The 114,761-nt window shown below is 49.5% G+C and overlaps 4 protein-coding genes across 6 annotated transcripts; 3 read left to right on the top strand and 1 right to left on the bottom strand.

Moving 5' to 3' along the window:
• The first annotated feature begins 248 nt into the window (after positions 1-248).
• Positions 249-57,287, top strand: USP7 (ubiquitin specific peptidase 7). Of its 2 annotated transcripts, XM_082671270.1 has the most exons (31): positions 249-383; positions 25,989-26,093; positions 31,161-31,359; positions 33,301-33,439; positions 34,099-34,187; positions 36,022-36,130; positions 36,978-37,108; positions 37,566-37,620; positions 38,639-38,719; positions 38,820-38,910; positions 41,176-41,258; positions 43,131-43,240; positions 44,558-44,714; positions 45,489-45,633; positions 45,917-46,047; positions 46,955-47,089; positions 47,468-47,569; positions 47,743-47,848; positions 48,632-48,724; positions 48,814-48,881; positions 49,212-49,312; positions 50,190-50,343; positions 50,960-51,027; positions 51,507-51,615; positions 51,710-51,787; positions 52,500-52,600; positions 53,587-53,686; positions 55,106-55,225; positions 55,379-55,450; positions 55,578-55,668; positions 55,983-57,287. In XM_082671270.1, the coding sequence occupies exons 1-31, from the start codon at positions 305-307 to the stop codon at positions 56,087-56,089; spliced, it is 3,309 nt and encodes a 1,102-aa protein (XP_082527396.1). In that variant the 5' UTR covers positions 249-304; the 3' UTR covers positions 56,090-57,287. The 2 variants fall into 2 exon arrangements, with proteins under 2 accessions (XP_082527396.1, XP_082527397.1); XM_082671271.1 differs by lacking the exons at positions 249-383; positions 25,989-26,093 and adding an exon at positions 26,878-27,004.
• Positions 57,288-74,191: 16,904 nt separating this feature from the next.
• On the top strand, positions 74,192-84,908 carry CARHSP1 (calcium regulated heat stable protein 1). Its single transcript, XM_082671539.1, has 4 exons — positions 74,192-74,242; positions 81,638-81,802; positions 82,482-82,604; positions 84,297-84,908. The coding sequence occupies exons 2-4, from the start codon at positions 81,645-81,647 to the stop codon at positions 84,457-84,459; spliced, it is 444 nt and encodes a 147-aa protein (XP_082527665.1). The 5' UTR covers positions 74,192-74,242; positions 81,638-81,644; the 3' UTR covers positions 84,460-84,908.
• Positions 84,909-88,546: 3,638 nt separating this feature from the next.
• Positions 88,547-109,854, bottom strand: PMM2 (phosphomannomutase 2). 2 transcript variants are annotated; one of them, XM_082670537.1, is made up of 8 exons: positions 109,742-109,854; positions 104,812-104,923; positions 102,901-102,977; positions 102,128-102,219; positions 99,404-99,503; positions 99,218-99,293; positions 97,817-97,932; positions 88,547-90,034 (listed from the first exon to the last, which is right to left on the bottom strand). In XM_082670537.1, exons 1-8 carry the CDS (start codon positions 109,805-109,807, stop codon positions 89,933-89,935), a joined length of 741 nt encoding a protein of 246 aa, XP_082526663.1. In that variant the 5' UTR covers positions 109,808-109,854; the 3' UTR covers positions 88,547-89,932. The 2 variants fall into 2 exon arrangements, with proteins under 2 accessions (XP_082526663.1, XP_082526662.1); XM_082670536.1 differs by having other exon boundaries at positions 104,776-104,923.
• A 211-nt stretch (positions 109,855-110,065) lies between these two features.
• Positions 110,066-113,607, top strand: TMEM186 (transmembrane protein 186). Its single transcript, XM_082670886.1, has 2 exons — positions 110,066-110,076; positions 111,127-113,607. The coding sequence occupies exons 1-2, from the start codon at positions 110,074-110,076 to the stop codon at positions 111,760-111,762; spliced, it is 639 nt and encodes a 212-aa protein (XP_082527012.1). The 5' UTR covers positions 110,066-110,073; the 3' UTR covers positions 111,763-113,607.
• Positions 113,608-114,761: the final 1,154 nt, after the last annotated feature.

A 114,761-nucleotide genomic window follows, 5' to 3' on the forward strand; every position in this document is an offset into this window, starting at 1 on the left:
GCGGCGGCGGCGGCGGCGGCGGCCGCAGCGAGCGACGAGGCCGCCCGGCCCGGCCCGCCGGCCGCCCGCCCGCCTCGGCGCCGAGATTGGGCGAATCGCGAGCAAGTACGTGCGCGTCTCCCTGCCGCCGCCGCCCGCCGCGGGCCGCCCCGGGGCCGCCGCCGCCGACGACGCGCGGGAGGAGGAGGAGGCCGCCCCGCCGCCGCCGCCGCCGCCGCCGCCCCGGCTCGCCGCCGCCGCCGCCCGCCCGCCGGGCCCGCAGCCCCGGCCCCCGGCCGCAGGCGAGGCCCAGGCCGCGGCCGACATGAACCACCAGCAGCAGCAGCAGCAGCAGAAAGCGGGCGAGCAGCAGCTGAGCGAGCCCGAGGACATGGAGATGGAAGGTGAGGCCCGGGGGCCGGCCGCGGCGGGGCCGGGGGGCGCCTTCCATTGTGGCCGGGGGGAGCCGCGGGAGCCACGCGAGGGGCTCGCCATCTTTAACCAGGCCCCGGGCGGCCGCGGGCCTCGGCCTGGCCGGCCCGACTCGGCCGGCCCGGGCCGGGCGAGGCTGCACAGTCATGCCGGGCCCGCGGGCTGGGGGCGGCCGGTGGTCCCCCGCCCGGCGCATTGTCCGGCCCGCGGGACCCGGGCGGCCTCGTCGGCACAAAGCGCCCGGAGCCCGGAGTTGTAAATTAGAGCGCTCCGGCGGGAGGGATGCGGGCGTTTGCGGACTGCTGGCGGCCGCTGCGCGCCCGGGTTGGGGAGCCGGGCTCCGGGGACCGTCTCCCCGTTCGGACGTCGCGGGGTCCTGGCTCTGGCCGGTAAAGTCGGGGAACCGGAGACCTCCTTGGGCTCGGGGCTCGCCCGCACCTGCTCCCGCGCGCTCCCCGGCAGAGCCCACCGGGGCTTCGAAGCGGACCCCGAGATCGTTCCATAACAGCACTTGCTGGCGTCGGGCTTCATTTGGAAACACCTGCAAGGGGCGCAGATGTTCTCAGCCTTTGGACGGGCCCAGAGTCCGGAGTCAGGCGCTCTTCGTTTCTGAGTTAGCTGTATTTCGGGGAGTTTGGCTGTGTGCGGTGCAGTCAGCCTCCGGCCAGGTGTGTCTTTGAAACTACGTGAAAGCCGCCGCCCTCCCCCCCCCCCCCCCGCCCCACGACTACCTATCTCTAAATCCACCCTGACTCCAGAGGTAACTTAATTTTCTGCCCATGTGCCAGCAGTTTTCCAGGGTATCCTGCTTTGAGATACAAGGCCATGGTAATAGAGGTTTGATGCAGAGGCACTGAGCGCGGAAGGGTCTTGGGCTTACCTACCTCAAGAGGACTTGGTAGTTGGAAGGCATCTTTTATTTCTCGTGGCCCCAAGTACTTAAAAGGGCAAAGTCTAAGGAGTCTTAAAAGAGTCCTTACCTATTTCGAGGGGGACGGACAGGCAGGAGTCAAAAGAGTGCCCCTGAATGAACGGGACATTGAATGTTCTGTTCTTGTTTTGCTTTTAGCCAGAGATCTTGGGGTGTGGAAATGAATGGGGGTGCTAAGGAAGCTCAGGTGAAGGAGCATTTGTCCTGTGGGGTGGCTGCACGTGTGGGGTGCTACATCCTGGTTGGTGGGAACTCTTACCATGACTGGTACTCCCCTGTGAGTAACGTACTGCCAACAGTTGGATGTGCTCTGAAAAAAATGGCCTGCAAGGTGGCAAAAGGCGAAGTGGTGGAGATGCCTGTGGAAGGCACTTCCCGCTGGTACTTCAGTGGCCAGTAATGGGGTCAGGAGAACCCAGTCCATGCCAAGGACCAGGCTGTCCGTCTCACTTGGCCCCAGAAAGGCAATAACTTCGTAGAGTTTTTGTCACGTGTCATTAAACAATTAGCTGAAGGAATACATTGCTGAGAGAATTATGTATATTCCTTTTAATGCCTCGTAAAAAGGGATTGCTTTTCAATTTCCTTTTCAAGTTATCCCCCAGTCGAGACAAAAATCCACTAGTGTTAGCATATCCGTGTCCCACTTATGTTGTCTTAGCACTTTTTAAGCGTTTTGAACACAGGTGAGAGCTGATCAGCATGGGCCCCAGTGCCTAGTGTATTTCTGGTACAGAACTGAGTGTCAGGGGAAATAGTCGTGTCCACAAGTTTCAAGGGCTTTTCTATAAGACTAGAGAGTGTTGAGTGGAGGAAGAGTTTTCAGAAGTCATGCGTGCTTTCAAGACTACGTTTTTTTTCCTCAAGGAGTTTTGTTCTCATATCCAAGTTTTCGTTGGAAAAGTCGCCCGTAAAATCAGTAATCTGCAAATTTACTGGCGTCTCAAACTGAATGGTAAAGGTTGTAGTTTATTATTGCTGATTCCGTAAACTTCAGTCTTCTTCTGAGTGGGCCTCAGGTTCATTATCCAGAGGGTACCTTGTCTTTGTAGGGCTTACGGTCGTCAGCACCCTGTGAGCAGCCGCAGGTGTGCAGTTTAAAGAGCTGCCCATGTCTTAGGCAGTCTCTTTCAGCCTTTCTTAGCCTTCCCACTCCGAAAATGTGGCGTTAGGTTTATACATTGTAGTTTAGGACCAGCAAGTGTGAAAATCCTTCCTATTAAAAAGCGAGAAGGGTGGGATTTAGTGACCATCAGCTCTGCGTGGCCTCGTCTGCCAGGCTCTGTGAGTGACTCTCGCCTGCTTGGTGTTCGCCTTGGTTCCTGTGGACTCAGCAGCTGGAAGCTGTCAGGGCTCCCTCTGATCAGCTTGAGGAAGGGAAGCTTTGTGGATGCGGAGCATTTGCCCGCCCCTCCTGGGCAGGGCAGTTTCGAAGGAGCCGGGGAGACTGGTTTGGTTGGCGGTTTTTTCCTACCGACGGGTCCGGTGTTAGTTTGCTCTCCTGCTCTGCTTTATAGGGGTCACATTTGCTTTTGACTGATCCTGCACAGCCCTTGCACATCTGCTGGAGAATAACAGTGCTCAGGATCAGTTATATTAAAAATGTCTTGTTTTGAGCCGTTAGGAAAGTTATGAAGGGTGAAGGGCAGAGAGGGAAAAGATGGGGGGGGGGGCGTGGGGTATGGTGGCAGTTCAGTGGGGTTGAGACCACATGCTTCCTTCCTGTGAGGCCCGTGCAGGTTTTCAGGTTGGGAGGCAAAAAGCACCATGGAGGTGGTGGCCTTTGTCGGCCTGGCCAGGAATGAATGTGCTCCACAGTTTATTCACTCTCTAACTCAGAGGCCGCGCAGGCCGAGGGGCTGCAGGAGGGACCTGCAGTGGCCTCTGCCCTCTCGGGTACTTGAGAGGTGATAATCTGGTTTGTTACGCCCCCCTCCAAATCAACAGGAAGTTTTCCCAAGGCCTGGCTTCTGCATAGGCGGGCTGGCACAAATGTCAATACCTTGATGTTTGTTCCTTGGTGTGGTTCTGCCGCCCGTGTGAGCAGTCTCTGTTTCAGAGTGTAATCTTTGAGACTAATGGGCACAGACAGTTTTGGTTGACTTTTGTACAACACTCAGACCACTGCTATCAGGACACCAAGCTGGGAGCAAATCAATGAGTTGTCTGCAGTTTCTGAAAAGAATTGATCACTGACTTCTGTGGTTTTTGTTTGGGGGGAAGCAGTGGTGGATTTCTTTTTCTTTCCAACTTGTGTGGGTAGATGGAGTTTCAAGTTACTTTTCTGCTAAAGCAGGTTTGGGAGTGGAAAGTGAGTTCTCTTGTACACGTGTGCCCAAATAAACTACACTTGGGCATTTTATTATATCTAAAACATGTTTGTTTTTCAAATAGCGCTGTAACAAGACAAAAATCAAATAATATGAGAATATTGATTTTCCTCTCACATTAGCTTTGGTTGGTAAAAGAACTCTACAAAGTGAGCATCAACTTGGAGAACCCAGAAAAGATAGAGACACATAGAAGAAATTAGGCCAAACTTAGAAACATCTGACTGATGTGAGCCTGTCAGGTTTTGATGGGACTGGACGTTACTTTCCAGAAGGCATCCGCCCTCCTGATTCTTCCAGGCTGCTGATTTTGATTATCTGTAAACAAAAGATTGTTAACAGCACATATTGGAAAAAAGTGTATACCTTCATCTTGTTTTTTGGGGGGTGGGGTGAGGGGGATCAGTTTTGTGGAAAGGAGGAAAGAAGCCACTGAGTTAACTCACGGTGGGGCAGTGTGGTCAGAGAATACAGGCTTAGCGCCAGGCCTGAGTCTGAACGTGGACTTCACCGTTTAATTGTTGTGTGACCTCATGCACATTGCTTAAGCTCTCAGTGCCTCAGTTTCTGCATCCTTGAAAAGGAGGTCTGTCGTATCCTGCAAGGATGTTGTGAGGGTGGAAACACAAAGCATGTGTGAAGTGCTGGGCACAGAGATAGGGGCATCAGTGTTCACTCATGGTGTTGTGATGGTAAAAGGGTTACACCTGAGGCAGGGATGGGCACAGGTTAATCAAGCATGGCGCACACAGGTGGGGCAAGTTGACTTTCCTGGTTCTACGGTAATTATATCCTGACTTGGATTGGGAAGAAAACTGACCAGCCTCAATCTAAGCAGCATTGTTTATGAAATCCTAGGCTTGATGTGCCTAAATAGCTATATAAGGTTAATGCTATAATATTTTAAGAAAAATGTAGTGGATGATAGAGGAGTGGATAGTGGATTTGGTGCGTTGTTACACTGCTGCCGAAGCCTGGTTAGCTCAGTGGCCTTCGTGATGAGAGTATTCTTGCTCTTGCACTAGTGTTAGAGCATCTAGTAATGAATTTGATGAGGTTGCCAATCAGGTTGTAGCAGGGAAGCCAGGTTACACGAACCTCCAGACTTTGGGAGTCGGCCCTGAATTCTTGTCTCTAAATCCCACATCCTGTTACCAAAAGCCCTTTCGGTTTTCCATCCACCACCCTAAACCAGGCGGCCCCTGTTGCCTCATGCTGGAACTTTGCAGTAGCCTTCTTACTGGTCTCTGCTTCCACTCTTCCTGGACCGCACACAGCTGTCTTTTCACTGCCCTGCTTATTAGAAGGACTCAGGTGTGCTGCCTTCCTCATGCAGGTAGATGGGTAGTTGCACAGCCCGGCCTCTGCTATCAGGATCCTCGGTCAGCCTGCTTTGTGCTTCAGGCTCTGAGTGCACACACACTTGCACTGCATGACGTGCAACTCTGGCTTTTGGGCCCTGTACTTGCACAGGTAGTGTCTCCTTCTCCTTGAATGCAGACAGGACAAGAGACCCCAGGAAAGTGATTCAGATGCCACCTTTTCCCTAAGCTTTTCTGGTGGTCTCAGCCACTTGCCTTGCATAAGAGCCATGTCTTGCCCCATGAGCTACTTGTGGGGTTGCTCTTCTGTACTCATCTTCGTCACCGCTGGACTGTTTGTCCATCTGAAGATACCCATCTTATGTTCCTTTTTTGTTAAATGTGTTTGTGGGAGACACTCATTCAGGAAACAGCAATTTTAAGGCAAAACAGTAGTACAGGAGATGGCTGGCTGGCAGGGTGGTGTGTGAAAGAGAATGCCAAAGCTATAAACCAATATTGCTTTGATAGCTGCTAATTCAGTTTTATTGCCTTTAACGTAAGTTGCTTGAAGTGGCATTTTTGATCCTTTTGCAAGGAAAAGCTCCTTTTCCAGACAAGGGTATTGATGGACCTTATTGAAGTTTTCTATTGAGTATTTTTAAAATTTGTTACTGTTTCTGGTTTTTTGCATGGGTAGTATGTAGCCTGGGTACTTCTGCTTGATTTCCAAGGCAAAGGAATTTTACTCTGGGGACCAAGTTGTAACAAGGTATTTCTTGACATGTACTGTGACGGTTAAATGTTCAAATGTCACCTGCTTCAGAAACTTCTTGTTCTGAACTAATTTGGACTTAGGCAAGTTGGAGGAAGCAGGATTTTTAAGTGTCTTGCGTAGGCAAGAAAGTCAAGTTATGCCATTTTGGTAGTAACTTAACACATGGCTTGGCCAATGAGAAGTCAGATGTGTTGAAATTCTCTTGAAGAGAAGCAGGCCTACTTCTGAGCATTGGTGATTTAAACTTGGAGGTTGGACATGGAGGTAGTTAGAAAGTTGGTTGTGTAGGGAAGTACACTGACCCGGACTAGAGTGAATGCTTCCAGAACTTAATGATGACACTAGTGTGAGCTAGCAAGAACCAGGGAGTAGGGAGGCGGAGGGGCCTCGGTGGGGCACGCCTTAGGGAGTAGTGTCACTGTCTTTGCTGTTGGGCAGAGCAGAGCGCTCCAGGGGGTGACGAGACTGGAGGGCTCATTGACTGTGCGGCTGGGCCCTCGCTGGGCTGAGCACGTGCTGTGTTGTCACCAGCTCGGCTGGGACCACTGTTGTGTGGGCACAGCTGTTAATATTCTCAGAGATGCCCAGGTGTCCTTCCAAGGAGCCCAAGTCATCTGCTCGACCTGGGGTTTATCTTAACAAATGTGAGTTCTGTATCAGAGTCTCAAGGTGGTGGTCCTCCCTTCTTTTTAGGTCATTTGAGAATCTGCAGGATAAAGAGCAGGAGGTTCCCTTCTGTGACCACAACAGTTCCACGTGATTTTCCTGCCTGGCATAGAATATTCGAAACCCAGGCCCTCCCTGGGTTCTGATTCCATGCTAGTGACTAATTGGTTTCCCTGACATCCTGATACTGGGAGGGCACTGTCCTGTATGAGGTACCAGCCCCCAGAATATTGACCAGAGGAAGGTCTAGCTCTTGCAATAAGTTGTTGAGCTGGCCTCTGCTTTGGAAAGGGGCTGTATGAGATTGTTGGGGTGACCTGTAATGCAGAGTGTGATCACACCCAGGGTGTGGCCACCAGTGTCTGGGTAGTGATCTGACTTCTTGGCTCCCTCCTGTCCCCCCCCCCCCCGCTCCCATGGTACTTTCAGAAAGAGTTGAGGGGGCTTTTCTCTAGGGTATAGGCTGAGAAACCTTACTAACCTAACCTTACTAACCTAACCTAACCTTACTCACCTGGAGTTGCAAGTGCATTTTGTCAATATGACTTTGGGGAATAAATTACATTTCAAGGCCCTTAATTGACCCTGTGCAATTGCTGTTTTCAAGTAAGGACATGTAATGCTCCTTAGCCTGTTTGCATGGTTAGAGAGTCCAGCTCCTCCTTGTAAATAATGTGGGGCAGGTAATTTTTTTTTAATTGAAGTGTAGTTGATGGGTAGGTAATCTTGAAGTGCTTGATTCTTAGAGTTGGTAGTTTATGTCAGCTAGGAGGAGAAATTATTCAGTCAAACAAAGTGTGTGAATTGGTTAAAAACATTCCTCAATCCCTATTGCTGTTTTATAACCATCATAGATGGGCACGGAAGAATACTCCCCCAAGAGTCTCAGCCTTTTCCTCTTCTGTCTTTAGCTTGTTAAGGACAAGAGGGAGAACAGATAGGGGCTGGAATGCCTGACCTGCAGAAAGTCCAAAGAAGTAGCTGGTGGAGTGAGGTTGCTGAGCTCGAACCCTAACCCAGCTCCCAGTGGTGGCCAAGCGGCGGCTTCTGATCTGTGTGATATCCTGCCTGTGCTAGCCAGAGGACTCCTTCATTCTCTAAAGCACTCCAGGTCTCCTGCTGCTACCCATGAGGACAAACTGAGTCTCTTTTCCTACTGAGACCTGGATTGCTTGAGAATGCCAGCTCGTATTCTTATGGGGGCAGAGGAGAAGACATGTGGGGTAGGAGGATGCTTAAGGGTTTACCCTGCAGTGTGCAGTAAGGTAGCCACCAGCCACATGGTGGCAATCACATTCCTTAACTGACTAGCCACGTTTCAAATATTCAGTTGCCACCCGTGGCCAGTGGCCACCACATTGGACAAGCAGGTACAGCACATGTCCGACAGGGCAGACAGTGTTAGTGGCCAGAGTTCACCGAAACAGTCTGGTTGGATCCTTAGCTAGAGGGTGTTTCTGGTAGCATTAGTGTCACATTGGATGTTGGAAAGATACAGTGTGTCCTGGAAAAGCTAAATTAAAATGAGTGAATAAATAGTTCCTGGGCAAACGCTACAGAGCAGGCTTTCTTCGGTTATTTGTGGTGAAGAACCAGTTTTTTTTTTTTTTTTTTTTAATTTCCAGTCTGTTGTGGACAATTTCTTTCTGTATTTTGTAGACATGCAGTGTAAACAAATTGTTTAAGAAATGAAATAAAATACACATACACAATGCAAGCCCCAGGTTGTTATTAAAGTCACATTTCAACAGTTATTGCTTAGAACAAACACGCAGGGAGGATTTGCAGAAACTGTACGTGTTCATTGCAAGCGTGTATAGGCCATTAATACAAGGGAACGTGCTATTGCACTTGTAACTTTGTCATTCCACCATGGTAACTGAACAGTTTTGTGTGAAATATCAATTCCCCGTATTAAACCTTATTTGCACACTACTTTTTAAAGAAACAAATAATCTCGCTTCCTGCTTGGATGGATGGCATCCCTGCTCCTCATAGAGAATGTTGATCCAAGTCATTTCGATGTTCGTTTTACTAATATGCAAGTGAGTCCAGTGCTGCGGAGGTATACCCCTGAGATTGGGAGCCATCTTCCAGCAGTTTTCCAAAATGTATCCATAAACAGCTCCAACTCTATCCTATAAACTAACATCTAAATTATGTTTCGTTGAAAGAAATGGGTTCTGGATCCTATTGACTTGGGTTGCAGTTAACCAGCTAACCCTAAACTCTTACAAACTGTAATGGGGTCCCGGGACACGTGACACCACACTCCAGTTTGACAGCGCACCCACTGGCCCAGGCTAGGGTGTTGCAGGAAGTCAGGTTGCTGCAAAGTCTCCCCGCTTGCTCTGTTTCGGTCAGGTCCGAAGAGGGCAACTGCTTGCAGGCTGTGTGCAGGCACCTTGGGCTTTGCCACCCCCGCCCCCTGCTTTCTCATCTGGATGTTCCCGAGCACCAGGCCTCATGGCTTGCTTCTGACTCCACTGTACCCTTGTGGCAGCAGAGCTGTACTTGCTGTGCACTCGCAGAGCCTGGTGCAGGGCTTCTGCCCACGAGATAGACATTTATGCAAACCCTCCCAACAGGCAGGTACAGGGCTGGCTGCCCCCAGCACGTGAGTGAAGGCTCTTGGTAAACATGTGCCAGGGAGGGCTGTGATGGGGGGGGGTGGGTACTGACCTACGGTGGGGAAGCGGGTGGGTCATCGGAGGCTTCACAGAGGAGGGGACACAGCTAAGTTTGAAAAGAGGGAGGGGTGGTGTGCTCAGAGGCAGGAGGTGTAGAACAGCATCATGGGCTTGGGATCTAGAGGGAGAGGATCTGTGGTCCCCAGAGCAATGGTCCACAGAGATGTCTGTCCTAATCCCTTGGAAGCCGTGACTATGTTACTTACCTGGCAGGGAACTTGGCAGGTGCGATTAAGTTCAGGATCCCTAGACGGGGAGATTATGCAGTGTTACTCAGGTGGACCCAGTGTAATCACAGGGTCCTTAACCCGTGAAAGAGGGAGGTTGGAGTGGCGTGATGTGAGAAGGCCATTGCTGGCATTGAAGATGAAGCTGGAAAAGGCCAGGAAGCAGATTCTCCCCTCGAACCTCCAGAAGGAGCCAGCCCTGCTGACACACTGATTTTCGCCCAGTGAGGCCCACTTTGGACTTGTGACCTCCAAAACTATAAAAGAATAAGTGTGTGGTGTTTAAGCCAGTAAGTTTGTGGTGATTTGTTCAGCAGCCAACAAAACTAATAATGATCCAAGAAGGTGGGTAAGAAGCAGTAGGTGGGTGTCCAGTAAACTGGCCTTGAACCTTAGAGAGCTGCATAGAGGCTGGGAGAGCTTGGCAGCTACCCCTCCCTGGGCCAGGCCCCTGGACGTGAGAGCTGTGTCTGTATCAACTCATTGGCTCCTTACCACAACTCTGAAGTAGATGCAGCATCATCCCCATTTTATAGCTGAGTGAAACAAGGCGCTGAGCAAGTTAAATAACCTACCCAGGGTTGGTGGCAGTGGTGGGATTTGAACCCAAGCCATGTGGCTTCACAGAAATTTGCGTCTCATCATAGTCAGTGGACGCTATTTGTCATGAAGACGTTGTTACTGCTTTTTTTTTTTTTTTTTTTCCGGTACGCGGGCCTCACTGCTGTGGCCTCTCCTGTTGCGGAGCACACGCTCCGGACGTGCAGGCTCAGCGGCCATGGCTCATGGGCCCAGCCGCTCCGCGGCATGTGGGATCCTCCCGGACCGGGGCACGAACCCGCGTCCCCTGCATCGGCAGGCGGACTCTCAACCACTGCGCCACCAGGGAAGCCCTGTTACTGCTTTTTAATTTAAACTGCTGCCTTCTCCCGCGTTTCTTATCTCACCACCCCAAGTGGCAAAGCTGCAGTTGGGCTCCTCAGTCTGAAGATTTTTGTGTGGCTCACCACATGCTTTGAATATAGAAAGTAGCTCACTGCCGAAATCAGCCGGGGCCACCTTATACTTCAGCAAGTGGAAATATGGTGGCAGAAGCAAAATAGATGTGTTTTTAAAGGTAGATGCCTCCCTTCTTTGAGAATCAGGTATTCAGTAATGTGATCCTAAGCTGAAATGAATCATCCCTAAAGCAAACCATTCAGGGCTCTGGGCATATGGAGAGATTTAAACTTGAGAAGGCTTGAGCCTTGTCTGCCAGGGCTCAGGGCGAAAGCATACTGCATTTCAGAGGGCCAAGTTCTGTGGAGCTACAGGGTCAGACCTCAAGGCACCTTGTCCACTCAGGTCCTCCTGTCACCTCACCCTCATGACCCTGCATCTGCACATGAGCAAACTGAGGCTCCTCCAAGCCACACAGATGGCACCAACCTGACTGTACCCCTGCTGTGTCTTGAAGTCCTGACCAGCTGCATTCCTCTCCTCCCTGTCGCCTGAATCATCTGTTTCTTTCTTAAGACAGCAGCTTCCACAAGGTGGAAGGAAAACAGGATCGGAGGTGCCAGAGCCCGGGATTGCTCAGCTGGGCAGGGGTTGAAAGAAATGAGGTCCTAAGAGGCCAGCCAGTCTCCTCGCTTCACTGACTTCCAGCTAGTTGCGTGGTGGTGTTTCTGTGGCACACACAGAATATCTTCCTTCTGGGCCTCTTTCCCTGACAGTGAGTTTTAAAACATGAGATAGATTCATACATACAACTTTAACAAACTGCTAATGCATTCATCGCTGGGTTGGCGAAATTGAGACCTTCAAGCCAGTGCATTTGGGGAGTCTAGAGAAGATGCAAATAAATGAGGTAACTCTTGGGCATCCTAGTAGGGGGGACGACCCAGAATGCAAATGATCCGTAGAGGTGACTAGTTTCAGCTTCAAGATGTGCGGCGGCCAGCCACACAGATTCGCACACGGTAAGGACAGGCGGTCCTGGTGGTGGCTGTGATGGTTGTGGGCTCCTGCAGGATGCCCAGGTCGTGGGGATTGTGATGTTACAGGCATGGTCCCTGGGAGCTGTCAAAAGTCTTCAGAATTATTCTCAAGTTGGTCATTAATTACCTTGAGGGCTACGGGGAAGAGGGAAAATTAGTACTACAAATCTGCAAGTTTTCTGTTATAGCCAGTATTTCCTTGGGAATCAGAGGCTATTATTTGGATTTCTATTTTGATGAAGTTAAAAATCCTATACTTTTTAAGGCCTTTTGTTCTTAAAATACTGGTTTCATTTTGGGTATGTTATCAGAGAGCTCTTGGTCACATAATTTTGTTTTAGAGCAGAAAGCGACTATTCTACCCCCTACTCCACGGGCCAAGAAACCATGTCTCTGGGGGCTTGAAGTGATTTAAGTAAAATTAAGTAAACCCTCGGGTCCTACGTCTCACTAGCGCTATTTCAGGGGCTCCATAGCCACCTGTGGCTCGTGGCTTCCGTATTGGGCAGCGCAGCTGTAGACCACCTCCATCATCACAGAAAGTTCTAGCGGCCAGTTGCTGCTCCAGACCCAGCCTGTGAACTGGGTTTAGCTTTGCCTTTCTAGAAGACTGCCTTGGAGAGGATTGTTCAGAATAACAGAAAACCAGGCATTTTCTTCTGTAAAAGCCTGGGAAGACGGTTCCCCAAACTGGCTCAGCACAGCGCATACTTGGCCCTTCGCCTCAGATCGCTGCTTCAGGCCCTGGGCTGGGGGGTGGTTTACAGAGATGAAGAGGTGATAGGTGTCTTTGCAGAGGGAGAGTCAGCAGGATATAGATGGGTCACATGAACATGTAATTAATGCAGGATAGAAAGCGATGAATGCTGCGAGAGGTGCAGAGAGAGGGCTCTGGAAGTGGGGGAGAGCAATTATGTCTGGGGGCAGGGGAGCAGGAAGGCTCCTGAGGAGTACTGGCAGTGGCCGGAGCGGGTGGTTAGGATTTGAGTTCTGGGGGATTTGAGGTGAAAATGGCAGAGGTAAGGCCTTTGGGTAGATGAAAATAGAGGCCCCTCTCTGATTCCTGCCCATGTGCATGGATTGTAATGAACTGTGTTTCTTTGCTCTTCTCCCCTTTAGACTTTGAGGCCAGGGAGCATTCTATTCTCTACACCTTGAACAGCAGTTTCTACCAGATAATTGAACGCATTGCATTTTTATATTTTAGTTTCAGTAGGACTGGAACATGCCACCATGTTCAATGCCAAATAACCTTAATTTTACCTACTTTGGTAACCATTATAAAGGGTTAGATTTGCACGTGCCCTTCTATAAGTCTTTGTGGGAAAATGTTAGTAGTCACCATGAATTTTATTTGTATTTATTATTTATTTTTTCTAGAAAAATTTTATTTTTGACTGCATCAGGTCTTAGTTGCGGCACACAGGATCTTTCCTTGAGGCACGTGGGCTCAGTAGTTATGGCACGTGGGCTTAGTTGCCCCACGGCATGTGGGATCTTCCCGGACCAGGGATCGAGCCCATGTCCCCTGCATTGGCAGGAGGATTCTTAACCACTGCACCACCAGGGAAGTCCCTATTACACTTCTTGTTGTCAGGATCCTGGGACAGTTTTAAAATTGGTGAGAACCCCAAAGAGCTTCTGGGTAGGTGGGTTATAGCTATCATTATTTGCCAAATTAGAAATTAAAACAGTCTTAGTTATTCATTTAAAAATAATAAACCAGTACATAGTAACACATTTAACATACTGCTTGTTTTGGGGTTTTTTTGGGCCACGCTGTGCAGCTTGCAGGATCTTAGTTTCCCAACCAGAGATTGAACCCGTGTCCCCAGCAGTGAAAACACTGAGTCCTAACCACTGGACCGCCAGGGGATTCCCACATTTAACATGCTTTTTATAGGAAATATTTTCTAAAACAAAAATTTAATGAGGAATGGCATTGTTCATACATTTTGCAGATTTCTTTATTATCTGGCTTGATAGAAGACAGCTGGATTCTCATATCTGGTGCTGTCAGTTGCAATGTAAATTTTACTGGAAATATAAAGCAAACCCAGTCTTACAGAGGTATAGCCTTTTCAGGCAACTGTGGCAATTCTTTCATACTACATCAAAATTTGTAGCTTCTTAAGGTTGATTACAGCATGCAGTTTGAAACCCTATGATTAACTTACCGTGCTCTGTTACATTAAAATTTATTGGGTTGTCTTGTACTTTGAATGGAGCATTTCTAATACCATTCATTGGTCATTTGGAAAATACTGATTCACAGAGTTATACAGATCTTTTAAATGTTGGCATATTTCATTATACAGTTACATTAAAAAGTCCTTAAAATACCACATTCATGTGTGTAACAGCCTACCTAACTTGGTATAGGGTTGTAGTTATAACTCCAGAAAGCTCGCTGGCACAAAGAGAGCAGTGACTTTTGTCCTGTATTTAAGAGTCTTACTACTATCTGGCAGAGGACGAAGATGGTTGGATGATAATTAGCTAGTGGCAGCCTAATTGTCCGCAGCAGCTGACGCCATGGGGACGGGCAGCAGGGGACGGGCAGCAGGCAGTGCTGGGTGGTCCCCTGCAATGGGAAATCGTCCTCTGGTCCCCCTCACACTTAAAGGTGTATGTAAGATGGTCCTGTTAAGATGAGTAACAGATATTTTGTGAGAATTCAAGGAGAGCGTGCTTAAACCAGAGGTAATTGTGATTTTGATTATTTTGCTTTCTATTCCTCCATCATGGTCAGCCTTCCACTTGTTTATTGTTTGTCTTTCCCCCCATTTTCTCCGTTTTCCAGTAGCTTGCGTGGAACAGTTGGAACTCTTTGGGAATCGGTCTGATTTTTTTTTTTTTTGCGGTACGCGGGCCTCTCCCGCTGCGGAGCACAGGCTCCGGACACGCGGGCTCAGCGGCCATGGCTCACGGGCCCAGCTGCTCCAACGGCATGTGGGATCTTCCCTGACCGGGGCACGAACCCGCGTCCCCTGCATCGGCAGGCGGATGCTCAACCACTTCGCCACCAGGGAAGCTCAATCGGTCTGAATTTAAACGTAGCTTATGAAGTAGCACACCTTATTTATGTATGTGAGTTTACTGGAGCAAAGGGTGTGTCTGACCTCCCATTTTCCTGGCTTTTTGACGTTTTTGACTCCCTCTCTCCTCAAAGAACAGGAGCTGTGATGCACACATTTGTGCACAAGACCACCCGAACAAAGGTCCTGAGGCAAAAAGACTCAGACCTGTATATCTTTTATGCTCTCTCAGTTCTCTTTTCCCGAATGGTTAAAGATCTGAACCCATATCCCGGGGCAGTGCTTATTTAAAGAGTCAGTAAATCATTTCTTATTCTCCCTGCCCTCCAGGTGTTTTTTTCCTTTGTTTTTCTTTCGTTGTTTTTCTTTTGCCTTTGGGGTGAATGGCTCTGAGTTTCAGCACAGGTGTAGGTCTGGGTAACCACTGCCCCAGTCAGGACCCAGAACCTCCCCTCACGCTGTGCTGGTTGTGTCTCCACCATGGCCATGCTCCCCATCCCGTACAGGTTTGTCATTTTGCAGATGTCGAGAAAATGGAATCATACAGCATGTAACCTAATCAGTAGTTGCTTTTTATTGCTGCTTCCATTCTGTTCCACGGAGGGACACCTGGGTTGTCTCCAGTTTTGGGCAGTTACAAATGAAGCCATTATAAATACCCGTGTTCAGGTTTTTGTGTGAACATGAGTTTTCATTTCTCTAGAGGATGGTGTAGAGTTGTTGTGTGAGGTATGCTTCGTAAGAACCTGCCACCTACTTCCCAGGTGCCCGTGCCCTCTCCCACTCCCCCATTGATCTTCATCCTCGCCAGCACTCGAGTGTCAGCATTTTTCACTTTAGTCATCCTGGTAGGTGGATAGTGGTTTTAATTTGCAGCTATCTAATAACTCACAGTCACACATCTTTTTATGTATTTATTTGCCATCCCTATACTCTCTATGAAGTGTCTGTTCAAGTATTTGGGGTTTTTTTGTTTTGTTTTTCTGTCAAGTTTGGAGAGCTCTTTATATGTTTGATATAAGTCCTTTGTCAATACGTGATTTGCAAATATTTTCTCCCAATCTGTAGCATGTCTGTTTATTCTCTTAACAGTGTCTTTCCGGAGAAGTCCAGTGTATCAAAATTTTTTTCTATGGATCTTGCTTTTGGTGTTATGTCTAAGAATTCTTGGCCATGTCTCACGTGATTACTTCTAAAAGTTTTAAAGTTTAAATCTATGTTCATCTATGGTCTATTATCAGTTAGTATTTGTATAAGGTGTGAGGTTGGAGGGTTTTTTGTGGTTTTTTTTTGCCTATGGATGTCCAACTGTTTGTTGAAAAGACTGCTGTCCCTTTCCATTGAATTACTTACACCTTTGTCACAAATCAATGTAGTAATGTTTACATGGGTCTATTTGCGGACTCTCCTGTCCCATTGATCTGTGTCTGCGTAACACAGCACCATCTTGATTACTGAAGCTTTATAGTGAGTCTCAAAATCAGGTAGTGTAATTCCTCAAACTGTGTTCTTTTCAGAATTGTTTCACTTACTCTGCTGGATTGTGATTGGAATTGTGTTCAAATATACCGATTAATTTCAGGAAAGCTGACACTGTTGCTGTGCCTACCAGCCCCTGAACACCATATGTCTTCTGCTCCCGCGACTTTACCTGGGAAACTAGTCTTCCTCCCAGGAACTTTTCAACACTTTCTTTGGCCACTGGTTTTTTAGAAGGTTTTGAAAGTAGGTGTTCCTTGACAGTCCGGGTGGGTCCCCTCAAAAGGAGGGTAAGGCCTGAGTGGTGGTCTGCTGACACCAACGTGGGGAAAAAAACCAACCAGAAACAGCTTAGTCCTCTGTCCTAGGCTGTTCTGTTTGTGGCTTTATACAAATAAAGGAACTCATTTGAAATTGGCTGTGCTTGACTAGTTTTCAAAAGTTTTAGTTAGCACAGTCACAGTATGTTTAAAATCTCTCCTCTACTTCTGACCCCAATCCTCAGCCCCCGAACTTCCTTGTCTTTTTAAGTAGTTCTAAAGAAAATCCAGGCATTTAAGAGAGGATGCTGCCATTTGCCCCGGTGTAAAAGGACCTTCAAGGTCACAAGTAATCTAGGTAATCCCTTTGTTCTGGGATCCTTTTGTTCCTACTCCCTCCTGCCCCCAAATGGGCAGCTGCTGTACCCTTTTCTTTCTCTAATATACCCTTTTTTTAAAAATTTTTTATTGAATTTGTTAAAATATTGCTTCTGTTCTGTTTTGGTCTCGGCATGTGGGATCCCAGCTCCCCAGGGATGGAACTTGTACCCCCTGCATTGGAAGGCGAAGTCTCAACCACTGGACTGCCAGGGAAGTCCCCACTGGTACAGACTTTATGGGCTGCTTGAGGTGGTGTCAGGCCTTAGGCAGTACTTTGGTTGTGCCTTTCTGCATTGTGCTTTGCTTTGCTTCGCGTGTGTGGGTGGTTTTACCTTCATTATAAAGGCAGTACATATTCGCTGAGACATTAAAACAACATGGAAGCAAGAAGGCAAGAAAGACTCCGTCCCTCAGTGAACATGTGTACTTAACGTACGATGGGTGTTGTCCTGTTTTTCATCTCGTCCACATGTACAGCTTCCTTCATTCTGTAAGGACATCCTGCTAATTGATTTCTCTCTTGGTGGACATTGTCCCTTAATATAGTTTTACTTTCTTTAAAACTACATGAATGTAGAGTGAATTTATGTACATAAATAAATTTTGTAGATAAATGGGTTTTTCAAACACCAAAAATGTTTAATACTTTTAGAGAAATACTGCAGAAAATGGAACACTTACACCTGATTCAGTTGTTCAATGTACACATCATTCACTATGCTGGGCCCTCAGACAGCTGTGATTTGTGGAACTATTTGTTCCCACTCAGAATAGCCCATTTCTGTCCAGTTCTTGTCTCCCCCCCCCCAAAAAAAATACAGCTTTATTGAGATTTTATATATCCTGCAATTCACTCATACAATTCAATGGCTTTTAATAAATATATTCACCCATCACTACAGTCAATTTACCACTCCAAAAAGAGACCCATGCACTCCTTAGCCATCACCCTTCCACTCTCCCTCCCAGCTCTAGGCAAACACTGATCTGCCTTTTGTCTTTGTGGGTGTGCTTGTTCTGGGCACTTTATATGAATAAATGGCGCCATACAATATATGGCCCTTAGAATTAATGGGCATTTATGTTTTAAGTTTTTCTCTGTAAAAAATGGTGCTTCAGTATAAGAAATATGCTTGTATATATCTTTGGGCATGTATGCTAGTTTCTTTGGAATGGATATCTAGAAATGGCATTTTGAGTGAAAGAATATTTGACTTTGGTTTTAATAAATACTGCCTTTGGGGAGAATAATTTGACTATAAATTTAGACTTTAGCCATTTGACACCACCCATTTTGTGATGTGAGACTTAATCTGGTAGATGAAAAGTGGTATTGTGTTAATTAGGAAAGTTGAGCAGATTTGTCATTTGTATTTCTTAAGAATTTCTCCTTGTTGTGGTTGCGTTGTCTCTTCTTGATTGTAGGATCTCTGTGTGTTCTGCATATTGATCCTTTGACTCCTGTGGGTTGCTGATACTTTCTGCCTTCATCCTGTAGCTTCTGTGCAGCTCCGTCTCTGCTGGGCTTGCTGGGACTTGTTTTTCCTTTCCACAAGTGGACTGCCCTACCCAATATAGCAGATAAGACCAGATGTGTAAGCAAGCAGCACAGACATAATTATAAGCTCCTCAGTCGTGCAGGGTGTACACCCCTCTCCATGCCCGGCCAGTGTTCACTCAGTCATCAGTCATGGTTTGTGGGACAGACATGATGGCAGTTAGCATGATCCTCTAAAAACAGATGATTTTTACATAATGAAGCCAAACTGAAGACCCCAAACAAATAGTTTTATTTAAGGAACACAGATTTATACGTGGCCTTCTTTGGGGCTTTATTTTCATATAACTAATTTAAATCAGGATTATTTAAGAGTATAGAGCTAACTGTCGGGTTTCAATACAGAGTCTACTTTGAATCCTCAGACTCTCCCCAGGGCAGGACCACCACCCGCAAGTGGGCTTTCAGCTCCCTTCATGGGGCAGGCATGGAGCCAATTCATATAAAAATCAAAATAAAACCAGAACACCGTTGTGGTATTGATTAAGCCACGGACGGTTTCATTGTTAATATGACCGAAGGAATTCAGAGAGTCACTGGAGGCAGCCCTGCCAACTTGGCAGGGGCAAGATAGCCCAAAACCACACCTCACGCACATCCTCCACAGGGCAGCAGAGGCGCTTCTGATGGGGCTCTGCTGCCTGTGATGATGAGGACAGGCTTGATCAGATGGCTGCCTGGGGCTGGCAGCCAGGGTCCAAGCACCGGCACCATCTCAGTTCTGACCCACCTGTTTTTTGTTTTTTTTTTTGGTTTTGTTTTGTTTTGTTTTGTTTTTGCGGTACGCGGGCCTCTCCTGTTGTGGAGCTGGACTCGCAGGCTCAGCGGCCATGGCTCACGGGCCCAGCCGCTCTGCGGCATGTGGGATCTTCCCGGACCAGGGCACGAACCCGCGTCCCCTGCATCGGCAGGCAGACTCTCAACCACTGCGCCACCAGGGAAGCCCTGACCCACCTGTTATTGAGTGTCACAGTGCTTTCAGGGCCACCGGTGGTTTCCTCTTCATTTGGTGGGACATAGGCTTGACGTGAGCATTCGGAGATTTTCAAGGCCCTGCCCACCCTCAACCTGGGCCTCATCTCCCACCTCCTCCCTTGCCCATTGCCTTGCTCCTGGTCACTCTGGAACTGTCTGGAATGTGCTTCTTCAGGATCTCTGCCCAGCCGGCTCCCTTCACTCTCTGGTCCTGGCCTGGATGTCCAAGGCCTGTGGCTGTTTTCCCCTCTGTCGCATTAGCCCTCTTGTGTGAGGGCTGCTTATCTGTTCCCTCCTGAGGCCCAGGGCGCAGCCTGCTCTTGACACATCAAGACACTTGGCAAATAGGGGGACTGACTCCTGTGAGAAGAGGGCACCCAGGCTCAGCCTCTACCTCCCAAGTTAGTCGTGTGTGGAGAAGACCAGTGTTAGGAAACAGTCGTTAGAATGTCGCCCTCCTTACTGTAATTGCAGGCAAATACGGTGTGCCCGGGGTGGGGGTGGGGGATGAAATCCTTGTAATGCAGTAGTGGATTAGAAATGATGTTTTTGAACCATAGTTGCAGTTTTCCACTTCTAAGAGGTTTCACAAGAGGGATTGAGGGCCGGAAAGCACTTGGGCACTTCCTCATGGCCCACAGGCACTGTGGTCCTTGTCTGACTGGGGGGCGGGGGTGAGCTTGTTGGTGAATGGGCCCTGCTGCTTGGTCAGCACCTACTCCTTTCCACCCAGCGGCTGCCAGGACTGGTAAACCTGGGCGAGAGCAAAGACAGCTCAGACCTGCAATTTTGCTCCATACCTTTGTATCCTTGGTTCCCTCCAGGTTCTGCCCAAGGACTGGATCTGGATCTGTTCCCCAGTCTGTGCGAGGCCTGGCTTTGCCTGAGAATTCCCCCAAAGGGGACTGGAGTTGACACAGAGCCATCGAGTTCTCCCACAGAATTGTAGGTTTTCTGGGGGCGTCCAAAGTTGTTTCCCAATGCCCTGGAGGTTCTGGTTTCTTGGGGAGTGTGATAGCTGACACCTGTGGGTCCTTGCTTTTGTGGAAGCCTTACCAGACCGCCCCCCCTCTAATCAGCTCACCTTCTCAGCTGGGCTTAGTACGAGTGGTACATCTTCTGTCTCTCACCTTCAAGTTATCAGATGTCTCTTTGCTTCTTTGAGCTTAGAGCCAGGTTTTTTGAGGATCAGCACATTGGGAAATCGATTATATCTGAATTCTTGAAAATAAGTGATGGCGCTAGAAGAGTTCTCCTGAGCAGCGTGAGAACTTGGTGCAGGAGGCTGTGCAGCGCCACTTGGTAGTGGCTTTGGATGCGTTGTTGATCTTTGCCACTGGGAAAGAGCACTGCTTGTGGGAGCTCAGTGTGTGAGAGAGATGACCCTGACAGATGACCACACAGTTATACAGCGTGCTGCAGGACAAAATCATTGTACAGTTGTTTGCTTGTAGTGTCACTCAGATGGCCAAAAAGGAGGTGGTGGTGGCTGGGAAGAGTCATCTGTAGGGGATGGGTGAGTAGATCATGACATAATGGTATGGTGCTATTCGAAATCAAATCCATGTACGCATATCTGTATGGATCCTGAATTGGGATCCACGTATTGTGAATAGTAAAAGTACTTGTACCTTGTGCACGTGTATGTACATGAACATTGGGAATGCCTTCCTTCTACTTAGACTCAGAGGCAGGGAGGTCACTATTTCCCTTTATTTATCACTGCACCCCTTGCCTTGCTTCTGTGAGCATTTCATTCATTGTGTAAAATCCTGAAGTAAAAATACCTGTCTCTTTGCTCAGGACCTGTACAAAAATGTTTACAGCCACTTTATTCATATGTAATGCCTCCAAACTGGAAGCAACCCGGATGTTGCCGCTATCTGAGTGAGCAGATAGTGGCATGTCCTTGCCACAGAACCCTCTCAGCAGGAGAAAGGAATGCATTGTTGACATGAGTCTCAAGGGAATTGTGCTGTGTCAGAAGGTGCTCCGTAAGCTTACTTACACATGCTGTGTCCATTCTTCAAATGGCAGATTGTGGATATGGAGAAGATTGGCCATTGCCAGGGGTTTGGGGCGGGCACAGAAGGGAGGTGGGTGTGGCCGTAAAAGCACCCCCTGAGGGTCCTTGTGCTGGGCTGCTCAGTATCTTGAGTGTGGGGAACACACAGACCTCACATCATGAAATGCATGCAAGTGAATGGGAGGAGGATCAGTGTATTGTCGCTCTCCCAGTTGTGATATTGCACTATAATTTTGCAAAATGGTGAGAGTAGGCATTTTTAAAGTATTTGTGGCTAAAGAACTTTTCACAGCATTGTGCCTCTTTGCTCAGGACTTCCTTCTTTATTTCTTCCTGACCGGTGCCTCTGGCTTCATTCAGGAGCTCCATCTAACATACTTTATTTCAGGGTGAGCAGTCCTCCTTAGGGAAGGGCCACTCCTGTCTCATGGAGGAAAAGCAAAGAGAGTAGCTGCTCCACAGCTTACAGGCCCAGGGCAACATCCCTCTCAGTCCAGCCGGGACCCTGGGTCCATCTGTAAACACCCCATCTGCCTGATCCCAGGCTGTGATCACTGCCTGAGGATGTTTATACAGCGCCCAGCACACAATAGGGACCAGTACTTGGGAGTTACTTATTTGTGAAATCCTGGGAGCAGACGTTAGATCCTTCTCACGTGCCCAGTGTTTCCTCTGCTGCTCCTGCCCCAGCATAGACGCCAGCCCTCTCTCCCAGGCCGGCCCCTCCTGAGGAGCTGTGCTCTGTGCACCCGCCCAGTGTCTGTGTGGGAGACTTTGTTTCGTATCTCAGCTCTAAGCTGCCTTGCTCTCTACCTTTAATTATGTGAGAATTTCACACATGCTTGTATGGATGCTTCATGCCGAAGATTTTCCTGTATAAGTTTAATAGCTATATTCCTTGCCTCTTAGGCTTGAGGGTTTCTTATGTTCTCTTTTTAAAAATAAACTTGAAATTTTGGGTTAATTTTAGATGTACAGTAAAGTTAGTAGAGTGTGTTCCCATGGACCCCTCACCTGGTTTCCCCCACTAGCAACTTACATCAACACCTGAGGGAACTAGTAACTCCAGACTTCTTTCTCCCACACTGATACTCTGTGTTTTGAAGGTGGTCGTGTAAATTGATGAGGTTGTTTGAATATGCTTCTGGCCCTAATTTTGTGGGGAGCTTTTTAAAAAAAAAAAAAGAATTCTGAGGGAGAGCTCCTGGAGATTCTGTGCAGTCACTCTGATGTAGCCAAGAGAACCCTCCCCCCCCCCCAGAAGATTCTGCTGCTGAGCCATGCAGACATGGCAGGGAACCATGGGCTTGTACCAGAAGGTGATTCAGGAGCTCAGAGTGGGGGCCTTACGCCACTGATGGATTTTCAGAACCAATATGCCATTTCTGAACACTCCTTCTGCAGTATATTTGGACTTGCAGAAAGATATCAGTGTTCTAATTTACCTTGATAACCCCTATTTTATGTAATATTCTTTAAAATGGATTCAGTGCCAGGAGAGAGGAGAGGAGGAGGACCAAGCAGAAGTCTGGGGGTTTTGACTTGGAAGTCAGGGTGAACTGGTAGACTGGGGCTTAAAATGTGCTGGTTAGGCTCTGCTTGACCAATTCAGGGACCGAGTGTTGGCCCATGGCCTCTGGTAATCCATGTGTTCTGCCCTTTTAACTGAGCCATGGTTTTGCTCACTGGATGGTATTACTAGTTGGGACTTTTTTTTTTTTTTTTTTTTTGCGGTACGCGGGCCTCTCACTGTTGTGGCCTCTCCCGTTGCGGAGCACAGGCTCCGGACGTGCAGGCTCAGCGGCCATGGCTCACGGGCCCAGCCGCTCCGCGGCATGTGGGATCCTCCCGGACCAGGGCACGAACCTGTGTCCCCCTCATCGGCAGGCGGACTGTCAACCACTGCGCCACCAGGGAAGCCCACTAGTTGGGACTTTTGAGGAGAAATCTGGGGGGCTGAGTCGAGAGTGACTCTGGGGCATGGCTGGATCTTCGTGGCCCAGGTACCTCCTGGTGGCAGCATATAGACTCTTAGTTGGAAGACCGTGAGGTGGGTTTAATGGGGTTGTTTGGTTCCCTCTACCCAGCCTTTTGGGGAGAGGTTTGAGAAATATTTTTGAAGTGATAGAAAATGTCAAGGCCAACAATTTGGAATTTTCTATTTTTCTCATCCAGGAGTGAGATTCAGGTGCTAAATCAGCACCACATCATTTCCATAGCAATTGGCCAGTGTTCTTTGGGGTCAGTAGCTCTGGGTTGTGACATCACAAACAGAAGTCTGTGGGGAGAAAAGCTGGATGTAAGCACAGGCATCCTCAGTAAAAGAGGAGGAAATATAGGCTTTGTAACTAAACAAGGGAGCCTTTTGTGTTTCTGAAGTCACTCTTTAAAAAAGGTATTTTGTGCCACATATATATTAAAATATGCCTCTGGTACTTATCACAAGGTTGTTGTCAAAAGGCTTACCAATTGTGAGTAATGGAAATGAACTCCTTTCGTATTTCTGGGTGTCATGTATATATTTCGGAATGATAATTGCTCTCCTCCCCTCCTTGACATTTAAGTATATCAGAGACCTTTTTGTCTATGTGTTTGAGGCATACCATATTGTCATTGGTATTTGCAACTGTGTGTGTCAAAAAAATTAGTGTTGTAGTTCGTATTTGGCCAAATGAAAGTTAATACATTGGGAAAATTCCAACTAGGCAGGATATAAAATTCGGGAACAGGATCACTTTATATAGAGTGATAAATATATGTACATGCCAATCTTGCACTTCTTCCTTGATGATAAAGACAGCCTTATCGTTTAGGATATTTCTGGAAGCTTAATACAGATTGTGGTATCAGGCGCTTTTATCATTTAATTCTGGTCCGGGGACTTACCGTGTCTTAATTAAAATTTTAATCCTCTTGTTGAACTAACTCATTTTTATGAGAAGCTTTTTTTAACTGGATATTCAGTCCCTTAGGAGCTAGACTTGAGTTGCCAACCTTTTCTCCAAGGGTCCCATGGCAGTTGGTTGGGAGGGCCTGTTGCTCGACAGGTTCCTCATGTACATGCTGGGCCAACCAGGAGCTTTTTGCAGTTTCACAGCCACCAGCCTGGACCACCGTCTCCAGGCCTGTGAAGGGTGGAAAATTGGTCAGCCCAGCAGGAATGTGTACCCATCGTGTGTAAAAGATGGGACATTGCTCAGGAGCACCTGGTTCAGCTGCAGAACCCTACTTGCCTTGCCTTTTAGGAGCCACCTGCAGAGAAACCTTTGTCATTTTTGCATTCATGCATTATAGACCATGTTTTAAAGCTCTTGCCGTAGGCTGGATTTGAACTGAGGAACTAAATTAAAAGTACCAGGCCTACGTCAAGCAAATTACTTTAAGATTTATAGTGCATTCATGTGATGTGTGTGTGTGTCTGCAGTGAAGAATCACTCTACTGCTGCTTCTACAGAACCTCTTACTAGTTTGTGTTCTCCCAGTGTTTGCTTATTGGTATAAAGGGAAATGAGAATGTACACACTCTTATTCCATCACAGTCTCTCTCTTTTATAGCAAGGGTTGCATATGATGATATATATTGCTTGGTACCTTAATTTTTAAAAACTTTAATATAACTCAGATCATTTCATATAGGTACACTGAGAACCTTAAAAAAAACTGCTGCATAATATTCCATTGGTGGAATGTGCTGTTTATTTCAAAGGCCTTCATAGGGTTTTTCCTCATAAAATATTTTGTGTGATGGTTTGATGTGGTTAGTATATATGCGCATATATATATATTTATTTATTTATTTATTGGCGCCACACCGCGAGGCCTGCAGGATATCTTAGTTCCCTGACCAGGGATTGAACTTGGGCCCTCGGCAGTGAAAGTGCAGAGTCCTAACCACTGGATTGCCAGGGAATTCCCTGAAATGGTTAATTTAGGAGGGTAAATGTGGAAATTCTGTCAAAGCACCCAATGTTTCATTTTGCTTTTTAAGCATATAAGTTTTAGAGTTTAGAGTTCAAGCTAGTTAAGCAACAGGAAAAGGAATTTCTCCTTTCCCTACTTCCCTCCCCCAGTTTTTCTGTCAGGATGTCATGGTTGAGGGGTCAGTTTAAAATTTTATGTTTTCATAGACAGCTTTTAACACAATTGCTAATTAACTGTATATATTGATATTTAATAAAACAAAAGTATCAGGAGTGGCAGTGGTCTAAATTTGAGTAGTAATACCTGTTTCTTAGCTTCCAAGGATTTCTAACGTGTGTTTTGAGATGCTTAAGAAGGAAAATCGGATGGTTTATATTCAGGAATTATTTGAGAAAAGTAACCTGACAATTGGAGTTTGGAGTTTGTCTAGAGGGGAAAGGGGAGGGTGCTCTCCATGGTGCTGAATCAGATTGACTGCTGATCCTAATGGTGTAAAGGCTCTGAGTATTGGAGTCCAAGGACACAACTGTGCAGCTATTTAAAAAACCACATCTCCTGTTTGTAGTTGAGACACTTAATTTCTATTGGAGTGTCTGATTTACCAAGGAAAGCCGACTGTACAGGCAAACAGAACAGCATTAGTTGCAGTGAGCTATTCTGACATGCTGGAAGGACAGGATTTAAATGTGAAGTATGGGCAGTAGAGGCTATTTAAATCCTAAATCCCGCCAAAGCCTTTTTAAAATTCTTCCTTTATACCGTGGACCTATGTCAAAATAAAGGTCATCGCAAATGGAGCTGATTATTGTGAGGTGTAATGTGTTTTCAAGTCCCATTTAGCATTTTGAAAGAAACAAAAGTTTATATTTAGTAAACATACTAGTAAATACTTTTTGGGTTAAAGTGCAATTATTTGGGCACAATTGGAACTTAATAGTGACTGGAAATTGTCAGAGTACAAGTATATATATATATATTTTTAATCTAATTCAAGCCATGAAGGTAAAAATCATGGAATTTCTTTGTTTTCTTTAAAGCTGGAGATGCAGATGACCCACCAAGAATTACTCAAAACCCTGTTATCAACGGGAATGTAGCCATGAGTGATGGGCACAACAACACAGAGGAAGACATGGAGGACGGTAAGTACCTGGGCTTTGTTTACGCGCATTGGGCAAAAAACTGTCGGAAACAGACATTTCTTCCTTGAGTACTTCTGAGTTTCTTAAGAGTAGCTAGTTTTCAGGAGGTTGTATCTGAGGATAATTTAGGAGCCTGTTTTGGTTTCAAATTTCAAGGTTGCCTACAGATTTCAAGGTAAGTTGATTTTCCCCAGCCTAGGAGAGAAGGTTGAAATACAGGAGTTTGTAATAGATGGGTATTTGCTCAGGCCTACAGTTAATTTTTCAGCCACTCCTAGTATTCAGAACACAAGTATATCTTACTGTCCTTTCCTTCTCGTCTGCAGCACGATACTTCTAGACACTGGAACGTGGCTTTCCATTGCATTCTTATTGTAGCAAGTATATCAGTTGTTTGTAGCTAATAATCTCTCCCCACTCCGGTTAGGTGCAAAACCAGAATCGAGCTTTGGGCTTTGTCCCCCAGACTGACTTTTGGTCTTTATCTTCTCTGTGGAAAGTGTATGCATTTGTACGTGCATGGACATTTTGTGCCTAGGAAAGCCTTTCTTTTGAGGCTATTTCTTCGCTGTAATTTATTAGACTGTGTGACCTGTGCATTTGCCAGGTCGAAATCATGAGAAGGTAGCAGCCAGTAATCACTTTATGCAGCCCCTGGAATCTTGCAGTGTAATATGAAACCATGTTCTGTCAAAAGCATGTCCATCAATCCTCATGAGGGTTGTGTCCTTCCCAGGGGTGTAACGGGGCAGTTGAAAGAAACCATCAGTCACGGGCTGCACCACCAGAAGGACTGCTGTTCAGACCTCCTGCCAAAAGTTCAGCCTCCATGAGAAACTGCAGCCGTAGTTGAGAGTTCTCTCACAGTGCGGTTTACCCCTGGCAGCTGGCTGAGGCAATATCTGAGGAAGGTAAAGAGGCGTGGTCTGACCCGCTGCTTTGTTACCTGTGGAGTGCACTTTCCACCGCAGATGAGGGCAACGGTGTGGGTGTGGTCTCTTGGTTGCTGGGCTCTTGGTTTTATTTCAGACCCTGGAGATGCCAAAAGAGGTTCAGAGAGTGCAGTTGGGAAGGCATGACCAGGTCTGATGTACCAGGCGTGGGTCAGGAATCGATTGTAGTCTCTCCTGGAGCAGTGAGCGGTCCAATCCAATCAGAGCCCTCCCGGTCTGGTTTCCACAGAGCAATTTCATGCTCGTTTTTCCCCAGGTGTTTTTACGGGGAGGGCTTGGGAGGAGACAGATGTGGATAAAAGGGCAGGTTCTGTTGGCCTCTGATGCCTTTTTTGGTGGATACTTCTTTGTTGGAAGGGACTGTCCTGTGCCTTGTAGGATGGCAGTGTCACCTGTCACCACCACCACCACCCCACCCCACCCCCTGTGCAGTCGTGACAACCGAAAATGTCTCTAAACATGGCTAGAAGTCTCCTGGGGGCCCCAGATTGCCTCATTTGAGAATCAATAAGGAGATCATAATGTACATAAAATCCCTTTTGAGGCAAATTTTACTAAATTATTGGTAGTAAATAATGGTGCTATAGAACCTAAAAGTAGAAATGCTCCTACTGCGAATTACCAGGCGGGAAAAGCATGTTACAGGAGAAAGTAGAAGTGATCTTCAGTAACGCTTTGTTCCTGGCCTTTCTAAAGGCCCAGGGTCAGGAGAGAGAAAGATCGTATCTATGGCAAGGGAGGTGGGAGGGAGATGGTTCTGTTTCTAGGAGTAGAAGCCTTCGTTTACAGCAGCGTTTTCCCAGTAGTGATAGGTGTTTTGAAACACTTAATGGCAGGATATGTGCGTTGTGAAAAGTGATCAGAAAAATCTAGGAAGTTTGAGGAGTGCTGGCTTAAGCATGTTTCTTAAAGTACGTCTAAGCTGTCAGCCTCCTAACATCTTTCTTCAAAAGACTTTTTTTGTTAATGATTCCCCAAGCCTCTGAACGTTAGAATCTGTTTTTGCTGAATCTCCTTTTAACATCTTTGGAGGGCACACAGTATGGGAAACACTGAGTTAGAATCTGATTTTTACAGAGAGGCCTTCTTAGTAGGGGGAGTTTCTTACACAGTAGTTGAGTGGCTAGCAACACAGGTTGGAAAAATGTTTAGTAGAGGTAGAGAGTGATTGTTGTAGATCTAGATTGTTGGTACCCGTGAAAAAAAACTTATTTCTGGGAATTAACTAGGATTTGCAAAGACTTGTATTAGAATGAATAATCGATGTTTGATACAGTTACTGCAAGAGCGCCATTTGGGGAAACCTCCGGCCTGCCATTTTTTTAAAAAGACCTAAAGTGGTGGGTTATCGAGATTTCTGACAAGATGTGTTGAGGGCAGCAGGTAGCACGAGCTTGCCATCCTGTCATTTGCGATAAGATGCTGGAGTAGGTGAGTCAGTGCTCTGTGGTGTTCAGGCAGGTTAGAGTCTCTGTTTGGATGAAACACTAATCCTGCAGGATACAAGGTATCCTTCATAATCCCAAGTATACTACTTTTACCAAAAAAAAAAAAAAAAGTTTTGTTTTGAAGCAATTATAGATACAGAGGAAGTTGCACAAATAGTACATGGAATCCCGAGTACCTTCCTCCCATTTTTTCATGTAGCTCCCTTAGGGGAGGGTAACAAGGCTGGCCCTATCTGCCAGAGATGGGTTTCACGTCTTCTTCTCTTTTGTAGACCCTCCTGTCTTGACCTGGTATTTAATACAGGTTTTCAGTTATTCAGTTAGTTATGAAGAGTTTGCAAGGCAGCTATGCTCACCTCTGTACCACCAACGCCACACAGTATGAAGAGCTTGGAGCTGTGGGGTGGTGACATTTTTATTCACATGAAATCTCATGTTAAACTTCCTCATTAGCATACTTTGGAAGATAATCCTGTGCCTTGAACATGAGGCAGAATCTCACATCTAGTGTGTGATTCAGCAAGTGTGAACTGCACATGGGGGCCAGGGTGGCGCCAGGCTCAAGACCCAGAGCCTTGGCCTTGGAGGGCTAGCCCGCTTCTGGATGCGTGCTGTGCTGAGCTCCCCATCGTGTGGTCCTATTTAATGTTTAAGATAAATTGAGGAATTTGACTAAAGGGTCGGGAGGAAGAGCAAAAAGGCATTTATAATGTGTATCATTTTTTTGTCTGTATAAAACTAATCCTACAAAGACCTGAATGGTAACTGACAGTCAAGTAGGTGAGTTGGGGGGGGGGGGGCTTGCGACATGATGTCCTTAGGTCCCAGGAGTGTGTCCTGCCATCACTGTACAGCAGGCCGGGTTTATTGGGCTCTGCGTTTGGTCACCTAAACTCTAGGATGGCAGTTTACAAACCAGAGGCAGGGTCACTGTGCTCAGTGTCCAGATCTTGGGTACTGAGACCCCCTGTGCTCACTTCTTAACACCTTGGATGAGATAAGCCACTTAACCTCAGCAGGCCTCGGTTTCTTCATCTGTAAAGTGGGAATTAAGTAACACCTGCCCTTGCCTACCTTGTGGGGTTTAGATGCTGCTCAAATATGATTTGTGTGGCTGTGGAGGAGTGGCCCACTCTTCTCCTCAGCCATTCTGGACCTCATTCTCTGGAACAAGTTGCTTGTCTTTTCCGTGGACTCTCATCTGTGCAAGGGATGAGGGTAATACCTGCCCCTTGAGGAGGCTCGAATGCAAAACGCACCCATCCAGCTGCTCTTCCTTTGAGGGCCTCTCTGCTAACAGCTGAGCCAGGTTACGGGTAGTAAAGAAAAAAAAAAAAAAGATGGGGACAGAGAGCCTTTAAACGAAGATAAAAGCGCTGTTACACATCCTTTTGGGTTTTATTTCTTTGGTAAAGAATACTACCCTCTCATGAGGACTGATGGACATGTTTTCCTAAGAACAAATTCAGTCACAGTGGAGGCAGTTCTGTGTGCGGAGAAGTCTGCACCACAGTGACCTGAGTGAAGTGTAGAGACGGGCTGAGGGCACAGACCTGCGAACCCCACTTTGTGCGTGGGGTCAGGGATGTCAAAGTAGCACCTGCTTCTCAGCCAGAGAAGGCCTTCCTGTTATTCTATAGACCAAGTGTGGCCCTTGGCCCCTGGGCCTGTGAACTGTCCCCAATCTGCCACGAGATAGGCACAGAGAGAGGAAGCGCTTAGAAACTTGTATAGCAATTTGGCCTTCCTGCGGCAGTTTTATTATATTTTATAAAAGTGCTGGCCGGTAACAGGTTGGCGGGTGGCCTTGGGAGAGCTGCTCCCCTCACGGGGAGAGCTGGAGAAGCATGGACACTGCTGGGTTTGTCAAAACTAATCCACAGCCTGGGTCACTTGAAAGGAATAGTCAGCAACAGAAAAAGCTGGAATTCCAAGTGTGACTTTTAGTTGAATTTGTATCAGTGCTTTGCATTTTATTGGAGGAAATCTTGATTTCTTAAATTGGCCTTTGGTCTTGCTGAGTAAATTTAATAGTTCATTTTGTTCACGTCAAAAGGAATGCCAGTTTCTTCTTTTTTTCAAATAATTCCCCTTAGAGAATCTAGTCTGATATTTCACCAAAATTGTGAACTAATGAAGTTAACATTTATTTTTAGCTAACTTCTTAGGAATCTTCTTATCTCTAAACAGTGCTGCGCTTCCCAGGAATGGCTGTCGCCCACTCCTCGGAAGTTCTTGTTTGCCTGCAAATTCATGTTTCTTCTCCACACTCAGCCCAAGTCTCAAGCCCTTTTCTTTTCCTCCTCAAGTCCTGTCCTTGAACAGATGTGACGTGAGAAGTTTTACTCCTTTTCTCCAGTCTCTCCACTCACTGCGGATTACTTGGGAATTAAGACAGAGTAGAATAGACATTCTTAATCACACTGAGCTCGTCTGGTGGGGAATGCAGGTGTGTGTTGCTAGCCCCCTGAGTTTGGGATTTCATTTACACAAACTATATGTCATCTCACAGTTTTAGATTGTTACTAAATTGGAAATGATGCTATCCTTTCCCCAAAGGGTTAGATTTTAGCAGTTGAATATAGAATGGTTAACCCAGGTTTGTGCTGCTTTCAGTGTTGTCTGACAATGCCGGGCTTGGTGATTGACAAAGCGTTTTCTTGCAGACACGAGTTGGCGCTCCGAGGCAACCTTTCAGTTCACTGTCGAGCGCTTCAGCAGACTGAGTGAGTCGGTCCTTAGCCCTCCGTGTTTTGTGCGAAATCTGCCATGGAAGATTATGGTGATGCCACGCTTTTATCCAGACAGACCACACCAAAAAAGCGTAGGATTCTTTCTCCAGTGCAATGCTGAATCTGATTCCACGTAAGACAGTTTAAATGATGCAATTACAAATCCGCAAGTAGTTCTAGTACATTATTGGAAGCCAAATTGGCCTCTTTGAATTTTGGATTTCTCTTTGAATTCCCTTTCTGCCTTTACATAGTCATTTGATTTTAAGTTATATTAAATACAATTCCCTCTTTAAAACTCACTGGTAGGTACTATATCCAAACTAGAAAAGGTGTATATTTTTCTTGCAAATAAACTGAACTTTGTGTGTTAGAATCTACCTGCCCGTGGAACATGGAATCAGGGCCTATCTGGACTAGCTGACTGCTGGATTACCAGGTGTATTTCTTATTCTACCAGTAACTGCTAGGGGGGGAAATTGTAGTTAAGGAAAATTCTTCAGGCAGACATCCTCACTGTATGTTAACCAATTTCTATGGGTTATTCAGAAAGTTAAAATTAAAAAGCAAAGTGTCGCTGTTCAACGTTTATCAGAAGCACAGTTGAGAGATTGAAGGGATGGATTCCAGATCACTGTCACCCTTTCTCATTCCACATCCATGAACCCACGGGAAAGCTGCTTCCTTGACCACGTCTCCCTGCCACCGCAATTATGGCCCTTGGCACCCTTGATGAAGATGTTCCCCAAAGGGCGCTGGTTCCAGCTGTTCTGCCAAAACTTTCATTTTCCTCTTTGCTTGAGTGTTTAAGAAGCCAGTTTTATGGGGCAGTCAGGGCCTTGGCCAAATTTTTACTTCTTGTGTTCCGTTCACATTATGATCTGATCTGATGAGTGTTGAGGCTGGATTGGTTTTATTAGTCTGACAGACAACTTGAGCCTGAACGGTAGTTTGGGAAACATCCAGCAGCCCATGTCCAGCGATGGCATCCCGAGCGAGCGGCATCCCCGCGGGAACAACACTGCCCTTGCCCTTGTTCTGATGAGTCTGCAGTCGAAACATTCCTTTATAAAAAGCTCAGTCTAATGAGTTCAGTCAAAACCTTCCTTTATAAAAGCTCCACTTTAAGTTGGTTTTTAAACATTTTACACGTTGATCCAGAGACCCTTTTGGGGTCTGCCCCAAACAACCGCACCTGCAGTTATTCTCGGGTGGTGGCATCCTTGCTCAGAGCCCCCTATACAGCCTGGTGTGGAAGCCTCACAGCACCTGAGGGGGGCAGGAGTGACACTTATTAGTAGAGCCTACAGCTTTAGGTCTGTTCACCTAAAAAATAGCTTTATCATCATTCTTCTATTCAAGTAATAGCCGTATTAGGTACTAGAACTATTATCTGACCAAAAAGCTATTGTCTCTTGTAAAATCTAAGGACAGTATTTAAAGTTCAAACACTTGTATTTTATAGATACCAGTAAAAAACTTGAAACCTTTTAGAAATTAAAAAGACATAGGGGCTTTCCTGGTGGCACAGTGGATAGGAATCTGCCTGCCAACGCAGCGGACACAGATTCGATCCCTGGCCCGGGAAGATCTCACATACCGCGGAGCAACTAAGCCTGGGCGCCACAACTACTGAGCCTGAGCTCTAGAGCCCGTGAGCCACAACCACTGAGCCTGAGCTCTAGAGCCCGTGTGCCGCAACTACTGAAGCCAGCACGCCTAGAGCCCGTGCTCCGCAACAAGAGAAGCCACCGCAATGAGAAGCCCACGCACTGCAACTAGAGAAAGCCCGCGTGCAGCAGCGAAGAACCAACACAGCCAAAAATAAATAAATAAAATTTTAAAAATTAAAGAAAAAAAAGACATAAAGCATTGAGTTAAATCACTCCAGATCACACAAGGGCACTGCCAGACCCTCTTCACATTTTTTTCTCCATTAAAGATAATGTGTGTCCCCTTATTCCATCTAAAAAATAGAAGGAAAAAATATGGGAGGTTTTGTGTGCTGTTTTAAAAATTGTGTAAAAGTCAGGTAAATCTGTCGACTGAGGCTTAGATTGTCCTCCCTGAACAGGTCTTGGTCCTGTCATGCACAAGCGGTGCTGAAGATCATAAATTACAGAGATGATGAGAAGTCGTTCAGCCGGCGTATCAGTCATTTGTTCTTCCATAAAGAGAACGATTGGGGATTTTCCAATTTCATGGCCTGGAGTGTAAGTAGTAACAATGTACTCAGACTGAATAATCTGAGCATTGTTCTTTGTTCCCTAATTCTCCATTCTTCACATCCATCTATTCATTATAGGATCAAAATGTTTGCTTTGTAAGTTGGATACGTAACTGAAAACGTGTTTTCTCCAGTTTCCTACGTCAGGTTTTTAGCAGCCAACAGGACTTCATCTCGGTGTTTTGGTCAAACATTGTAAGGTAGTTTATAGCCTTCCTGATAGGCTAGGTTTCCTTTAAAAGAAATAATACTGAGGCAGGCATAGTGCAGGGTGGTTTCCTGTAACCAGTGAATTCTCAAGTCAGCGCGTTTGGGCTGCTTTTGCAGAGGTGGAAGCCAGTAGGACTTAGGAACGCCCTGCTCAGCTCTCTAGTGGGTTCTCGGCAGCCTCCCCAGACCCTGCCTGCTGAGTGGATGCTGAGCCCCTGACACCTCCCATTCCTCCAGGAGACATCCAAGCTTTTGCTGTTTTCATTCAGAGAACATTATTTAAAACAAGCCAAAGCACTGCAAAACTAGAAGCACAATTTAGGTGTTTTGAAAAAGTAGTATTTTAATTGATTAAGTACAGGGTAATTGTTTGGAATGAAGTGAGGATTTGCGGGTTCTTATGCAAGTTGGATATTCTTATTTTTTTTTTTATAGGAAGTGACTGATCCTGAGAAAGGATTTATAGATGATGACAAAGTTACTTTTGAAGTCTTTGTACAGGCGGATGCCCCCCATGGAGTTGCGTAAGTTTTCCTTTAATTGGATGCTATTAAGAGATGTTGTGAATTCTAGTGAAAGGAGCAGAGGTGCATATATACAGCAGATAAGCACCCTCTGTGTGCTCATCCCTTGGCACACAGACCAGATCAACGGACGTGTGCCAGCTTCACGTTCATGCCTTTGTGTGGCGGATTTATTGAGCAGTTTCTATGTGCCAAACACTCTGCTGGGCTCTAGGAATATAATTATGTTGAACAAGGCAGCCATGGTTTTCTGTCCTCGAAGAACCTCCAAGACCACTCGGGCAGAGGAGTTGACGGCAGTAACTGCAGCAGCAGATGTGCTGTTATTTTGTGGTGTGGATGGCGCTGGGAGGAGAGGGTTCCGTCCCTGGGTCCAGGCGGTCTGTGGGCAAGAGCACGGTGTCGGCCTTGAAGAATGTCTCGGATGTCCTTGAGGATGTCCTTGATTGATAAGGAATGACCGGGGGAATTTGGAGGTGGGGAGAAGGGTGTGAGTAAGGACACCTGGCAGGGAAGTTTGAGGTGGGCGGGGCACTAGGAGAGTGTGAAGAGGGCTGAGATGGTGCCTTGGGATCAGGTTGTAGACGAGCAGGACTCTTAAGGCCAACGAGCGAAGAAATAAAGTGCAGCCTAGGTGGGAAGGAGTCAAGTGTAGGCGCCCCTGTCTCTTCCCGTTTTTTTTTCTCTTCCCACGTGGCCCTCCTCTGGCATGAGTGCGTAGGCTGACCCGGGTGGGATGGGCAGCCGACAGCCCAGAAGGGCGGTCAGGTCATTCAGTCCAGGTCCTGGCTAAGGTGGCCTGCATGTGGCCCTGGGAAATTTTAAAACAAATAAGATTTATTAGTTTTCATATTCATTGGGCTGATATCAGAGGAATCAGGCTTTTCTTGAGTAGCCTTTTGGAAACATACCCTTGAATTGTATTCAGATACCAGGAGTGGGGGGTAAAAAGGTGGTATTTCTAGTTAAACGTTTTGTGGGGTTTTTCCCCTTCCTTTAGAAAACATTCCCCCTATGCTTATGATACATCTTTTGACTAAGAAAGTAGATTGGGTTTTTCAGACTTACCAATCAAAACAGGTATCTTGGTTCAGTCTTGCAAAAACCTCTTACCCCCGGCATCAGAGTCCTGCTGGCCTGAACTCACAGTAAATGTCTAGCAGTGGTCACACATTTGCACCGTGCACAGAGGGGGAGGGGATAGCGCTGGGGAGGGCTGTTCTGCTTCCTATTAACTCTTGGGGGCGAGAGGGTACAGACTGTTCTCTCTCCTAACCAACCACCTGTATAACAGAGTAAAGGGAAACGGCTCTTGGAATTGAGGTCTGAACCTGCCGGTATGCATGCCTGTCCTTCTCCGTGTACGGGACGCTACAGAAAAGAGGGGTTTCGGCTGTTTCCGTCCCGCCTTGTGCTGACTACACGTGTGAGCCGATGTGTGTGTGAGGGAGCCACACTGGGACTCAGTTTGATAGAAATAGACTTGAACTCCTCTCTGAGAGTGCTGCTCTGGGTAAATGATGGCACTGCTGCTGTCAGCACACCGCGCGGAGGCCGCCTCTCCGGTGCCGGGCTGAGTTCGCACTGGCCCACGTGCTTGAGCAGACAAAACTGGTGACTGCCGGAGGGAGCCGTGTGATAACTGCCAGCCTGGCAACGAGTTATTCACTTGGAGGCGGGTGCTCGGACGTCGTCACCCCGTGTCAGGATGGTGGGAAGGAGGTGGTGGTGCAGAGCAGTGAGGTGCCGGCCCCCAGTCCCCTCGCCCACACACGTTGCAGAAGCAAGGAGGTGTCCTGTGCAGTTTTCCCTCAACCTCAAACTGATCTTGTAGGTGGGATTCAAAGAAGCACACGGGCTATGTCGGTTTAAAGAATCAGGGAGCGACTTGTTACATGAACAGCCTGCTGCAGACTTTATTTTTCACAAACCAACTGCGAAAGGTAAATGGATGGTGTTTCTCTCCCTCAACCTTCCACCCACCCTTTTCTCTCAAGTATTAAGGGGCAAGCAAAGCCCCGTCACCAGACTTGTCTCTTGCCGCGTCTCCAGGGAGGCCCCTGCTTTATGCTTATACATAGCTCTATTCCTCAGTGTTCGGACGCTCGTGAAGCTAACTTAGGTGATGAAAAGTTTACCACAGCCGACAAACCTAACTTTATTGGGCTAGAAATAATAAAAGCTTTTTTAAAAAATATGAAAGTCATTAGCAGCAACATTTGAAAAGTTTTATATTAAAATTGATTAGTTGAAAAACTCCTGGTCAGGAATCTTAATTTTTCACTTACTATAGCTAAAACTTCTAAAAAATATAAAATCTAACGGAGGATAGTTACTTGCCCTTTAGGAATGCCGTGCAAGCAGGGGAGCAGCGCAGGCAGCACACACTCCTGGTGTTGGGGGGACCATTGGCTGGTCTGCTGGCGTGTCCTTTTCGCACCATTCTTCCAGGCAGCGTTAATTACCAAGATAGGATGATATCTTGGGGATAGTTGAGTGTGGTTAATTGCAGTAGCATTGAAGTTCCATCAACTCTTTTGTTCAAAGTCATGTTAAGTTAAAAAATGTTGCTCTGCTCTAAGAAGTATGAAATAGAAGTGGTTCTCATTGGATGGTGAGCCTTAAGTCATTTTTAAAATTCTTTTTTCACTGTCTTGATTTTTAAAAGACCTTTTGACCCTTTGGGGGGGGGATAGTTAAAAGCCCTACCCAACTGCCTTCGTCATTGTGGTGTTAGAAATGATACTTTCACATAAAATTCCATTTTTATTTCTGAATCAATTCTTTTAGGCTGTGTACATGATGCCGACAGAGGGCGACGATTCATCCAAAAGCGTCCCTTTAGCATTGCAAAGAGTGTTCTATGAATTACAGCACAGTGATAAGCCCGTAGGAACAAAGAAGCTGACCAAGTCATTCGGGTATGTGTTGGGAGACCTGTCCATTCTGCTGCTCGAGGGCTGAGTTAGTGGACGGGGAAGGGTTGAGAGCAGAGCTCAGGCACTTGAGTATGTCAGGGCATTTTATCAGTGTCCTTTGTTTGACCTCTTTGGAAATGGAGGCTTTTAGAATTTTGCTTGAGAAGCAGTTCACCACTTAGGTTTACCTGTCAAGGAAAGGATAACATATGGTCTCCAAGTTTCTGTACATTTACTTGCAAACACGACCTCCCCTTGCAGTAAGATGTTCAGAACAGTATAAAGTTGTGAACGTTTTGGTGTCTGGATAAAATTCAGTTTGTCTTTGAATTATAATCTTCATAAAAATTTAAGAATAATGACTAATTACATGGTTCGGTTTTTTAGTCTGAGTTGCTTGTTAATTTACTCTTGTTTGAAATCTGGAAGTTTAAATATAAATTCATTTTATCTCTCTAAGGTGGGAAACGTTAGATAGCTTCATGCAACATGATGTTCAAGAACTCTGTCGAGTGGTGAGTTTTCAGCCGGAATTGTTTACTACTTACATTTCATATTTTGAAGCACTGTCAGAAGTTGTTACCAAGTAAAACCTCAGGCCTACTTCAGTCACTATCATTCCAGTTATGCCCATCTTTGTTCAGGACCAGAACTAGGCTAGAAAGAAAAGACAGCATGTATCTAGTTTAAAACCAGAAAGACTGAAAAATTATTTGATAGGGAAGTGTGAGGGAAAATGTAAATTTGAATAGTATAGGTAGTGTACTTTTAATGTGTTAAGTTGGCATAATTACCGGAGTTACTAATCCAAGAAACAACAGATTGGCTTGAGTAGCTGTCCTGATGATCCCACTTCACTTTAGAATAGTGACTTCTGTTCTTACTCTGTAGCACAAGACCCAGACCCCGCCTTGGCACAGAACTTCTGGTTGAGGCAGACCTCTGTGTGGGGGATCTTCCCCCAGACCATCTCTAGTCACTAGCAGACGTGCACTCTTCCAGTTGTGATGAAAGAAATACACACACACACACACTCACAGACTCACACTCACACACAACATGAAATGGCTATTCAAGGTGATTGGCTGGGCAAGGTGTGTTTTCTTTTTTGCAGCACTAGCTGGATTGAATCCAGTTCATTAAATATCCATGGACAAACCAGTCAATCCTGTTGACAGGCTCAACCTCATTAATCTCTTGGTGTGGACCAATACGAGTTAAGTTTAGTGCTCAATTTACATGCTTTTCCACAGAGGTAAAATGAATATAAAAAATGCTTCTAAAGGCACTACAGATTACTAATTCATTCCAAAGGCTGTATAGAGGGTTAATCTCAACTGTTGCATGTAGATATTTTTGTAAATATCCAACCAAGGAAGAAGATTTTTGTATGTTTTTGATAATTGCATGCTAAAGGTCATAATATTTATAGTCTAGAATTTCTTTGACCATTGAAATTTCCTAGTCACATTTCAAATTACTGTATGTTAATTAAGCATAACATTTTCTGAAAGCCAAAACTTTCTCTTCCAGTTGCTTGATAATGTGGAAAATAAGATGAAAGGCACGTGTGTAGAAGGCACCATACCTAAATTATTCAGAGGCAAGATGGTGGTATGTGATAACCAGTTTTAAAGAGTGATTTTTAAAGATTTTAAACATGCAAATATTTTGACGGTTAATGCTTAAGCCATCTTATTTTCCTTATTTGTAGTCATATATCCAGTGTAAAGAAGTAGACTACCGATCTGATAGAAGAGAAGATTATTATGATATCCAGCTAAGTATAAAAGGAAAGAAAAACAGTAAGTTCTGTGTACATAATGGCACCACCACCTTTTCGTAATTTGGTTTGGTATAATGCTTCATTGACACGGTGGTTTTTATTGAAATACAGTGTAGAGAAAATTGCCCAAATGATGAAGGTACTGAGTGAACACAGTCTGGTGACCCCACCCAGGTCAAGAAACAGAACATTTGCAAAGCAAGATGGTGGCCCTTCCTGGTCACTGCCTCCCCCTCCTCACAGGAAACCACTGTTTGGCCTGCTGACATTCTTTCCTCGGTTACTTTTGTGGTATTTATTTACGTTGATGGCATCGTGTAGGGTATGTGTCTCGTTCTCTCTTTTCTTTTTCTCAGCGTTGCCTCCATGCACTTCATCCTTATATTGAGCAGCAGTATCGGGTCATTTTCATGGCTTTATAGTATTCCACTTCAGGAACATAACACAAATGTTTGAAACCATTCTTTCCTTGATGGGTGTTCGGGTCGTTTTCAGTGTGAGGCTGGTAGGTGTGAGGCTTGTTGGCCGGTCTTGTGTCCGCCCCTGGTGCATTTACGGTGAGTGGAATGCTGGCTTGTAGGGCCTGTGTGTATATGTCGAGCTTAGCAGATACAGCAGTTTATCCATTTCTGCTCCACCAGTAGGGTGCGAGCAGTTGTTCCACATCCACTCCAGAGCCGTCAGTCGTCAGACTGGCGTTTTGGTGGGAGAATGGTGCTATCTTGAGTTCAATTTGCATTGCCCTGGAAGTCGGGGAGATTTTACCTTTTCGAATGCTTATTGGCAATTTGGGTGTCTTCCTGAACATATGGAATGTAGTTCGTAATAACTTGATGTCCTGGTCCAATAATTCCGTGATTTCTGGATCTGTCTCCATCGATTCGCTTTCCATCTCTGGCTGTGAGTTCCAGCTTCTTTGCCTGTCTGGTCATCTTTTGTTGGATGCCAGCTGTTGTGATTTTTATCCTGTTGGGTATTGGATATTCTTACCCTTTGTTCCGGGGCACATTTCGTTATTTGGAGATAGCTGATTCCTTCGAGACCAGGAGGAGCCTCTCACGTCGCCGGGGCTCTCCCGCGTGGCTCTCCCCAGGGCCCTCCGTCCTGCACGTGGCCACTGCCTCGGGCCCCTGAAATCCCCACCCTGTCTCAGGGAGACTCTGGGGCCCGTTGGGGTTTCTCTGCCCTGCGCTGCAGCCTGGAAGTTCCACGCAGTGAGCTGGGGCGTTGGAGGGCTCTCAGTGGCCACGTCCTGTCCTGCCTGTTGTCTAGCGTGTGAATACGGTTGTTGGCCTTGTAATGGAGCCCAGTGCAAGGGAGGGAGTGCGCTTCCTGTTACTCCCTCACGGCCACAACGCGCGAGTTCTTCACGGGCTGTGTTCGCTGCTGCTCGCCTGGGTTTCGGGCTCTCCGCCAGCGTGGGGCTTGCCTTTTCACTCCTGCAGTGTGCCCATTTGGTTAACAGAATGTCATAACTGTAGTGAAATCCAGGGTATCAATCTTTGCTTTTTGTGTCTGAGAACACCTGCCCTGAAGTCTTAAGATAATTCTCTTATCTGTTACTTTTTTCTCTTTTCTGTTTATTTACAGTCCACCCAGAATAGTTTCTTTCTGCTTATGGTCAGAGTGGACCAAAGGTGCTCTGCTGCCCCTTTGTCAGCAGCGAGCCCTTCGCATCTGTGTAGACCTCTTTCTAGACTCTACCTCCTGGTCCATTGGCTATCATCCTTGGATGGATTCTTCCTTCTTCCTTTTCAGCTTTATTGTGGTTTAAGTGACAGGATCGTAAGGTGTTTAAAGTGTTCATCATGGTTATTTGGTATGCTCAGGTATTGTGACAGCATGACTGCCTTCTGGTCAATGAACTTGACTTACACGTGGCAGCGTTATCAGCCGTGTCCCCGTGCTGTGCACAGGAGCCTCCGCTCTTACTCCCTCTCACAGCAGAAGCCCGTGTCCCCTTCCAAACTCCCCCTCTTCCCCCACCCCACCCTCCCACATGCCTGCTCTCTTTCTGCACTGACTTTAGAATAAGTGTTTGGGTTAAAATTTGTACTTTAACATTACTTAAGTTTATTAAAACATTGACTCCATGTTATCACGTAACACCCTCAGTGGCCTTAAGAGTTCACACCTTTTGCTGGATCGGTGAAGTTGCAGACCTGTGCTCACAGCTACAGTTATTTACATTCCTCCCTGGCGTGCCTGAATTGATTGATTGACTGTTATAATCAAAGCTTTAGTGATAACTTCGGCTGACTTTTTTCTCTTTCTCTCTTGAAAGTATTTGAATCATTTGTGGATTACGTGGCAGTAGAACAACTAGACGGTGACAATAAATACGATGCCGGGGAGCATGGCTTGCAGGTAACTTGGAGATTGTGTGCTAGTGTCCCGCTGTATCTTTCCACTTTGTTTTCAGATCTTTTGCTTGACTGTGAACTAAACATTCACTTGTATCTTTTCACATGCCGCTGGTGTTTAGAACGCAAAAGGATTTTATTTCTCAGTCTGGACGTTGTGTTAGAGAGCTCTGATCGTGTTGCTGGTGTAGACAGGCAGGGGTGGGGAAGGTGTTGTGCCTCCTGGCTACCAGAGGCAGAACCATCACCCGACACGTGTACCCCCCCCACCTCCCCCCTGCCCCAATTCCATCCACAACTCTGCCCCTTACTTCACTGGTGTCTGTGCCAGAGCTTCCCTCAGTTTCTCCTAGTCACAGATAGAACTGCTTAGTCACTGGGACTCTGGTTTTGGCTGGTGGTGGTGCTTTGCTCTCCCGCCGCCGCAGTGGAGTGTCAGTTAGTTTTCTGAGGATCCTGACTTCCAGAACGAGGAGTGCATTTTCTGTTATTGTTCCATACTCGGTGTCCCTGCTTGTTTTCCACAAGGCCCCGCAGGAACTCTGGCAGAGCAATGAGTGTTGTAAACAAGCGGCAGTGCATGGTCAGATGGAGGGGCCCGGGCTGTGGCCTGGTCAGGCTGCTTGGTGGGTCAGCGGCACCCTTAGGGTCCAGCCCTCCAGGTCTGTCTTGCAGCCTCATAACCTTGACTCACTGGCTCAACTAATATATGATTTTTTTCGGACCATCCTGGGTTTACCAAGCTCGCACGTTTATAATTCACGGTGCTGGTGAGCCCATTTTGCCGTGGGTCACAGACCTGCTGTCCTGCTTGGTCAGGCCACTGATTTGTAGATCAGTAAGTTACTTGGCAAACATGCCACTGGATTTGCTTAGGAAACACTTGAGTCAACTCACAGAATTGCCCTTATCCACACTGGATATTTTTGGCTCTGGGTGAACAAAATATATTTTAGAATCAGACTCTCAATGGACAGTGGCTGAGAAACATGATTCTTCTATTATTGTTTCAAGTTGTACTAAAACCGTGCCATTCCTTTGTGTGGCAGTAGGTTCCTGGGTTTTTGTTTTTCTTCCCAGAACTACCCAGTTTCCTTAACCATGCTAATGTACAACAGAGAACATTGCCACCTAGGACACCAGTTCCTCCAGGTGGGTGTGTTCTAGCCAGTGTTGGAAATAAGGTTTACAGCTCCGAAGGAATACAGCCGTGCTGAGGGCCGCCAATGGCCTGGTGGTGACTGGCTTTGGTGAAGGCTTATTTGAGTGAGGACTCAGCTGGCTGAGGTGGGGGGAGGAGTGAGGCTGGGCCTCTCCCACAGAGGCCTTGCTCGGGGTGTCCTTTGCCCCAGAGGCTGGTGACGCCTGGGCAGAGGCTGTGACGGTGGTCAGAGGGCCTTGCTGATACCGAGTCGGAGGGGTCTTCAGAAGCAGGAGTGAACAGTTAGCACGTGACCGTGCTCACGGGGAAGGACGGCGGTCACAGGCAGTTCTCCCAACCCAGACCGTGCTCGTCTTATTCTGTTCTGGTGTCCATAGGCACACCTCATTCACATAATCATAATCCTCTGCTTTTCCATTTGATTTTCCCGTGTTTCTCCAGAATTTTCGTAGTGTTTAATGACTGTGTTAATAGGGCAACAAGTGACTGAGCTGTAGTTTACTTCACTGTTCCCCTGTCGCTGGACATCAAGATAGAGTATAATGCAAACTAAGAGGAAATCCCACACACAGAACATTTTAAAGGCACCCTGTGCCCATCTCCCTACCAGAAGTTCCCAACGTGTTCCACCCTTGCTGTGAAACGCTGTTGCTTTTGTTGCTTCGAGAAATAAGTAGAGGTAAACTAAACCTGTGCTTCTTTTTCAATGTTCAGGAAGCAGAGAAAGGTGTGAAATTCCTAACATTGCCACCAGTGTTACACCTACAACTGATGCGATTTATGTATGACCCTCAGACGGACCAAAATATCAAGATCAACGATAGGTAATCTAGAGTGGGATGTGAGAGTTAAGATTTACCCATCATCCTGATTTAGGGGGTTAGTCTCAGTGCTTTGTTTAGTTTTTCTGTTTTCGGTCTCATCTCTGATTTATTTAGGTTTCCTCTCTGCCGAGGTGTCCCAAGAACAGTGCTTTTAAAGGGATAATTTCAGGGGCTGCTTCCTCCATATCTCCTCCTCAGGGAGCCCCTCTGTCTACACTGTGGCAGACTGAAGTCTGTGGGGAGAGGGTACTTTCTGCTGCACAGGCTTTGCTTTCCCCAGAAGTGGCATTTGCTATTATTACACTATTGGTTTACATAGGATTCGCCAATATGTTATCTCTCAGTTGGTATAGGCTTATAGAATGTGCTAGAATCCTCAGAAATGCTGGCGTAGGTGGGTGTGTCCCCCATTCCAGGTGTTTTATAGATCCTTAAAGTACCAGTTAAAAGGTTGCTACCACACACTGCTTTGTCTGGTTCAGGAGACAGAACTTGTACCCTGATTAGTTGGAGCAGTGACTTTGTACTCCTTGGTCAGGGGGTACAGCCTGACAATAACCAGCCTCCTAGAGGTTGGTCAGTCACCCTGGAAACTCGGCGGAGAGTGTGACTCGATCATATCACCTGCCACCAGCCGGGCCTGCTCGTCTGTTCTTGCCCTTTTCCGTGGGGTCTCTTGAGACGGCAGACCTCACAGACCAGCAGCCTGCAAGCTAGGCCCAACCTGCTGGTGTGCTTTGTTGGGTCCTCACCTTGGTTTTCTTTCTATTTTTATTGGAATTAGTTGCCAACGTTTTTTCAGGTCGTGAGATTTCACATAAAAGTCCAGATTTCTGGCATCTGGCATTCAAAACACTTGGCAGTGCCGGGCCTGAGTTCCCAAGGGCCGTGCTGGGTGGCAGCTGCCCCTCCACGCCCAGGCTCGTGCTCTGCTCAGCACCACGGTCCTTGTGCACCCACCTCACGCTCTTCCTGCCTCTCAAGCACCCCCCGCCGCCCCCGTTCATGACAACATTTGGAAATATCCACATCCTAGAAAAGTCAGTGTGTTTTTGTCACAGAAACTGACTGTTATGTAATATCCTGGAATTTAAAATTCCGTTAGGTGTGTCAGTGCTTTTTAGGTATTTTTCTCAAATCAAGCTTCAGATTTTGTTGACGTGTGAATAATTTGTTGTGATGAGTAGGAGCTGCCCTTTCCAAGTAAAGAGGAGCCAGTGAATTAGAAGGTCTAGCCAAGGAGTAAAGCCTAAAGGTGAAATATTTTACAAGTAAATGAAACCTGGATTTCTCTTAAAATGTTTTTATTTTAAATAGGTTTGAGTTCCCCGAACAGCTACCACTTGATGAATTTTTGCAAAAAACGGATCCTAAAGACCCTGCAAATTATATTCTTCATGCAGTCCTGGTTCATAGTGGAGATAATCATGGTGGACATTATGTGGTTTATCTAAACCCTAAAGGGGATGGCAAAGTAAGTGCTGGGGAGGGTGGACGTGATGCTGTGTAGGGGATTCAGTGACGCTCAGCTTCAGACTTGGCCTTGATAGTGAAGGATCCCTTCTTGGCCTCTGTGCCTGTATGTTCCTGATACTTTTAAAGGTGGATGGTAAATTATGATTGTACTTGATATATACATCTCGTTATTAGTATTGAACGTTGGACCTTATAGGATCCCTTTACATCTAACATGAGGCACTTAGTTTCCACTTAGAATAATCATCTGTGGCCCGCACTCACGGGCCCGCATTGGTTGTGTGTTATCGCACGTGCCCCATTACCCGCGCGATGTAATGCGCGGTCTTTGCCTGGTTCACGTGGATCCCATCACGTGATCTTCACCAGGAGGAGCAGATGAGGGTCTTGGGGTCTGTGTCCAGGGCCACAGGGCCAGTGAGGAACAGAGCCAAGGTGGAGCCCGTCCAGCTCATGCCGAGGGGATTTGAAGGCGGGACCCTCATGGCACCAGATGCGGAACCTGTAACTGTAGGGTTAGTGCCATTTAAAACGACTCCATCCACAGTGGACAGAGATGGAGCCTAAGCTGAGGCTTAGGATATTTGAGTACATTACAGAAATTGCCCATGGACGGATATTAGCAATTTCTCCAGAATGTGGGATGAGGACGGCAGAAGTGCTGGCGAGTTTTGTGAGGGTCACCTGAGGCAGGTCATGTGTTTTCGGAGAATGCTGCCTTTTACTTTGTGTGCTCCTCAAAGCGCCGTATCTCTGCTGCTCCCCGTTGCAGTGGTGTAAGTTTGACGATGACGTGGTGTCCAGGTGTACGAAAGAGGAGGCCATCGAGCACAACTACGGGGGCCACGACGACGACCTCTCCGTGCGGCACTGCACCAATGCCTACATGCTGGTTTACATCCGGGAGTCGAAGCTCAGTGAGTGCAGCGGGTGTGTCGTGCCCTGGCTGTGCCAAGCTCGCGGCTGGGCCCTGAGTCTCGCCCGCTGGGGCATTTTATACCACGTTACAGTGGACCTAAGCTAGAGCCACCTGTCCAGACACTTGCCTGCTTATGCTGCCTTACAGCATCATCTGGAAGCAGCTGGATTGGGGTTGCGGGTTTGGATGTGGACCCAGGGTGCCAAGTAATTTTACTTTGAAGGGTGGCTTTATTTGCGATGACGTGCACAGAGGTGAAGGAAGATGCGTTTGTCCTGCAGGTGAGGTTTTACAAGCTGTCACCGACCATGATATCCCTCAGCAGTTGGTGGAACGATTACAAGAAGAGAAAAGGATCGAGGCTCAGAAGCGGAAGGAGCGGCAGGAAGCCCATCTCTACATGCAAGTGCAGGTCAGCCTCTGGGCAGGCGCGAAGCTGCTTCGCGGGCCAGGGCGTCGGCGACGTGTCTGGGCAGCCCCCTGAGCGTGCGACTGAGGAACTGCAGGCCAGTTCCCTGACCTTTGGGAATGTTCTTTCCAGTTCAGGATATGGGCTTAGATGTGAGAGGACTCAGGCTGCCAGAGCAGCGGTGTCTTAGTGTTTATAAAGCATGCAGGGGACCAGAGAAGGAAGGGTGAGCAGAACCCAGATGAGGCCTGGCAGGGAGAGCTCTGGCAGCTGGGGGGGTGGGGGGTGAACTGCCAGGTGGTTTTGGTTCATGATTTAGTTGCAGTTAGGAAACAGGCATTTGTTTTAACAAACAAACAGACTACCTGGAGAAAAAGGTACATGTGCATCCTGGCTTTATCATATTTGGGGATCACCATCCAGATGGATTTCTAGTTGATGTTTATGGATGAGTTTAGAATGGCTGCATGGAAATATGTAGGGTTTCCAAATATTCGTACCTGATTTAGTTCTTGGTCATTTTGGTGCTTTTCTGCTTGGGTCTTCTGTAGAAGGTTCATCAAAGCAAAAGACTAGTTGTTCTTTTGTCTGTTTTGTTTTGCGGTACGCGGGCCTCTTACTGTTGTTGTGGCCTCTCCTGTTGCGGAGCACAGGCTCCGGACGTGCAGGCTCAGCGGCCACGGCTCACGGGCCCAGCCGCTCCGCAGCATGTGGGATCTTCCCGGACCGGGGCACAAACCTGCGTCCGCTGCATCGGCAGGCGGATCTCAGCCGCTGCGCCACCAGGGAAGCCCAACACTAGTTGTTTTTAGTTTTAGCATTTGAACCTTGGTTTCGATCAGCCTGACCTGGTTCTCTTGTGTGTGTTAGTGGTGTAAACTCCATTCTGCATTTTCATCCCTATTTGCAGATTGTTGCAGAGGACCAGTTTTGTGGCCATCAAGGAAATGATATGTACGATGAAGAAAAAGTGAAATACACTGTGTTCAAAGTGTTGAAAAACTCCTCGCTTGCTGAGTTTGTCCAGAACCTCTCTCAGACCATGGTGAGTGCCCGTCCTCCTGTTGATAGTTCTCTCTCCTTTTTCATAACTGGACCCTGGAGGATCCTGCCCTTGGAGGCAGGCACTGTGTCCAGACACCACCTGAGAGTGAGCTTGGGACCAGAGTTCCTTCCCTTCCGGGTTGTGCCCTCTGGCATCTCCCCTAATTTCCCCCTCCTCCGCCCGCCTCCCCCTTGGTAAAATGGGCTTGAACTTCCGGGACACCAGAGATCCCGAAGGCCAGGTCACTGTTGCCCATACCAGCAGGGAGAGCTGTAATCATGATTTTTTTCCCCTTATAATCATAGAATCATTTCCTTGATGTTGAATTAAAATATAAGCTGATTTTGCTTCAACTAATTTAACTGTAATGATTTCCAGGGATTTCCTCAAGATCAGATTCGACTGTGGCCCATGCAGGCGAGGAGCAATGGCACCAAACGACCGGCCATGCTGGATAACGAGGCCGACGGCAGCAAGACGGTGAGTGTGGCGGTCTGGTCTGGTCTGGGTGTGCGCGGCAGGCACTGTGTGCCCTGCGGTATTCCCCTCGGTCCAGTTACATAGAGTTGGATCTTGTCTTCTACTTGAATATAGTTTTTCACTCTCACTTAGCCATTAAAATCTTCTAAGCCCAGCATCTCTTTTGGGAATAGATGATTGAACTCAGTGATAATGAAAACCCTTGGACAATATTCCTGGAAACAGTTGATCCGGAGCTGGCTGCTAGTGGAGCAACGTTACCCAAGTTTGATAAAGATCGTGAGTGCCTCCTCCCCCAGCCCAGCACCTCCAGAGAGTGGAGTTTTATTCCCGGAGTGTCGTTCTAAACACACAGGGTTAAGTGTTCTTCCCTTGCAAAGAAATCTTGTTAATCCCCCAAAATGCTCACGAAACATCCACCGTGTTCAAGGCTTCTTGATGAAGTCAAATCAGACCGACTGTGGGTTGTAGCGTCCTGGCAGGTGAGAAGGTGGCAGCAGCGTGGAGTCCAGCACATTCCACATTTTTCTAATCACGCTGGTCTTGTGTATACTTGACAGATGGTGTAGAGCAGGGGTTGCTGTCAAGGGCCAGATAGTCAATATTTCATGCTTTGTGGGCCATACCGCCTCTGTCTGCTATTGTAGCTACTAAGCAGCTACAGAGATTAGGTAAAAGAACTGTCTTCCAGCGCAACTTTATTTACAAAACAGGTAGGTCCAAGATTGCTTATTTGTATTACTTCAAGTGGTCACTTCTCCGGCAAAGACTCAGACACAACCTTCAGCGATACTTCGATGGTAAAACACTGCTAGTGAGGACCAGGTCTTAAAACTAGGTTTCCTAAATTCTCTGCACTCATTGTCATCTTTCCTGCTTCAAATGCAGTGTTCCCCATGGGTTTGAGGTTAGAAATGATGCCTCAGACCTAGGATCAGCCTCTTAACAAACTTCATTGCACACAGTAACTTTTAGGTGCCCTAAGTTGTCGTTTCAGTTGCTATTTGTTAACATTGCACTGACCAGAAGATCCTAACAAAGCCTGTTTATTTAACCTTGTAGATGATGTGATGTTATTTTTGAAGATGTACGATCCCAAAACACGGAGCTTGAATTACTGTGGGCATATCTACACACCAATATCCTGTAAAATACGTAAGTCTGGCAGCACTCACCTTCTGAGTTGATTTTGCCAAAGTCTCAGTGTATCACAGCTTTGAATTCTTCATTTTTCTTGAACCTAGGTGACTTGCTGCCAGTTATGTGTGACAGAGCAGGATTTATCCAAGATACTAGTCTTATCCTCTATGAGGTTTGGATCCTTATTTTTCTGTAATCAGCACATGGTTAGTGGTTTGGGGAGGACGACTTCTGCCTGTTTTGCTAGCCCTGCATTTGTTGTGTCAAGACCACAGCTAAATGGGGCCTCGGGTGATCTTGAGTCAGAATCCTCTCTGTACATTTCTGATGTTTCCGTCTTTAGGGTCAGTGATTATTATATCCTTATTACTAGTATTTCGTACTCTTTATTTAAAATTGTAGGGCTGTTGGAATTGGGTATAGAGAAAATACATACAGTGTGTGGCCGTATTAAACATTGGACAGACGTTGCGTTGTAACCATGTCCTTTCTTTTACTGTAGGAAGTTAAACCGAATTTAACAGAGAGAATTCAGGACTATGACGTGTCTCTTGATAAAGCCCTCGATGAGCTAATGGATGGTGACATTATAGTGTTTCAGAAGTACGTACTTCTTGAAGTTATCTCTTTGTACTAATATCAGAAGTCCTAGAACCAGGAAATGATTCTCTAGACCCTGAGTCACGTTTTGTTTGACATTGACAGAATGTTGACAGCAGTTGGCCTTCTCTGGGTTTTGGAATTAGGGGTGGCAAGCATTTTCCTCACTGAATGCTTTTATTTCCCAAAAATGTCTACAGCGAGCATGACAACTAGTAGCAGGAGGGCAAAGGTCTTTAGGGAAGAGCAAGATTGTTTTCTTTCCTTGAAAACATGAAATTCTTAGAATGCACCTACTTGGGTAGTCACTTTAATCTGTCTGCATGGAAGCTGGCAGGTGTGCAGTCTGAAGGCAGCCTGATGACGCACTCGGCCCTTTCCTTGCTCTTGAAGCCGTTTTGCCAGGGCAGGGCAGCCCTGAACACTGACCATAGGGAGGCTGCAGGGCCCGGTGGCCAAGAGCAGGGGTGGCAGACCTCTCGTTTAAGGGCCAGGCAGTAAACATTTTAGGTTTAGCGGCGACCCGATCCTGCAACCTTCGCAGGGAAGTGATAACCTATCAAGTCCCGGTTGGGGAGTAGACTCAGCAGAGCCAGCAGGGTGGGCCCCGCAGTGCATCCTGAGTCCTTTCCCTTGTCTGCGGAATGAGAGGGCACTGTTCTGTTTCGGGAGCGAGATCAGGAACGGAAAGCAGCCAGCCCTGTGCGTGGCTCAGCGCACACTTCTGTCCACGATCGCCTTTGCCTGGTAGCCGGGCAGGCTCCCAGCATCGGAAAATGCTAGCCTGAGTTTAGATCCACACTGCTCAGCGTCACTGTTACTTGGGAGATGATGCCTGAACCCTGGCCTGGACTTTGATTGTCTGTGTTTTTCCCCCCAGGGATGACCCCGAAAATGATAACAGTGAATTACCCACTGCAAAGGAATATTTCAGAGATCTCTACCACCGTGTCGATGTGATTTTCTGTGATAAAACAATCCCCAATGATCCTGGATTTGTGGTTACATTATCAAATAGAATGAATTATTTTCAGGTATTTGATAAAATGCTCTTTTCCCTTCAGATTCCACACCAGAGAGACCAAGTTCTTTTTTAAAAAGCTTGCTGATGAGGCTGTGTAATGGGTTTGGTTCTGGAGGAGGGGTTGCAGTCCACTGTCTGAGGAAGTTCTTGATGCAAGTGGGTTGGTGTTGATGTTGCCGGGGGATCAGAAGCTCTTTTCCCCTCACTCGCCTACCCCCACCCACTGCCCTGTCTTCTTGCTCTTCGAAATCCTCTTGACCCCTGGCATAAGTTGGTTTCAGAGATCATAGTTTTAACAACAACTTTGCTTCAGTTATAACATGCCAAGTGTGAACCATTAAAAAAAAGCCTTCAGGAAATAAATCTACAGACAGACCTCCCCAATGAAAGTGAAGAACACTTTAAAAGGTTTTCTTCCTCAGATACGCTGTTCCTGTGGTGATATACTAAGGAATATAGTTTATTCCTGTTAGATGGTAACTTTCCGGGGCATTTAAATTCAGGCTGCTTATAACAGGTTTCTTTAAGAGCACTCAGCAAATGAACAGTGATAAAGTGTATCAGCAAGTTTCAGTTTGTTCACCGGATGTGAACCTTGCTCCCTGACTCTGGCCCTCCCTCCCCAGGTGGCAAAGACAGTTGCTCAGAGGCTCAACACCGACCCGATGCTGCTCCAGTTCTTCAAGTCTCAAGGGTGAGCCACACTCACAGATGCCCCGTGTTTGGTCTTGACTGCATGTGTCCCATAGTTCATCCAGACATCTCCGAACTAATGTAATAAGTAGCTGCCACCTCACCTGACATGCCATTTCTTGCTTAGTTTCAGATATAGAATTGTCACCACTTCCATCTTGACCACGCTACCCCAAGATGTCAAAATAATTGGCAGCCTCATCTAAAGCCAGGCTTACTTTAGAGACCTCATCCACACACCTCCCTCCCATGTGTGTCCGGCTGGGCCTGGCCCGGCCCGGCTTCTGTGTGCCATGTCACCCTTGCAGAGAGTGTTCAGGTGTGACAGACGCAGGGACTTAGGACCTGGGGACAGGAGTAGTCAGAGTCCAAATTTCAAGTCTAGGTGTCAGGCCAGAGGTTTGCTTTTATGCTCACTCACGGATATTTGTTTTAGGCAAATAAACAAGTCTTTTATTTATATGCTGTTTTCTTGTGTAGTTATAGGGATGGCCCAGGTAATCCTCTTAGACATAATTATGAAGGTACTTTAAGAGATCTTCTACAGTTCTTCAAGCCTAGACAACCTAAGAAACTTTACTATCAGCAGGTATGAGTCCAAATTAATGTAACCGTGGGTAATAAGGAGAAGGCTTGGGTTTCTGTGGAAGCGAATCTAAAATGAGTCTCTCTTTTCTTAATAGCTTAAGATGAAAATCACGGACTTTGAGAACAGGCGAAGTTTTAAGTGTATATGGTTAAACAGCCAATTTAGGGAAGAGGTGAGTCTTTTCTATGGTGTGAGTCTTTATTTTTATTGCATCTTGTGTATTGTATCTCTTCTCCAGACCCTGAAAACTAATACCACCAAAGAAAGCTCCCTAAGCGGTAGCGTGTGTTAGCGGCTCGGCTCGAGAACCCCGGTGGGGGGAGGAGCTCTGTCCACCCAGCCCCTGCTGCCACCTCTGAGGCTTCAGGCAGAGTGACAGTGTCAGGGAGACCCTTTCCGACTGATTGGGACCTTGCTGCTTGGCCTTGGAGCCGGTGGCAGCTCCGCTGGGCCCTTTGCAGACGACACAGCCTCACATTAAGTGGTTCTTCTGGAAAGTCTGTACCTACTCAGACACCCAAGTCGTTCACCTTTCTAGCTCTACCGGTATTGAGAGGAAATCTGGGACATGTGCCATCCATGTTGTCACCCGTGTGCAGCTGTCAGGCTGAAATGACACAGTCCACCCTGGTCCTTGTCCTCTGTCTCACCATGCTGAGAATTGGACAGCCTCTTAGTGACCTTTCCGGGGGGAGAAATTCCTGAGAAGCTGTCCTGTGAATGGCGAGCTTTTTGCCTCAAAATGGCATTTCTTAGACTCCCTGCGGTGTGGGGCGGCTGCCAGCCTTGGACAGGTGGTCTGAGTGATGGTCGGCGGGGATGGGCCCAAGCAGGCCCCGCGTGTGTCTTGTTTCCTGTATAGCCTTCATCTTGTCGTTTCTTAGGAAATAACACTGTATCCAGACAAGCACGGGTGTGTCCGGGACCTGTTAGAGGAATGTAAAAAGGCTGTGGAACTCGGCGAGAAGGCATCAGGGAAACTTAGGCGAGTATTTCCCAAATCCTGAAGGTGGAGGCAGGGGCAGCCCTGGCCCAGCCCTGTACTTGCGCAGTGCCCCCCCCCCCCCCCAGTAGTTGCCATGCTCACCTTTCAGCCCATGCTTTGCAACACTTTATATAAATACTTCACATTTAATCCTTTTCTTTTGCCCATCTTCCCTCCCTGTGTCTCTGGATATTAATTAGCAGTAGTGCAAAAGGGAGATTCAGGTAGAAAAGTCAAGCAGAGGAAGAGTGATTCAAGCAGACTGATCAGCTGAAGCTGGAAAACGTGGGCCTTGACTGTGTCTGAGAAATCTGGTCGCTTCTCATCTGTTTCGCCAGCGTTCAAGCCGCAGAAAGAAGCCCAGATTTGATGTTCAGTTTTTATTTCAGAGTGTCAGGTGCTGGTCTCATCACCTTGTCTTACACTCGGCTCACAGGATGGAACAACCTTTGGGGCTTTTTGGTTCCCGGAATGTTTTCTTTACAAAATTAATAAAAGAATGAGGCCTTTGTTATCTAAAGAGTGAGAAACATATCACAAGCCCTGCCCAGTTTGGAACCATAGCAAGAAAGATTTACACACGCTCCGAGGGTGTCCCTGGCCAGTGTTCTGTCTGCTCCCCAAGGATACCTGCTTTTGACATTTCAAATCTTCATAAGAAGACAAGCGAATCTTCGTAGCTTTGTAATAGAACGACGGACGAATAGTTTTCTAGAAAGTTTTTTTTTTTTTTTTTGCGGTACGTGGGCCTCTCACTGTTGTGGCCTCTCCCGTTGCGGAGCACAGGCTCTGGACACGCAGGCTCAGCAGCTGTGGCTCACGGGCCCAGCCGCTCTGCAGCACGTGGGATCTTCCTAGAGCGGGGCACGAACCCGTGTCCCCTGCATCGGCAGGCGGACTCTCAACCACTGCGCCACCAGGGAAGCCCCTAGAGAGTTTTTTTTACATGAATGTATATAGTTCACATTCTTCTTTGTTTTGCACAGGCTGCTAGAAATCGTAAGCTACAAAATTATTGGTGTGCATCAAGAAGACGAACTCCTAGAATGTTTATCTCCTGCGACAAGTCGAACGTTTCGAATAGAGGTGAGCGTCCCTCTGGCTGCACCAGGGAGGAAGGGCTCCTGAGCCCCGGCAGGTGGGGCGGCCGCCCGCAGCTTATTCAGGCAGCACGGCGGCTCCTGGCAGTGGCTGTCGTTTTGTTTGTGTGCCGGTAGATGAAGTGACCCCTGAGGTTAATGTAATTCTGCCAGATTTTGAAAAATTGAATGTTTTATTATGATAAAATAGACCTAACCTAAAATGTACTGTTCAGTAGTGTGAGCACATTCGTGTTGTTGGACATTCCTCACCGCCATCCATCTGCTCCGCTGAGACTCTCGCCCCAGCTTCCGGCAGCCACCCTTCTACTCTCTACTACTCCAGATAGCTCACTTATTTGTCCTTAGAAATTAATTTTAAGTATGGATCATCAAGCACATCTAGTCAGAAACTGGGTCCCTGTTGATTTTTAAACTGCTGAGATTTCCACAGTAACTGGAACAACTCATTATTTGGTCTCTTAAAACCCAGAGTTTTGGGACTCCCCAGGTGGTCTGGTGGCTAAGGGTCTGCCTTCCCAATGCAGGGGGCCCGGGTTCAATCCCTGGTCAGGAAACTAGATCCCACATGCCACAACTAAGGATCCCACGTGACTCAACAGAAACCTAATGTAGCCAAATAAATAGTTTTTTTAAAAAAAAGTTTTCTTTTTTAAAATATTTATTTATTTTTGGCCGCGTTGGGTCTTCGTTGCGGTGCGCGGGCTTCTCATTGCGGTGGCTTCTCTTGTTGTGGAGCACGGGCTCTAGGCGCGCAGGCTCAGTAGTTGTGGCTCATGGGCTCTAGAGCACAGGCTCAGTAGTTGCAGCTCACAGGCTTGGTTGCTCCACAGCATGTGGGATCTTCCTGGACCAGGGATAGAACCCACGTCCCCTGCATGGGCAGGCGGATTCTTTTTTTTTTTTTTTTTAAATACATAAATTTATTTATTTTTATTTTTGGCTGCTTTGGGTCTTTGTTGCTGCGTGCGGGCTTTCTCTGGTTGCGAGTAGGGGCTACTCTTTGTTGCGATGCGCGGGCTTCTCATTGCGGTGGCTTCTCTTGTTGCACGGCATGGGCTCTAGGCGCACAGGCTTCAATAGTTGTGGCATGCGGGCTTAGTTGCTCCGTGGCATGTGGGATCTTCCCGGGCCAGGGCTCTAACCGGTGTCCCCTGCATTGGCAGGTGGATTCTTAACCACTGTGCCACCAGGGAAGTCCCCAGAGTTTTCTTTTAAGCTTAGCTATTTCTCGTGGCTCTAAACTCTTAATTATTCTAACAAGCCCCAAACATGACATTTTGGCAAAAATCTGACCTAGCTTCCCTTGTTGGAGGAGTGAGTCAGAATTAAGAATTAAAATGTGGCGCTGTGTTTGCATTAACTGAATTTCTCAACCCCTTGTGTTAAAAACCTGTGTCCCCAGGAAATACCTTTGGACCAGGTAGACATAGATAAGGAAAATGAGATGCTGATCACAGTGGCACATTTCCACAAAGAGGTGTTTGGGACATTCGGGATCCCCTTCTTGCTGAGGATACACCAGGTGAGGCGTCCTTCTGCTAAGAGACTGAGTGTCTCGGGTCGGGACCTGGGCCCTCGCGCTCTGGGTTAGCGTTGCTCAGTGGGGCTCCTTCCCTGAGGCGGCAGCACAGGAGGGCATGAGCTTTGTGAGCACATGCGCCCTTTGTCGTCGCAGGGCGAGCATTTCAGAGAAGTGATGAAGCGGATTCAGAGTCTGCTAGACATCCAGGAAAAGGAGTTTGAAAAGGTACGCGCTTCTTGGATACTTGCAAGTAATTTGTCGGGCGGGATGCTAAAGTCTTGACTTTTTTTGCCAGAGGTGTGAGTTTTGCTAGTATTTGGAATGAATGGCGTTTTCGATTTTTGTCTCTCAGTTTAAATTTGCCATTGTGATGATGGGCCGACACCAGTACATAAATGAAGATGAGTATGAAGTAAACTTGAAAGACTTTGAACCTCAGCCTGGTAAGAGCCCTCCCACAGGGAAGAAGCAAGTAGTAAGTGGCCGGGAGGCCGGCAGCCCTGGGTTCGAGTGGCGGCCCTTGTATTTCTCCAGCTGGGAGATTCGGCCTTGTTTTCCTTATCTGTAGAACAGGGAGGAACGGCAGCCTGTAACTGATGAACTTGGCAGGCATCACACAATGGCCGAAAAAACTAAGGTCCCAGGGGAGACGGTGCCGCCCTTGGGAGCCCTGAGACCTCAGTTGGGGGTGGGGTGCACTCGCTCCAGGGGCCCAAGCCTGGGCTCTGTGGTCTCAGTTGCTTTCTCTCCCTGCCAGGTAACATGTCTCATCCTCGGCCTTGGCTAGGGCTCGACCACTTCAACAAAGCCCCAAAGAGGAGTCGCTACACATACCTGGAAAAGGCGATTAAAATCCATAACTGACTTCCTCCCCTGGCGGGTGGGCGAGGCGGACCGCGGTGGGTGTGCCCTTTAACAACAGCCAAGAACTCTGGTGCGCGAGCACTGTCCCAAGTCTTCAGCAAGAGGATTTGCTGCTGGTGTTAATTTTATTTTGTTGAGGCTGTTCAGTTTGGCTTCTCTGTATCTATTGATTGCCCTTTTTGAGCAAAATGAAGGTGTTTTTATAAAGCTTGGATGCCAATGAGAGTTATTTTATGGTAACCACGATGCAAGGCGCTGTCAGCGTGTCGGGGAACAGCCGGTGGGTGCGGCGCGGCGCTGGACAGGCTCGGCTGTCCCCGCTCCGGGGCCCGGCCGCCAGCCCCACAGCTAGTAAGTCTTCTGTTTAGGCTCGTCTGACGTCTTTCCCTCAATTATACTTTTCAATGACCTTTTGTGCATCTGTAAAGGCGAAACAGAGAAACTCACAACCTAATAAATAGCGCTCTTTCCTTCACTCGTGTATTGTCGCCCCTTCCTCGGTCTCCCCAGCTGCCTGGGTCTTTTTAATAAACTCGTCTCCCTTCCGTCAGCCACCGCTGTCCTGCAGCCCGTTTGCAGAGTGGATGCACTGAATACAGGCCTGACAGACACTTCGGGGGTCTTTTTATTAAATTGAAAACGCTGTTCAATACAATTAAGGTGTACTATGCTGCCTCTCGGCAAACCTAACGATCTCAAGAGTTCATTCGAGCAGGTGAAAAAATTATAAATAGACTTGTCTCCTTAAAACGGAACAGGCGGAACCAAGAAAGGAGGGCCTTTTAGCAAAGAGGGCATGCCCACTGGTGTTAGCAAGCTGTTGACTTTGTATAAAAAAGCTAAATAAAAAAGAAAAAAAAAGGAAAATTGAAATTGTATATTTAATGAATGAACATGTACAATTTACCACTGGGAGGAGGTGGCATTTTGTTGGGTGAATCTAAGTGACTTTCACTGATGTTGATATTCATTGTGTGTAGTTTTCTTTCAGTCCGACCTTTTCCTTTGGAGCTGACGCCAGCTGCGTGTCTAGTTTTGAGTGCAGTAAAATAGAATCAGCAGATGACACTTATTTTTCATCCTTTTCCAGTATTTTTCGTTTGTTTCTGTAGCAGCAGTGTACACCGACTCTTCCTGTATATTGCCTTTTTGCTGGAAAATGTTGTATGTTGAATAAAATTTTCTATAAAAATTATAACTCAGTGAGTGACGTGGAAGTTGAGGGAGATTTCTGCTCTCCCTGCAAATAGGCCTGGGGAACCTATTCCTTTATAACGAGGTTTTCGGGGTGGGGGGGGTTGTTGTTGCCTCTGACTCATCCCATTTAAGCTTAAGAAAAAGTTTTTCCGGGCAGGAACCAAGTACAATAAGATGACCAGAAATACTGAAATGGTGGAAGGCGTGGCCCAGGGGAGGTGGCCTTGCATCCCGCGCCTGGCGCACTGTGTCCCTGGGCTGCTCACCACCTGGCGGGTACTTCCTGCCCAGGTGCCCACGGTGACCATAGCGCCACCCGCCCCACCCTCCTGCGGAAAGTCATTCTCCGGGTGCTCGACTTCGAACATTAAAGTATTGATTTCTTTTAGGTTTTGGCTCAGGGTTGATTATAGTCTTAAGTCACGGAAACTTATTGTCGAGTTACTAAATGGCTTTCCCCAAAGGCCTTTTCATAACGTGGACGGTCAGCAGGTAGTGCGTGCGATTTACGCTTCCATTCCCTCCCACTTACGGCCTTGAGTCCGAGTTCATAAAGCTGATGGGGGTGGTGGGAGGGGTGCAACCTGAAGAGGACCGCCTTTCACACGGCTCGCTCTGGACCCTGAGACTGGTGTGTCTTCCCCTCAGGCCCCCAGAACCACAGGGTAACGTTGAAGAGGGGCTTGGGTTCGTCATGACTGTACCGGCAGCAGCAAGCTGGGAGAAACGGTCTCATTTTAGAAAGTAAGAGCAAACTGCATTGGCAAACATACATTTCAGATGTCAAGACGGAGCCGTAGATCCCCCGTTTGGGGGTGGGTGGTGCTGTGGCATTTTTGCCACTCTTGGCCTTTTTGTTCTGACCGCTCACTGCCCGATAGAATGTCCGCCGTTGGGGTGGAGGGTCCTCCGTCGGCCCTGCCCAGTGAGGGAGCCGCGAGCCCCAGGTGTCCGCTGAGCACCTGAAACGTGGCTAAAGAGAGTGAGTTTTCACTGATTTAATTTTAAGTTGCCACATGTGGCTCAGGCGTTCCAACCACATTTCCCTCGCTTTGTGTGTCTTTACAGTGATCAGCTCCCTCGAGCTGTCGAGTTAATATATGATACATAAAACGCTCACTCTGTGAGGCCTGGAACCCAGGCCCCCCCGCCGGCTGAGCTGTTCAGACACAGAATCGTAGCTCATCGCAGCTTTAAAGGGCCACTGACCCACCCGACGGGCAGGCACCGTTGTTGATGGATAGATCCAGGGATGGGTGTTCACAGCATGATCCTGCCCAGTATGATGGATGTTCTGAGTTCGTCATAAGATGTTGGGAGAGAACCCACACTCAGCCCCCCTGAAGCCGAATCCTGCCCCCTTCCCACCGGTACAGAGGAGGCGCCCTCGTCCGTTCAGACCCAGTGCCACAGAGGGTCAGGGCTGCTGCTGGGGGGCTGGATCGTTTCACCCCTTCACAGGTGGGCAGGTGGTAGAGTGTGACAGTCCGGCCAGGCCCCTGTGTGCCCTCCCGGCCTTGTGACGCCTCTTCGCCTCTGGCCACCCTGCCCAGCCTTGCTCCAGGCTGGAAACAGCGGGAGGTGTCCCCAGCGCCCTGCCTGCAGCCGTATCACACCCCCCAGTCCACTCCTGGAGGGGGCGCGGCGGAGCTGTTCTGTGGCTCAGGTCAGGCGGGCAGTGGTCCTGTAGTGGCTGTCGCCGATGAGCACCCCACATGCGGCTGGCAGTGAGGCATCCGGGCCACCCCGAGTGACCAGGACAGGGATTCTGAGTTAATCTGTCAGGTTGGGCTCTCGGGGCCTCTGCTGACTGCAGAGCTGGCTTTGAGACCCACATTCACTGCTCCCTCTTTCCAGGTATTCGAGCCGGCCTCCCTGCTGGAAGGAGGGGCCCCCCACTTTGAGATGAGAGCTACGGGAGAGGGGGACAGGGTGGCCATCTCCCCCGGAGCCCTGGGCCCTCCTGGCCAGCCCCAGAGGTTGGTGCAGACAGAGCAGAAGCGTGGGGAAGCCTCAGAGAATGGCGCTGCGGTCCCACGCGCCCCAGCCTGAGTCTACAGTGAGGTCTCGGGACCCAGAACCAAGGCCTCAGACGTCAAGGCTACAAAATGGGAATGGTGGTTTAGGTCAAGTTGTACAAGGCAGTGAAGGAGGAGGCCCTGGGATGATGGGAACTGGACGGGCCGGGCCAAGGGGACAGCCCGACATCTGCCGAACCAGGGACCTGTGCAGCTGGACCGTCGCAGTTTTCAAGAGAAGCCAAAAATCGGGATTTTTTTTAAACGTTGGCAAGTGTCTCTCCTGACGCTGGGCAGTCTAAGTCAGAGTGGCCTGAGATGGCTTTGTGGGCTCGCAGAGGGCTGCTGGGGAGCTGGGCCGGACCTCGTGGACGGCGCATGGACCACGGTGAACAAAGGCCGGTAGAGGAGGGCCCAGGACACCACCCACACAGGCAGCACTGCGTTTGCCATGCCACTGAATATTCCTGCCTGTGGACCTCTCAGGGAATCCAGGTCAAACCCGTCAAGTAGCCTGGCAGGCGCAGAATCAGACTCCGGGCTGGAGCTCTGCAGGCGTGTCCGGGTCCTGTTCCGGTTCTGGCAGGGCCATCCAGGCCCCATGACCGTCGCCCGCCTGGCCTGGGTGCCTCTGCAGGGCTGTGGTCCTCCAAACTGCAGATTGGCCAAGTCCCAGGTCAAGACCTCGTCCTCTGGGGAGTGGTGGCCAGTGGGCCCGCCTGACCTCCCTTTCCATCAGTACACTTGGGACCTAGATGGGTGGCCCCCTGCCTTGTCGACACGGGTCCACTTGGAGCCCCCTTCGGATTTATTACAAATGAGAAGTTGGTTCCCAGGATGCCTAGTTTATGTCAGATGCTTCATCTTCTAACCCTAAAAATCTTAAGGTGGGTCCCTGTTTGGATGTGGAAACCAAGGCTTCCCGTCCTGCAGCTAGTGCCACCCCTCGGGAGTCAGTGCCCCACTCGGTTCTCTGGGGATGGGGGCAGGGTGGAGGGGCAGCTGCTGGCATCTTCTGGGGGCTGACATTCAGATCTGGAGAAATCTGTCCCCGGACTGGTCCTTTCCCCCAGCTGGTGGGACACACCCTGCCAGCGCTGTCGCAGCAGCAGGGCTGACCACCTGAAGGCTGCCGGGCAGGCCGACCCTAGTTTCCGGCTGCCCATCCAGTTACTGGATGCAGACCAGCCATCTCTCAGGCCTCGGCTTCCGTACTGCCCTCCCGGGTGGCGCTAAGCAAAACAGAGAAGCAGCTGCCACGGTTTAGTGAATAAAATGTAGGTCAGTGCCATACTCTTTCTTCTCTGCCTCTTAATTCTCCCACTTCTCTGCCCTTTCTCTAGGAAATTCCTTTTCATTGAAAAGATGAGGGAATAATATTTGTTATATTTTGCAAAGTAAAAAAAATTCCTTTGGGGAATTCCTTGGCGGTCCAGTGGTTAGGACTCCAGGCTCTGACTGCTGAGGGCCCAGGTTCAATCCCTGGTCGGGGAAGTAAAATCCCATAAGCTGTGGCACGGCCAAAGGAAAAGAAAAATTTTTTTAAAGACAGCAGGGGGAAATGCCCCATGATAAAAATTATTAAAAAAAAAAAAAATCCCTTCGTGTGCCCTTTAGCCCATCCTGTGCCCAGCCTCACCCCCAGGCAGACCACATGGTACCCAGGAGGGATCCTGCTCAGAAGCCAACTTGGGGCCTTTTTTTTTTTAACATCTTTATTGGAGTATAATTGCTTTACGATGGTGTGTTAGTTTCTGCTTTATAACAAAGTGAATCAGCTATACAAATACATATATCCCCATATCTCCTCCTTCTTGCGTCTCCCTCCCACCCTCCCTATCCCACCCCTCTGTGGTCACAAAGCACGAAGCTGATCTCCCTGTGCTATGCGGCTGCTTCCCACTAGCTACCTATTTTATGTTTGGTAGTGTATATATGTCCATGCTACTCTCTCACTTTGTCACAGCTTACCCTTCCCCCTCCCCATATCCTCAAGTCCATTCTCTACATCTGCGTCTCTATTCCTGTCCTGCAACTTGGGGCCTTTTAAATCCTAAAAATCCTTTTAAGTCCTAAAAATCTTGTTAAGATGGGTCCCTGTTTGGATGTGGAAACCGAGGCTTCCTGTCCTGCAGCTAGTGCCAAAATTCCTGCATTTGCCAAATTCCTGCACAGCGGCCTTTGCAGTACAGAAAAGCTACTGTGCTGTAGCCATGAAGGAATTTTAAGGATTAAACCTCTTGTTGGGAATTGGGCACAGAGATTTGAGATTTGCTCCCCCATCCCAGCTCCCATAAACTGACCTGTCCCCGCCAGGCCCTGGGGGCACCAGGGCCTGGGGAAAGTGACAGAGACCCAGGAGTGAGAGATGGGGCTGGAAGGAATAGGTGGAGAGAGAAGGGGGCAGGCAGGGCCTTCCAGAGGCCAGGGGAAGAGGCTGGACACATGGGTGAATAGGTGAACGGGCCACTCTTGGTTGTGGGTGACTGGAACGCAGAACAGGGGAGGGAAGCAGGAGCCACAAATGGCCTCAAAGGGACCCCACGTTAAAAGTCTGGTCCCAGGCTTCCCTGGTGGCGCAGTGGTTGAGAGTCCGCCTACCGATGCAGGGGACATGGGTTCGTGCCCCGGTCCGGGAAGATCCCACATGCCGCGGAGCGGCTGGGCCCGTGAGCCATGGCCGCTGAGCCTGCGCATCCGGAGCCTGTGCTTCGCAACGGGAGAGACCACAACAGTGAAAGGCCCACGTACCGCAAAAAAAAAAAAAAGTATTATAAACCTATTACAGTACAGTACTATATGGCCGATTGTGTTAGGTACCTAGGCTAACCTCGTTGGACTTACGAACAAACTGGACTTACAAACATGCTCTCGCAACGGAACTCGTTCGTATGTGGGGACTTAACTGTATATGTATACACGCGTATATACACAGAGATACAGGTACGTACATACACATGTATATGAGTACATGCACACAGGTGTGTGGATAAACACACAGGCGTGTATGCACACATGGACATGCAGGTACACACATGTGCGAGTTTATGTGTTGCCTCACAAGTCCAGCTGCCTCTCCTGCTTGTTTAGCTGTGAGTTTGGGCAAAGCCCTAACTCTTTCTAACCCTCCATCCCCTGGCTTCCCTACCTGTAAAATGGGGATACGATAGCTGCCTTATAGGACTGTTATGGGATCAAATGCCATAACCCAGGTAATCGGTTCGGCCCAGGGAGTAAAGCCAGCATTTTTATTGTGAAATGATCGGTGGCCTGAAACAGCCAGAAGAGATGATCCCGACTGTAGAGGGCAGCCTCCACGCTGGGGCTGGCTCCGTGCTACACCTGGGGTCACAGCCAGGAAGGGCAAAGCCAGGGTTTGTGCGAACAAAGGCACGAAGTGAGGTCTGTGCGCTTAACCTGTATACTTCATGGCTTCTCATTACGCCTGCAGACACTGGGGAACATCCAAGATAGTCCAAGATAGCCCTGCTCCTATCAGATTGGCAGAAACCAAAAGTTATGGCAAGTCTGGGCGGGAACAGGCTTTCCTATACAAGCACTAGAAGGGGGATTTGGTGATACCTAGCAGAGTTACAGATGGGGGACCCTTTGACCCTGCCATACCATTTCTAGAAATCCATCCTAAAGGTAGACTAGCAAAAATATCAGGTGAGGTAGGCACAAGGCAGCAACAAAAAACGAGAAATAACCCAAATGTCCATCCATATAGTGACTCTGCAGCTACCAAAAATAAAGGGAGGAAAGAAGGGGAAAAAGGGAAAAAAGAGGAAAATCTCCATATATTACTATGGAACAGTCTCTTTTTGGATATACTGTCCAATAACAAACAAGAAGATATGTGTGTATATGTATATATAGTACTACTTTTTTTTTTTTTTTTTTTTTTTTTGGCCTTGCCGTGTGGCTTGTAAGATCCCTGACCAGGGATCGAACCCGGGCCCCTGCAGTGGGCGTGAGGAGTCCTAACCACTGGACCACCGGGGAAGTCCCTATATAGCCCTACTTTTAATGTCAGGAAACGGGGAGGGAGATAAATAATTTCCAAGAAGAAATAAAAGAAGGATTATTTAGGAACTAAAACGGTTAATGTTGAGAGTGGAAGCAGGTCCTCTCTAACTATACCTTGTTTATAGGTTTGACTTTGGAACCGTATCATTATTTTTACTAACTAAAAAGGAAGTACATCAAAAAGAAAAAAGCAACACCAAAAAACGGAAAGCAACCGAAAACTAACAAATATGATCATGTGTCAAGATTTCTTACGTGACACAAGGCACAAACCACAAGCTATAAAAGAAAAACTTGAAAGACTACTTCATCAAAGCACCTGCTTCTTAACAGATACCATCTCTAGATACAATAAAAAGGCAAGCTACAGAGTGGAAGAAAATATTTAAAGTCCAAAGGACAGGGATACAGAATATAAAAGAACTCCTTCAATTGAATAATTTTTTTAAAAAACCTCACAATCTTAAAAGTGGGCAAAAGACCTGAACAGACACTTCACAAAAGAAAATATAGAAATGGCCGACATGCATCTGAAAAGATGCTCAGCATCGCTATTCATCTAGGAAACACAAATTAAAAATCATAGTTACCGTTGGTTAAATGTTATTTTATTTTTATTATTTTTCTTCCCGAAACAGAATTTTATTTAATTGAAAAAATATCAGTGTGCAAATTGGACATTTTGGGTACCTAAAGTCAAGTGCTAATTAAGTAAATGAGTGATCAATCATAATGTCAACACTAGTCATTAAATAAAATTGCATTTAAATTAGATTTACCAGATAGTTTCAGGACAAAAAATATAATGAGCCAACTTTAAAGAAAGTTTCCAATAATTTTATTCTTTTTTTTCCCTCAAATTTTATTTTAAAAACTCACAAATGTTCAGAAACTTGGACATAGGACGAAGAACTTTTTTTTTTTTTTTTTTTTTTTTTTTTTTTTTTTTTGCAGTACGCGGGCCTCTCACTGTTGTGGCCTCTCCCGTTGCGGAGCACAGGCTCCGGACGCGCAGGCTCAGCGGCCATGGCTTACGGGCCGAGCCGCTCCGCGGCATGTGGGATCTTCCCAGACCGGGGCACGAACCCGTGTCCCCTGCATCGGCAGGCGGACTCTCAACCACTGCACCGCCAGGGAAGCCCTCTCTCTCTCTTTTTGCTAAACAATTTTAAAGTCATATACGTTATGATATTTTGTTCTTTATTTCTGTATGCATCACCTAAATGGACATTTTACTATATAACCACAATACTGTTATCACACCTAAGAAATCTGACAATAATCCCATAATACCATCTAATATATGAAGTCAAGTTCCCCCATTTTTTACAAAAATGTCTCATATGATTTTCCTCCAATTTAAAATTCAACCAAGGTTCATGCATTGCATTTGGTTATATCTCTTTAGATTTTTTTAAAAATTTTTATTGGCGTATGGTTGCTTTACAATGTTGTGTTAGCCTCCACTGCACAACAAAATGGATCAGCCATACACATACAGGTATCCCCTTCCTTTTGGACTTCCCTCCCATTTAGGTTACCACAGTGCATTACGTAGAGTTCCCTGAGCTATACGGTATGTTCCCATCAGTTGTCTATTTTATACATAGTATCAATAATGTGTATGTGTCAATACCAGTCTCCCAGTTCCTCCCACCCCACCCCTTTCCCCCTTGGTATCCATACATTTGTTCTCTACGTCTGTGTCTCTATTTCCGCTTTTCATATAAGATCATCTATACCATTTTTCTAGATTCCACTTATATGCTTTATTATACAATATTTGTTTTTCTCTTTCTGACTTACTTCACTCTGTATGGCACTCTCTAGGTCCATTCACATCTCTACAAATGACCCAATTTCATTCCTTTTTATGGCTGAGTAATATTCCATTGTATGTATGTACACATCTTCTTTATCCATTCCTCTGCTAATGGACGTTTAGGTTGCTTCCCTGTCCTGGGTATTGTAAACAGTGCTGCTATGAACACTGGGGTGCATGTGTTTTTTTTGAATTATGGTTTTCTCTGTTCTATTTTTATTTATAAATATGTTGGTGGGAAGTGGAGTCTTTATTTATTTATTTATTTTTGGCCATGTGGCATGCAGAATCTTAGTTCCCCAACCAGGGATCAAACCTGTGCCCCCTTCAGTGGAAGCATGGAGTCTTAACCACTGAATCACCAGGGAAGTCCCTCCACTGGTTAAATTTTAAAAAACAGACAACCCCAAGTGTTGACAAGAATATAGAACAACTAGAACCTCCTACATTGCTGGTGTGAGTGTAAAATTGTTCATCATTTATGAAGACTGGCAGTTTCTCCTAAAGGCAAACATCCACCCACCTGGGGCCAGCAACTCCACTCCCAGGTTTTTACCCAGGAGAAATAAAAACATATGTTCAGAAAAAGACCTGTATGAGAAAATTCACAGTAGCTTGAGTCATAATAGCCAAAATCTAGAAACAACCCAAATATTTGTCAGCACGTGGGTGGATCATCATATCGTGTACATTATTTGTACCAAGGAGTTCTGCACAGCGATGAAAAGAATGAACTATTGGTGTACTCAGCCAGATGCACACGTCTCAAAAAATGATTCTGAGCCAAAGAAGCCTGACTGTACATCTCCTATGAGCCTAGTTATTTGAAGTTCTGAAACAGGTCAAGCTGTGAGATGTGGTAAAAGTAGAGGTGACACCTGCAAAGGCAGAGAATCTGGGCATGAAGGCAGGTGTGCCTGGCATCCAAGGGCCACTTACATCAGAGATGTGTTAGATTTGTGAATTGTTGCAACTGTTTTTCAGCTGTTGGAAAAGAAGCATATTGAGGAAGCCCTTTCCTGATTCCCACAGAGATCTTGTCTTCATGGAAAGAAAAGATGCCTCTTCTGTGGTCAGGGCCTCGCTCCAGCACCACCTCCTCCTTCACGGACCCTCTGACCTCCTGTCGCTGCAGCTCTTTTACCAATTCCAAGGCGTCCACACCTGAGAGTCTTGAAACAGCCAGCTTGGCGTTCCTGCTAGTCATTTTTGCCTCCACATGATGACGTGTCGCCTCACCCCCTCTTCTCACTCTGTCCCCTGCGCCCCATCTCCTTTGGACAGTGTCTACATCCCTATGTGCATCGCTGTCTGAGGTTTGATGCCTGCTTCCTGTCCTGCTGCATCTCCCAACCCGCTATGGAGGAGGTGCTCCACTAATATAGATTGACTGCGTGAATGAATGAATGAATGAGCTGCGTGATTCACCCATCACAGCCCACCCCATTTGGCTTAAAATCCTCCCGATTTCACACCCCAGGACTAGGGGGCTTTGTATAGACTTGAGGTTATACATCTTGGGATAAGGTTGGCGACTGCCTCGTTCTCCGGGGATTTTTGAGGACGTTGGTCCCCTTAACGCAGGGTTTGGACCCCGGCTGGCGCATCTGAACTGGGACACTCTGAGGGAGAATGAAGGAGGGAGATGGGCGATGCTCGCGGGCTCCGACCATCCCGTCCATCGCCACCAGGGGGCAGCACCAGGCTGCGCGAGTCCGTCTCACTTCCTCCCTCCAGGCTCTGCTGGACGGACAGGTCCTCATCTAGCGCAGTGGGGACCGGGGAGCAGGGCCGCCCCTGCCATTGTCCCTTTAGGGCTGGCCTGGTGCCTTCACACCGCCCTGGGGCTGAGGACTCCTGTCCCACCTTGTCCTCCTCAGGCCAGGCTGCAAGGACTGAGGAGGCCTGAGAGAGGGCTTGAGGCCAGCCCAAGGGCACGCCTCCCGGTTAGACCCTAGTCCCTCCGCACCCAGATGCGGGACCCCATGGGAGAGCCATGAGGCCTGGCTGGGCTCCTCCTGGGCCTCTTCCATGAGGATCAGTTCTCTGCGAAGCTCAGGGCTCCTGGAGGACTGCTTTGTTGTTGTTATTTGTTTGGTTTTTTTGTTTTTATTTTTGGCCGTGTTGGGTCTTCATTTCTGTGCGAGGGCTTCCTCTAGCTGCGGCAAGCGCGGGCCACTCTTCATCGCGGTGCGCGGGCCTCTCACTATCGTGGTCTCTCTTGTTGCGGAGCACAGGCTCCAGACGCGCAGGCTCAGTAATTGTGGCTCACGGGCCCAGTTATTCCGTGGCATATGGGATCTTCCCAGACCAGGGTTCGAACCCGTGTCCCCTGCATTGGCAGGCAGATTCCCAACCACTGCACCACCAGGGAAGCCCTGTTTGTTTTAAACCTTTGCATCCCCTAAATAAGGCCTGGCATGGAAGAGGAAGAAGGTGGTTAAAGCATGGGCTCTGTCACTCCCAGCTGTGTGACGCTGGGCCTCAGTTTCCTCCTCTGTAAAATGGGTATAACAACAACAATAACAATGATAATAATAATAATAATAAAACTTCCTGCTAAGAGTGTTAGGAAAATTCAAGAAGACAGTTTTACTTGCTGGCTGATCCTTCACACATGCCTACTTTCTGTTCCTTCCATCCTGCCCCCCTCCCACCACCCACCCCCGGCCTTGCAGCTCCTGCCGCCTGGAGGGCTCTTTCCTGAGATATCCCATGTCTCATCGTCAAACTCAGCTCATACGCTACTTCCTCATGGAGGGCTGCCATGGACCCCCGGGCGAGAGGAACCAGCCACCCTCTACCAGGCCACCTGGTTCATTGTTATTTACTTATTTATTATTTTTTGGTGTGGCATGCAGGATCTTAATTCCTTGACCAGGGATCGAACCCGTGCCCCCTGCACTGGGAGAGTGGAGTCTTAACCACTGGACTGCCAATTTTGCCAGCACTTACCTCTGCCTGGAATTGTCCAGTTCCTGTTTAGTTTACTTGATCAGTGTCTGTTATCCCTAAAACTTCAGCTCTGTGAGGGCGGGAACCTCACTGATTTTGTTCACAGCTGTCTCCCCAGTACCCAGCACAGTGCCCGGGACATAGTAGATGCTCAATAAAGATTTGTTGTATGAATGATGAATGAAAGAAATCGTGTGAAGCACATAGAAAGCTTGCAATTAGGGACTTCCCTGGTGGCGCAGTGGTTAAGAATCCGCCTGCCAATGCAGGGGACATGGGTTCAAGCCCTGGTCCGGGAAGATCCCACATGGCACAGAGCAACTAAGCCTCTGCGCCACAACTACTGAGCCTGCACTCTAGAGCTCGTGAGCCACAACTACTGAAGCCCGTGCGCCTAGAGCCCACACTCCACAGCAAGAGAAGCCACCGCAATGAGAAGCCCGTGCACTGCAACGAAGAGTAGCCCCCACTCGCCGCAACTAGAGAAAGCCTGTGTGCAGCGACAAAGATGCAACACAGTCAAAAATAAATAAATAATAAATAAATTTATTTTTAAAAAAAGAAAGCTTGCAATCAATAATGACCCTAATAAATTAAATTAGCAGAGTCCCCAAAAGCCAAGGCAGGGGGCAGGCCATCCTGGGAATGGAGTGAGCCTGGAGTTCTGGCAGCTGGGAGTCCTGGAGGACCCTGGTCCTCTCCTGCTAGCGACCCTGAGCTCCTCGCTCACCCTCTCTGGGCTCTGCAATGAGGACTCCGCAGCCAGGGCTGCTCAAGGAAAAAAGGAGATGGGACTTTTTTTTTCCCTTCCTGCTCATCCTGTTCCCAGAAGGGCCCAGCTCCTGCAGGGAAGCGGGGAGATAAGGAGGAAGGAATCTGGAGGAAGGAGTGGTAACTGTAATTATTATGAAAGAGATGGGGAGGGGGGCTGGGTTGCCAAGGGGCTGGGGAGGGGCAGCTGGAGAAGCTCTCCAGCCTGGGGAGGGGCTGTGCTTTCCCCAAGCCCTCCCTTCCCTCTCCTCCTGCCCATCAGAGGGGTCCCACCTGCTCTACTGGCAAAGGGATCCCTGAGCCCTGGGCAGGACCTGCTGGGTCATACTGGGACGTCCCCTAACCTCTCTGGGCTGCATTTCCAGCTCTGCTAACCAGTCATCTGTCTGCTTTCTCTTCCTCCCAGCTTGTGGTGAGCTGGGGGCAGGAGGTGTGGGTGGTGAATGGGCTGCTTGCTGTAGGTGCCCCCTCCCCAAGCCCCATCGCTTATTGGGAGGGGGGAATTCTTGTCCCCTGGGCACAATCGGAGGCTCTCTCTCTGAAGAGTGGGCATCCCAGATGGGGATGACTTCTTCCCTGATGGGTGCCTTCCATCCCCTGCCCTAAGAACTCTGTGAGTGAACTCTGAGGCCTTCCTGGAGGAGGAGGCAGGGGGACTGTTTCTAGACTGAGAAAGCTCTGGGGTCTGGAGTTTGGGGGAGAATCCCAGGGAGCTGTGCAGTGGGAAAGTGTGGTTATGCATGTTTCCATCTGCATGTGTTTGCATGGGGGGTATGTGTGTGTGGGGGGGCGGATATTGGTGTTGTGTGTGGTATGTGTCTTGTCTGCTCGTGTGTGTGTGTGTGTCCATGGCTATCTCATCTCATTTACATGGGGTGTTTGCAGTGCAGGTTTGTGTGTGGAGGTGTGAGTGTGTGTGCTCACAGGTCTCCATGCATCTCAGTGGGCTCTGTGTCTGTGCCCTTTTGGGAGGGGTGGTCTGTGTTTGGGGTGAGCTCACAAAGCTGGCTCCTGGGCTCTTTTCCCTCCTTCAGTCAGCAGGCTCAGCCGGCCCCCTTAGCCCCCTTGGACCTCACCCTGAGTGGGTTTTAGCCTCAGAGCTACCCGGAGGGGGTCAGCCCGGGAGGAGCAGAGCAGAGGGCAAGCTCCCACCTCCACTGGCCTCCCACCCGGCTTGGGGTGGACTTTCCAGCTCCCTCTCAACTGTAGGCTCTTCTGGTGCCATTTTACAGAAGGGAAAACTGAGTCACTCGCCAGTCCCCTCATCCGTGGCCGACCTTGCTACCCTCCATGACATTGCCTCTGCCCTGGTCCTTCAACATGTATTTACTGAGCACCTACCATGTGTCAGGCATACAAAACCAAGCAAAACAACGTGCCTGCCCTGGCGAGCCAATGTATTAGTGGGGGAAACAGACACCAAAAACATTCACAGGGGAGAAGGGTGAAATGGTAACCATGGGCGATGGGACAGACTGAGGGAGGGCACGGCACGCACTTAGTTCAGGGTGGGTAGAAGGTCCCCTCATTTGAGCAACGACCAGAAAGAGGCAGCCTGGGAAGATGCAGGGGAAGAGAGTGGCCCCAGATCTAGTCATTGGCAGAGTGAAGTTCACCCGCCATCTGGCCCCTCAGCCTACACTCCTAGCTCAGCACAGCTGGATGGGGCCATTCACCCTGCTCACCAAAATATCCCGAAGATGTAAAGTGGCTTCTCAAAACGATGAAAGAATTAGAAGGAAAGAGGAAATGCCACAGAATATTTATCTAACCTTAGCAGCGGGTGGAAAACCCCAGAAGCAGCATAGGAAAGGATAGCCGGATTTGAGCACATGGATCAGGTGGGCCCTCCTGTGGATGCCGGTGATAACGATGTGTCAGTCGTCGGTTGTAACCAGTGAACCACTCTGGTGCAGATGCTGCTGGCTGTGTGGGGGCAGGTGATGTCTGATCACCTTGACCTGCCTACAGCAAGAATCCTGCTAGCTCAGTTTAGCCAGAATCCCCCTTGACCTGTGATGTTTTGTTTCTTCTTAGTAATTTTCCATCCACTGTCCTCCCCCCTCCCACCCACCCCTGCTATAAGTTTCCAGTTTTCCTAGTTGCATTTGGAGTTGAGCCCAATCTTTGCAAAAACCCCATTGCAGTGGTCCCTACACCGATCGTGATTGTCCTGAACAAAGTCTGCCTCACCGTTTTAACAAGTGTCATGAGTAATTTTTTCTTGAACAATGGTTGGATTCGTGCTTTTGAAAGCTCATTCTGCCTGCTGCACAGAAAACTGGTGCGTGAGCATGGTTATTAGGGAGAGGCAGAAGCGACTGGATGGAGGCTGCAGCTCCTGGTGAGATGGTAGAGGCCTAAGTCAAGGTGGGAAGAAATGGGTAGAGGTGGGTGGACATGAGACACACTTTGAAGGGAGGAGTCTCCATTCACACCTGCTTTAAGCCCTTACCTGGCTGCCATCGCTCCCTAATTGAGACCCATAAATTCAGCCCATTCCGGCAACTGCCATCTCACCCCACACTCCCTTTCCTCTCTCTATGTCTTAGCCCCACCATGCTCCTTCCCACCCCAGGGCCTTTGCACATGCTCTCACCTCTCTCAGGAATGTCCTTTTCTTTGTTTAATTCCTGATTAAAGATCTCAGGTCAATCAGCACTTTTCAGAGAAGTCTCTCCTGGCTCCTCCAGCACCATGCCTGACCCTGCTGTGGGTCACAGAGTGAGTTTGTACCTTGTGTGATTACTGGTTTAACATCTGCCTCTGCTATTAGAGTGTATCAATGGGGGTGGGGGGGCAGGGCTAATGAGAGTTTTGTTTAGCCCAGGGCTTGGAACAGAGTACAGGTGCAATAAATATTTGTCAGATGGCTGGCTGAACCGCTAATAAGGCCTTGTTGGGCAGAAAACTTAGACCACGTGCCCTCATCAGCTGTTAGCTCAGGTCTGGCTGCTAGGCCTGTGCCATCAGATGGGGCCAAGGTGGTGGGCTGATATCACTGACTGCAGGAGACTTAAACCACCACAATTTGGGAGAGAGAACTCCCTGCGACCTGTCTCATCCCATGGCGGAGGGCCGGCACCCACGGAGCCATGGAGGCTTATCTAGCCCACCACTTGACATCTCGGTTATTGGTTAGCACTACCCGCCTACCACTTCCCCAGGCTGTGACTCCTCAGGGGCGGGAACAGGGCAGGCACTTTTTATTTCCGGGTGCTCAGTGCCCAACACAGAGCCCAGCATGGGCAACACATCCAGTGAGTTGTAGACCCGAACTGCACAACCTCAGGTGTGAAATTCTGAGAGGCTTCAGTTTAGTTGAGAAGGGCTTTGGGGAAAAAAGGAAGAGAAGGGACTGCCTTAGTTTGCTCTGGCTGCCGTAACAGAATACCACAGACAGGTGACTTAAACAACAGCAGCTGATTTCTCCCAGTTTTGGAGGCTGAGAAATCCAAGATCAAGGTGCTGGCCAATTCAGTTCCTGTTGGAGAACCCTCTTGCAGGCTTGTAGAGGGCTGCCTTCAACAGTCTCTTCTTTGTGTGGGTGTAGAGGAGGGAACAAAGGAGGTGGGAGGGAGAGGGAGAGGGAGATGGGGGGAGAGAATGTGTTACTGGAAAACTGGGTTCATCTCTTGGTGGGTGTGGAGCGAAAAGACACAACCAGGCTAAAGATCAGGAGAATGAAAGATTTATCATTACTGGCAGCAAGTAAGAACACCTGGAATCTTTCCCAAAGCAGTGTCTCCCCAACAGCAAAATCGGGGAAGTTTTTCTTTGGCCACACAGCTTATGGGATTTTAGTTCCCTGACCAGGGATCGAACCTGGGGGCCCCGCAGTGAGAGTGCCAAGTCCTAACCACTGGACCACCAGGGAATTCCCCAAATTGGGGAAGTTTTAATCCCCTATTCATGAAGGGGATTGAGCAGAGGAGAATTCAGCATAGAATTGGGGCAAAGGTCGACAGAGTCCAAGTTTTAGTTGATTGAGGTCTGGAGGGTCAACATCATCATTCCCTTGAGGAGGAACTACAACTGTTTTATCGCTGAACTCTTGTTTCTTGACTACTTTTCCTTTGTTCCTGCATTCCCTCACTTCCCTGAAGATCATTAATTATTGAGCCCTGTTAAAGGACAAACATTGTGGCTGGGCTTAGATCACAAAATGGCTTAGGCCAAAAATGGCTTCTCTTATGTCAAGAAAGCCATGCCTGATTCTTTCTCCGGGGACCCCTAACCTATCTGCATACAAGAGCAAGCAGAACTGGTGAGTTCCAGGAGGGACCCCCGTGCCGTCCCCACTCCTGGACCCTGTTGTCCCAGGACAGTTACAGGATCCCTCCCCCCTTCCCGCCTCTCAACTACCAGCCTGAGCCTGGGTCCAGGCCTGGACTCCCTTTCAGAAGCTGCTCCCGACTTGCTGTGTGTGAGGGGGTGGGTCACCTCTCGTGCCTCGGTTTCCTCTCCTATGAGTACGAAATTAATTAAAGAAAAAAAAGAAAAAAGGGGGGGTGGGATGAATTGGGAGATTGGGATTGACATATATACACTATTGATACTATGTATAAAATAGATAACTAATGAGAACCTGCTGTATAGCACAGGGAACTCTACTCAGTGCTCTGTGGTGACCTAAATGGGAAGGAAATCCAAAAAAGAGGGGATGTATGTATACGTATAGCTGATTCGCTTTGCTGGACAGTAGAAACTAACACAACATTGTAAAGCAACCACACTCCAATAAAAATTAATTTAAAAAAACCCCTGCAGACACAGAGGACTCAAGGAGGGAGTGGAAATTAAGAGCAAAACACAAACAAAAAGAACGAAATCAACAGATTTCCCTCGTTTTTTTGTTCTTTCTTTCTTTGCATTTTTTTGGTTTTCTTTTCCTCCCTTCGGCCGCTCTCTTCATTCCTTCTTGTCATTCCTAGATCTCTTTCTTCGCGCTAAAACGGAGGTGCCCCTGGGCCGTCCGGTTTCTGGAGCTAAGGTCAGGTGGGGGACCAGACCCGACGCCGTTGGCTAGGGGAGGGACCTGTTCGGGCGCGAAGACCAGATTCTCTCCCTTTTCAGGGGAGTTTTCTGGCCGGGGTATGGCACAGGCCTGAAGCCGGGTCCCCCCTAAGGCCATGCGCCCGGCGATCCCGCCAGTCGCGCGCGAGGACACAAAGATACCGCCGGGGCTGTGCTCCCGCCCGCCCCGCCCCTGCTCCAGACCGCAGTCCCATTGGCTGAGAGCTCCTGGGGGCGGGGTCAGGGGCGGGGACGCGGCGAGCCCGCCCCGCGAACCGCGCCCCCTCCCCAGCTCTGTTCCCGCAGTTCGAGCAGAGCAGCTGGCTGAGCGGAGTAGATCGTCAGGTAGGGAGCTTCTCCGGGGACCCCAGGAGGGGTGTGGTGTGGTGCCCCCGCCCCGAGGGAGGCCCAGGAACCTCCGGGATGGGACCTCGGCCTCTTCTGCCGCCGCTGCCCCCATTCGCCGCCCCCTCTGCAGAGTCTTCCAGCTCGCCGGCAGAGGGCCCCAGGCTGGGTCTCTCTAGGCCCCTAGGAAATACCCGGGCCGCCTTGGCCTATTTGGGGAGCGCGGGTTACTCATCCCCCTCTGGAGAATGGTGGGTGTGGCAGCAGCTGGAGGGATGTGAGGCGGACGTCGGGTTGCATTTCCCGCCTGCCCACCTGTTTTCTTCTAGCGGAAAAAAACCTCCCCTCCTCCTCGTCCCGCCCCCGCCCGCCCCCACCCCTTACCACCCTCCCCCTGCTTTCGCCTGTGGGCTGGAGCAGGATGGGGTGACTCGCGGTGCGCTGGGGCGAGGCGCGGCGGGGGTGGGGGGCGCCGCTCGGGGAGATGGAGACAGCCCCCAGCCAGGCCTGGCCGCGCCAGCTGTGGGCTCAGTGGTGGGACGTCGGCCGGGCTTGGCGGGGAGGTGGGCTGGGGGTATCCTGGCGCCGGACGATTGGCCGCGTCTGGGGAGGAGGAGCTGCCTGGCGCTCGCCCGGTGTGTTTGCGTCTGGATGAGGGGCCCCAGAGGCCTTGCCGAGAAACTTCTTCCGCGCCCACAGGCTCCCTCCCGACAGCCTCACTGGCAGCCCAAGTTTGCAGGCCGGAAATGCAACGGTTTTTTGTTTTGTATTGATTTCTAACAAGGAAGCCCCTGGTCCCCATAGCTTATCTGGGGTTGGAGTGGATGTGTGTATTGGGGGTGGGGGACAGGAGATAAGCCCCTCCAGGCACGATCTCCGTTCCCACAGGCGGGGGTGTCTCACTGCAAAGTAGGAGGCTTCTCTGAGCCTCCGTCTCCCCATCCGTAGACTGGGGATGTAACTTTTCCTATCATAACGGGGTGAGTGAGAATAAAAGGACATGGCTGACCCAGTGCGGGGAGGAACGTTAGCTACTGTTAACATTTTTTACTGGCTTTTTGGATATTTCTTGGTCTCTTCACTCCCTCATTGGAGGAGTCTTGCCCCTCCAATGCGTTCGCCACCCTGAACCCAGGGAGGACTTGTAAAAACAGGTTCAGATCAACCCCCGGCTTAAAATCGTCCACTGATGCCCCCCATTGTCGGTCAAGTCTCAAACTTTTCAACGGAGCTTTCTATTATCTTCCCCCGAGACCCTCCCATCCTCTTCCTGCCGCCCGTCCTCCCTCCCCCTGGGCCTTTGCCCCTGCAGGTCCCAGGAAAAACTTCCCCACTCCGCCTTTAGGACTCGAAGCAGCCGCTGCCTCCTCGGGGCCAGGGCCCTCCTCCAAGCCCCCTCTGTGCTCGCCTTCCCCGGGCGGACTTGATGACCGCGCTTCTCAAAGCTGCCATGTTTGTCACTCCCTCCCCCCCACCCCCGCCCCCAGGTGGCGCAGGAGCCCCAGCAGAGCCGGAACTGGGGCCTGTAGCGCCGCCCAGCCCGGAGTAGATGCTCGCAATGAGCTGAGCCAGGCCCAGCGCCGGGCTCTGGGTCCTGGGCGGGGACGAGGGTGGGTCTTTGTCTCACCGAGTGGCAAAGTCAGGGCATTTGGTTTGTGTCCCATCAGCAGGGACAGGAATGGGAGGGATTATTCTAGATGGCCCCAGGCCTGACAGTTCTATCGTTAGCGGCTCCACCATTGTTTCCGAGCCTTTGTATCTGGTACCCCCTGCACAACATCCTCCGCACGACGTCCGCCGGGCTGGGAGGCTGCACCAGGACTGTCCCATTTGACAGATGGGCAAACTGAGGCAGGGAGCGATGAGGTCGCTTGCCAGGGGTCACAGAAGGAGTGGAGTGCAGAGTTAGGCCTGAGACTCAGGTCTGACCGAAGCCCTGGGAGAATGGAGGCGAGAATGGAATACAGGAGGGCTGGAAGTGGGGGTGATGGGGTGCGGAGTAGGCCCCTAGTTACGAACAAGGGCTTGGGCTCCTCCCAGGAGGGCTGCCCAGGCTGGGAGCCGGCGGGCGCAGGGTCCTGGGCGGGGCGGGCGTGTTCGGGAGCGCTAACGGGGGGCAGTGCTGGAGGGGCGCCTCTTCTTCCTGGTCAATGGCCCTCGGGTTTCTGGCCTCTTCCCAGCACTCTGGGGCGGCCGAGCAGTTCCCGGCTAGGCTTGCTCCCCCTCCCCGGACGCGGGCATCGCGGGCTGCACCCTCCGCGCCGAGTTCGTATTTCTTCCTGCTGCTGGCGCTGCAGGCTCCAGCCAGGCCGCCCCGCCCTTGCGCCCCCTCCACTTAATTCCCCAGTTACCCCAACTCCGCTCCCTCCCCCCTGACTCCCCGCCCCACCCCTTGGCCTCGGCGCTCTCTGAATCCCCGCCCCTTGAGTCCCCGCCCCCTTCCTTTCCCCCTTTCCCCCTCCCCTCTATCCTCGCTCTATTGCCCGCCTCCCCCGCCTGAGCCCCACTCTCCCCCGAACAATGGAGGAGAATGTGGCCCAAGCCCGCCTCGGGCTCCTCATGGGCCTCTCCTGCTTCCTGGGACCCCACTGTCCAGCCTCCGCTGGCTCACCCAGCCCCTCGGCCCACGTGCCCTTGGTTCTGCGGGGCTGGGGCTTAGCTGGGCTGGAGGCTGAGAAGGGAAGGGAGGCGTCTCTGCTGCCTCAGCTTACAGACGAGGAACCTGGGTGTACTAAGGTGACTTTGTGACTCATCTAGAGCCCCCCCCAAAAAAATTTCCCTTCCACCCTCTTATGCTGGTTGAGAGGTGGGCAAGGCCGATAACCCGGTAACCCGCACTACTCTTGTGTGTGTTCTACTCTGTGTCGGTTGACCAGCATCTACCTTGCTGGGGGGAACTCCTTAGAAATGCAGAATCTGGGACTCCGCCCCCATCTTCAGCATCTCCATTTTAGCACCGACTTTCTCCAGTGTCCTGTCCTGTTCCCTTCACGCGGGCTAGTAGTCATCCCCACCTGCCAGACACCTGGGAGGTGTCTGAACATGGTGCCCAGCCCTGGCCTCCCCCATCCAGAAACCCATGGAAGGCTCGACACCCCATTTTTCAGAGTAGGCTTGGAGAGATCTGGCTTTGCTGAGAACCATGCTGAGAATGAAGCTCCCAGCTTGAACTCAGCTCTTCCCCTCCATCTCCCTGCCCTCAAGCGTCTGAAAGCTACCAACAATGCAGCCTTGTGGAATGAACTGCAAACTCCTTCTCACTAAAGTGTAAATGATGGATAGCACTGCCAAGGATCCCCTCCCTGGAGTCAGCAACTGGCTACTTGGCTCAAGACAGACTTGTCCTTGATACCATTGGTGGGACTGGTGGGGTTTGAGGCTGAGAGGAGGGGAGGGGGTTAGCAGGAGCTCTGCAGGATTGGGTCTCCAGTCCCTTGATATGTGGGTGGGTGGAAGAGGGGTCAGGAAGACCAGAGCCTGGTGCCCAGCTGAACTCTCTGAACCTTCCAGGAGGACATGCAGGGCCTGTGGAAAATTCCCAGGCTATTTTGGTCTGAGGCCCCCTTCCTGCCCTTTCCCAGGGTAAAGGCCCTGCTGGTGCCGGGGGTGGGGTGGCTTCGCCCCATCCACTGATGTGCACAAACAGGCAGTGACAGGTGTGCATCCACGTGTGCACCTGGCTTCAGACACACACGTGCGCACATACACCACACATGTGAGCAGAGCCAAATACGCCCATTACAGTCCTGTGCACACACAGCCATACGCATTTACACACATGCACACACACAGGTGTGTGCACACAGCTCAGCAGCCGTGGCATGCCTTGGGCGTGACATTCTGTCTGAGTTTGCTGCAGCCCTGAGGCCCGTCCCGGGTCTGGCCTAGAGCCTCCTAGCAGACTGAGCCTCAGTTGCCTGTTTGCAAATGCCCTGCAGCTGTAGGGAGTTGAGGGCGTCCAGGAGGGGGGCTAGTGGCAGCGGGTGGGCCCTGCCTCCTCCAGGGTCAGTTCCAAAGCTCCCCTGGTGTTGCTGGGAGAGCAGTTGCTGGTTGGAAGCACCGGTGGGTGGGGATGAGGGTGGGGGGGTGACTGCCGCACACCCCCCATCTGTGTGTTGGAGGGCAGCAGTGGGCCCCAGAGCTGGCTCCTGGGCTACTGGCTCCCCCCTCCCCCAGCTGTTTTCCTTACAGCTGGACTTTAACCCAGGCCTCCCCACACAGAGGCCATGCACTCCTTCTCCCTGCCCCCTCCCCCATGCCGCTCCCCCTCCCCACGCAGGCCCCTGGGGGCGGGCTGGCTCTTGTCCAGGCCTGCTCCAGCTGCCCCAGCTGCTTTCAGCTCTGATGGCCCAGGGGAGGCGGGCAGGGTGGTGGTTAAGGATCCTGAGTCTCCCAGGCTGGCACTTACCTTCCCGTTCCCACTCCGAGAGGCTCTAGTGCCCCCCATGCCTCAGTTTCTCCCACTGCCAGGTACTCATGCGTGGAGCCCCCTGCTGCTGCTCGACTGTGCAAGGCACCGAGCACACAAGTACACATGAACTCCAGCGGGGGCTTCGGGTCCTAATGCTGGTTAAGACCCTGCTCTGTCCCAGCCCCAGTGCCGGGCCCCAGGATGTGGAGGGACTCCATGCTGCCTTCAGGTTGCTCCCCGCTCAAGAGGGTGGGCTTCCATTAGCATCTCTGCTGGACTGGGTATACTAGGGGAGTCAAGGGGGCTGGGGTGGAGAGAGAAGGGGGGCCCCAGTTTGGGCCTGCTTCATTAACCTAGGGGGAGGTAGCCCTGTCAGGGGACATGGGGACAGTCAGACAGACATGGATGTGAAGAATGAAGACACATGGGGATGATGGTGTTGCCCTCCAACCCAACCTGCCTCTCACCTCTCACCCCTCCTTCCCCAGTGCCCCGGCCACCCCCCCGCCCCCAGTCTCCTTGCTGGCCTCCAGTCACACCTGCCCTTGCCAACCTCAGAGCCTTTGCACAGGCTGTTTCCCACACCTGGAAGAGCCTCCCTCTGTTTTGTAAATGGTCCACTCTTTCTTACTGTCCGGGACCCAGCCTGCACCCTCATTAGAGTGGCACCCCAACCCTGCTACTTTTTATGTCCCTCTATGTATTTCTTATCAGCCCTTTCAGCAGTCTGTAATGGTTATTTATTTTTTGGCCACATCACGCAGCTTGTGGGATCTCAGTTCCCCTACCAGGGATTGAACCTGGACCATGGCAATGAAAGCCTGGAATCCTAACCACTAGGCCACCAGGGAACCACCTGTAATGATTTTGTTTATATATTTATTGACCTGTTTCTTCTCTGGCTCCAAATTCAGCCGTGTCTCTAGTGCCATGAACAGGGCCTGACACTGGGCACATATTTGTTGAATGACTTTATGATGACAGTTATAACAACAATCGTAGCTGACACTTAATGCTCACTTGTTCTGGTGGGGAGGGTATGCAGAGTGCCTAACATGTATTGTTTCATTTCAACTTCATGACAATGGTGTGAAGTCAGAACTATTAAAATCCCCATTTTCCTCATGCAGAAACCAAGGTCCAGAGAGGTTAAGTAACTTGCCCAAGATCACACAGCCGGCAGGGTGGGATTTGAAGTCAGATGTGCCTGACATCAGGGGAAAGAGGGAGATTGTGGATGCGGGGGAGGGCACTTCCCCGCCTCACCCTGGTGTCACCAGGACGCAGTGGTCCCACCTGCTGTCCTGCGTGGGGCTTTCCCTTCTCTGGGCTGGCCCCCTTCCCAGAACCCCAGGCATTGAACATTCTAGGACTCTATGACCTGTACTGGTGGGTCATGCTGGAGCTCTGACCCCCGGGCCAAGGAGCCGGGGCCTCTCTGGGCTGGCTGCGGCTGCGGCTGAGAGAAGGGTCAGGAGGTAGCTATATCACTTCCCCCGGGAAGCCAGGCAGCCCTCTCCCTTCCCAGCCAGAGGGAGCGAGTCCTGAAAGGGGAGTGGGGGGGTCTGTGGGGGACTGTGGGGACAATGGAGGAAGAGGTTTCGTCCTTTCGGGGAAGGAGGCAGCCCTTTCCCTGGAGGATGCAGGTTGAAAACTGGTGCCCTGGGGCTGTGTAATTGCTATAGACCAGGCACGCATGGGGCAGGGCTGGTGGACTGGAGGCTCCAGGCTGTCAAAGCTGCTAGTTTTTTCAAACTAGTTGGAAACCTAGATTTTGGAGCAAACTCCTGGGATGTTTAAAAGATAGCTCATATTTTAAATTTGAAAACCCCATGTGAACCACACAGAACCCAGCAGGGCTGCCCTGTGAACGGGGGTGATGTCCGAGTCGGCCTCCTCCACTGTCCTGGGGCCACAGGGCCCCGCTCTGCTCCACCTTGAGTCCCCATCCCCCTTCCTGAGCAGGTGCTGAGTGATGCCCACCCAGCTGCCCCACTGTGCAGATGGGAAAATTGATCCCAGAGAGGGGAAAGGACTCAGCCAAGGTTCTTTGGCTCCTGGGCTTTGCTTTTTCCTCGTGGCCTTGAGGCAAGGCTGCCAGTGTGTTGGGTACAGCGGCCACGTGCTGCTCTTGACACAGTTGCCAGAGCGAGGCAGGGACTATGGAGTCCGCTCCCTCCAGCCCCTCCAGCTGGGTCTGCCCCCAGCCTCTGATGCATGTTAGGGGTCACGGAGGGAATTCGATTTCTTAGCAGCAATTGGAGACTCAGGCTGTGTGGAAATTAACTTTAAGGCCTGGATCTGAGTAAGGGTCCAGGTGGAGATGCTGCCTTTGAAATGCCCCTGCCCCTCAGGGTCCCACACACTTACCTGCCGGGCTTCCCTCTCCTGGATGCAGGCCTGACTTAGGGTCTGAGCCTTCTTTGGTTTGTGTCCCGGAGTTTCCTGGAGGAACACTTGAGTGTTGGTCCCTTTTTTGCCTCTGCCTTCCCCACAGTGTCCGGCACTTAGCCGTGGCCAGGAAATGTCTGATGAGTGGCTGGAGTCCTTATCTAGGTGGTTGGCATTGAAACATCCCCGCCCGCCCTGCCTGCCTGCCTCCCTGCTCCCGCCCTCCCTCCTTTCCTTCCTTCCACAAGGATTTACCACGCCTGGCCTGGCGTGTGCCAGGGTCTGTGCTGGGCACTGGGAACATAGAGGGGGCCAATGGTGTCCTTGTCAGTGATGCGACCTGGCATTTCCGTACAGAGCAATGATAGCGGGAGGCCCACGGCAGCTGCAGGAGCCCAGACCAGGCGCCTGCCCCGGCTGGAGTGAGCCGGGCGTGTTTCTGGAGCAGGTGACCTCCACGCTGAGTGAGCCTCAAGCCTGCATTCCACAGCCAGAAGAATGAGTCTCAGATGGCAGACGCTGGGGTGGGGAGGCATCTGGGGAGGCCCCTCCTTGCAAGGCATGAGCCCCTGAGAGCCCCTGTCCCTCTCCAGGTCGGCCATGTCATCTGAGCCTCCTCCCCCATCACAGCACCCCACCCACCAGTCCTCGGCCGGGCTGCTGGATACCCAACAGGCCCGAGACCGCTCACCATCCCCGCTTCGGGGCAACGTGGTCCCGAGCCCACTGCCCACTCGCCGGACAAGGACCTTCTCAGCGTGAGTGTCAGGCTTCCTGAGATAGGTCGCCTGCGGGGTCCAGAGAGCCTCATGTCCCTGTCAGATGGGAGACTCGGGGTTGGGAAAGGGCTGATGGTGAGAAACTGGGCAGGCGCCTCGTAAACTGTACGGCGCTGCTCCAGGCCCACTTGAGGCTGTCACGAGCTGGGGGCAAGGATTGGCGATGGCCAGGGGTGGGAAACCGCTGGGGTCTTAAATCATCAGGCTTTAACGACACACAGGCCTCTTCCCCCGTGAGCCCTTGACTTCATGGCTGCAAAAGGGGGACAGTAGCAGGGTGGCCACGGTGCCACAGGGGACCCACACGGTGCCTGGGAGATGCAGAGCTCAGGCCAACGAGTGGAGGCTGCTGCTAGCTGCTGCTGCTAATAGCCTTCGGAGGGAGGGATGCGCAGAGAGCTTTTAGTCAGAGGGGGAAACTGAGGCCTGAGAAAACTCTGCCAGCGTCATTCAGAGACTCCTTGTCACCAGGGTCTCTGTGAATGGCTCCCAGAGTCGTGCAGTGCACAGCCTGCACAGCTGTACGTGGTGGCCCTGGCCAGGACTCCCTGGGGCACAGCGTGGGTGGGCACTGGGATGAGCTGGGTGTGCCCGGGAAGCCGGGGGCTGTTCTGGAGGGCTGGCGGGGGCCGCTCACGCTTTCTCCTCTCTCTGGCAGGACGGTGCGGGCTTCACAGGGCCCTGTCTACAAAGGAGTCTGCAAATGCTTCTGTCGGTCCAAGGGCCACGGCTTCATTACCCCGGCCGACGGCGGCCCTGACATCTTCCTGCACATCTCCGAGTAAGACAGCGGCCAGTCTGGGTGGGCTGTGTCTGGGGTGGGTGCTGCCGTGGCCCCGAGGAGGCAGGGAGGGCGTGTGACTCTCCTGGGCGCCGGCTATGATGATGGTTGTGCAGCCAGGTGTGTGTGACTCTGCTTGTGATCTGTGTGTGACCGTGTTCAGCGGTGGGGTCGTGAGCCCGTGGTGGTGGTGGCAGTGTGTCAGGCTGCAGGCGACTGCGTGTGCGCATGTGTGAGTTGAGATCTGCTTGGGGTGGGTCTGAGTGCCCGTGTGGGTCTGGTGGGTGGGGAGGGGCGTCCCTGTGAGTCTGGGGAGCTGTGTTTCACCTGGCGGCTGGGCTCCTGCACTTCCTCGGGGGAAGCAGCTTGGTGAGGCGGGGGGCTGCCTGCGCTCTGTTCCAGGAAGGAAGTTTGGGGCTGGACCCTTTCTCCTGCCACTTGCTCACTGACGTCCTTCCTTCCTGAGTGTCTGGAAACCCTGGGGCGGGCAGTGGGGGGGGGACCCAGGGTGGAGCCCACACGTCCTTGGTCTTGGGGCTGGAAGGCATCCAGCAGCCTGTGCTTCACTTCTGATCTTCTAAGCAGCCTGCAGATCTGTGGGGATCCGATTGGCACCCCGACCCGCACCCCAACCCTTGACCTCAGCGGCAGCTCCCCAGTCTTTCCGATTGTGGCAGGCAAAGTCCTTACCCCACACAGCAGACCTTGTCTACATAGAAACCATGTTTTTGGAATTAGGATCCTGTTGCACATGTCTGCTGGGATGGGAGAGTTATCCCTTCTGACCCTCCCCCAACATTCTTACACGCCAGGTCTTCAGTAGACCCCCCCGTACAGCGTAGACACGAGGATGACGCTAGAGCAATGCCTTTCACGTATGTATGAATCATGCGTGGATGTAGACATGTATCTCCACATTGCCTCTTTCCAGAAAGGATTTGTAGTGGTTGACAAGGATACACACAGTGCACCAAAAAAATTAGAAAGGAAAGGGTTGGGGGGCAGATAAGAAAGATGGGGATACTGTGATGCCTAGTTCCACTGCTAGAAGTGGGCTACATGTTTATTCCTGAGCTTCCTGGTGGCCAAATCAAAGAGGGCAGCACCATCTGCGATGTTATTCTTCAGTCAAGGCAAACCAGTTCCGGGGGAGCTGGCTGGTCTTGGTGCTCAGGATCTGAAGGGATTTTTCTCCTGGGGTCTCATCAAGGGGACATCAAGCTGGGCACCTCCCTATCACGGGTGAGATGGTGACTCATGTCCCATAGAAAGTAAGGGAAACGGACTTTCTGGAAAGCTCACTGGGGTTCTGAGGAGTTGAACAGCAGAGGTGTAGCCTGGTTTCTGGGACTCCTGGATGGGTCAGGGGGTCGGGGTGCTGCTCAGGAAACCCTCACCCGGGCCATCCCCCAACTCGGGCTCAGACTGCCTTTCCCCGCTGTTCCCTCCATCAGGCCCTCGGTGCCCTCGTTTAACATGCCATGTGAGCATCCCCAGGGGATGGGGCTCCATCTCTGTCTCAGCAACCGAGGTCCCAGGGAAGGAGCTGATTGGGTGTGGGGCTCCTTAGCCACGACCAGAGGGCCATGGTGGTGCCCCCTGGTGGCAGGGCAGGGCGGCAGTTCCTCTGCGAGGGCTGGTGTCCTGGCTTCTCTGAGTGCCGGCCCTGAGTGCTCTCTCCCCACCCCACAGCGTGGAGGGGGAGTACGTCCCCGTGGAAGGCGATGAGGTCACCTATAAGATGTGCTCCATTCCGCCCAAGAACGAGAAGCTGCAGGCCGTGGAGGTGGTCATCACCCACCTGGCGCCGGGCACCAAGCACGAGACCTGGTCCGGCCACATCGTCAGCTCCTAGGAGAGGCCAGAGGCGCCCCTTCCCCAGGGCTTGGGGGAGACTCTGGGGCCGGAGGCAGGACCAAACTGGAGAGGACATTCTACCGCTTGAGATGGGGCTTCAAGGGGGGAGCGTGGTCCCTTTCAAGTGTCTCCTGAAGGAAGGGGTGTGGGGTGCTCTCGGCCACCAGCACAGCCTCTCACCATCTGAAAAGCATTAAAAGCATTGAAAAAGGAGAGGCGCCCGCTAGTGGCTGAGTGGAGGGTCTGTCCGAGCCCCACCCGGGACTGGGTCGGGTGGTCTTCCCCAGCCCACAGCCCCTCATCCCTGGAGGAAGGCTCAAAATCCCCAGATCTGGCCCTCTGGGTAGTGACATGGACCCTGCGTGTTTTCCCGGGAGGAATTCCCGCCCAAGCGGCCCCCTTGTGTCTCTCCTCGGCCCTGGGCAAAGCAGGCTTTTCTTTCTGGTTCTCAGCTGGTTGTTCAGGGGGCTGGGAGGGGCGGGGAGTGGGGGGAGGTTGGTACCTTCGCAGCGGGAGGTGTCACAGCTGGGTGTCTGGGAGCCCGGAGTCCTCCACCTGGCAGCGACCTGCTCAGAGGCGAATCCTAACTCTCTTCGAAGGCTGGTCCTTTCTGTCTGCCTTCAGGGTGAGTGATCCTGGCTCAGCAGCCCGTCACTGAGGTGGTGGGTGGGAGTGGGGATGGCGGTGGGAGAGGGGAGTGTGGAGAGGGGAGGCTCTTTAAGACCAGACCTTTCTCCGGATCCATCTAGAAAAGAGCAGGTGGTTTGCTTCCTGACAGCCTGGTAAAGTCAGAAGTTGAAGGGGAAATACACCTTTGGTGGGGTTTTCTGGAAAACTGGTGTGAAGAACTGCTTAGGATTTTCTTTTTTTTATTTCATAACTGAAGTTCTCACCAGAGCCAGCTCTGTTTGCACTTCGCTGCCGACATTGCAAACCTTTGTAGATATTTCCAGTAAACAGATCCTTAGGATTTTCTTTGCTGTGGTTTGGTCTGGCTTTAGTTGTGTTTTAAAAATAGCAATAGCTGGGAAATACGTCTTGAAATATGTGGCCTGTATGTAGTCAAGTGTCCATTTGTCAGTGCAGGGAGGCGAGCCCTTGAAAGACAATGACGGCCTAATCCAGTGTCTTAAATCTGGAAATTTCTGCAAGGGGGTGGAAGGCCAGAACTATTTTGCTGAGAACTGGTGGAGTTGTTATTTTGTGTGTGTGTGTGTGTGTGTGTGTGTGTGTGTGTGTGTGTGTGTGTGTGTGTGTGTGTGTGTGTGTGTGTGTGTGTGTGTGTGTAAAGTATAACTGACCTACAACACTATGTTGGTTCCCTGTGCACAACACAGTGATTTGATATTTTCATACATCACAAAATGACCACTGGAGTTGTTTTAAATAGGCAAGTAAGTGTGTTGGTTTCCAGTATGCAGTGAAACATCATAGTTAAGGAAGTTGATCCTATTTCCTGGCCTGTCGTGCCCCTCGAAGGGTCCTCCTGCCTCTGCCTTCTGCTGCCCCGCGGTGGCCTTCTCCCCTCCAGCCTTGGATGGTCTGTCCCCAGGTGGCTCCTGGAGACCCGTCTGTTGGGTACAGACCACGCTTCCAGAGCCACTTCCCGAGACCCGTGCAGGCTCCCGGAGGTTGAGAACCTGCACCTTCCCTCCACCTGCTCCCCCAGGTGTCTCCACTGCCCTGTCCTCACCTTGACACATGGTTGGGGCTCCTTGTGACCTGCCAGCCCGCTAGCGGGCTGGGAGTTGGATCTGCTCTTCTGAGCTAAACTTTGGGCTCTCGCTGTGTAGACTCCTTTGTAAATGGCTCTTGCTCTGTCCTTCCTGGTGACCACATCTTTCTCAGTCAGAGCTGGAAGGGACCCTTCCCCACTCAAGCACAGAGTCTCAAGTTACAGAAACTCCGGAGGCTCTGGGAGGATGGACGGTGTTGGCGACGGAGCTGGGCACAGAATCCGGATTCCTGACTGCAGGTCTCCTCCCACCAGCATCCTTCTCTCAGTAAAGTCTGTTTTGCGTGAGGCTCTGCGTTATGTGTTAATGGGAATCTGGTTGCCAGGGAGCTTTTCCTTGAAGCCAGCAGGTAAGGGCGTCTCCCCAGAGGAGGCTGACAGTCATTCTACTTTGCAGTCTGGTTTTTTGGAGGATGAATAAGAAAATGGGATCAGCCCTTCTTCCTTAATCATCATCCTCGTGCGTAGGCAAGCTTAGCAGTGGGATGTGGCTTCGTGACAGTAGAAAATGCCACTTACGTGGTCAGCTGTGGGTAAACGCACTGCTGATGCATTTAAATTGGTACTGTGTGAGCAGAAGCAGTCTGGCCAAGGGCGGTCCAGACGGAGGGAAGCTGGGAAGTGGGAGGGGAGGCAGCCCAGGTTCTTGGTTTCCAGGAGTGCAGCAGGGAGATGCAGGGGGCACAAGAGGCTGCGAAGGTCCTCCTTGGCCAGTGTTTCCCTCGGGAGGTAGATAATGGCTTTGGGCGTGCAGAGGTGAACATCTTTATTGTAAAAATATACAGATTTTCAGAGTGCATTAGGACAAATTATAACCAGCCCATCGAACCTGATTAGGGAAAGGCCGGAGTAAGCATTGAACCCCAAACACATGTGATGCCATGCGGCTCGAGGGAGGGAGGGTGGGTTTGGTGGAAGCCAGGGTGAGGGGGGTGGGGGTGGGCAGATGTGGAAGGGAGCCTGGAGGCCTGGCCGAGTTGGCCCTGTCTGGGCAGGAGAGGGAAGCAGCCCTCAGGAAGTGATTCAGGGCCACCTAGGCCACCTTCGCCTCACCCAAATGTTTGCCAAACTTGTTTCGTGCGGGCCCTCCAGTCACTCCCTGCCCGGAGGCTAGACAGACCTACCCTCGTCACACAGATGGGCCTCCCCCGGCCCCTCCCTCGGGGTCGAGTTCAGGCTCCTCACTGAGCTTTATATGGGCCTTCCAGCGGCCAGTAGCTGCTAGTGGTCTTTCCCTTGAGGCTTCTTAAGCCCTAGAGCCCGGGGCTAAATACCTGGTCAGCTTCTGCAGTGCAGGGGGTGGGGGCAGGGGGTGGGGAAGGGGAGGAGGAAGCTTTCTTAACAGCCCCACGCTGACCTGGGGCAACCTCTTTGCTTCCCTCTTGCTCAGCATTTAGCTACCATGTTTACATTTCTTGTGATGTTGTCTACCGTCCTGGAACGGCAGAAGGCTGAGGGAATGACTTATCCTCGTCTGTCAAGCAGGGATGACAGTCCCGTCTTACAGGGTTTCTGGGGATGATTAAGTTAGCGATAGCTCACACTGTTCTAAGTGCTTCACTGAAGTTAACGCGGTTAAGTTACACGTGTGGTAGGGACTATAACCCCATTCGACAGATGAGCAAACTGAGGCTGGGGTGAACTCGTCCTCCATCACACAGCCAGTCAGCAGCAGCTGAACCAGGATCTGAATCCTGGCAGCCGGCTCTTACCTGCCAACGACAGAAGCTGCTGCTTTGCGAGCACGTGTAAGGCATCAGCCGCTGCTGCCTGCATGTTACTTACCTACTATTACCTGATGTCCCCACCACGGAGCCCAGCTGCGGAGGCCCTCGGGGAGCAAGGTGGGTGCTGGGGAATACCTAAAGAGAGAAGAGGTGGGATACATGGCCGGGGAGCTTGGACCGGATAAGACCACCGCAGCAGGGGAAGGATGGCGCAAAGTCTGAAGTCGTTGGAGGTGGGGAGGCAGGTTGAGGGAATTGTGACAGTGTAGGGGAGGGGGCCCAGCCTGATGGCCTCGGGGTACCTACCCAGGGCAACCCTGTGCAGGGCGGAGAAACAGTGCACCCTTCACCTCATGAAAGTTGGGACAAGTCTGAGTAAGACTCAGTTGTCTCGTTTTGATATATAAGGAAACTTCTATGGAATACTGGATCCTTACCCAGTGGGCAGAAAAGCCTGGAGGGTGGGTCGATGCCAGTTGGTAAGTGCAACCCCCAACATCGTGGGAACGTCAGCGTCGCAACGAGTGGCCCCTCAGGTCCAAGAGGGCTGAGCTCTTCCCCCAGAATCTGAGAAGATACCAACTCACTTAACTCGAGGAGAAAACAGTAATCAGAAAGAAAAATAGGAAACAATAAAATCACTTTAATTTGCTACTCTTCATTTGGAAAGATCATTACAGTATTGTGTAAAATTCAGCCAGGAAGGATGCCACAGGACGGCACAGTCCTGGGAACCAGTGAGAACCGTCACCCCGGTGTGTGGCCCTGGGCAGGTGAGGGGGCTGACCTCGCAGCCTGGCGCTGATCCTGAGCTGAGACAAGCCAGGCTGGGGGAGGGTTGGGGGGAACCAGGTTCCTCTGTGATGAAGGTACCTGGTGGGGGCAGAAAGGTGGGCTGCTCAGAGTACCTCTGTAATCCCCACTTGAGATTCAGGTCTGCAAGCAAGCCCCCAGCAGAGGCCATGCCTGGACTGATGCCGGCCCCGGCACTGGTCTGTGGAGGAAGATGCTCAAAAGCGACACAGCAACCGTTTTCTTGGAAAGCTCTCTTCCGTGTTCTGTGTTGTGGACGAGGCTCCGCGCTGCCTTCCAGTTATACAAGGAACTTGCAGAAGGCGGGAGGGAGGAGTGAAGGTTGCAGACCCAAACACGGCAGCTCCGAGGGCCTGGGTGGATGGGCTTATTCAAACATCGGCACAGAAACGGTACAGCTCCTGATCTGTTAGTTCAGGCTCTCCCCTGATCCCTGACGAACTAGGGCAAACAGGCCCTGGGGACAGCAGGAGGAGGTTTTTTGGGTGAAGTGTGACCGCCTCAGTTAGTCTCTAGGCCTGGGCTCGAAGCTGCGTCCCGGGAGGGCCATGTGCCAGTTCTCGGCGGGGTTGTTGGTTCCACTGCCTCTGTCCCAATGGCTAGGAAACCAGCGGGCTCTTCAAAGTGTAGTGGATACAGAGCTACCCCTGCTTCCTGGGCCAGCTAGGTGCAAAGTCCCTGGGGTCAGTGGTCACTCGGCCAGCGCTCTCACGGGGGAGCTTCATTTCTGGAAGTGTTTTTAACCATGTCCCAGGGTCAGATCATTGTAAACATCTTGTCCTTTCTTTCTCATCACCAAAGCCCCCCTCCTGGTACTGATGCAGAGGGTCCCAATGTGAATATCTGTTACATTTTCCACAAGACCCATGAGGAAAGAGGGAGGGTCCAGGCACACTCGTTCTTCCTGTATCATTCTAGAATGATGGGAAAGTTTAAAAACAAAAAAACCCCAGGTGTACTGTGATCGCACGTATCAGGGCAGGGCTGGGGGTCCTGAGACTCGGGGTGGGGACAAAACCCTCTGTTGGAGACAGTCCTTTGAACCATTCTTGACAAGCCTTTTCTTCTCCCTTCTGGCTGCTTCTAGCACTGGAGGCGGAGGGCCATTTCCCTGCCAAGTGAGGACCCGAGTGACAACCGTACAGTGGGCTGGGGGTGGGTGTGGCGGGACGCCCCTCCCACGGGGAGAGGGATGGTCAGCAGAAGAGCTCCTCACAGATCCTGCGTGTGTCCTCGGGCGCCGTCACGGTGTAGCCCACCGTCCTCGGGTCTGTGAAGATCTCGTGGTCGTTCCCGCCCTGAGAAGACACGGCGCAGATGCAGGCGCCACCTGGCTCCTCCTGGGCCAAGGCTGTTGCCACCCAGGGGCCTGGGGCCACCAGAGAAATAGGACCAGAAATGAGGACCCTGCGATTTTACCGGGTGGGGAGCATCTCTTCAGGCACCTTTTCTTAGCCCCCAGGAGAGGAACAGCAAGGGTACTGTCGTACCAAAAAAGGGTTTTTCACCTTCCCTTGAACTGCAGTTTAGCTTTGGAACATGCAATTATGCCTATGAAAGAAATCACGATGTTCCCATGAAGGTCTGTCTAAGGCTTATTTTTCTATCAAGAAAGCAGAATTCTCACCCCATCAATTTGTTTTAACTGCATCCAAACTTTCCTAACAGGTCATGGGGGACTGTAGGAGGGCAGACAGTCCAGAGCAGCACTGCCCTTGAGACTTTCTGTGACGATGGACACGGTCCACCTCTGAGCCGACGGAGGCCACACGTGACGCCTGTGACAGAGGGACTGAGTCTGATTCACTGAAGTTTAAATAGGCCCATGTGGCTGGAGTCTGAGCCTGGTGGCCTGGGCTCAGATCCTGGTCTAGCACCAGTGAGGGGGGTATGTGGGCAGCTCCCCATCTGTGAAATGGGGATCGTGGCGGAACTTCGCCCAAAGCACCGAGGCCACTGGTGGACGCGCAATCCTGGGGCAGCCCCAGCGCGCAGCTAGCACCGCTTCCTAGCGTTTTCATGCTTCCTTCCCCCTGGTGAGCCCCTAGGAGTTGAGGCCCAGTCTGAAAGGGGCCAGGCATGCTGGGTGCAGGGGGTCCTGTGACTGTGCTGCACCCCCTTCCCCAGTCCCGCCCATCTCAGGGGAATGCTGCTTCCACAACCCACAGCCCTGCAGGAAAGCCCCTGCTTAGCTTCTCATGGAATTTCCTATATTTTCCTCATAACATTGGATAAGCAGTCTAACACAAAATCTTGAAAAAAAAAATCAATTAGTTTATAATGTGATGAAAATCACTGCAGAGAAAATGGATTTTTTCATAAAACACAGAGCACGAAGCCAGTATGGAGAAAACGATTCTGTACGAAAATGACATCCTTTTAAACAACTGACACCTGAAATTATGGCTGCTCTCATCTTGTAAGAACCACCCACCCCCAAGCAGACGGCTTCCCTAGGAGAAGGTGAAGTTCATAGACCTCATGAGGGACTACTGCCTGGGCCGAGGCGCGCTGGGTGGAGCCATGTTGGGAGGCCATGACCTTGGAGCCACACGGGGGAATGTTCTTTCCCAGAAGCCTGCCAAGCCTTGCGCGGGCCTCACGAATTTATGTCCTGTGAAGGGGCTCTGGTCATTCATCTGGCCCCCAGTTCATGGCCAGCATCTCCTGAACAAGTACACGTGAAGACAATTCTTACGACAAAAAAAAGATTTCTCTTAGGAATGGCCTGGTGTGGGGAAACCAGCACAGAGCACCTAACCAAGCAAGCAAGAACTCCTGCTCTATTCAGAAAAACCCAGCACCCACCTGGGGACACTTTCACTCCAGTGTCACTCACCGACCCTGGAGGGAGGGGTTAGTCTTCACCCTCCAGGCATGGTCTCAGAAGCTGGAGATACAGTGGCAAACAAATGACGTCCACCTAAGGGTCGCCTTCCAAGCTTACATTTAAGATGGACATAAACAGCTCTGTGGATGCTTTGCCGGCATCTGCAAAGAATAAGGGGAGGGGACCAGGGTGACAGGGGAGACGCCTTTGAGCAGAGGCCTGAAGGAAGAGAAGGGACAAGCCCTGTGACCGCCCATCCGGGAAAGGCTGCCAGCCGGGCTAGAGCCTGCTGGGCTACAGCCTGCCGGGGAGGGGCCGGTGAGGCCTCGCAGGTCGAGATGAGGACTTGGGATTTTATGTGAAGCCTCCAGAAAGCCAGGAGCCAGGCTTCACACCATCAGGTTCACTTCACACGAGGAACTTTCTGGAGAATGGATGGGGGATGAGGACTCAAAAGCGGAAGCAGAGGAGAGTCAGGAGGCTCCAGCCCCCAGCCAGGGTGCAAGGCAGACAGAAGCCACTCTCTGGGGAGCAGGACCTCTGGAGCAGCAAGGCTCACAGATGCCACGCCTGCCCCAACCTGGAGAGGGTGTCCCAGGTGCCCAACAGATGCCTCACCTGACAGAGGGGCTGCTGGTGGCGACGGCGGGGAGCTGTCCGTGGAAGGAGGCTGAGCCCTGCTGCCTTGTAAGCCACTGACTCGTACCAAAGCCAGGTCCAGAGATTCCGATCACCCGGGAAGGAGAAACCTCCTGCAGCCCGGTGGGGCCCGCTGCTCTCAGAGGGCAGCAAAGCTGCACTGCCCGCACTGCCCACATCTCCCGCAGGGCAACTGGCCTCAGAGCGGGCGGGCTCCCTCCTGGGGCTGCACAGACCTTGCAAACCAGACTCGGAGTGAGGTCGGGAGAAGCAGAACCAAACCACCAAGCTAGTGAGTGCCACCCACTAGAAAAATAAGGCTACAGTGAACAGGAAACTTCAAAACTGGATTTGCATGTGCACCAAAGGTTACTGGATTCCTGCTGGGCAGGCTCAGCCACCCACAAGCTCCAAAACAAAGCTCCTGTTTCCTGGGAGAAGACGGAGGGAGGGAAGAGGCGAAGGGATGAGTAAGTGATCATGTTTCCGTTAAGGTGTACCTGGCAGGCCCAAAGTAGAGGCCCCGGATCAGCGCAGGCTGCCCATTAATGTTTAATCCCTACAAGGCCAAGGTCTGGGCCGACGGGAGGAGGGTCGCAGCGGGAGGAGGGTCGCAGCGCAAGCTGATTTTCTTGCATCAGTGTCCCCGGCCGCCGCCGGCTGCATGCCCTGCTCCAGACACAACTCCCAGGGGGTCTCTGCTGTGAGGATACCTGCCCGCGGCACAGGCAAGCTCTCTAGCTGCACATGGACGTTTACCTCGGGTAGTTCAATAAGCACTTAGCCAATTTCTATCCATTATGGGTACAAAGGCCACCAAGACAAAGGCTCAGCCTTCAAAGATCCCAGAGCAGGGGTTCTCCCCTGGCTGCAAGTGACAGTCACTGAAGGAGCTTTAAAAATACATCAATAAAACTGGGAAAGAACAAGAGACATGGGGGCCAAAGGCCCAGGATGCACTAAGAGCTCCCGTGCCTGGGTGTCTCTGGCCACAGGAGAGCTGGGTGCCCAGGGCTTACGCAGGAGGCTGGGGACCTGATGACTGCGGTGTGCGCTGCTCTCCCAGTATGTCAGAATTAGCTGTGGATGAAAACAACCTCAAACAACTTTCACGTTTAAAAATGAATGCCCTAAAAAAAAAAAAAAAAAAAAATGAATGCCCTTAGATAACTGTGCTGATTTTTTTCCTAGAAAGAAGTAAACAGCTATGGTCAAAAACAGCCTGGCCCCAGGGTCATGAGGTTTTGAAAGCGATCAGGTGACTCCAATGTGCCTCCAGGGCTGAGGACCAGCAGCTCAGAATCTAGTGATGACCAGGCTAGGGGTGGGGCTGACGCCCCTGGGTGACTGCCCCTTAGGGTCTGGCGATGGCTCTGGCACAGCTCCCCTCATCCGTAAAACGGGGTTCAGAGATGCGTGAGGGGCCCTGGCATGGGAGCACATCGGGGAGATGCTGATGCTGTGGACACCAGTGAGCCCTGGGGGCCTTAAGCCTGGGTCTCCCTGAGCAGGAGCGTTGGGGTGAGGGATGCTCCTGCCTTGGGGTGGGGCTGGTCCACCGTCCTGTTCTCTGGACCAACGAGGCCACCAATTCTGGGGTCCGGAAGGAAGGCAGGTCCCCAGTGGACACATGGGACCCATGGTTCCCCTGCACAGCATCTGGCTTCCTGTCCTCCCGCAGGGGGCCCAGGGTTCTCAGCAGGGTTGAGAACCTCTAATCTGGTCCATCCTCCTCCAGGAGGCTCAGACCACAAGGAGTGGCGATTTGCCCTGGGTCCCTCCAGGAACGAGCGACCCCCTCACCATGCTAACCTAAGCCTGCCACCAGCCACACAAGACCTGGGTCTCAGATTCTGCCACAGAAACAAACAGTCAGGTAGGTCTGTCCCAAGGACACATTCTGCACTTTTGTTAGCCCTAAGGAGCCTTGGGAGCCCTGGAGATGCCAGGAGATGCCGGGAGATGCCAGGCTCGCCGAGGAAGCCCAGGCCCCGGCCAGAGGCCTAACAGAATCTCAAGGGTCGCTGGGTACCACTCACAAGGGCAACCTGTCACCATCCCGCAGGCCCCCAATCTCACAGAGCAACCTCAGTACTAGGTGAGCGTTATCACAACTTCCTTAAAAGCAGGGGCCTCTGGATGCAGGCCAGGCAGGCCCGCCACTGGGAAAGAGGCACATCCCCAACTCCCTTCCCTCTAAGACCTCTCACTTTGTTCGGTCCTTTGGAAGCGGACCCACAACCCCCTGGATGGCCCGGGGCACTGAGGCTTAGACAGACTCACGTGTGGTCACCGCGCCGGGCTTTTGGGGGGCCGACTTGGGTGCTCTCGGTTTCCAAGCCTACCACCTCATGCTGACTGTAAAGGATGAGCAGTCTTAGTGTTTTGGAAGTGAGAGAGGAGAATAAAAAGGGCATGGGCTTCCAGACAGCACTCAGCGAGCAGCTGGCCCTCTGCGGGGCCCCCGCATTCCCCGCCTCCCCCGGCTGGTGGCGGAGTGGAAGTGTCCTGCTCAGGGGTGGCGCTGAGGAAGCACCTGAAAAGCTTCGTTCCCTTCCTCTTTTCAATTTGACATTTTTAAGTTTTATTTTTCAATAGACAGCACCTTTATGCAGCTCAAAAATTTAAAAACAGGGTCTTGTCACAGCGGTAAGTCTCTCCCATCCTCGTCCCACCCCCATGGTAACTCTGTAATTTTGGGGGTACCCTTTCAGACCCCCCGTGTGCACTTACAAGCAGACACGAAGAGAGATGATTTCTCTGTGTTTACACAAAAATGGAGGCTCTTACCAGCACTGCTCCACACCAGCTGTGCTTATGCTACCTGGCATTCCGCTGTGTGGCTGGACCCCCGTTTATTTCTCCATCTCCTGCGAAGGGTGGGGTTGTTTCTGGCGTGCCCCTCTCTGTAGCCCTTTCTACACACGTAGGAGTGAACTGAGAGCCGAATTAACCAAAGTGGAACTGCGGAGTCACACCCATCAGTGGGTAATGCTCACCAAGTGTTCCAGTGGGTTTTCACGTCGCCCCGACTTCAAGTCCAGATGTTTTTTACAAGAAGCATTAAACAAGCAGAGGCACTGTTGCCTGGGAATTCGGCAGGGCTGGGGCTGAGCTGGCAGGCGCAAGCCCCCTGGAGAGCCAGGCAGAGCAGCCTGGGTGCATCTCCCCAGGCGCTGGCCATCTCCCTCCCCGCAGCAAACCGAGCCCCCCCGCCCCCCGCCCCCACCCGCTACTCCCACCAAAGGCCGGGCCCAGGGCCTGTAAGCTGCCTGTTGTGGCTGCCGGGACGGATGAGGGAGTTTCCAGGAGAGCCAGGGCCAGCCCCTTCCCTCTTCCCTCTGCTCTCTGGAGGTGCTCAGGGCAGGGGCTGGGGAAGACACGGGGGACTCGGTGCAACATCAGGCTCCGGCCGAGCTGCCGCGCAGGCGTCTAAGCCTGCTGAGCTTGGCAGGGAAAGGGCTTTTTACTGACAGCGCTTAGCTCAGGTGCTGTCTCCCTGGGAGCCGGCAAAAACATTTTGCCTTGGCGCAAAGAAAGAAAACAGCTTTCTAAATATCTATCACTGAATACGAAAAGAAACTTAAAGCAAGTATTTGGATTGCTCAGGGCCTCAGGCTGTTAAAAGATTTAGATGGCTGGACTGCTAACTCCCATCTCCAGGAAACCACTGATAAAAAAGATCAGAGAGGAGGTCAAAGAATGATGCGAGGGCGTTTACTGCAGTGCTCGTGAAGACAACGAAGAGCCGCAAACGCAAAGGGCCTCTGCTAGGGAAATGGGTAAATAAGCTGTGCCCAAATGCTAGAATGTTATACGGCCATTGAAGGCTTGTTTCCAAAGAACATTCCCCGACGTGGGGGGAACGAAATATAGTTAAGAGAACAAAAGCAGAAACCAGTGAACACACCGTGTCCCACATTTGGGGTCATATACATTGCAAAGAGGCTGAGAGGCATGTCAGCTGTGATTTACAAGTGTCTTTTCCTTTCTTCTTCATGCTTTTTCTAATTTTCTACAATGAATACCTATTAATTAAGAATGGGGGGGAACCTCCCTTCAATAGTATCCATTTTTTTAAAGTAGGTAAGATTAAAAAAAAACAAAAACTGACGTGTGGTAATGCAGTGGTTAAACAGAAAACTCTCTAATTTCCAAATGAAGAATTCCCCGAAGATGTTGTTTTCTAATTATCTCAAGAACTGCATTCCATCCTGCAAAGTCCCAGCTGAGGCTTCATCATCACAGAACAACCTGCCTCAGCCCCTCTGAAGAGCTGTCTTCTCAGCCTGCAGGAATCAGCCCAAAGCCGGGAGGATGGGGGGGAAGGCGGGGGACCGGCGAGGGCGGCTCGTGGGATCCTAGTTCCTCAACCAGGGATTGAACCTGTGGCCCCCTGCAGCGGAAGCGTGGAGTCCTGACCACTGGACGGCCAGGGAATTCCCCCAGTTTATAATTTGGAAAGCAGGACATGAGACTATACTATCCAGAAGTCCCTTTCACGCTGGAAGACTAGCACGTTGAGATCTTACTGAAAAAGGCAGGTCCACATAGGAGAAACCTTAGCAAAACAGCACGCATTTTGGGTGGACCGGGGGTTGGAGGGATTAAAAACTCCATCCATGCAGCCTTTCTGCTGCTGCAGTACAGCCACAAAGCCTGAGACAGGAGCCTGATGGCAAGGTAGCTACCACCACCGGGTGGCCCGTGAGAGGGAAGCAGAGAGGCACGGGGGTGCAAGAGGAAGGTAAAGGGAGGCGGCCCCGGGCTGGGCAGTGACCATTGGGGGCTGAGCCTCCTCTGGGCCTCGATGGCGACAAAGCCCCTCCATCCAGCCCCTTGGGGACCCACCTGTCCTAAGGAGAGCCTCGCCTGCTACCTCGGTGGCTCTGGGGAAATTCCTCCTGCTGGCCTCTCAACACCTGGCTCTGCTCTCAGTCCCCAGTTTATTTTATTATTTTGGCCGCGCTGAGAAGCTTGAGGTATCTTAGTTCCCCGACCAGGGACTGAACCTGTGCCCTTGGCAGTGAAAGCGCCGAGTCCTAACCACTGGACCGCCAGGGAATTCCCATCAGTCCCCAGTTTAGATTTGGTCCCGGACTTGGGATTTCCGACAGCCCCCCCGGGACAGCCTCCTGCCCCTCAGTGTGTGATGCCCAGGCCTGACCCCCCCACCTCTCATCTCTCCTGAATTCCAGACTCACGAGACTCTTGGTCCTCCTACCATTTAGGACTCCTAGTGCCCAACCTAAAGGAACGCCCCTGGGGAAAAAACACGGCGGAAACATGAAACAAAAACAGCAAGGGCTTTGAAACACAAAGAGGATCTGATGACAGCACTGCGTCTCATTCCGGAAGGCGCTCGAGGTGGGTGACACTTAACTCAAAGTCAAACTGAAAGGCTCCATCCTTGCCTTCAGAGGTGTCGGGTGTCTGAGCGCAGAGAAGAGGGGGCTCCCTCACCCCCCTCTCATAGGACAGAAGCTATTACTCAGTTTGAGCTGGGCTGCCAGGTGAAGTGTGGCTGGGGGCAGAAAAGCCCGTCTGTCCGCTTTCCCCCTCTTCAAACCCAAATTGAACAACGAAACAGCAAAAACACTTCTATACTTACTGGCATGGTTTTGTCACCAAAGAAATAAATGGTCTCATAGCCGTCCTTTTCCACATGTCCCAGGCAATACCTCTTGTCCCATCCATCAGGGAAGACATCAAAGCTGATCTGACCTCCTGCCGCGGGGAGGGAGACACACAAGCTAAAGGTGAAAAGGAGGCTAATGATATGTCACTGAAAGAAAATGTGCCCTTTGACCTTGTCGGCAACTGGAGTGCCAAGGTTGATTTTTATTACCTCAGTTTGCTAATTACAATACTTTACGGGTAGGTTCTAGAAATCAATTCTTGCATGACTTTTTTTTTCTCCAACATGATTTCACCTAAAACCTAAAAATCTAAAGTCTAAAAAAGAGACACAGTGCTGATTCATCAGAGTGAGACCCACAATGGCTTTGCACCCGAGCGGTCTGCAGAGCGCGCTTAAACGAAGCCCAAAGCAGGCCACTGAAAGAGCTGCGAACAGCTTCCTTCCGCCGTGCTCCCCTGGAGCTGCACTGTGCGCTCGGCGGAGAGGCCTGGGAGCGGGATGCATCCAGCTCGTCGTGCAGGAAAATGAAAACCCCACGGACGGGGATTGCCAGGCAGCTTTCTTGGGCAACAAAAACCCTTTCAGAGCTGTGTCAGGGAAGGTGTTCATCTCACAGTTCAAGGATACTTAACAAGACACCCATTCATCCTTTACACAGAGGCCCTCTGCAATTCCAGTTTTCTGGCAAGCGTACGCTTATTTGAGCCGGTGAAAGGAGAGGGCTGTAAGTACGGCTTGTCAGCACTGACAGCAGAAATCGGTCTGTTTAAAGCGTTTGACAGGCATATTCCACCGAAAAGCGAGGCAGAGACATCAGCGATGCAGGAAGAGCTCTGCATCAGACACTGGAAACGGCCGCATGCTGGCCTGTCACTATGAACAGAAATTTCGTGAACCTAGACAAGTGACTTCCCCTTTCTGGGCCTCGGCTTCTTGATTTGTAAAACCAGCCCAAGTGACTTCGAAGGTTCCTTGCCATTCGAACATCACAGGATTCCAGAACACATTCAGTCTACTTGATCTAAGAGGCCCTGTCCCACCTCTCTCCTACAGTCACCCATGAGCTAGCTGTCTTCTGCCCAAAGGTGTGGGGATAAGTTCTCACTCTTCATTAAGCAATCTTATTTTTGACTAGGAGAAGTGCAGGCAGGAAAAATCCTGCTGGGCGAGGACTTAGAACCAAACCCAGCAGTGTGGAAGTCATCTCCTAACCTGAGTCCTGGCTAGCGCTGATCAGGCAGGAGGGCAGTTTCCTGCCACGGACAGCCCAGCTGCAAACTCGTCACCGTCCAAGTTCAAGAGCACACCGGCCCACAACCACCTCCCAGCAAACAGCTCCCAGAGCCTGAAGCCCGCTTGAATGCATGATACCTATGGAAAACGTGAGGCCTTTCCCTGCAAACTCTCTCCGCAGATCCTCCACGAATTTCTGTCTTATACTTTCTTTCTGAGGAAAACAAAAAGATACCAATAGTCCACTGCATTAGAAGCACACTTTCTTGGCCGCAGAGATGCACACCACACGTCCATACACCCGGCTATTTCATAAAGACTCACCTGATCCAGTTCGTAGAACTCAATGCGTTCTTCTTGGCTGCAGCTTCTTCCGACGGGGGACACATTCAACATCCCATTTCGGAATTCGATGAAAGTACCCCTGGGGAGGAAAAGGGGATGGAGGTCCCAGAGATTCATCATTTATTTGAGCAACACAACAGATGGACCGACAGGCTAAAAAGCCGGCCAATTCCAGGGACGTCCCTGGCGGTCCAGCGGCTAAGACTCTGCACTTCCACTGCAGGGGGCATGGGTTCGATCCCTGGTCGGGGCATTAAGATCCCGCATGCCGAGGTGTGGTCAAAAAAAAAAAGTGGGGCGATTCCGATGGCAGAGGCGGGTGTGATCAGCCTTTGGCGGTGCTGTGCTGGGCCGTGTGGCGGCCACGAGCCTCACGTGGCTAGAGAGCCCTGAAAACTGTGGCTGGTCTGACCTGAGATCAGAGTTCACAGATTTCGTATGAAAAAGGAGTGTAACCATCATTGACAATGCTTTATACTGACTATATTTGAAATGACTATAGTTTGGATATAGTCAGTTAAATAAAACATATTAAAATTAATTTCACCTATTCCTTTCCGTTGTTTATTTTTTTTAAACATGGCCACAGAAAGCGGAAAAAACGGCACATGTGGCTCATATTACATTTCTGCTGGACGGTGCTGCTCTTGACAGAGAATGTTATAGTTAACAAAGAGCTATGAAAATGATTGCTAGCTCTTCAAGTTCCCTGAGGAATTTGAAAATATATGTCCCAGACACCTTTGCAAGTGACCTAGTGAAATGCTGATTTTTACCAAGAAAAGCAACACAGGAAAAGCTGCTGAGGATCCCCAGGTGAGCCTCAGTAATAATACTCCAAGGCCACACGCCAGGCGTGGGGCTGGGACCAGATTCCACGCCAAAGCCGCCACTTACCAGGGACCCCGGGCACCGCTCTGCTCTGAGCTCAGAAAGGGGTTAATGGCACTTGCTCTGAGGCCCCCTGAAAGGGCTCCGGAAATGAAAAGTACCAGTTTATCTAAAAAACTGGGAAGCAAGTAAAGTAAAAATAGCGGTATCTCCATCACTGGATCCTTCCCCTGCTGTGTTCAACTTGCAGAGAAAGAGGCAAACGATACAACAACGTATGTGCACCTAAGACACTTTTTCAAACACCCCATCCCGGTTGTCCTGGACTCGGTACAGACCAGCCTGTCGCCTATACCTTCTACATCTACACTGGGGTATGGGGCCCTGGTGATCATTCCCAGGGGGGATACTAGGCCTGTGGGTCCTAAACTGTCAGAAAAAGAGGTCATGCCCAAGGCAGGGAGGGAGGCTGATGCACTGTAGAAAGGCTTCTGTTCTAAAAACCAGGACTAAGGCGGTTGATCAAGCATTCACTTCCCCCCTGAAGACCTGGACGATGTGACGTCTTACTACACTTGCCTGGCGTGTGTGGGACACAGCATTAGACCCACGAGCAATGTGGGTAAACGCCGATCAAGGAGGAACTCAGCTCTGCCTTCTGAATTCACCGGGTGTCTCAGGCTAATTCGGAGTCACAGCTCTGCACGCTGGGCCCTCTCACTAGATGACATCTTCTTTGGAGGACAGGAGTGTATCTTATCCTTTTTTTATCCTCCCTCAATGCTCAGCCCAAAGTAAAGACTGAAATGACCTGGGGTACGTTATATGTTCACTTTCTACAATGGAGAATTTCTAATATACGTAAAAGTCAACAGCACAGGATAAGGAACCCTCACGGGCCGTCTCCCAGCTGCCAGAAAGATGGACTTCAGGTCCCTCCATCCCCCTACCTGGGACAGATATGAAAAAGGAAGCCCCTGCCCTCTGAGAAGAGGTGCCGAGCAGGGGCATCTGTTTCGGAAATTCTGGAAACAGGTCTCGAGCACTCTCGAAACTCCAGCATGTCTTGAAATCCAATCACCCTTTAAGAAATGTTTCATCCTCTAATCATTAGGGTGTTACACATTAAGTGCAGAAAACCGAGAAGATGAAAAGTATTTCAAAGAAACCACCTGAAATCTCATTACCAAGAAACAACCACCATTAGCATATGGTCCGTTTTCTGCCAATCTTTTAACTGTGGGCATGTGTGCACATTACTGTTGTTTTTATTTAAAAATGGGAATTGAGGTAACAGTATTCAGAACAAGAGGTACGTTCCCGAATCAAATGCCTACCGAGGCCAGAAAAATGAGACAAGTGGCCCATGAAAGACTGGGGGATGGGGAGGGGGGCAGCGCTGCCCGCCAGGCTGCTGCCACCTAGGAGGGAGCATCGAGCTGCCGGGTTTTCAGATGCTGCAGAAGCCGGAAACCCAGGTATTTTAAAGTGTGAAATCAGACTTTTAAATGATAGCACTTACTGCAGATTTTACTGAACACCAGGGGCCAACTGAACTTGGCTTTGCATGGGATTTGGCCCGAAGGCCTCCAGTTTGAGACTCCTGAGCTGGGGCCTGGGCTGATGCTGCTTTTCCCACACTGCTGTTTCACAGGCATGTGCCTTAACTGATAGCCTTTGAAAGCATATAGTTTTCAACTTCCGTCACGTGGACGCACCATCATTTATGTAATCATTGGTCTACCGCTGGCTTTACAGAAGGTTTCCAGTGGTCCCTTACTAAGCACCTGGCTTTGGAGTTGAGTTAGCTCCAACCCACCAGACGGCATCAGCCATATTCCAGTGGCGCTTCTTTGCTAAAAGCAAACCCACCTTTTCTTCGGGAGTTTAATTTTCGCGATGTAGCTCAGACAGTAGTTGATTAAATCCTGGATTAGGGCCTCACCCAGGTGACCTTGAATGTTCTAGATAAAGAAAATACTGGAGTTAACTTGACACAGTGGGAGGCATTTTCAAAATGGCTTTCCAGCAAACCCAGGTCTTCAGCCTCTGTGGCTGGAGGGTCACCAAGCAGTGGTGGGGACACACCCCACTGCCTTTCTCCTTTTCTCCCTTTTTCTCTGGTTGAAAACATTAGGCAAACCAGAAAGGGCCTCAGTCAAAACCATTTTCTGCTTCATTACTCAAGATTTTTGTATTCACTATCTCTCAAGTGCTTCCTGGAAGCCCCAAAGAGTTTATTGCTGCTGCCTTTTATTCAATTAAAATATCTGCAGACACTGATAGAAAATATATTTGTTCCACTTTGGCTTCCTCTTACGTCTGAATAGAAGGATCTTAATGGTAATAAGAGCTACATGGTACCTCTTAGAAATGCTTGCAGCAAGACAACTTGCCCTAGTCTTTGCTACCATAATAGAAATATTAGATTAAGTAACCTTGAAAAACAATTATAAAAATTTAGTTAACAATTTGGAATGTGTACTAGTCACATGGTTCAATATCCAAAATGTAAACAATACAGGGTGAAGATTCATTACCACTCTTCTCCCAGATATAACTCCCTGGAGGCATTCAATATCAGATACCTTTTTAGAAAACATTTCACTAGTAGTACAGAGTAGTTTGGATACTTGCAAACCTACCTGTTTGCACAAGAGTTTCCCATCTTTGTATGCTACCAAGCCATTTTCTGGAAACACATAATCATATTTTTCAACCACTGCCAACAAAACAAAATTGAGAATGCAATGAATTGGACCCTGTGTTTCTATTTCTTGATTAACATTAATCGCCAATAAAAATGCTAAACTCCAGTAATGACTGTGAAAGGCTATCTCATCTTAACAGATTGGGAGGGTAGAAAAAAAGCTCCTTAAAAACTTTTTTAAGAAGGCTCTTCATTATAAATTTAAAAGATGACAATTAGGCTGCAGATTGGAGACTCGGTGGGCACCTCAACGATGGCTCCCAAACCCCACTGTGAATCTGCATCACTGGGGCAGTGATGAAAATCTGCAGAATTCCAGGCTCTGCTCCCAAGGTTTCTGAATCAGAATCTGCAGAGGCCAGGTTAAGAATCAGATTTTGTTTTTTAAAGCTCTTCAGGCGATTCTTATATTCATTCACATTTGAAGACCACCCACATAAATCTTAATGGAGCCTCAAACTCTAGGTGCTTGCCAAAATGCAGATTCCCAGGCACTATGTGTTGGGTGGGGCTCCCACATCTCCATCTGAATGAGCTCCTCAGGTGATTCTGATACAGGTGGGTCTTCCACTTTCTTCTGGCTCGCTACTGTTTTGATTCTGGAGTTTCAACTCTTACTCTCTGAAACGTAAGACGCTGTGCTACACTGACAAAACCTCTCTGAGCCTGTGGTTAATTACGTGACCAGAGGCAGAAAGGGCAATCGGGACCAGGTAACAGGATCCCCGGGTCTTAATGTGTCCCATTATGTTGTTTATAGCGTTTCTAAACAGAGCACCTACAAGGAAAATTAAGTGTAACCAGAACAGAGAGTTTTAAAGGGACTACACAGATCCCTCTTTCAGTAACTGGTTCAATAAATACACCCCACACAGATTCGCACTGTAAGATATTACATCTAGAACAGTGGTTCTCAACTGGGGGTGATTTTGCCCCCTGGGGACATCTGGCAGTGTCTGGAGACATTTTTGGTTGTCACACTGGGTGTGGCAGCACTACTGGCATCAAGTGAGCAGAGGCCAGGGATGCTGCTAAACATCCTACAGTGCACAGGACATAGAGAATTACTGGCCCAAAACGTCAACAGTGCCAAGAAGAATGCTCAATCCATCTCTCTCTCTACCTGCTATTTCTTATAGGCCAGGCACCCTGGAGGCCTGGGGCCGTGGAGATGAATAATCCATAGCACTGGTCTTCCAGCCAAACATAACCAGACAGTTTCCAATAATCAGAGCGCTGCACCCACAGCACTAGACTCTCTTTGAGGGTAGTTGCTAAAGTATGATTCCCATGCCCTACAGACCCATGCCCTTCAGAATCTCCAGTGAAGGGGCACGTAAGAATCTCCACCTTCCTGGGGTCCTGGGCTTGAGATTCTGGTTCACTAGGTGGGGAGGAGCCTGGGTGCCTCCCGACTAGGGAACTCTGGGGAACACTGCGATAGGGCAACAGAGGGAGGCATGAAGACCCGGAGCACCCCTCAACACCTGGGTGAGAAGGACGTCAGGAGATGGGGCCCGAACTGAGGCCAGGAGGGCAGTTAATGGGGACCAACAGGAAGGACTGCAGGCCGAGAAACAGACACCCATCTTTCTAGGTGAATCTGTCCATGTATCCGAGTACCAACTGTTCCACTAGCAACTCCAGAAATTTATTTATAGGACTAAAAACAGAGGAAAAATAAAGGCAGAGAAAATGTTTCCCCAAACAAGGAAGCAGGAAGCCTGAAGCCTGCCACATGGGGATGAGGGCTCGGGGCTCCTGTGATACTAAATGGCAACAGGTCCCAACGTCCTCATGAGAAGTTGACCTTTTACCAAAATGTAGCCAGCAATGTGGAGTTTACCATCGTTTCCCAGTTGCTCCTGTACTTTCTCAAAGTCCGACCCGCCTACGACTCCAACTTTGATCTTCTGCCTCAGTTTTTGTAGAAAGCAATCCATGTCTTTGGTAATTTTCTGCATTTCAAAAAGAAAAACACAACAGTCAAGAGTCACGAAGTAATCGGGAGACTAAAATCCCAAGAGTGATATAACCCTTATTTTTATAACTGCCAATTTGGTTTCTAGGTCTACAGATAAGACCAACTATTTAGTCGTGCTTTTGGGCCATCAACTTTTTTATCGGAAAAAAACTTGTTAAATTTTACTTATTTTTACCTAGTTTAAAACACACAAGAAATATATTAACAGCTGTTATGTACTGCTCTAGCCTTTTCTCTGTGCATTTATATATACACTTGTCTATATGCACATATATAAATAGGTGCTTTTTGAAACACAAGTGGACTCATTCCACATCTTGTGCAATGACTTGCTTTCTCAGCACTAAGTTGTGATTTTTCCACAACGCATGTAGACCTACCCCAGTCCTTTCAAATGCCACACTGTGCTCCATTTATGGATTTAAGTTGATTAAAACAAAATAACATAATGAGATTAAAGAGGAAGTTGAGAGTTGATTTATTATAATTATATAAACAAACAAAAAGCCTTAGAGTAAGACCACTAGATTTTTCAGTCTCTCCTGAAAGAAAAGCTCTGTCTATAAATAGTGGTCTCAAGACTTCCCTGGTGGTCCAGTGGGTAAGACTCTGCGCTCCCAATGCAGGGGGCCTGTGTTCCATCCCTGGTCGGGGAATTGGATCCTGCATGCTGCAACTAAGAGTCCGCATGCGGCAACTAAGACCCAGTGCGGCCAAAATAAATAAATAAATGTTAAGAAAAAATAAATAGTGGTCTCAGTGGTATAATTTTATGCTAGTTAAATTCCAAACCGTGTGCCCATTCAAAAGAAATTTTAAACTGACATGAAAAGATATCCCTGTGTTCAAGCAAATCACAATGAAGTTTTTAAACTTTTATTTCATTACTTTTAGCAATCTTAATTGTACACTTACATGGAATATCTACACAAATAAAGTTACCAGAAATTAAAAACAAAAAACCCACTTAACTCAGCTTCAGTACAAAAACATCCAGAATTCAATCTTCTCCTTTTCTTTCTTTTTTTTTTTTTTGGTACGCGGGCCTCTCACTGCTGTGGCCTCTCCCACTGTGGAGCACAGGCTCTGGACGCGCAGGCTCAGCGGCCATGGCTCACAGGCCCAGCTGCTCCGTGGCACGAACCCGTGTCCCCTGCATTGGCAGGCGGACTCCCAACCACTGCGCTACCAGGGAAGCCCTTATCCTTTTCTTAAAAAAAATTTTTTTCGAGTAATACATGCATATGATTAATAAAATAAAATTGTACAGAAGGGCTTACATCAGAGTGCAATCTTTTCTACATCTTCCGGTGGAATCTTGACCTAATAGACAAAATCTAGTGGCCTCTGAGTCAGTGATTGTGAAAATGGGTCCCAGAGTCCCCACAACTGCTTTACTCAGAGCCGACGTCAGAATGCAAGTGGGGAAGATTCCCATGATTGCAAAATATTAAAAATGCAACACAAACGCAATACTTCCACCTTCAAACAGAAGCCTAAGGGCACAATTTATTTTCTCTTGACCCTTGTGCACACTGATGAGTTAAATGGTATTGCTGTCCAGCTATCAGACGTGCTCTGCAACTTGCATTGGTCAGAGACACCTTTTCGCTTCCAGATGGCAGCAAATACTTTTTGACAGGAAATAAGACCTAGCTGCTCGTGACCACAATAGAGCATCTAAACTACCCCACACCGCAGGAGAGATTTGGAGCAAAATAACCACACAGCCAAATTGTCATAATGTTTCTAAATAACTCTTGTGCTGATAATTTCAAGGAATTCTAAATCATCCCAGAGAAAGAGCCAAAAGCTTGGAATTAAGGTGAAAAAATGTTAAAAGTTCACCTTCTGAAAAATTAAAAAAAAAATTATAAAAGACTTTTTTGGGACAATTAAGGAAAACTGAGTGGAGCAGACGAAGAGTTAGAAAATAGGGCCTGTGGGCCAGATCCAGCATGCTGCTTGTTTTTGTAGAATGACTGGAACACAGCCATATATCCATTCATTTCCGAGGTGTCTGTGGCCACAACTATAGATGTGAGTAGCTGTGACAGAGACCATATGGCCTGCGAGCCCCAACCATTTACTATCTGGCTTTTTACAGAAAAAAGTTTGCTGACCCCTGGACCAGGGTATAAAATAATATTAGGGAATTGGTGATAGTTTCCTTAAGTATGATGACGGTACTTTGGTTACGACATATGTCCTTGTCCTCAAGAGCTGCAGGTGCGAACATTTAGGGGTGAAGTACCATTATGACTACAGCTTAGGAAGTGGCACAGAAAAGATTAAAAAAAGAGAGAAAGTTAATATCACTGTTGAATTTAAGTGGTGGGAATATGGATGTTTTGGGTACCATACTTTTCCAGCGATTCTGTACGTTTGAAGATTTTCATGATAGGAAGTTGGAAAACAATTCACCCAGGTTTATATCCTAGTTCTAAGTCTCAACTGCTTTTAGATGCAATGGCATTTCTTAGGAAAGTACTCAGAACAGCAAAATTCTACTAAAACACTAAAATGTGCAAAGCTCTGGACTCCACTCTAATTAGATTTTACCTGTTTAGGTCATATACTATTTCAGCAGCTGCAGGAAAAGATAACCCATTTGACTGCTTTCGGATTGTCTTGTGCTTATCAATGTTTGAGAATGCGAGTACTGAGGAAGGGAAAGGTTGTACAATGAACAGATCTGTTGCTAAAATAGTTTTTAGTTTTTATTTTTAAAATAGCTTTATTTTTTAACCTTGAGCACCCAGCACATAGAAACAATTCTATTTTTTTTATTTTTAAAATTTATTTATTTAATTTATTTTTTTAGCTGTGTCGTGTCTTTGTTGCTGCACACAGGCTCTGTCTAGTTGCGGCGAGCAGGGCTACTCTTCATTGCGGTGTGCGGGCTTCTCATTGCGGTGGCTTCTCTTGTTGCGGAGCATGGGCTCTAGGCGCACGGGCTTCAGTAGTTGCGGCACGCGGGCTCAGCAGCTGTGGCGCACGGGCTTAGTTGCTCCGTGGCATGTGGGAACTTCCTGGACCAGGGCTCGAACCCATGTCCCCTGCACTGGCAGGCAGATTCTTAACCACTGTGCCACCAGGGAAGCCCTGAAACAATTCTCTTTACAATTAGATTATTTTTTGAGTGTAAAAATTTACTTACATTCGCCTAAGAATATCACGTTTCAAATGTTTTAAGGGAGAACACTGCGGGTTGCCTGGTCTCGCTGCTATTTCATACTTTATGCTTATATATCCTGGTACCTTCTGGGAATCAGAAGCACGTTCCTGAATGACACACCTAGTAACACAACAGCCTCCACCTTGGAGCAGTAGCAGAAAATGGCAAACTTAGCAAATAACGATGCCCTGAGGCCCAGAGACTTGTACCAGATCTCGTGTGAAATCAAGGTCATGGTTCCACTGAGTCTGTTTCCTTATTTAAAATGGAAATAACAACTATCCTACCAGGGATGAAAGAGGGAGAAAGGTTAAAAGGGTCTAATGATACTGTGTAAAAAGGCTTGGAATGTAAATCCAAGGCCATTACAGCCAATGGGCCAAATTGAGAGCAGTTTTACTGGAACGCAGCTATGCTATGTCTACATAAGGTCTATGGTTGCTTTTGCATTAAAGTTGAGTAGTTACTACAGACCATATGGTCGGCAAACACAAACGTATTTGCTATCTGGCCTTTTACAAACAATGAATTGCTGACATTGGCTCCAGACCACTAGGCGCTAATTAACAACCTACAGGTGTGCATGGATCACTGACCCTCAGAATCAAAAAGGGCCTCTGGAGAACTTGCAATTGAGCATCATCACTAGATACATAGCACCTGTGGCTCAGAAAGGTAAAATGATAGGGACAGCTAAGGTCACAGACATTCGTTGTGAATTCTGGAGCACACATACCACTGCTTTCACCTGGCCCAAACTAAGCAGGGTAGAGCTAGAACTTGAAGACAGTGAGGCTACTTGGGCCAAGTCTCAAGTTCAAATGGCTGGTGTTCAGTGACTAATCTGTGCAAGGGGGAGGTCAGAGTGGGCAAAGATCACAAATGTTAATCTTAACTGAAATATATCCGTGCCTACGGCAACAAAATCTGGAAATGAGAAGTTTCTAGGAGTCCAAGGAGGTTCTCAGCAGGCAGCCTGCAGCAATCTAGGTCTCCTCCATCACCCCACTCCACTGCAGGGCTGGAGAAGCGAGTGGTGGCGGTCGCTGATATTAACTGAATATTATTGAACCCAGTCTACCGTATGCAAGATATTTTCATGAACTTATATGATTTCATTCGACACCCACAAACACCACATGCAACAGGTCCTATCCCCACTTAATGCCATAGATGCTGAGGCTCTGAGGTTAAATGACTTTGCTCAGGGTCACACAGCTGTCAGGAGGTAAAGCTGAGACTCTACCAGGTCCGTTTGACCTGGAAACCTGTGTCTTTCACATCAGGCTACAGGCAGAGACCATACGTCATAGGTCTGAGGAGGGCACACAAGCTGGTTAAGGGGCAGAGCTGGGGTTCAAATCCGGGGCTGGAGGTGAGAGTCCAGAACTGCGTTTTCCAACCCAAGTTTCTTGCTCTCTAGAGTTTTCCGGCCTGTCCCATCTCTTCGAGCACCCTGAGGTCTTGAAGAGCTGGTGGGAGCTTCCATCTCATTCCTCCAGGAACCCAGAGTAGAGTTCGCTCCCTTCAGGGGAGATAGGCGGTCCTTAGCCCCGTCTGGGAGCAGCAGGGGGCTCTGCACCGGCTGCCGCAAGCCCGCCGGACGCCGCTTACCTGCCGCGGGGCCGTCAGGGTCCCGTCCACGTCGAAGAGGCAGAGCGCTGGGCCGTGCGCCGCCATGACCCCAGTTTCCACGCGTACCTTACAGGATTCGCTGGCACCTGGAATCCGTCTCGGAACTTCCGGGACCAGCCCCCCTGCCGCAGGGCACGCCGGGAGGAGGCGAATCCACTCCCATAATGCCTCGGATTAGCGCTAGCTGTTCTCTCTGGACTACAGATCCCAGAATGCAATGCTCCTCTACGCTGTCCTATTAGGGCCGAACACGCGCTCTTAGCGGTTCCGGGAGTAGGAGGGATTCACTTCCGGCAGCCGGCCTTGGAGTCATGGTAAGAAGGCGGGTGGTGGGAAGTAAGGGAGGTGACGTGTTTTGTGGGTCGGGGGCAGGCCAGGGGCAGGCCTGCAGACACCTGGGGTTCTGATTCGGAGAATCCGTGGGAGGGACGTGGGTTCCGATTTGTTATTCCCCGCTCTCCTCTGCGCTCAGGTCACGTGGGCCAGCAACGGCGATAACTAAAACTCACTGAGCACTCGCCGAGCATCAAGTGCATTTGAAGGCTTTAAAACCATCATCACATTCAGTATATTTTGGATCCCCATTTAGAAAGATGAAGAAACTGGGGTCCAGAGAGGTGGAGTAATTTGCCCAAAGATCCACAGCTGGTGACTGTAGGAGTCGGGATTGGAACCCAGATCTGACTTCACCGCCCAAAGTATCTTTCACTGCACTATTCGAGGTGTGGAACTGTGCATCTCATAAAACCCTTGTGCTGCGGTTTGACGCCTCCCTCCTCCTGCGTTCTACCCCATCCCTCAATTTAGGTCAAGTAAACAGTGTTTCCCTTCCGACCCCAAGATGACGCTTTAAACCTGACCGAGAATTGGGTAGTTATTATGATGAATGTCTTGCGGATTTGTTCCCCACTGGGACATTGATTGAGTTTCCTGCTTGGGGAATTGTCACACACGCTGTGGATCCAGTGCCAGCCCAGAGTTGGCCCTCTCAAGGTATTTGTTGAATGAATGAAGGCTGCGCCTCCTTTCCTATACCTACTTGAGCTGTCTGGAGGAAAGAGGACCGGTTTAAAAGTCAGACTCTGCCCCACTCACTGGCTGTGTGTCTTTGGGTAAATTTCTTACTTTCTCTGGGCTTAATTTTCTGCGTGGTAAAGTAGAAGTAGTGGTTCCCATCGCAAACGGCTTTTGTGAAGATCACGTGAGGTAAAGCATCTGGCTTTACCTTTCTTTCCATCTCTGGCAGTGATGCCGGCCTCACAGGATTGGTGGGAACCTCCGTGTAAGATGCTTTGCAGCTGTTCCTTGTGTGATTAGCATGGTTGAGTTCCATGAGAGAAATGGTCTCCCTGTCTCCCTTTCAGGCCGCCTTCCTCCGAGCTGTGCCGCGGTCGCCAGGGCCAGCTGCATGGGGAAGGCCTCTCCATGGGCTGTGGTACTGCAGTGGGCGGGATCCTAGGAGGTGGGTGGGAAGCAGGCCACCAACCTCCAAGGAGAAACCACCCGGCACAGAGACAGAGACATTTCAGATGGTGTACCGGTTTGATGCCATCAGGTCTTTCGGGTACTTGTCTCGGCTGAAGGTGGCACAGACGGCCCTGACGGTGGTGGCCCTGCCGCCTAGCCTCTACTGGTACTCCCAGGGCCTCATGACCTTCAACTCCCTGTGCCTGGCGGGCGGGATCGCTGGCTTTGCCCTGGCCATGTTGTGCTGGATGAGCCATTTCTTCCGGAGGCTGGTGGGCATCCTGTACGTGAATGAGTCGGGCACCATGCTGCGGGTGGCCCACCTGACCTTCTGGGGCCGGCGACAGGAGACATACTGCCCTGTGGCCGACGTGATCCCCATGACGGAAAGCCAGGATCGGCCTCAGGAGCTGTTCGTGCGGATCCAGCAGTACAGTGGGAAACAGACCTTCTACCTCACCCTGCGCTACGGACGCATCCTGGACCGAGAGCGTTTCACACAGGTGTTTGGGATGCTGGACAAGTTCAAGTGAACGGACAGGGGACCTCCTGCAGGCAGCCTGAGGGTGTGGGCGGGGCTGAAGGAGGGGGTCGGGCAGCTGGAGACTTTGCCGGGGCCCCTGGGAACTTGTCTTTTGGGATAAGGAAATTCATGAGATAGAAGTAACTGGGTTTAGAAGGAGGCCCTGAGTGCAGATTCTTAACTGCACTTGTGTGTGACATTCAGATAATGGCCAGAAGTTTCTGTTAAGAGCCAGTCCTTGGAGGAAGCGATGCCAAGCTCTCTCGAACAATTACACTGCTGTGAAACCAAAGAGAGAGGTGGGGGGCGGGAGCCAGAAGACTTGGGTCTGTCCGTTTCCAAATCCCTGTCCTGGGGCAGGTTATCAAGTCTCTCAGAACCTTGGTTTTCACATCTTAAAGTGGAAAAATCCTCCCTGTCTCCTGGGATGGGTGTGAGAATAAACAATAAATGTCATTGTTAGTTCAGAGGTGATGGCGCCGCAAAAGGCTTCCAGGCAATGGGTAGGGATTTCACCAGCCCTGTGCTGCGCCCCCTTGTGGACCCGGCGGCGGGGGGACCAGGATGAAGCCTAGAGCTGGGTCGTTCATCCTGCCAGCGCGGTAGCTGCACAGCCACTGGAGCAAGGTTGTAATCCGAGCAAGTTCACCGCCCAGCGGTCTAGGGGCTCTCACATCAGAAGGCTTTGCAGTGTGATAAAGTCAGATGAACTATATGCTGGTGTGATACTTTATCAAATAAAGCCAGTTATATGTAATGTCCCCCGTAATTAGCAATATGCTTATTGTATAATTTGTAACAAAGAGGAAAGAAGTCATGATCTTTAATTCTACCACTCAGAAGTCAATAACTAAATTTTGTTTTGTGACCTTCCAGTCTTTTTTTATTTTCAAATCGTAGTAAAATATAAACATAAATTTATCCTTTTAATCATTTTAAGTGTACACTAAGTGGCATTAAGTATATTTAGTGTTTTGCAACCATGACTTCTCTCCATTTCCAGAACTTTTTCGTTATCCCAACCAGAAGCTCTGCACCCATTAAATAGTAACTCCCCAACACCCCGTTTCTCCAGCCCTTGGCAACCACTAATCTGCTTTCTGTGTCTATGGAGTTGCCTGTTGTGGATATTTCATGTAAATGGAATCATCCGCTGTGTGGCCTTTTATGTCTGGCTTCTTTCACTTGGCGTAATTTTGCAAGGTTTACCCATGTTGTAGCAGGTATCGGAACTTCATTCCTTTTTTATGGCGGAATAATATGTATATAGCACATTTTGTTTATCCATTAATCTTTCGATGAACATTTTGATTGTCTCCACCTCTTGGCTGTTGTGAGTAATGCTGCTGTGAACATTGGTGTACAAACATCTGAGTTTCTGCTTTCAATTTTTTTGGGTATTTTCTGAGAAGTGGAATTACTGGGTCATACGGTAATTCTAAGTTTAACTTTTTGAGGACCTGCCAACCTTTTCCATAGTGGCTACACCATTTTATATTCCCACCAGCAATGCATCAGAGTTCCAATTTATCCACATCTTTTTTTTTTTTATATATAATAGCCATCCTAATGGGTGTGTATCTCACTGTGCTTTCAGTATTTACTTAAAACATAGATGTTATCCTGTATCTGAAATTGGCTTTTTTTTGCTTCATGTTATAACATAGGACTACGTCAGTTATAAACATTCATTTAAAATATTCAGTCACGAGGAAGAAACCTTGTGACTATGTGAGATGCTGGATGTTAACTTACTGTGGTAATCATTTTGCAGTATATACATATATAAATCATGTTGCATACCTTAAACTAGTACCATATTGTATGTCAGTTATATCTCAATAAAGTTGGAAAAAATGGGCAGCATACCTTACAAATAGATAAAAACAAGAGGCCCCGATTATTTGATTTTTTTTCATTTAAATACTTTTTATGCAAAAAAAATCAGTAATTGCAAAATATTCCACTGAGTGGTTGTAGCTGGTTCTATAACCTTTCTTGTTTAAATGATCTCCATTTTTTCAGTGCTATAAAGAATGTGATAAATGCCAGCTATATGGAGAGTTATCTTCCCTTTGTGTAGACTGCAAATGGCATTTTGAGAAAAGTGACTTTATAATGACGATAACATGAAAGAAGTTTTTAGGTCTTCTCAATTTATTGCATTTCACAGAAGCAAGTAAAGCATGTAATTCAAGGCAGTTTGTCCCTGCAGGCTTCCAAATCAGCCAGTCATCCCAGACCTCTTCCGCTGGGTGCTGAAGGCACCACCGTTCATAAAAGGGGAGGATTTGGCCTTTGGACTGACAGCATCTTGGTGGGGAGGGAGGGCGGATGCTAAGTGCATGTGTATAATTAGAAATGGGGAGGGACTTCCCTGGTGGTCCAGTGGTTAAGAATCCGCCTGCCAATGCAGGGGACACAGGTTTGATCCCTGGACAGGGTAAGATCCCACATGCCACAGGGCAACTAAGCCCGTGCCCTGCAACAAAAGATCCCACATGCTGCAACCAAGACCCGACACAGCCAATAAATGAATAAAATGGGGGAAAGTGCGAGGAGAGAGAAGAGTGGGGTGGCCTGAGGGGGTGAGGCCTGGGGACCCCAGGTGTGTGGAGGAGATGGACATGAGCACTGCTTGTTCAGGCTGAGGGGACACAAGCGTGCGTTTCTGCCCTGGACAGGAGTGGGGTGGGTGCCTTTGCTAAGGGGAGGACCCTGAATTTGATCCAAATCACTGTGGGGAGCCTTCGAAGGTCAGTGAAAGAAAGCTTGGGAGCTCTTAAGAACAAGAGGAAACAGCTTTTAATTTGTATTTGTTTTTAATTAAAGATGCAAATGAAAGGGCATAGACTTATGGATTTGTCATTGCCTCTGTTAAATTCCCATCGTGTGTTAATTCCAGCCAGTTGAAGGCAACGGTCTGGGGAGTGTGTGACCATGTCCCTCAGATATTTGGGAATGCTGGGCTCCCATTGTCAGCTGGGGTATATCTGCAGGGTCTGTCTA

This window comes from Grampus griseus, assembly GCF_964374135.1.
Source record: "Grampus griseus genome assembly, chromosome: 14".
Lineage (NCBI taxonomy): Eukaryota > Metazoa > Chordata > Mammalia > Artiodactyla > Delphinidae > Grampus > Grampus griseus.

Excerpts from the sequence above, each read along its gene's own strand:
- USP7 (XM_082671270.1), top strand. The coding sequence starts at position 305 with ATGAACCACCAGCAGCAGCAGCAGCAGCAGAAAGCGGGCGAGCAGCAG. Across the intron at positions 384-25,988 it reads CGAGGACATGGAGATGGAAG|CTGGAGATGCAGATGACCCA; the intron begins GTGAGGCCCGGG and ends TTTTCTTTAAAG. Across the intron at positions 41,259-43,130 it reads CCGGGGAGCATGGCTTGCAG|GAAGCAGAGAAAGGTGTGAA; the intron begins GTAACTTGGAGA and ends TTCAATGTTCAG.
- CARHSP1 (XM_082671539.1), top strand. The coding sequence starts at position 81,645 with ATGTCATCTGAGCCTCCTCCCCCATCACAGCACCCCACCCACCAGTCC. Across the intron at positions 81,803-82,481 it reads CGGACAAGGACCTTCTCAGC|GACGGTGCGGGCTTCACAGG; the intron begins GTGAGTGTCAGG and ends TCTCTCTGGCAG. Across the intron at positions 82,605-84,296 it reads ATCTTCCTGCACATCTCCGA|CGTGGAGGGGGAGTACGTCC; the intron begins GTAAGACAGCGG and ends CCCACCCCACAG.
- PMM2 (XM_082670536.1), bottom strand. The coding sequence starts at position 109,807 with ATGGCGGCGCACGGCCCAGCGCTCTGCCTCTTCGACGTGGACGGGACC. Across the intron at positions 99,504-102,127 it reads ATTAAACTCCCGAAGAAAAG|GGGTACTTTCATCGAATTCC; the intron begins GTGGGTTTGCTT and ends TTTCCTCCCCAG. Across the intron at positions 90,035-97,816 it reads TTGGTGACAAAACCATGCCA|GGCGGGAACGACCACGAGAT; the intron begins GTAAGTATAGAA and ends GTGTCTTCTCAG.